Below are 144,179 nucleotides of genomic sequence, written 5' to 3' on the forward strand. Positions count from 1 at the left end.
TAAATAACATGAGTAAGTCTACCACTGATAAGCTGCCCAGTAAAGCATTAAAAACAATCAAGCAACCCAGAAAAGTGCTAAGAATTAGCCCATATTAACATATGTAGCCTAAGAAACAAGGTCCATGATGTCAATAACTTGCTTGTAAGAGATGACATTCATATTCTGACTATCTCTGAAACTCAAATAGATAATACCTTTGATAATACAGTGGTAGCAACACATGGTTATAACATCTACTGAAAAGACAGAAATGCCAATGGATGCGGTGTTGCGGTCTATATTCAGAACTACATTCCTGTAAAGCTTAGAGACGATCTAATGTTAAATACTGTTGAAGAAATATGGCTACAGGTTCATCTACCTCACCTAAAGCCCATTCTTGTGGAAAGCTGCTATAGACCACTAATTGCTAACAGTCAGTATCTGGATAATATATGTGAAATGCTTGATAATGTATGTGATATCAACAGATAAGTATATTTACTGGGTGATTTAAATATTGACTGGCTATCATCAAGCTGCCCACTCAGGAAAAAACTTCAAACTGTAACCAGTGCCTGCAACCTGGATCAGATTGTCAGTCAACCTACTAGGGTAGTTACAAACAGCACAGGAATTAAATCATCAACATGTATTGATCACAGTTTTACTAACGCTGCAGATATTTGCTTTAAAGCAGTATCCAAATCCAAAGGATGTAGTGATCACAATATATTAGCCATATCTAGGAAAACCAAAGTTCCAAAGGCTGGTCCTAATATAGTGTATAAGAGGTCATACAAGAGGTTTTGTAGTGACTCATATGTTGATGTAAAGAATATTTGCTGGTCTGTGGTGTGTAATGAGGAGCAACCAGACGCTGCACTTGATGCATTTATGAAACTACTTATTCCAGTTAATAATAAGAAAATGACTGTAAAAACTGTTAAATCCCCTTGACGAGGAATTGAAAAATTGTATGGTTGAGAGGGATGAGGCAAAAGGTATAGCAAATAAGTCTGGCAGCCCAACTGATTGGCAAGCGTACTGCAAATTAAGAAATCATGTGACTAAACTAAATAAAAATAAACTACGCTATGAAACAAAGATAAATTATTTAAAGAACGATAATAAAAAGCTTTGGGGCACGTTAAATGAAATTTTTTGGGAAAAAAAGCCAACTCGGCTCCATTTATTGAATCAGATGGCTCATTCATCACAAAGCCCACTGATATTGCAAACTGCTTTAATGACTTTTTCATTGGCAAGATAAGCAAACTTAGGGATGACACACCAGCAACAAACACAGACACTACACATCAAAGTATATTGGACCAAATTATGAAAGACAAGAATTGTACTTTTGAATACCGTAAAGTCAGTGTGGAAGAGATACAAAAATTATTGTTGTCTATCAACAATGACAAGCCACCAGGGTCTGACAATCTAGATGGAAAATTACTGAGGATAATAGCAGACGATATTGCCACTCCTATTTCCCACATCTTCAATTTAAGCCTACTAGAGAGTGTGTGCCCTCAGGCCTGGAGGGAAGCTAAAGTCATTCCGCTACCCAAGAATAGTAAAGCCCCCTTTACTGTCTCAAATAGCCAACCAATCAGCCTGTTACCAACCCTTAGTAAACTTCTGGAAGAAATTGTGTTCGACCAGATACAATGCAATTTTACAGTAAAGAAATTGACAACAGAATTTAAGCATGCTTATAGGGAAGGACACTCAACAAGCACAGCACTTACACAAATGACTGATGATTGGCTGAGAGAAATTGATGATACAATTATTATGGGGGCTGTCTTGTTAGACTTCAGTGCAGCTTTTGACATTATTGATCATAGTCTGCTGCTGGAAAAACGTACGTGTTATGGCTTTACACCCCCTGCTATAATGTGGATAAAGAGTTACTTATCTGACAGAACACAGAGGGTGTTCTTTAATGGAAGCCTATCAAATATAATCCAGTTAGAATCAGGAATTCCCCAGGTTAGCTGTTTAGGCTCCTTGCTTTTTTCTATTTTTACTAACGACCTGCCACTGACTTTGAGTAAAGTCAAAGTTTCTATGTATGCGGATGACTCAACACTATACACATCTGCTACAACAGCGACTGCAAAACTCAACAAAGAGCTGCTGTTAGTTTCAGAGTGGGTGGCAAGGAATAAGTTAGCCCTAAATATTTCTAAAACTAAAAGCATTGTATTTGGAACAAAACACTCACTAAACCCTAAAGCTCAACTAAATCTTGTAATAAATAATGTGGAAATTGAGCAAGTTGAGATGACTAACCTGCTTGGAGTAACACTAGATTGTAAACTCATGGTCAAAACATTGATGCAGTATGAGCATAGATGGGGAGAAGTCTGTCTATAATAAAGTGATGCTCTGTCTTCCTAACAACACCATCAACAAGGCAGGTCCTAAAGGCCCTAGTTTTGTCGCACCTTGACTACTGTTCAGTCGTGTGGTCAGGTGTCACAAAAAAGGACTTAGGAAAATTGCAATTGGCTCAGAACAGGGCAGCATGGCTGGCCCTTGGATGTACACAGAGAGCTAATATTAATAATATGCATGTCAATCTCTCGTGGCTCAAAGTGGAGGAGAGATTTACTTCATCACTAGTTTTATTTATGAGAGGTATTGACATGTTGAATGCACCAGACACCCATGCATACACCACAAGACATGCCACAAGAGGTCTCTTCATAGTCCCCAAGTCCAGAACAGACTATGGGAGGCACACAGTACTGCATAGAGCCATGACTACATGGAACTCTATTCCACATCAAGTAACGGACGCAAGCAGTAAAATTAGATTTAAAAAACACCTTATGGAACAGCGGGGACTGTGAAGCAACACAAACATTGGCACAGACACATGCATACACACACACACACACACACACACACACACACACACACACACACACACACACACACACACACACACACACACACACACACACACACACACACACACACACACATTGACATATGCACTATACATACACATTGATTTAGTACTGTAGATATGTGGCAGTGGTGAAGTAGGGGCCTGAGGGCACACTGTGTGTTGTGAAATCTGTGAATGTATTGTAATGTTTTAAAATTGCATAAACTGCCTTAATTTTCTCTGGACCCCAGGAAGAGTAGCTGCTGCTTTGGCAGCAGCTAATGGGATTATATAATAAATACAAATACTTATGTAAATATTACATTTCAGTTTTGCATTTTTTAAACATATAAATCCCTTATCATGTACCAATTTATTTTTATTTTTGAGTGGCAGTCCACAGATAAATACGAACTGAATATTAAATTAATTTGTATATTATATCGGTAACGATGGTAATGACATTTGTTTACCATTATAATTATTAGGTGTTGGGGTTGGTCGCTAGCTAGCTACTGTATCTTCAATCTAGCCTACAATCTTAAAAATTCTGGGCTGTTTGGATGGCCCACCAGCTGGATTGCAGGTCACTTACTGTAGCTGGGTTTTTTTATTTAAATAGAGCCAGCTTGGGTTGTTGATGCTGGGTTATTAAGATATGACCCAGCGTGGCATAGTAGGGGCTTGGCTTTCAGATGTTTTTGGCCACCTGTGAGAATAAATGTAATTCCTGTTCATCTGTTCTGTTGTCATTAAATGTTAATGTTGAACACTGACAGTTTTGTAGCTTCAATGAGGCTTACAGAGGTGTATGAGTTCATCAAGACCCTATGCAAATCCTAATGTTGGAAATACTGTTACCACTTTATTACTATATGTAATCAGCAATGTTAATATTATAATATGTAATATGCATAAATATTCAAGGTCAATTTTTATTTGCAGTGTACAAAACATAACATAATGAACAGGAATGACATGTACTGTCACTTGTGGCCAAACATAACTATCTGAAAGTTAAGCCTCCAATAAGCCACACCTCTAATCTTCTGACAGGCTGACGCCACTACAATATACTACAATATATATATATATATATATATATATATTTTTTTAAGTTTCATAATTGAACCCCTCCTATCACAAAAGGTTCCTGTTGGGACCTTTACAGGGAGATTCCTGAAAAGGTTCCCCCACAGTGGCAATCTTTTGAACCATGTGAGACAACCCGCCTGTGAGTGACTGACAATGTAACAGTGACTGATAGATACAGACAAGATTAAAAGAGATGGAGATCTCTACCCACCCCGCTCTGTCCCCTTTGCCTCCTGACATTAACACACCACATGTAACTGAGTGACCACACAAACAAACAAGATCAATAAATAACAGCACATTTATTCAGACACTTGCATAGACACTCTCCCATCATTCCCCCACAGAGAAAACAGCGCATTGCATTATTTAGCCCCTGAGGAGATACGTTTTAATTGACAAACTGATTGTTGATTCATCATGGAGCAATAGCTGTGTTCCCAATTCCAGTTAATCTGAGTGCCCTGGAGGTATAGTAGTGAACACTACAGCATGCACTTCCCCTATAGCCCCCCCAGTCTCTACCACCCCAGGCATGTACTGTTGCTGCTTGAACCCACAAAGGAAAGAGACAGTCCGGTTCTACATTAATCTAGTCCAGTGGTTCCTAACCAGGGGTACTAGGCCCCCGAAAAAGGTTGGGAATCACTAATTCTAGTCCACCAGCTAGCTGTCTCTACAGTTTAGCCTGTGGAGGTGGTTAGTTTTACATGGATCCACTCAAGCATTATGAATACATTACTGTATGGTACATGTGGAGTAGGGCAGGAAGTTAAAAAGTGGCCACTAGCTAGACACACAGACGGGATATGTGGATTTTATTTTGCTCAACTTTCACTGTGGCAGGCTACTTTGATTGTACATAATAGCATGTCCGTCCTTGTTAGTTCCTCCAGTGAATATCCTCTGGCCATCTTTTACCAACAGAGTGCTAAGGGGCAGAACGTATCACACTGATGCATATGCATTGTTGAGTGCATTGTTCAAGTAAACAACAAGCGGGTTACCAAGAAAAAAAGAAAATAACATACAGAATGCAGATTTTTTGTCTCTGTGTTTCATAAATGATTTGCAATTCGCAATCACTCCGGAGTAAGCATCTGAGTGAGCACCCCTCTGTCTCAGTACTGTACAGTCGTGGCCAAAAGTTTTGAGAATGACACACATTTATTTTCACAAAGTCTGCTGCCTCAGTGTCTTTACATATTTTTGTCAGATGTTACTATGGAATACTGTAGTATAATTACAAGCATTTTGTGTCAAAAAGTGTCAAAGGCTTTTATTGACAATTACATGAAGTTGATGCAAAGAGTCAATATTTGCAGTGTTGACCCTTCCTTTTCAAGACCTCTGCAATCCGCCCTGGCATGGTGTCAATTAACTTCTGGGCCACATCCTGACTGGTGGCAGCCCATTCTCTCATAATCAATGCTTGGAGTTTGTCAGAATTTGTGGGTTTGTTTTGTCCACCCGCCTCTTGAGGATTGACCACAAGTTCTCAATGGGATTAAGGTCTGGGGAGTTTCCTGACCATGGACCCAAAATATTGATATTTTGTTCCCCGAGCCACTTAGTTATCACTTTTGCCTTATGGCAAGGTGATCCATCATGCTGGAAAAGGCATTGTTCGTCACCAAATTGTTCCTGGATGGTTGGGAGAAATTGCTCTCGGAGGATGTGTTGGTACCATTCTTTATTCATGGCTGTGTTCTTAGGCAAATTTGTGAGTGAACCCACTCCCTTGGCTGAGAAGCAACCCCACACAGGAATGGTCTCGGGATGCTTTACTGTTTGCATGAAACAGGACTGATGGTAGCGCTCACCGTGTCTTCTTCGGACAAGCTTTTTACCGGATGCCCCAAAGAATCGGAAAGGAGATTCATCAGAGAAAATAACTTTACCCCAGTCCTCAGCAGTCCAATCCCTGTACCTTTTGCAGAATATCAGTTTGTCCATGATGTTTTTCCTGGAGAGAAGTGGCTTCTTTGCTGCCCTTCTTGACACCAGCCATCCTCCAAAAATCTTCGCCTCACTGTGCGTGCAGATGCACTCACACCTGCCTGCTGCCATTCCTGAGCAAGCTCTGTACTGGTGGTGCCCCAATCCCACAGCTGAATCAACTTTAGGAGACAGTCCTGGTGCTTGCTGGACTTTCTTGGGCGGCCTGAAGCCTTCTTCACAACAATTGAACCGCTCTCCTTGAAGTTCTTGATGATCCGTTAAATGGTTGATTTAGGTGCAAACTTACTGGCAGCAATATCCTTGCCCGTGAAGCCCTTTTTGTGCAAAGCAATGATGACGGCATGTGTTTCCTTGCAGGTAACCATGATTGACAGAGGAAGAACAATGATTCCAAGCACCACCCTCCTTTTGAAGCTTCCAGTCTGTTATTCGAACTCAATCAGCATGACAGAGTGATCTCCAGCCTTGTCCTCGTCAACACTCACACCTGTGTTAACGAGAGAATCACTGACATGATGTCAGCTGGTCTTTTTGTGGCAGGGCTGAAATGCAGTGGAAATGTTTTGGGGGGGATTCAGTTCATTTGCATGGCAAAGAGAGACTTTGCAATTCATCTGATCACTCATCATAACATTCTGGAGTATATGCAAATTGCCATCATACAAACTGAGGCAAATGACTTTGTGAAAATTAATAAATGTGTCATTCACAAAACTTTTGGCCAGGACTGTATGTGTAGTCCAGCTATCAGATGCTGTCTGGTCAAAAATAGTATGACATTGTTGCCACCAGTAAGTAGCATTAAATGCAAGGCAAGCTAGCGAGCATTTGGGCTCCCTAGATTAAAAAAAGTATAACATAATAGCTCAGCCAGACATATTAGAAAAGGTTAAGAATCCCAGCGGGAAATTTATGGTAAAAAAAGTATACGCGCTGCCCAGCAGACTGTCGACCAATCGCGTTCACGTTGTCATGCTGCGTCACATGGCTGCTAATCATCACGCACTCCCTTCTAAAAGTCAGGGTTTGAGTTGAGAAACCGGCCAATTTTCCATGAAAGTACGTAATGTCACAATTTCAGAGCTATACGATATTGCAGATGACAAGTTAATCATCTTAAATCTTGGAAAATATTTGTAATGTTGAGCTTCTTGTTCACGTAATTCGTGTTCATGTTGGGTTTTTGTGCAAGCACCCAATTGAATCCCATTGACTCTTTGAAGGAGAGATCTCCTTGTCGGAGTTCACTCAGAATGCACTGCAAGGCCCATTGCCATTACAGTCTAAGTTTATATGCTTTGACGCAGTGACAAACGCAAGGGATATGGAACAACATTTATCACAACACATAGGTTGTGATATGGTTTTTACCCCTGGCATGGCTTCCCTGATGATTTTACCCACGCACCGCTACTGTGGTGTCTCGTGAGTCAATTACCACTGGAATGTCATCATGGGTGCTTTTCAAAACGTACAAATTGCACCTCAACATGTGTGTGTCATAGCAAAAATGTGCGTGATTCTTTCTTTGACAGCGTACAGAGACAAAAAAAAAGCTACCACGCAGCAGGTCCATCGGTGCCTAACTTGAGCACGCAGAGTGGCGGGGAATCTGGAGACTGCTCCATGGTCAGTGAGTCAGGCTCCTTATTCCCAGCCTTACCTCTTAGTGGTTCTCGGACTCTGCTCAATCTATAGAACTCCCTGAGAATCGAGGGAACTCCTCCCGTCATGGCTCGAGGATGCCAGCCAGTGCGTAGATGGAACTTCATTAGTAAGTGACTCAGAGTGCGTGTTCCTTAGCAGCCTAGAACTGGACCTGTTCCACAACAGTTAAATGCCACTGCGTGAATAATGGGCCGTTTCTCTCAGACCACTGCGTGGGAGACAGACACGAGTCCTTTCCAACCATACCCTGTCCAAGCAGGCGCAGCGCGAGAAGCGGGATGACGGGAGAGGAGAGGTGTGTATCCAAGGTCCGGCTCATGCGCATGGCGGGGCTGCTGACTTCTCCGCACTCGGTCCAATTAAAACTCCCAGCCTGACCCGGGAATGGTCACTGACTGCACGAGATGCCCGTTAACGCAGGTGTATTTTAATAGATCTAGACGTAAAGCCACTAGATTATGCTGGGGAACAGCTAGGCTATTTTTGATCGGCATATCTATCCAAGTACGTATCAGACCAATATAGGGAGTATTTTGGCTGCGTTGACACAGGTAGCCCAAATGTAATTATTTTTTTTAAATCACTAATGGGTCTTTTGATCAATTGGATCAGCTCTGAAAAATATCTGGTGTGAAAATATCTGAAGTGATTGGTCAAAAGATCAGAATTGGGCTGCCTGTGTAAACGCAGCCATTGAGTTATTTTCCAAAAGCCACTACTGTAGCCAAGCATGCACCTGGTGGAATCTAGACTAGTCAATTCCAGGTTCCACAACCCAATTCTAAGCCACGTTTATTTCTGAAAAGGATAATAAGCCAACCTGAAAATGTGGTGCCTGTGTAACCAATGTGAAATGGCTAGCTAGTTAGCTGGGTGCGCGCTTATAGCGTTTCAATCGATGACGTCACTCTCTCTGAGACCTTGAAGTAGCTGTTCCCCTTGCTCTGCAAAGGCCGCGGCTTTTGTGGAGTGATGGGTAACGATGCTTCGAGGGTGGCTGTTGTCGATGTGTGCAGAGGGTCCCTGGTTCGAGCCCAGGTAGGGGCGAGAAGAGGGACAGAAGCAAAACTGTTACACCTGTCTGTTATATTTAAGCGACTATAATAACCAAATAGCCTACTCTTTCTGAGAAATACATACAGCCTATAGCAGCATGTGATGTTCCAAGATACAGTTGAAGTCGGAAGTTAACATACACTTAGGTTGGAGTCATTGAAACTAGTTTTCAACAACTCCACAAATGTCTTGTTAACAAACTATAGTTTTGGCAAGTCGGTTAGGACATCTACTTTGTGCATGACACAAGTCATTTTTCCAACAATTGTTTACAGACAGATTATTTCACTTATAATTCACTGTATCACAATTCCAGTGGGTCAGACGTTTACATACATTAAGTTGACTGTGCCTTTTAAACAGCTTTGAAAATTCAAGGCAATTATGTAATGGCTTTATGATAGTCTAATTGACATCATTTGAGTCAATTGGAGGTGTACCTGTGGATGTATTTCAAGGCCTACCTTCAAACTCAGTGCCTCTTTGCTTGACATCATGGGAAAATCTAAAGAAAAAAGCCAAGAAAAAATTGTAGACCTCCACAAGTCTGGTTCATCCTTGGGAGCAATTTCCAAATGCCTGAAGGTACCACGTTCATCTGTACAAACAATAGTGCGCAAGTATAAACACCATGGGACCACGCAACCGTCATACCGCTCAGGAAGGAGATGCGTTCTGTCTCCTAGAGATGAACATACTTTGGTGCGAAAAGTGCAAATCAATCCCAGAACAACAGCAAAGGACATTGTGAAGATGCTGGAGGAAACGGGTACAAAAGTATCTATATCCACAGTAAAATGAGTCCTATATCGACATAACCTGAAAGGCCGCTCAGCAAGGAAGAAGCCGCTGTTCCAAAACCGCCATAAAAAAGCCAGACTACGGTTTGCAACCTCACATGGGGACAAATATCGTACTTTTTGGAGAAATGTCCTCTGGTCTGAGGAAACAAAAATAGAACTGTTTGGCCATAATGACCATCGTTATGTTTGGAGGAAAAAGGGGGAGGCTTGCAAGCCGAAGAACACCATCCCAACCATGAAGCACGGTGGTGGCAACATCATGTTGTGGCGGTGCTTTGCTGCAGGAGGGACTGGTGCACTTCACAAAATAGATGGCATCATGAGGCTGGAAAAGTATGTGGATATATTGAAGCAACATCTCAAGACATCAGTCAGGAAGTTAAAGCTTGGTCGCATTTTTTATTTATTTATTTATTTCACCTTTATTTAACCAGGTAGGCAAGTTGAGAACAAGTTCTCATTTACAACTGCGACCTGGCAAAGATAAAGCAAAGCAGTTCGACACATATAACAACACAGAGTTACACATGGAGTAAAACAAACATACAGTCAATAATACAATAGAAAAATAAGTCTATATACAATGTGAGCAAATGAGGTGAGATAAGGGAGGTAAAGGCAATAAATAGGCCATGGTTGTGAAGTAAATACAATATAGCAATTAAAACACTGGAATGGTAGATTTGACAGTAGATGAGTGTGCAAAGTAGCAATATTGTGGTGCAAAGGAGCTAAATAAATAAATTCAGTAGGGGAAGTGGTAGTTGTTTGGGCTATTTATAGATGGGCCATGTACAGGTGCAGTGATCTGTGAACTGCTCTCACAGCTGGTGCTTAAAGCTAGTGAGGGAGATAAGTGTTTCCAGTTTCAGAGATTTTGTAGTTCATTCCAGTCATTGGCAGCAGAGAACTGGAAGGAGAGGCGGCCAAAGGAGGAATTGGCTTTGGGGGTGACAAGTGAGATATACCTGCTGGAACGCGTGCTACGGGTTGGTGCAGCTATGGTGACCAGCGAGCAGAGATAAGGCGGGACTTTACCTAGCAGGGTCTTGTAGATGACCTGGAGCCAGTGGGTTTGGCGACGAGTATGAAGCGAGGGCCTGCCAACGAGAGCATACAGGTCGCATTGGTGGGTAGTATATGGGGATTTGGTGACAAAACGGATGGCACTGTGATAGACTGCATCCAATTTGTTGAGTAGGGTGACGGAGGCTATTTTGTAAATGACATCGCCAAAGTCGAGGATCGGTAAGATGGTCAGTTTTACGAGGGTATGTTTGGCAGCATGAGTGAAGGATGCAAATGGGTCTTCCAAATGGACAATGACCCCAAGCATACTTCCAAAGTTGTGGCAAAATGGCTTAAGGACAACAAAGTCAAGGTATGGAGTGGCCATCACAAAGCCCTGACCTCAATCCTATAGAAAATTTGTGGGCAGAACTGAAAAGTGTGTGTGAGCAAGGAGGCCTAAAAACCTGACTCAGTTACACCAGCTCTGTCTGGAGGAATGGGCCAAAATTCACCCAATTTATTGTGGGAAGCTTGTGGAAAGCTACCCGAAACGTTTGACCCAAGTTAAATAATTTAACGACAATGCTACCGAATACTAATTGAGTGTATGTAAACTTCTGACCCACTGGGAATGTGATGAAAGAAATAAAAGCTGAAATAAATAATTCTCTCTCTTATTATTCTGACATTTCACATTCTTAAAATAAAGTGGTGATCCTAACTGACCTTAGACAGGGAGTTTTTACTAGGATTAAATGTCAAGAATTGTGAAAAACTGAGGCTAAATGTATTTGGCTAAGGTATATGTAAAGTTAAGACTTCAACTGTATATCTCAGGATATTTAAGCCTCCATATATCCACTAGTTCCAATTTATCCATGATATTTGTGATTTCCTTAAGTGCATGAGGGTGATAGTTTGTAGTGTGATTTCCTTTACGATCTGTTGAGGTATTTAAAACCGTATTATACAATGGGTGGGTCTAATCCTGAATGTTTAAAACCGCATTCCAGCCGATGTCTATTCCACAAGCTACCACCGGCTAAATCTATGACGTTACAATGCCTATTTACTCTGTTCCATATATGTAAACTTCCGACTTCAACTGTAAGTCTGCTGTTAGAACCAGTAAAGGCCGCTTTATCACTCTTGGCTAGCGGAGTTACTTTTGCTTCCCTCCAGGCCTGAGGACAAAGACTTTCCTCTAGGCTCAGATGAAAGATATGACAGATGGGAGTGGCTATAGAGTCAGCTACCAACCTCAGTAGTTTTCCATCTGAGTTGTCAATGGCAGGAGGTTTGTCATTATTATAACAATAATTGTTCCACCTCTCCCACACTAACTTTACAGAATTCGAACTTGCAATGCCTTTCATTCATTATTAGTTTTTTTTATGTATGAATACGATGGCTCTCTGTTTGTTGTTGGCATTTCCTGCCTACGTTTGCCCACTTTGCCAATGAAGTAATCATTAAAATAATTGGAAACATTAAATGGTTTTATGATGAATAAGCCATCTGATTTGATGAAAGATGGAGTAGAATATCTTTCTGCCCATAATTTAATTTAAAGTACTGAAGTTTTTCCCCATCATTCTTTATATCATTGATTTTGGCTTCATAATACAGTTTCTTCTTTTTATTGAGTTTAGTCACATAATTTCTCAATTTGCATTAAGTCAGCCAGTCAGATGTGCAGCCAGACTTATTAGCCACTCCTTTTGCCCCATGTCTTTCAACCATACTGTTTTTCAATTCCTTATCAATCCATGGAGCCTTAACAGTTCTAACAGTCAGTTTCTTAACAGGTGCATGTTCATCAATAATTGGAAGAAGCAATTTCATAAATACATCAAGTGCAGTGTCTGGATGCTCCTCATTAATCATTTACACAGGCAGACAAATTCTGATATTTTTCCACTAATTGGTATTTTGACCAATCACACCAGAGCATTTTCAGAGCTGATCTGATTGGTTAAAAAAACTATTAATGAAACAAATATCAGAATTGGGCTGCCTGTCTAAATGCAGCTCATGATGTGCAAAAAGCCTGTAAGATGTATGATTTCACAAATCAATTGCAGCAAAATGCATAATGCTCATTTTGAAATGTTCTGAGTAGGCTCTTATCTTCATGCATTTGATGTCTCATCTCCAACTGCCACCATAAAAGTCTCTATTTGAGTCATGGGTAACTGCATACTTGGAGTGTGTCTGGAAGAGGGTGTGTCAACAGAAGTGGGTGTATCAACAGAAGTGGGTGTATCAACAGAAGTGGGTGTATCAACAGAAGTGGGTGTATCAACAGAAGTGGGTGTATGGAAAGCGAATCAGCTAATTGGGCAGATTTGTTGCCACTCGAACGTTTTGGGTGGTTGCTGTGTTTTCAAACTTCCTGTGTTTTCAAAGTTCTTCGTTGATGTATACTAGCTTTTTATTGCTGTCTAAATTGTGTGGCTGTAATCTACCAAGCTAACGTTAGCCAACTGTTAAAGTACGTTAGCTATCATCACCGAGAGTCCTGTTTGTGGTGAGAAACTGTTCGCTAACGTTATCAATTAATCTAGCAAGCTAACTTACTAAACTATTTGTCATTTATGTTTGTGTTTGACAGCATATCATATGAATAATGATATTACAGATAGCTACACATAGGCCTACTCATTTCTTGTTGTCTATTGCTAGCAAAGCATCCAGGACTTCCTTGAACTCTTAATTTTTTTTTAAAGGGAGCATGATTATCCACAATAGTATTGAAGACATCTGCAAAAAGGCTAAACGCTAGATAGGGATAGCTGAAATACAATCAAGGTCACTGAAATAAAGATCATGTAAAAAAAGCCTGTTTACTCTAGTTTTTAAAAGTTGCTTTTTGTGATTACATGAGGCTTAGATTTTTGTATTCTCACATCTCTAACATAATTCCACTTTGACATTATGGGCTATTGTGTGTGTGTAAGTAAGCAAGTGACAAAAAAATCTAAAATATATCAATTTTAAATTCAGGCTGTAACACAACAAAATGTGGAAAGAGTTTAAGGGCAGTATCATCAGAAAACTATATAGTTAGCAGGTGTCTACTTGTGCATTCATTTGTATATAGTCTGAATAGGATGGGTGAACTATCAGCTTATGGGGCACCTTAATGACAAACTCAGTCAGGGTCTCGTTCACTTGGACCTGCTGGTTCCTGTTGGTCAGAAATGCATCATGCCACCTAATGGTAGGGTTTGACTGTCTGAGCTTACTGATGAGGATGTGTGTCTGCAAGATGTCAAATGCTGAACAAAAATTCACAAATAGCAGTGGAGCATAGGCCTTGGGGTTCTCCAGATTTTTCAGGATGAGATGCACTATGGTGAGGATTGCTTCTTCAGTGCCACATTTGTATTTGGAAGCAAACTGATAGGGGTCCAACAGTGTGTTTAGGCTGACTGAAGCTTCTGCACGATGATCATTTCAAGACACATCATTATAATGGAGGTCAGAGCAACATGTTTACAGTCTTTGTTTTCTTCAGGAGAAGGATTCTGGAGAAGAGGGGTGATGATTGGGGATGCACAGACCGTTGACAGGGACCCAGTCTGGTGTAAGTTCCTCTACACAAAGCATAGACGTCATCGTGGCCTGTTGCCAGTTTGCTTAAAGACTCTTGTGGCCTTTCTAGGGTTAAATTCTAACTTGGGGTCACAGCCTTCAATAACAATGGTGTGGAGCATGTTAACACACTTGGCAGAGAAATAATGTCAGTCAAACTTTATGTAGAAGTCATTAAGTTAATTTGCCATTGTCTTTTTGTCTGTTGTGTACAGTAGTTTTCTGGTGGGAGTCATATTAGGGATGGATTTTATTGTTAACCCTTGTCCTTGAATACTCGTAATTCTAAACTGGTTTGCTGCACAATTCTACAAGGGTAATTATTTTGAGCCAAACAGCATTTTGTCATCATCTGATGATAGTCAAATAGATGTCATGAGTTATAATAATCAAACATAGATCTATTGGTAAATGAAAAATCGGTAGGCTGTTTACTGTTGTATAATTGGGCAGCAATTATAATTAGCCTTATTCACAAAACACACTTTTATTTTAAACATCAGATGATAGCCGGAGAGACGTCATAATGAGTTATAGGCAATGTTCCCTCAAATGTTTTGAATCACTGAGAAAATGTCAGGTCTGCTGAGTGCAAAAAAGAACGTTGTGAAAATTCTGTGCAACTTCTGGCACGCATTTACTGTTAACACTGAGGCTGTACCGGCTTTAAGTTAGTAGCCTACTTGGCCACTGTTAAAACTGAGGCTATATGATCATAATGTAGGCCTACCAGAGTGGCCTACCATCAAAAACAATGGAGAAAATGGAAATAGCTGTTCTATCATTCAGCCTACAGTAGCAGCCAATGTGTGGTGTTCAATGTAGGCCTACATTCCAGACTTTTAAAAAAACATGCAGAGCTTGACATTAACCTGTTTATACACTTCAGGCAAGGTGACTGAAAATGTTATTTGATGCAAGAAACCACTTCATAAAATAAAATGCATTATTATTCCCATACCATTATTACAGAGAATCAGACAAATTATGCTATCCTCTGCCTATTGGCTACTTAGATTATTCAAAATACAACATTGCCCCTTTAGGACAAAAAAAAAAGCTCTTTACCTGACTCGCTTTTCAAAGATGTCTGGAAATGTTGTAGGATTGTAGGAAGCAATCACTCCTGCATTGCTGACTATGTCCCTTCCGTCTTCAAGAGAGCGAGAGTTGCACCCCTTCTCAAAAAACCTACACTCGATCCCTCCGATGTCAACAACTACAGACCAGTATCCCTTCTTTCTTTTCTCTCCAAAACCCTTGAGCGTGCCGTCCTTGGCCAGCTCTCTTGCTATCTCCCTCAGAATTACCTTCTTGATCCAAATCAGTCAGGTTTCAAGACTGGTCATTCAACTGAGACTGCTCTTCTCTGTGTCACGAAGGCTCTCCGCACTTCTAAAGCCAACTCTCTCTCCTCTGCTCTCATCCTTCTAGACGTATCTGCTGCCTTTGATACTGTGAACCATCAGATCCTCCTCTCCACCCTCTCCGAGTTGGGCATCTCCGGTGCGGCTCACTCTTGGATTGCGTCCTACCTGACAGGTCGCTCCTACCAGGTGGCGTGGCGAGAATCCGTCTCCGCACCACGTGCTCTCCCCACTGGTGTCCCCCAGGGCTCAGTTCTAGGCCCTCTCCTATTCTCGCTATACACCAAGTCACTTGGCTCTGTCATATCCTCACATGGTCTCTCCTATCATTGCTACGTAGACGACACACAATTAATCTTCTCCTTTCCCCCTTCTGATAACCAGGTGGCGAATCACATCTCTGCATGTCTGGCAGACATATCAGTGTGGATGACGGATCACCACCTCAAGCTGAACCTCGGCAAGACGGAGCTGCTCTTCCTCCCGGGGAAGGACTGCCCTTTCCATGATCTCGCCATCACGGTGGACAACTCCATTGTGTCCTCCTCCCAGAGTGCTAAGAGCCTTGGCGTGACCCCGGACAACACCCTGTCGTTCTCCGCTAACATCAAGGCGGTGACCCGATCCTGTAGGTTCATGCTCTACAACATTCGCAGAGTACGACCCTGCCTTACACAGGAAGCGGCGCAGGTCCTAATCCAGGCACTTGTCATCTCCCGTCTGGATTACTGCAACTCGCTGCTGGCGGGGCTCCCTGCCTGTGCCATTAAACCCCTACAACTCATCCAGAACGACGCAGCCCGTCTGGTGTTCAACCTTCCCAAGTTCTCTCAAGTCACCCCGCTCCTCCGCACACTCCACTGGCTTCCAGTTGAAGCTCGCATCTGCTACAAGACCATGGTGCTTGCCTACGGAGCTGTGAAGGGAACGGCACTTCCGTACCTTCAGGCTCTGATCAGGCCCTACACCCAAACAAGGGCACTGCGTTCATCCATCTCTGGCCTGCTGGCCCCCCTACCTCTGCGGAAGCACAGTTCCCGCTCAGCCCAGTCAAAAATGTTCGCTGCTCTGGCACCCCAATGGTGGAACAAGCTCCCTCACGACGCCAGGACAGCGGAGTCAATCACCACCTTCCGTAGACACCTGAAACCCAACCTCTTTAAGGAATACCTGGGATAGGATAAAGTAATCCTTCTAACCCCCCCCACCCCCCCAAAAAAAATATATATAGATGTACTATTGTAAAGTGGTTGTTCCACTGGATATCATAATGTGAATGCACCAATTTGTAAGTCGCTCTGGATAAGAGCGTCTGCTAAATGACGTAAATGTAAATGTTATGTACAAATGATCTATAACTGGGTTAACAACTCACTATCTAGCAAAAGATATGAACAAATGTAAAAATGTGCACAAGTCGCTACATGTAGCTCCAAGTTTGATCTCAAAACAAGTGCCTCTAGTCAGGACCACTCATACTGTAAAAACAGTCCAGTTCAAAGTGAATGGCACAGATCTATACATGGCAATGGTCTATTTGCATATAGGCCTACTGCAGCTCTGATTGGTGCCTGTCAAGTATGGGCCTGAGTGGTGCCTGTCAATGCAATAGAATACTACTCTGATGTGTTCTCCCTAGTGGTGCAGCGGTCTAAGGCACTGCATCTCGCTATAGTACCTGGTTCAAATCCACGCTGTATCACATCTGGCTGTGATTGGGAGTCCCATAGGGTGGAGCACAATTGGCACAGCATCGTCTGGGTTCGGCTGGAGTAGACTGTCATTGTAAATAAGAATTTGTTCTTAACTGACTTGCCTAGTTAAATAAAAAAAAATACAACAAAATCTCTTGCATAGTTAGTTTTGTTTCGGTATGTTGCATTTAAAGTGGCTAATCTTGTGTTTTGATCACAATTCTCACAGTAAATTTAAACATTGATAGTGTTATCTAATGAGGAAAACTCTAGATAGTTGAGTGAAGTTCAATCTCCTGCTTGTCTGCACACTGATATTTCTTCTGTGCAGCAGTCCTGGGGGGAGCATCGCACCCTGCAGCTTAGAGGGAACATTGGTTATAGGCCTAATAATGATGATTTATTGGTAATAAAAAAAATCTGGTAGACTTAAGTAGGTCAAAATTACTTTACTTTCATATTTAGGCTATAAGTGAGTTGTTTGTGGCACAGTATGATTCTCTCTTAAGACCTGAGCTAGTGCTTTCTGTCTTATTTCACACGGTCGGGAATTTAACAACAAAAACGTGAAAAGAAATGAAAAACAACAAGCTCAATCAAAACCGTCTAACCAATTACAGAGCGCTGGTGTAACACCTATCGCTGTTGATCCTCCCACTTCTGCTGACCCACCTACTTTCAGACACAACATATAAGAAATTATTTGAGAGAAGCAGCGACCCCATGAACCCAAAGGCCCTTACTGCAGCCCCCACGGTGTCTATGGCGACAAAATATAACGGGGTTGGGCGGACGGAAAGAGAGCACTTACACCCACCGGAAACCATGTCTGCAGCACCAGCAGAAATGAAATTGAACGAATCCAAATTTATTTTTGTGATCACTCTAAAATCCCCGCACAAATGTATATTTGGTGCAATGAGAATCGCCCGATATACCTGCTAAACCGCTCGCCGTTATTGGATTCCGTTCAGCGATTTGGTGAAGTAGGTAGCCAAGTGTGAGTGTTTTAGAAACATCGTTGAGTTTTGTATGAGAGGAGGCAGCGGTGCAGACCCGCTCCCATGGTCTGTTTTTAAACCTTCGTCGCCGGGCGAGAAAATACATATCTAACTAGCAAGCTAAACATGGATCAGTATCACGAGTATTATTAAGAAATTAACCAGTATTATTTGTTTACTCATGTCAGTAGCTACAGTAGTTAACGGTTTCAGTATGCCCGATCGATGGTTTCGTTGAAGCTTGACTGCCTGATGCAGGCCTGCTTTTTTCTATCTGGAAATTTCTTGACTGGGGAAAGCCGCCCTTAACGGATTTCATGACTTCCTAGCATTAGCCTTTTTCGCTGCATCCCCGACTCAAATGATGCGTGTTGTGTCGTTGCATTGATTTTGGATGATCATATCATCTACTTTTAGCATATCAATGTAATATTTTTTTTTTTTATCCAAACGGTATATTTTTATGGGATTATCGGTAAATTCGAAGCAAATATGGTGAATTGGAAGCGGCTGCTGCGGGTGTCGAACCGCTCATTTTTGGCCTTCATTTTTTTCTTCTCCATGTCTACGACTGGTCTCTACTTCATATATGTGGCTCCTGGAATAGGTGAGTTTATCTTAACATGAACAGCTAATTTTGTGTTATTATCCAAGCTTGTGCCAAGCAAGCTACATTGACATCAACAGGGATGCCACGGACAGTACAGTGTGAAACTGTGGGGATGCTTTCTGCCAGTTAATACTACTGTAGCTTCCTGCTAGCCTAGTTAGGTTATCCATTTAACGTTAGCTATTTAACTAACGTTAGTTAGCTGGATAGCTAGCCATCCGATCCGCTTGCCTACAGCTGCAGTATTCCTGTGTATATGAAGACACAGCAGAGCCGGCGGGAGATATGGCTAGGAAAACGTCCCTCAATCCAACCGGTTTCCTTACAGCTTAACTAGGGTCGGACAACATTCCTGTGTATATAAGACACCCGGGACACGACGCGAGATATGGCTTGTAGAACAAACCTACCTCAACCCAAGGATGAGAAATGCCTTGTACTCCGAACTGTCCCATTATATCAACTGTCACACCGTTTAGATTGAACGACTCATTTAACTAGCAGTCTTTCAATCTTCGTGGTGTAACAGTTGTGATAATGGGACAATTCGGAGTACAACGTATTTCTCATCCTTGGGTTGAGGTAGGTTTGTTCTACAAGCCATATCTCGCGTCGTGTCCCGGGTGTCTTATATACACAGGAATGTTGTCCGACCCTAGTTAAGCTGTAAGGAAACCGGTTGGATCTCCTGGCGAGCTAGATAAACTAGCTAATCGTCCAGGGATCAGTTTACAACCTATTGGGCTTAACAAGTGAACCGATTATTTATCTTCTCTATATAGCTAGATAATCTTTCGGATAATTGCATGATAAATTACCTGCTTTGGCCGCCTTTCCATCCAGTTCTCTGCTGCCAATGACTGGAACGAATTGCAAAAATCGCTGAAGCTGGAGACTTGTATTTCCCTCACTAACTTTAAACATCAGCTATCCGAGTAGCTAACAGATCGCTGCAGCTGTACACAGCCCATTTGTAAATAGCCCATCCAATCTTACTACCTCATCCCCATATTGTGTTTATTTACTTTTCAACTCTTTTGCACACCAGTATTTCTACTTGCACATCATCATCTGCACATCTATCACTCCAGTGTTAATTTGCTAAATTGTAATTACTTACTACTATGGCCTATTTATTGCCTTAGCTCCTCACGCCATTTGCACACACTGTATATACTTTTTTCCCCTATTGTGTTATTGACTGTATGTTTGTTTATTCCATGTGTAACTCTGTGTTGTTTGTGTCGCACTGCTTTGCTTTATCTTGGCCAGGTCGCAGTTGTAAATGAGAACTTATTCTCAACTAGCCTACCTGGTTAAATAAAGGTGATATATTTTTTTAAAGTTAATTAGGCAGCTCGATATAACGTCAGCTGGTCGCTGTAACGTCAGTCAACATTGAACAGTCATGCGCTGTCTCTTCTACAAAGTGTGTGCTTGCTCAGAAACAAGCCATCTACTAATAATGTAGTAAACAAGATAGTTTAACTAATTGAGTAATTCATTTTCTTACAGGGATTTCAGAAAGGAACATTTAACTGATTATTCACTAGGTCTAACTTAGTAACTTTACACATAGCAGCAATCTTGTATGAATATCTGCCATGCTGCTGAACCATGCCATGCTGCTGAACCGTGCCATGCTGCTGAACCGTGCCATGCTGCTGAACCATGCCATGCTGCTGAACCATGCCATGGTGGGAAGGGATATGGAGTTGTCCACGTTCACTAACCGTTGCATTGGTCGAGTTTGTTTTGCGTGGCCCGGTACCCCGAGTGAGTGGAGATTTCACTTAAGGACCAATGGAATGGTAGAAAATGAGCAAACTCTGCTCACCCTGGGGACCAGGCCATGCAAAACGTACTCGCCTGCTGACAGAGCCAGCAAGTAGAGCCACATGACCAACACTGCTAACTACCTAGTTGTGTGGTTTAGTAGCTAGGTAGTGTACATCTGATAGGCCTATATGTATTTCACATGAACAGAGTGAGCAAGGTAACCTAGAATAAGATCCATGTTTATGCCATTAATCCAATCAGCCAATGTTTAGTAAGATGGCAAATATGCCAGCGTTTCCCAAGTAAGTCATGTCTTGAAACAGTTTGTTTCTTTGAGTATATTAGTGGTCCCAGGGGTAAAAACCCCACAGCATATCAGTAGCTAAAATTAATTGGGCCTTTGTCTGAAGCAACACAAGAAAAGGGTGTTAGCTTTTATTTACGCATGGTTAACCAGCTGTTAGGCTTATATCTGTAGTTCCAACACTGTCACTACGAATGGTACAGTGTTTTGGCTACTGCTAGGCCATAAGGATCACGCTATGGACATAGTGCTGATCAAAGGAGGCTGGTGGGAGGAGCTATAGGAGGATGGGCTCATTGTAGTGGCTGGAGTATAATCAATGGAACAGTATCAAACACATCAAAACATGTAAACCACGTTTGACTCCGTTCCATTGATTTTAGTCCAGCCATTACAATGAGGAAGTCCTCCTATAGCTCCTACCACCAGCTGCCACTGGTGCTGATATAATATACAATATTCTGCAGCACTATTTTGAACAGGACAACACAGATAGCCAGGCGACTATCCTGGTCCCAGATTTGTTTGTGCTGTTAAGCCAACTCCTATGTCCTACAATGATAACGGTAAGACTAATAATAATTGATTGAATGTATTAACTGAAATGACCGTTACCAAACAAACATTGTATATTAGAAAATGTAAATGTACTGCTGGTGATACTGGTGTACTATCCCCGCGGCCTCTGCAATGGATTAGTCCACTCAGACAGGTGTTAATCAGACAAGTGTCTCGTGAACCATAAATAATTTTTATATATTTTCCACTTCCAAAAAAACAAATCTAGGTTGACCAAAAGCCTATCGACCAAACAATTCACTAAATGGGGTCAGCCCTACTGTATATACAATAGTATGTGGACACCCCTGTAAATTAGTGGATTCGGCTAGTTCAGCCACATCCATTGCTGACAGGTGTATAAAATCGAACACACCGCCATGCAATCTCCATCGACAAACATTTGCAGTAGAATGGCCTTACTGAAGAGCTCAGTGACTGTCAACGTGGCACCGTCATAGGATGCCTCCTGTCCAACAAGTAAGTTCGTCAAATTTATGCCATGCTAGAGCTGCCCCGTTCAACTGTAAGTGCTGTTATTGTAACGTGGAAACGTTTAGGAGCAACAACTGCTCAGCTGCGAAGTGATAGGCCACACAAGCTCAGAGAACTGGACTGTCGAGTGCTGAAGCGAGTATCGGGTAAAAATAGTTTGTCCTCGGTGGCAACACTCACTACCAAGTTCCAAACTGCCTCTGGAAGCAATGTCAGCACAATAACTGTTAGTTGGGATCTTCATGAAATGGGTTTCCATGGCCGAGTAGCCGCACACAAGCCTAAGATCACCATGCACAATGCCAAGCGTTGGCTGAAGTGGTGTAAAGCTCGCTGCCATTGGACTCTGGAGCATTGGAAACAATTTCTCTAGAGTGATGAATCACGCTTCACAATTTGGCAGTCCGACGGATGAATCTGGGTTTGGAGGATGCCAGGAGAATGCTACCTGTCTGACTGCATAGTGTAAGCTGTGAAGTTTAGTGGAGGAATAAAAGTCTGGAGCTGTTTTTCATGGTTCGGGCTAGGCCCTTTAGTTCCAGTGAAGGCAAATCTTAACGCTACAGCATACAATGTCATTTTAAACGATTCTGTGCTTCCAACTTTTGTGGCAACAGTTTGGAGAAGGCCCTTTCCTGTTGCAGCATGACAATACCCCTGTGCGAGGTCCATACAGAAATGGTTTGTCTAGATCTGTGTGGAAGAACTTGCCTGGCCTGTACAAAGCCCTGACCTCAACCCAATCGAACACCTTTGGGATGAATTGGAAAGCCGACTGCGAGCCAGGGCTAATTGCTCGACCACACTAATGCTATTGTGGCTGGATGGAAGGAAGTCCCTGCACCAATGTTCCAACATCCAGTGGAAAGCCTTCCCAGAAGAGTAGTCGCTGTTATAGCACCAAAGTGGGGACAAACTCCATATTAATGCCCATTATTTAATTTTCTTATGAGATGTTCGACAAACACGTGTCCACATACTTTTGGTCATGTAGTGTATTTATGTAGTTGGTGCTGTGTATTAACAAATATATATGGGTTTTAACTAGGGATGCAAGATATATCGGTGAGCATATTTAGGAATCGGACGATTTTAGCTAAAAATGCCAAAATCGCATCGGCCCGATGTCTAGTTTACCGCTGATGCGCAAAACCGATGTCAAAGCTGACGTGCATACGTATATAACGTAAGTAGATGACATAATGACGCCACGAAAAATACAGCGCTACACAGAACAAAAGCAGAAAAATACTAAGCGCACTCTTCCAACAACTAAACAAGTTCAAGTTGAGCAGTCTTTTGAAAGAGTAAGAACATTTCAGCAAGACAACTCGAAGGCGAAACCCATTAACGCCAAGATAATGGAATTCATTATGCTATGGGCGTCACGACTGACATTTGGACCAGCGACGTCAGCCCCATGAGCATGCCGAGTCTGACGGCACAGTGCGTTGACAAGGATTTCGTACAGAGGAAAGCCATATTGCATGCTCAAGAATGTGCTGGTTCTCATACTGCTGCTGCCATTTCAATGGCATTTGAGAGCATGTTTGAAACTAGGAGACATGAATACGCTCCTAGCGCCATTCGAACAACTGACTTGAGAAATAAGCTAATCAACTGCATCTGCAGCAGACTTGATTCCGTTTGTCATGGCATTGAAACGCCTCCTAAACAAAACTGCTGAAACTTAGAAATGTACTCGAGGCTGTAAACAAGCGATTCGGTGGTATTCTCTCTGAGCCTCTTTACTGTGCTCGATGCTAGGTACAAGGACCGCTACTTCGATGCAGACAAGAAACAGGGTTTACGTGAAATGTTACATACACAGCTGGACAAGATGGTAACGGACACAGTGCTCACTGAGGAAGAGGGGCCACGGACAGACAGAGCTGAAACTTCACTGCTTGACAGGTATGATGAAATCCTGGTTGAGAATGAAACGACTGAACAAATTAACAACGAAACAGCACAGCAAGTAACTGAAAGAAATAGGTTTTGATTATGTTTTACTGGTATTTTGTATTTTATTAGGATCCCCATTAGCTGTTGCAAAAGCAGCAGTTACTCTTCCTGGGGTCCACACAAAACCTGAAACAATACAGAATGACATAATACAGAACATCAATAGACAAGAACAGCTCAAGGATAGAACTACATTCATTTTTAAAAAGGCACACGTAGCCTACATCAATGCATACACAAACTATCTAGGTCAAGTAGGGGAGAGGCGTTGTGAGGTGTTACTTTCTCTATTTTTTTAAATCTAGGTTTGCTGTTTATTTGAGCAATATGAGATGGAAGGAAGTTCCATGCAATAAGGGCTCTATATAATGCTATACGTTTTCTTGAATTTGTTCTGGACTTGGGGACTATGAAAAGACCCCTTGTGGCATGTCTGGTGGGATAAGTGTGTGTGTGTGTGTCAGCTGTGTGTAAGTTGACTATGCAAACAATTTGGGATTTTCAACATATTAATGTTTCTTGCCGTCAGTCTCTCCTCAACTCTTAGCCAAGAGGGACTGCCATGCATAGTATTAATATTAGCCCTCTGATTACAATTAAGAACAAAACGTGCCACTCTGTTCTGTGCCAGCTGCAGCTTAACTAGGTCTTTCCTTGCAGCACTGGACCACACAACTGGACAATAATCATGCTTTGTTTAATGCCAGTGGCAGGTCAAAATAGAAAAGAGGGCCTAGAGAGCTGCCCTCCGGTACACCACACTACATGTTTGACATTAGAGACGCTTCCATTAAAGACAACCCTTTGAGTTCTATTAGATGGATTGCTCTGAATACACGATATGGCAGAGGTTGAAAAGCCATAACACATTTTTCCAACAACAGTTTATGGTCAATAATATCAAAGGATGCACTGAAATCTAACAGTACAGCTCCCACAATCTTCTTACTATCAATTTCTTTCAACCATTCATTAGTCATTTGTGTCAGTGCAGTACACGTTGAGTGCCCTTCTCTATAAGCATTCTGAAAGTCTTGTTAATTTGTTTACAGAGAAATAGCATTGTATTTGGTCAAACACTATTTTTTCCAACAGTTGCTAAGAGATGGCAGCAAGCTTATAAGTCTGCTGTTAGAACCTGTAAAGGCCGCGTTACCACTCTTGGGTAGCGGAATTACTTAGGCTTCCCTCCAGGCCTGAGGACAAAGACTTTCTTCTAGGCTCAGATTAAAAATACGATAGATAGGAGTGGCTGTAGAGTCAGCCACCATCAGTAGCTTTCCTTCTAAGTTGTCTATGCCAGGAGGTTTGTCATTATTGATCATTAACAATAATTGTTCCACCTCTCCCACACTAACTTTACAAAATTCAAATTTGCACTGCTTCCAATATTAGTTTTTTTATACATGATATAAATGCTCTGTTTGTCATGGGCATTTCCTGCCTACGTTTGCCCACTTTGCCACTGAAATAATCATAAAAATAATTGGCAAATTCAAATGGTTTTGTGATGAATAATCCATCTGATTCGTTGAAAGATGGAATTGAATTTGTCTTTCTGCCCATAATTTAAAGTACTGAAGTTTTTTTCCCATTATTCTTGATATCATTGATCTTGGCTTCATAAAAGTTTCTTCTTTTTGTTGAGTTTAGTCACAATTTCTCAATTTGCATTCAGTAAGCCAGTCAGATGTACAGCCAGATTTATTAGCCAATCCTTTTGCCCCATCACTTTCAACTCTACAGTTTTTCAATTCCTCATAAATCCATGGAGCCTTAACAGTTATAACAATCAGTTTCTTAACAGGTGCATGTTTATTAATAATTGGAAGAAGCAATTTCATAAATTCATGATGTGAAGCGTCTGTATGCTCCTCATTAATCACATCAGACCAACAAATATTTTTAACATCATCCACGTAAGAGTCACAGCAAAATCTTTTGTATGATCTCTTGTACACTATTTTAGGCCCAGCTGTTGGAACTTTGGCTTTCCTAGATACAGCCACTATATTGTGATCATTGCATCCAATGGGTACGGATATACAGTTGAAGTTGGAAGTTTACATACACTTAGGTTGGAGTCATTAAAACTCGTTTTTCAACCACTCCACAAATTTATTGTTATCAAACTATAGTTTTGTCAAGTCGGTTAGGACATCTACTTTGTGCACGACGCAAGTAATTTCTCCAACAATTGTTTACAGATTATTTCGCTTATAAATCATTGTATCACATTTCCAGTGGGTCAGAAGTTTACATGCACTAAGTTGACTGTGCCTTTAAACAGCTTGGAAGATTCCAGAAAATGATGTCATGACTTTAGAAGCTTCTGATAGGCTAATTGACTTCATTGGTTTCAATTGGAGGTGTACCTGTGGATGTATTTCAAGGCCTACCTTCCAACTCAGTGCCTCTTTGCTTGACATCATGGGAAAATCCAAAGAAATCAGCCAAGACCTCAGGAAAAAAATTGTAGACCTTCACAAGTCTGGTTCATCCTTGGGAGCAATTAACAAACGTCTGAAGGTACCACGTTCATCTGTACAAAAAATAGTATGGAAGTATAAACACCATGGGACCACACAGCCATCATACCGCTCAGGCACGAGACGCGTTCTGTCTCCTAGAGATGAACGTACTTTGGTGCAAATCAATCCCAGAACAACAGCAAAGAACATTGTGAAGATGCTGGAGGAGACGGGTACAAAAGTATCTATATCCACAGTAAAACGAGTCCTATATCGACATAACCTGAAAGGCCGCTCAGCAAGGAAGAAGCCACTGCTCCAGAACCGCAATAAAAAAGCCAGACTATGGTTTGCAACTGCACATATGGACAAATATTTTACTTTTTGGAGAAATGTCCTCTGGTCTGGAAAAAGGGGGAAGCTTGCAAGCCAAAGAACACCATCTCAACCGTGAAGCACAGGGGTGGTAACATGTTTGTTGGGGTGGTTTGCTGCAGGAGGGACTGGTGCACTTCACAAAATAGATGGCTTCATGGGGTAGGAAAATTGTGGATATATTGAAGCAACATCTCAAGACATCAGTCAGGAAGTTAAAGCTTGGTCGCAAATGGGTCTTCCAAATGGACAATGACCCCAAGCATACTTCCAAATTTGTGGCAAAATGGCTTAAGGACAACAAAGTCAAGGTATTGGAGTGGCCATCACAAAGCCCTGACCTCAATCCTATAGAAAATTTGTGGGCAGAACTGAAAAAGCGTGTGTAAGCAAGGAGGCCTACAAACCTGACTAAGTTACACCAGCTCTGTCAGGAGGAATGGGCCAAAATTCACCCAACTTATTGTGGGAAGCTTGTGGAAGGCTACCCAAAACATTTGACCCAAGTTAAACAATTTAAAGGCAATTCTACCAAATACTAATTGAGTGTATGTAAACTTCTGACCCACTGGGAATGTGATGAAAGAAATAAAAGCTGAAATAAATTATTCTCTCTACTATTATTCTGACATTTCACATTCTTAAAATAAAGTGGTGATCCTAACTGACCTAAGAATGGGAATTGTTACTAGGATTAAATGTCAGGAATTGTGAAACTGAGTTTAAAGGTATTTGGCTAAGGTGTATGTAAACTTCTGACTTCAACTGTCGCTTTAGAACTACGTTCTACAGCATTAGTAGAAATGTGATCGATACATGTCAATGATCTTGTTCCTGTTGTGTTTGTAAACACCCTGGTAGGTTGATTTAATAACCTGATTACAGACGCTTGGGACATATGTAAATGCCAACAAAATAACTTTTTTGGTCAGCGTGTGTGTGTGTGTGACCTTTTTTTTTCACTAGGCAAGTCCGTTAAGAACAAATTCTTATTTACCATTACGGCCTACCCCGGCCAAACCCTGACGATGCTGGGCCAGTTGTGCACCGCCCTATGGGACTCCCAATCACGGCCGGATGTGATACAGCCTGGATTCGAACCAGAGACTCTAGTGACTCCTCTTGCACTGCATCTTAGTGCCTTAGACCGCTGTGTGTGTAACTATTTAACTGTACTAGAATGCTTAAGGCCTAAGGTTTTATTTTTTGGGGGCAAGCAAATATTGGTATCGGCCAAAAATGTCATCGGTGCATCCCTAGTTTTAACTGTATTTGTTAGTTTGCAGTTGGTCAATTTATGCTCCCCACATATATAAAAACCACAGTGATGGAATGCCTCGAACGCAAGATCATAATTTCTGCGTCACACGGTGGAGGATCATATTGCCTCTAGCCTACGGCACATGGTAAGCTGTAAGTGTCACTTCCCTTTTTAGTATGGTAAATGGCTGTAAGGATTTTTCTACAATATTCACAACATATTGACACAATTACAATCTTTATAGAATAAAAATCTAATTTCCTCAATTACATGTGGTAATATGTATTTGTGTGAACATTTTAGCTAGTAAGTGAGCTGTAAATGAAACGAAGTGAATTATCTCCTCCCTCTCTCCCCGGTTTTAGCTTACGGCTATCAGTTTAGCTGGCTAGGTTTAGGATACTAATACTAGCTCACAAGTGACAAACTTTGCTAGCTACAGTGCTTTTAGAATGTATTCATACCCCTAGACCTATTTCGCATTTTGTTACAGCCTGATTCAATAAAATAAAACGTGTATAAAAAAAAAATGTTCTCACCCATCGACACACAGTACCCGCAAATGACAATGTGAAAACATGTTTTTAGACATTTTTACAAATTTGCTGATGAGAACTAATTTACATAAGTATGCACAACCCTGAGTCAATACATGTTACAATCACCTTTGGCAGTGTTTACAGCTATGTCTCTTTCTGGGTAAGTCTCTAAGAGCTTTCCCACACAAGACTTTTCAACATTCTTCAAGCTCTGTCAAGTTGGTTGTTGATCATTTCTAGACAGCCATTTTCAAGACTTGCCATAGATTTTCAAGTAGATTTAAGTAAAAATTTACTAGACCAATATTCAATGTCATCTTGGTTAGCAACTCCAGTGTATATTTGGCCATATGTTTTAGGATATTGTCCTGCTGAAAAGTGACTAGGTCTCCCATTGTCTGTCGGAAAGCAGATTGAACCAGGTTTTCCTCTAGAATTTTGCCTGTCCTTAGCTCCATTCTGTTATATATATATATATATATACACACACACACACACACACACACACACACACACACAAACTCCCTAGTTCTTGCCTATGACGAGCATAACTTTAACATGATTCAGCCACCACCATGCTTGAAAATATGAAGTGGTGTGTGTGTGTTTGGATTTGCCCCAAACAACGCTTTGAGTTCAGGACATGAAGATACATTTTTAGCAGTTTCACTTTAGCGCCTCATTGCAAACACGATGCATGTATTCTGATCAGGCTTGCTTCTTTTCACTGTCATTTAGGTATTCATACACCATCCAAGTGTAATGAATAACTTCTCCATCCTCAAAGAGAGATTTCATGTTTTACCAATCTACCAATAGATGCCCTTCTTTGCGAGGCATTGGAAAAGTTCTCTGGTCTTTGTGGTCGAATCTGTGTTTTAAATTCAGTGCTTGACTAAAGGGCCTTACAGAAAATTGTGTGTGTGGGGTACAGAAATTCGGTAGTCATTAAAAAATCATGTTAAAGACTATTGTTGCACACTGTGAGTCCATGCAACTTATGTGACTTGGTAAGCACATTTTTACTCCTGAACTTATTTAGGCTTGCAATACAGAAGGGGTTGAATACTTACACATTCAAGATATTTCAGCTTTTTAATTAATTAGTAAAAAATTCTAAAAACCACTTTGACATTGTGGGGTATTGTGTGTAGACCACAACATCTCAGTTTAATCCTTTTTAAAATTCAAGCTGTAACACAACACAATGTGGAAAAGTATGAATACTTTCTGAAGGCACCTTATGCTAGCGACATACACAAACAAAATCAATCTAGTTGACTTATTTTGCTAGCTAGAAAGAAATTGCCACATTAATTCAGAAAGGAATAGGATAGCTAGCTATATAGCAAGCGAAGGTTAGCAGCTGCATCATCAACAAGAAGCAACTGGGACAACATTGATCCTAAGATCACAGAATAAGCAAAATCCACAGAATGAGCAAAAACCACAATCCACCCCTCCAAAGAAAACATGGCTCTGGGGCTTCTCCGAAATGTCCCCAGCCTAGCTGCAAAGCGTAGCCCCTTAACTTGATCTATACCTCTGTTGCAGCCAGGCCTGGATTTTTGTGATTTGAGGGGCATGGCCATTTGGCCTTCAAGAAATTCCCAATCTGCCAGGGCACCAAGGCCATCTTGCTAGGGCACTAAGTCCATTAACCAAAATAGGCCATTTTATATTGATTTGAAAACCGAAAAAAAGCAATTCTGTTAGGGAAAAACATAAGTATATGTGAATGTACATAAATAATTGACCTACATGTTGAGTTGTAGGTGATAGCCGATGCTGACATGAAGAGTGTGCCTGAAAATCCACACTTTAATGAGACTTAATTACACGTGTGTGTGTGTGTGTGTGTGTGTGTGTGTGTGTGTGTGTGTGTGTACATTTGAAGTCGGAAGTTTACATTCACCTTAGCCAAATACCTTTAAACTCAGTTTTTCACAATTCCTGACATTTAATCCTAGTAAAAATTCCCTGTCTTAGGTCAGTTAGGATCACCACTTCATATTAAGAATGTGAAATGTCAGAATAATAGTAGTGATTTATTTTATTTCTTTCATCACATTCCCAGTGGGTCAGAAGTTTACATGCACTCAATTGGTATTTGGTAGCATTGCCTTTAAATGGTTTAACTTGGATCAAAAGTGTCGGGTAGCCTTCCACAAGCTTCCCACAATAAGTTGGGTGAATTTTGGCCCATTCCTCCTGACAGAGCTGGTGTAACTTAGTCAGGTTTGTAGGCCTCCTTGCTTACACACGCTTTTTCAGTTCTGCCCACAAATTTTCTATGGGATTGAGGTCAGGGCTTTGTATGCTTGGGGTCATTGTCCATTTGGAAGACCCATTTGCGACCAAGCTTTAACTTCCTGACTGATGTCTTGAGATGTTGCTTCAATATATCCACATCATTTTCCACCCTCATGATGCCATCTATTTTGTGAAGTGCACCAGTCCCTCCTGCAGCAAACCACCCCCACAACATGATGCTGCCACCCCTGTGCTTCACGGTTGGGATGGTGTTCTTCGTCTTGCAAGCCTCCCCCTCTTTCCTTCAAACAATGTTGGGCATTATGGCCAAACAGTACTATTTTTGTTTAATCAGACTAGAGGACATTTCTCCATAAAGTACGATCTTTGTCCCCATGTGCAGTTGCAACCGTAGTCTGGCTTTTTTATGGAGGTTTTGGAGCAGTCACTTCTTTTTTGCTGAGCGGCCTTTCAGGTTATGTCGATATAGGACTCATTTTACTGTGGATATAGATACTTTTGTACCTGTTTTCCTCCATCTTCACAAGGTCCTTTGCTGCTGTTCTGGGATTGATTTGCACTTTTCGCACCAAAGTACGTTCATCTCTAGGAGACAGAACGTGTCTCCTTCCTGAGTGGTATGACGGCTGCATGGTCCCATGGTGTTTAAACTTGCGTACTATTGTTTGTACAGGTGAGCGTGTTACCTTCAGGTATTTGGAAATTGCTCCCAAGGATGAACCTGACTTGTGTACCATTTCTGAGGTCTTGGCTGATTTTTCTTTTGATTTTCCCATGATGTCAAGCAAAGAGGCACTCATTTTTGATGGTAGGCCTTGAAATGCATCCACAGATACACCTCCAATTGACTCAAATGATGTCAATTAGCCTATCAGAAGCTTCTAAAGTCATGGTATCATTTTCTGGTATCTTCCAAGCTGTTTAAAGGCACAGTCAACTTAGTGTATGTAAACTTCTGACCCACTGGAATTGTGATAATTGTTGGAAAAATTACTTGTCATGCACAAAGTACATATCCTAACCGACTTGCCAAAACTGTAGTTTGTTAACAAGAAATTTGTTGAGTGGTTGAAAAACAAGTTTTAACCTCTTGGGGCTAGGTGGGACGCTAGCGTGCCACCCGTGGTGCACTCCATCAACAGCAGGTGCATTTCAAGAGCGGCAAATTTGAATCCAAATAAATGTCAAAATTCTAATTTTTCAAAAATACAACTATTTTACACCATTTGAAAGATAAACATCTCCTTAATCTAACCACGTTTTACGATTTCAAAAAGGTTTTACGGCGAAAGCATAAATTTAGAGTATGTTAGGACAGTACATTTACAAGAGTTGTGTGTAATGTTTTGTCAAGTCAAAGACAGGGTCACCAAAACCATAAAACCAGCTAAAATGATGCACTAACCTTTTACAATCTCCATCAGATGACACTCCTAGGACATTATGTTAGACAATGCATGCATTTTTAGTTCTATCAAGTTCATATTTATATCCAAAAACAGCGTTTTACTATGGCATTGATGTTGAGGAAATCGTTTCCCTCCAATAACCGGCAGTCAAGTCAGCGTAACAAATTAAATAATTAAAATTAGAAAACATTGGTAAAATATTATATTGTCATTTAAAGAATTATAGATTTACATCTCTTGAACGCAATCAACTTGCCAGATTTAAAAATAACCTTACTGGGAAATCACACTTTGCAATAATCTGAGCACTGCGCCCAGAAAAATACGGCGTTGCGATACAGACTAGACGTCATGTTGGGGAGATCTAAAATCGAAAATACTATGTAAATAATCCATTACCTTTGATTCTCTTCATCAGATGTCACTTCCAGGTATCACAGGTCCATAACGAATGTAGTTTTGTTCAAAAAAGCTCATCATTTATGTCCAAAAATCTCAGTCTCGTTAGCACATGATGTAAGCCAGCCGGACTTCTCGTCATGAACGAGGGGAAAAAATATATTTCCGTTCGTTCAAACATGTCAAACGTTGTATAGCATAAATCATTAGGGCCTTTTTAACCAGAACATGAATAATATTCAAGGTGGACGAATGCATACTCTTTTATAACGTATTGGAACGAGGGTACCCAACATGAACTCGCGCGCCAGGTGTCTAATGGGACATCACCGTTCCATGGCTCTTGTTCGGTCAGATCTCCCTCCAGAAGACTCAAAACACTTTGTAAAGGCTGGTGACATCTAGTGGAAGCAATAGGAAGTGCCAAAATATTCCTAAACCCCTGTGTTTTTCAATGGGATAGGTTTAAAGTCAATACAACACATCAGGTATCCACTTCCTGTCAGAAAATGTCTCAGGGTTTTGCCTGCCAAATGAGTTCTGTTATACTCACAGACACCATTCAAACAGTTTTAGAAACTTTAGAGTGTTTTCTATCCATATATAATAAGTATATGCATATTCTAGTTACTGGGTAGGATTAGTAACCAGATTAAATCGGGTACATTTTTTTTATCCAGACGTGCAAATGCTGCCCCCTAGACCCAACAGGTTAATGACTCCAAGCTAAGTGTATGTGAACTTCCGACTTCAACTGTATGTATCTCTATCTCAGAAAAATAAGAAATGTGGCCAGAAACAAAGCACTTCCTTCTGAAACTGTCAGTCTATTCTTGTTCTGAGAAAGGAAGGCTATTCTGTTACTGTAATTGAATTATGGAAAAATGTGTAATGTAATTACTGCAATTAAGCTACAATGGGAAATCCTAGTACTGACAAAACACAGTTGGGTCACCTGCTACTGTCCTCGCTTCCACTGGCATACTGTTGTGTTCTGCTCGTAATGTTTTTTTTCTCTCTTTTTGTGGTCAAAGCAAGAATGTGAAATAGTCTGGACAACCCCCTCACGTACCCTCTTTCTCTTTGACGCTCTCTCTCGAATGTCACTTCTCCTGGCTCTTACTGACACCATGACGCATACCACTTATCCTCTTTCCATTTACTGTAACAAGCATCCTCACCCACTGATCACTGACCAACATCAAATTATATTAGTCACATGCGCTGAATACAACAGGTGAAGACCTTACAGTGAAATGCTTACTTACGAGCCCCTAACCAACAATGCAGTTAAATAAATAAATACGAATAAGAAATAAAAGTAACAGGTAATTAAAGAGCAGCAGTAAAATAACAATCGCGAGACTATATACAGGGGGTACCGGTACAGAGTCAATGTGGGTGGGGCACCGGTTGAGGTAATATGTACACGTAGGTAGAGTTATTAAAGTGACTATGCATAGATGATAACAACAGAGTAGCAGTGGTGTAAAAGAGGGAGGAGGGGGGGGGGGCAATAGTCTGGGTAGCCATTTGATTAGGTGTTCAGGAGTCTTATGGCTTGGGGGTTGAAGCTGTTTAGAAGCCTCTTGGACCTAAACTTGGTGCTCTGGTACCGCTTGCCGTGTGGTAACAGAGAGAACAATCTATAACTTGGGTAGCTGGAGTCTTTGACAATTTTTAGGGCCTCTGACACTTCCTGGTATAGAGGTCCTGGATGGCAGGACTCTTGGCCCCAGTGATGTACTGGGCCGTTCGCACTACCCTCTGTAGTGCCTTGCGGTCGGAGGCCGAGCAGTTGCCATACCAGGCAGTGATGCAACCAGTCAGGATGCTCAACGTCCATGGATGTTGACATTTGGTCAGTCCGCCCTGGCAGAACCAAATCTGAACCAATCATAGATGTCTGTTTCGCAAGTTTGGAAAGTACAATACAGTAGAGTACAGAACAGTACAGTAAAGCACACGAGTGCAGTATAATGTGCTATACTGTGTGTTCAAACTTGTGAAACATAGACGTCCATGATTGGTTTCAGATTTGGTCTGGTCCGACCAAATGTAATAGGTATATTTCTACCTTTGTGTAACTATTCAGGATACATCACAATGAAGAAAATTGTAATTCATATCCATAATAATGCTTTTCTCTATAGTACTGATCAGGGACCCATGATGTAATTCCGTAACCATAATTACGTTACTGGATCTAAGTCCACTTCATATACTGTAGTTCAATAACCAAAATATCTATATTTTTTTAAACTCAAGGTGTCACGTCATAGCTGACACCACATTCTTTCTGCAGACATCTTTGAATCTTAATTCGGAGCAGATATTCTTTGGAAAATGTGATCTCATAAGTAATTTTTACCATAATTCTGTTACCAGACTTTGCATCTGCACAGTTCTTCCAGTAAAGATTTTTTTGTTGAAATTGTTCAAAGCAGTCCTCGTGCATAGAGTTGTATGGTTTGTTAAGCTTTTAAATCAATGTTTTTTTTGTTTGGCATAGCCTATAGTTTAATGTGAAATATCTGAGTCAAAGCGCAGTTCCGTTAGCATGAATTGCCCTTGTGCAACAACTATTTTACAAAATGTTTACATTTTATAAAAGGCTTTTCAATTTACTTTGACATTATGGAGCATTTTATGTAGACCGATGACAAAAAAAAATCTCAAATCTATTTTATTTCAATCCGACTTTGTAATACTACATAATGTGAAAAAATCCAGGGGGTGAATACTTATGATACCCACTGTACAAATAAACACATTTCAAAGTGCTTGAAAAGCAAAACAAACATCAATTAAAGTATGAATTAGAGGTCGGCCGATTAATCGGAATGGCCGATTTAATTAGGGCCGATTTTCAAGTTTTCATAACAATCGGTATTTTTGGCCACCGATTTGCCTTTATTTTTATTTTAATTTTTATTTTTTTATATATATCTTTATATTTATATATACATATATTTATATGTTTTCATCCTCTGAGCCATCGAACACCAGCTTTCTTTTTCATATCATATGGAAGTCCCATAGGTTATCCGCTATGTTCTATGTTTATTATCACATATTATTCCTGAGTATCCGTTCTTTAATACCAGATGTGTATGTCCAGTCAGGGATGACTGTGTGTACAGTATCTGAGACAATGTCAGTATGTAGGCTAACAAGATTGGATAATGCTGGATTATATGGTCAATTGGTCAGTCATTATTAGTCAGATATGGTCAGCACAGAGAGCGTGGTGTATGATGCACACACACACACACACACACACCTTCTCATCGGGAGTGTGTGTGTGAGACAGTGGACTGTGCTTTTGCAATGCTTTACATAAGTGTGGTACCACCCAAGTTGTGGTGAAAGGGCACAGCACTGACCCTGATATGCACATGTTTGGTGATTCAGACTCAGAGATTGGCCTACCTGTCCAATTTAATTATATAGTTAAACCTGAATCAGTCTCTAATAACAGTAACAGGGGATGTTTGCTTTATGCTGTTGCTGGGATACAGGCTAGTCAGATATGTTGGTTGAAATTTGGTTATTTAGCCTCAGAAGGCTTCTCAAAACTAGGCTTCTGTGAATTAGTTGGTAGAGCTGGGCAATATGGACAAAATATCATATTACTATTTTTCTACACATTTGACAGTATGACACTATTTAGTTGTTATAATTGCCACACTGTGCCACGCATCATGATATGGGCAAAATCTAGTCCTAGTTTAATTAGTGAACTGTTGGAATCTTGGAAATATAACAATTCTAATTATATAGTTGGAATATAGTGGGCAGGACCTAGAATACATTGTTTGACATGACAATGAATTAATAAGCCAGGGAGGAATTATTGACAGAGTAGGAACCAAAGTGTTGGTCAGTGTTTCCAGGGGACCCTAATTAGATGTTAGATCACAAGTTTTGTTGGCTCGCTAGCTAGACAACATAATCATGCTTCGCCTATTTCTGATAAGCATGTTTGTGCAATGGTATCTAGGCAATGGTACCAGGCGGTATTAGCTAGCTAGTTACGGCTACTCTGACTCTTAGCTGGCTAGCTAGCTTGCTAAATGTACTAACTAGCAATTAGCGTTAGCGGCTAACTAAGTTATTTTAGCAACACATTACTAAGAAAAAACAAAACTAGCAGACACTAGTTACACAAACAAATAGTGTAATTTTATAAGACTTGTGGAAGCAGCATGTCACCAACATTTGTTGCATCCGTCTGACCATTGAGTGAACGGCAAGTTGTCGAGCAACTACTATCTCCTTGAGTGTCAGGGCTGGGTGTGGTCAGCGGCATGCAGGAGGATAGGGAGAGATATGACTCATGTAGAAAACGAGGTGAACTATAAAAAAAAATGTATTATACATGCCGGAGTTGCACATCACATTTAACAAAGCAAACATTGAAATACCATTATAGAAGGTAAAGTAAAAACTCATACCGGTCCGTGCATCAGTACCGGTATATAGTAAAATACGGTATACCGCTCAGACCTATTAGTTGGCGTTTCAGTGTAAAGGACTCTTAGTGCTTGACCGGTCCTCTGTAATGGGTGATAGATCAGATGGTGTGTGGTGTCTGTGTGTGAGTTTGTGTAATTTATTTGGTGCCTGTGTTCGTAATTGATGAGATGGGTGTGTAAGTTGATGAGATGCATGAGTGTGTAAACTGATGAGGTGTGTAACCTTAGCTGATGAAATGTGTGTGTGCCCTGGCTGTTTTGCTGCAGTAGTGGTAAATGTTAAATGATTCAGAGCCCCTAGCAGCCTCTAGGCTGGGAGTGGGACTGAGACTGTGTCCCAAATAGACGCACTACTTTTGACTGGGGCCTATAGGGTGAGGTGCACTATGTAAGAAATAGGTCTCTATTTAGGATGTAGCCAGAGAAAGGGATTTCCTGCCGCTTATCTCGCCTCCCTGTGTCTCATCACTGTTAGCGGCTGGGACCGTGTTAAACCGTGGCATTGGGTGACAGCTGAGGTTGTTCCTTTATGGCCAAGCGACTGGGGGAGGGAAAGCTTTTACGCTGACGACTTGAGCAGTCAGCAAATTTACTGTCGTGGACAGGTACGTGAGGGGGGTGTAATTGAACCAGTCAGACTAAAGTGATTGCACTCTCTTTCCTTTTGTCCCTCTCTTTCCTACGTCTCTCTCCCTCCTTTTCCTCACCCTCCCCTCTCGCTCTCCCTGTCTCAATCCCTCTCTCCAGCCAACACCTACTTCTTCATGGTGCAAGCCCAGGGCATCATGTTGAGGGATAATGTGAGGACCATTGGTCAGATGATCAGACTCTACACCAATAAGAACAGTACTCTCAACGGCACAGGTGAGTTTGATAGGAGTTGAGCCAGACGGGGTCTCCAATCTTAGGAGGGTAGTAGAAGGGCATTTAACACCATAGTACCCTCCAGGTGGTGACGGGTGTTGAGGGTAGGTAACAACATATCCACCCCGCTGATCCTCAACACTGGGGCCCCACAAGGGTGCATTCTGAGCCCTCTCCTGTACTCCCTGTTCACCCACGACTGCATGGCCATGCACGCCTCCAACTCAATCAAGTTTTTAGACGACACTACAGTGGTTGGCTTGATTACCAACAACAACGAGACGGCCTACAGGGAGGAGGTGAGGGCCCTCGGGAGTGTGGTGTCAGGAAAATAACCTCACACTCAACGTCAACAAAACAAAGGAGATGATCGTGGACTTCAGGAAACAGCAGAGGGAGCATCCCCCTATCCACATCGAAGGAACAGTAGTGGAGAGGGTAATAAGTTTTAAGTTCCTCGTCGTACACATCACGGACAAACTGAATTGGTCCACCCACACAAACAGCGTGGTGAAGAAGGCGCCGCAGCGCCTCTTCAACCTCAGGAGGCTGAAGAAATTCGGCTTGTCACCAAAGGCACTCAAACTTTTACAGATGCACAATCGAGAGCATCCTGTTGGGCTGTATCACCGCCTGGTATGGCAATTGCTCCGCCCATAACCGTAAGGCTCTCCAGAGGGTATTGAGGTCTGCACAACGCATCACCGGGGGTAAATTACCTGCCCTCCAGGACACCTACACCACTCGATGTCACAGGAAGGCCATAAAGATCATCAAGGACAACAACCACCCGAGTCACTGCCTGTTCACCCTGCTATCATCCAGAAGGCGAGGTCAGTACAGGTGCATCAAAGCAGGGACCGAGAGACTGAAAAACAGCTTCCATCAAGGGCATCATACTGTTTAACAGCCACCACTAACATTGAGTGGCTGCTGCCAACATACTGACTCAACTGCAGCCACTTTAATAATGTAAAAATGGATACATTTATCACTAGCCACTTTAAACAATGCCACTTCATATGTTTACATACCCTACATTACTCATCTCATATGTATATACTGTATTCGATACCATCTACTGCATCTTACCTATGCCGTTCTGTACCATCACTCATTCATATATTTTTATGTACATATTCTTCATTCCTTTACACTTGTGTGTGTATAAGGTAGTTGTTGTGAAATTGTTAGGTTAGATTACTCGTTGGTTATGACTGCATTGTCGGAACTAGAAGCACAAGCATTTCGCTACACTCGCATTAACATCTGCTAACCATGTGTTTGTGACAAATAACATTTGACTTTAACCAACATGACACGATGGGCAGCCAAAAATCACGATTGGCCCTCGCTCAAATTCTGAAAATCCAATAAAATGTTATTGTTCACATACACATGGTGAGCAGATGTTAATGCGAGTGTAGCGAAATGCTTGTGCTTCTAGTTCCGACAGTGCATTAATAGCGACCAAGTCATCTTAACAATTCCACAACAACTACCTAATACACACAAATCTAAAGGGATGAAATAAGAATATGTACATATAAATATATGGATGAGTGATGGCTGAGCGACATAGGCAAGATCCAATAGATGGTATAAGATACAGTATATACTCATATACAGATGAGTAATGTAAGATGCATATTTAAAGTGACTAGTGATCCATTTATTAAAGTGGCCAATGATTTGAGTCTATGTAGGCAGCAGCCTCTGAGTTAGTGATTGCTGTTTAACAGTATGATGCCCTTGATGGAAGCTGTTTTTCTGTCTCTCGGTCCCAGCTTTGATGCACCTGTACTGACCTCGCCTTCTGGATGGTAGCGGGGTGAACAGGGAGTGGCTCGGGAGGTTGTTGTCCTTGATGATCTTTTTGGCCTTCCTGTGACATCGGTTGTTGTAGGTGTCCTGGAAGGCAGGTAGTTTGCCCCCGGTGATGCGTTGTGCAGACCGCACCACCCTCTGGAGAGCCTTGCAGTTGAGGGCGGTGCAGTTGCCATACCAGGCTGTGATACAGCCCGACAGGATGTTCTCAATTGTGCATCTGTCAAAGTTTCAGGTTTGAGGTGACGAGACAAATTTCTTCAGCCTCCTCAGGTTGAAGAGTCGCTGTTGCGCCTTCTTCAATGTGTACGCTGAGGAACTGTAATGTGTACGCTGAGGAACTTAACTTTCCACTGCTGTCCCATCAATGTGGATAGTGAGGTGCTTCCTCTGCTGTCCACGGGCATCTCCTTTGTTTTGTTGACGTTGAGTGAGAGGCTGTTTTCCTGACACCACACTGCGTGTGCCCTCACCACCTCCCTATAGGCTGTCTCGTTGTTGATGGTAATCAAGCCCACTACTGTGGTGTCGTCTGCAGACTTGATTATTGTGTTGGAGGCGTGCATGGCCACGCGGTATTTGGTGAACAGGGAGTACACTCGGGGCCTGAGCACGGACCCTTGTGGGGCCCCGGTGTTGAGGATCAGCAAAGTGGAGATATTGTTTCCTACCTTCACCACCTGGGGGTGGCCCTTCAAAGTCAAGGACCCAATTGCACAGGGCGGGGTTGAGACCCATGGCCTCAAGCTTAATGATGAGCTTGGAGGGTACTATGGTGTTGAATGCTGTGCTGTAGTCAATTAACAGCATTCTAACATAGGTATTCCTCTTATCCAGATGGGATAGGGCAGTGTGCTGTGATGGCGATTGTATCGTCTGTGGACCTATTGGGGCAGTAAGCAAATTGAAGTGGGTCTAGGGTGGCCGGTAAGGTGGAGGTGATATGATCCTTGACTAGCCTCTCAAAGCACTTCATGATGACAGAAGGGAGTGCTACGGGGCGATAGTCGTTTAGTTACCTTTGTTCCTGTACCCAAGAAGACAATGGTGGCCATCTTGAAGCATGTGGGGACAGCAGACTTGGATAGGGAGCGATTGAATATGTCCGTAAACACACCAGCCAGCTGGTCTGTGCATGCTCTGAGGACGTGGCTAGGGATGCCATCTGGGCCGGCAGCCTTGTCAGGGTTAACACGTTTAAATGTCTTACTCACATCGGCCACGGAGAAGGAGAGTGGAGGCCCCCAGTCCTTGGTAGCAGGCTGTGTTGGTGGTACTGTATTATTCTCAAAGCGGGCAAAGAAGGTGTTTAGTTTGTCTGGAAGCAAGACGTGGCTGGTTTTCTTTTTGTTGCTTGTAGACCCTGCCACATACGTCTTGTGTTTGAGCCGTTGAATTGCGACTCCACTTTGTCCCTATACCGACATTTCGCTTGTTTGATTGCCTTGCGGAGGGAATAACTACACTGTTGATATTTGGCCAGATTCCCAGTCATCTTTCCACGGTTAAATGCTGTGGTTTGCGCTTCCAGTTTTGCGCTAATGTTGCCATCTATTCACGGTTTCTAGTTAGGGTAGGTTTTAATAGTCACAGTGGGTACAACATCTCCAATGCACTTCCTTATAAACTCACTCACCGAGTCAGTGTATAAATCAATTTTATTCTCTGAGGCTGCCCGGAACATTTCACAGGCTGCGTGATCAAAACAATCTTGAAGCGTGGATTCCGATTGGTCAGACCAGCGTTGAATGGTTCTAGTCACAGGTACGTTCTGTTTGAGTTTCTGCCTATAGGACGGCAGGAGCAAAATGGGGTCGTGGTTGGATTTGCCGACGGGAGGGCGGGGGAGGGCCTTGTATGCGTTGCGTAAGTTAGAGTAGCAGTGGTCCAGTGTACTGCCCACACGAGTGCTGCAATCATTATCTTGATAGAATTTAGGTAGCTTTGTTCTCAAATTTGCTTTGTTAAAATCCCAAGCTACAATAAATGCAGCCTCAGGATATATGTTTTCCAGTTTACATAAAGTCCAGTGAAGTTCCTTGAGGGCCGTCGTGGTATCTGATTGATTGGGGGATATGCACAGCTGGGATTATAACTGACAATAATTTTCTTTGGAGATATTATGGTCGGCATTTGATTGTAAGGAATTCTAGGTCGGGTGAACAGATACTTGAGTTCCTGTATGTGATTTGTATTTATTATGGATCCCCATTAGCTTCTGCCAAAGCAGCAGCTACTCTTCCTGGGGTCCAGCAAAACTAAGGCAGTTTATGATTACACCATGAGTCGTTAATCATGAAGCATACACCCCCGCCCTTCTTCTTACCAGAGAGATGTTTATTTCTGTTGGCGTGACGCATGAAGAAACCCGGTGGCTGTACCGACTCCAACAACATATTGAAAGAGAGACATGTTTCCGTTTAACAGAGAATGCTACAATCTCTTTCTCTCTGGAAGGCAACCCTTGCCCTAATTTCGTCCACCTTGTTGCCTGGAGACTGGACATTGGCGAGTAATATACTCGGAAGCGGTGGGTGGTGTGCACGCCTTCGAAGTCTGACCAGGAGGCCGCTCCGTCTACTTTGTTTTGGGTCGCCCTCTGGGATTAGATCCAATGTCCAGGGTGGAGGTCCGAACAAAGGATCTGCTTCGGGAAAGTTGTATTCCTGGGCATAATGTTGGTAAGTTGACGTCGCTCTTATATCCAATAGTTCTTCCTGGCAGTATGTAATAACACTTAAGATTGTCTGGGCTAACAATGTAAGAAATAATACATAAAACACTACTGCATATTTTCCTAAGGACTCGAAGCGAGGTGACCATCTCTGTCGGCTCCGTCTTGCCAAATACTAAAGGGACTGCAGTTGCTACTATTTTCCTTCTGAGGTTCTTGTGATTTTTGGCTGCACTTTGTCACGTTGGTCTAACTGCTGTCTACTCTCCTCCCCTCCACCTCCTATCTTAACCAGCATTCCTCTCTTACCAAAAAAAGGAAAGTCAATGTCCATTAAATACCCTACTAATTTATTCACACAGTGAAGCTAAAATATTTAATTTGGCTCTAATCACCAGCATTTTGGATTTGAGATCAAATGTTTCATTTGAGGCAACAGTACAGAATATCACCTTTTATTTGAGGGTATTTTCATATCTGTTTTACCGTTTTTAGAAATGAAAGCACTATATCTAATCCCTCCCCATTTCAAGGTGTCATAAGTATACTGAACAAAAATGATAAACGCAACCATTTCAAAGAATTTACTGAGTTACAGTTCATATAAGGAAATCAGTCAATTGAAATAAATTAATTCGGCCCTAATCTATGGATTTCACATGACTGGGTAGGGGTGCAGCCACAAAAGGGCTTTATTACAGAAAAATACTCCCCTGTATCTTCTTCTGTCACCAAACCACAAATTTAAGTGCCTGGAGTTTGCTAAATGGCATTGGAACCAGGTTCTATTGTCTGATGAGACTAAAATAGAGCTTTTTGGCAACAAGGTTTGGTGTAAAAAGAGCCATGGTCATGCAGAAAATAACCTAATCCCCCACTGTGAATTATGGTGGTGGATTTGTGATGTTGTGGGGCTGTTTTACTTCCAAAGGCCCTGGGAACCTTGTTAGGATGCATAGGATCATGGACTCCATCAAATACCAGGAGATTTTAGGCCAAAACCTATCAGCCTCTGCCAGGAGGCTAAAACTGGGTCGTTGTTAGATCTTCTAGCAGGATAACGATCCAAAGCATACTTCCAAATCCACACACAAATGGTTCACTGACCATAGAATCAAGCTTTTGCAATGGCCGGTGAGTTGAAGAGGAGAGTCTACAAGTGAGGACCAATGACTCTGATGGACCTGGAGAGTTTCTGTATGGAGGAATGGTCTCAAATATCTTCCTATGTGTTTTCCCACCTCATCAAACATTATAGGAGACGACTCAGAGCTGTTATCTTGGCAAAGGGAGGGTGCACAAAGTAGTAAATGCTGGGGTGCCAATAATTGTGTTATTTACATTTTTTTTAAAATTGTTGTCATTTATCTGATGCTCTTATCTAGAGTGATTTACAGTAGTGAGTGCATACATGTTCATATTTGTTTTCTTTTCATACTGGTCCCCCCGTGGGAATCGAACCCACAAACTTGGTGTTGCAAGCACCATGCTCTACCAACTGAGCCACACGAACAATGCATGTTTTTACATAAAATATTTTTTTCCTAATGACTATTTTTGAACAATTTTAAATCAAAGGTAAGATTCATATATTTTTTCATACTCTTTTGTTCATATTTACCTAGGGTGCAAAAATTCTGTAGGTCACTGTTTGACAAGGGGGGACTAGATGCGTAAATCGCTTTCATTTCCGAGCTTTAAAACATATCTATGAAAATTTTGCATGATGTACTGTCGCCTTATGAAACATTTTGTATAGCCAAATTAAAAGTTGTAGCTTCACTGTCCAAATATTTATGTAGGGGAGTGTATAAATGACATCTCAATCATCTCCGTTTTAGGTAGTTAAGTGAGAGGGGCATCTTGCTGATTTAATAGGTAGTGGAGGGGAGTAGGCAGTGCTTCAACCAATATGAGATGAGGGGCAGCCAAAAATCCCCAAATGACCCTCACTCTAGCTGCGAGAGAGCCAGAGTCGGTCAGGCTTAGGCCTATTTTTCTTCCAATATGTTTTTGGCTTTACTTCGTCTCATGTTGGTTGAGACACCGTCTACTCCCCTCCACTACCTATTAATCAGCATGATCCAGCTCTAAGCTACCTACAAGGGGAATATAGAAAAGTAATTTATACAATTAATCAAAAAATAAATGTCTTGTGTGTTCCTGTAGATTATCCAGATGGCAGTAACTCCAGTGAATACATGTCCCAGCCAACCGCATACCTCCCTGAGAACTTCACATACGCCCAGAACCTTCCCTGCCCAGAACGCTTACCTTCTATGAGTAAGTAACCAGAACACTTGTCTTCAAACCATCAGTTTGCCTACTGAGAGGATTTTTCCACTGGGTTTTCAAACCCAGTGGTAAAACAAACGCATGATACTTACAGGAATGCATTGCGAAGCAGACTCGACAGACCAGACTGTGGTTTGGCATGTCGCTGGGAGGAGTGAAAAAATGTGTCCTTGGTAGTATTTTTCTCCAAAACTAAAGACAACAGATTCGAGCCAATGTCTTAAGTAGCTGAAACTGTCATTACTACAACCTTTTGAAAGTGACAAAATGAACATGTTAAAATTGTCAAAAACAACTTTATATCGAGTGGGTGCCTTTTTTGATTTGACAGGCCTGCACATGCTCAGTTCTGCTCAACACGACCATTAGACCCGATGACGTGTTTCTACGCATGAGCTGTGCTAGCTAACATCGTGAGAAGCAGTTTCTGCCTATCTTGAATTTTACTATGATCAGGTCATGTTATTATGTAACTCTCATGAGATAAGCTACTCTTGGCTGTCTCTGTGCATCCTCTTTCTCTTACTTTTCTCAATCTCTCGCTCCTCATTCTGTCACACTGTCTCTCCCTGTAGGATGTGTGTGGCTTATCATGCCGGTTATATCTACATAGGCACTTTAGCTACAGTTAAACGTATTGCATTACCCATTGTCCCCTCTGCTATCAATGAAATCTGAAGATAAACGGTAGGAGAGTTCCATGACACATACAGTGTATTCGGAAAGTATTCAGATCCCCACATTTTGTAATGTTACAGCCTTATTCTAAAAATGATTAAATAGTTTTTTCCCCTCGTCAATCTACACACAATACCCCATAATGACAAAGCAAAAACAGGTTTTTAGGAATATTTGCAAATGGATGAAAAACAAAACTGCTATGACATTTACATAAAAGTATTCAGACCCTTTACTCAGTACTTTGTTGAAGCACCTTTGGCAGTGATTACAGCCTTGAGTCTTCTTGCGTATGACGCTACAAGCTTGGCACACCTGTATTGGGGGAGTTTCTCCTATTCTTCTTTGCAGATCCTCTCAAGCTCTGTCAAGTTGGATGGGGATCGTTGTTGAACAGCTATTTTCAGATCTCTCCAGAGATGTTTGATCGGGTTCACGTCCGGGCTCTGGCTGGGCCACTCGGACATTGCGACTTGTCCTGAAGCCAATTCTGCTTTATCTTGGCTGTGTGCTTAGGGTCATTGTCCTAATGGAAGGTGAACCTTCGCCCCAGTCTGAGGACCTGAGCGCTCTGGAGCAGGTTTTCCTCAAGGATCTCTCTGTACTTTGCTCCGTTCATATTTTCCTCGATCCTGACTAATTTCACAGTCCCTGCTGCTGAAAAACATCCCCACAGCATGAGGCTTCCACCACCATGCTTCACCGTAGGGATGGTGCCAGGTTTCCTCCAGATGTGACGCTTGGCATTCAGGCAAAAGAGTTCAATCTTGGTTTCATCAGACCAGAGAATCTTGTTGCTCATGGTCTGAGAGTCCTTTAGGTGCCTTTTGGCAAATTCCGAGCGGGCTGTCATGTACGTTTTTACTGAGGAGTGGCTTTCATCTGGCCACTCTACCATAAAGGCTTGATTGGTGGAGTGCTGCAGAGATAGCTGTCCTTTTGGAACATTCTCCCATCTCCACAGAGGAACTTTGGAGCTCTGTCAAGAGTGACCATCGGGTTCTTGGTCACCTCCCTGACCTAGGTCCTTCTCCCCTGATTGTTTGGCTGGCCGGCCAGCTCTAGGAAGAGTCTTGGTGGTTCCAAACTTCCATTTAAGAATGATGGAAGCCACTGTTCTTGGGGATATCGGGGTAGGTTCCTTGTCAATCATTGGCTTATTGGTGAAATCAGCAGTCAGACAATATCTTCTTTAAGTAAATCAATCTAACCTTTATTAATGCAATTGCAGACAGAAGTTGACAATGGAAACACAGCACGTATGTTTCAGAGTAAGTTCTGCAACATAAAACCGGTAAAAGTTGCTTTAACTTTTCTGGCGAAGGCGTTCCTCTAGCGACCCACCTCGACAACATCCGGTGAAATTGCAGAGCGCGAAATTCAAATTACAGAAATAGAAATATTTAACATTCATGAAAATACAAGTGTCATACATCAAAATAAAACGTAACTTCTTGTTAATCCAGCCGCTGTGTCAGAATTCAAAAAGGCTTTACGGCGAAAGCACACCATGCGATTATCTGAGGACAGCGCCCCGCATACAAAAGCATGAAAAACATTTTTCAACCAGGCAGGTGCGCCAAGAAAGTCAGAAATAGCAATATAATAAAAGCCTTACCTTTGAAGATCTTCTTCTGTTGGCACTCCAAAAGGTCCCAGCTACATCACAAATGGTCCTTTTGTTCGATAAAGTCCTTCTTTATAACCCCAAAAACTCAGTTTAGCTGGTGCGCTATATTCAATAATCCACCAGTTTCCCTCCTTCAAAATGCATACAAAATGAATCCAAAACGTTACCAATAAACTTCTCCAAACAAGTCAAACAACAGCTACCCTAATACTTAAATAAACGATACAATTTAAGATGGAGAATCATTATTGTCTTTACCAGAGATAAAAAACAAAGAACGCGCTCTCATCCACGCGAATGAAAACACTACAGCCAAAATGGGAGCCACTTAGAAAAACTACAAATTCTAGCTAATTTTTCCAAGAACAAGCCTGAAACTCTTTCTAAAGTCTGTTGACATCTAGTGGAAGCCCTAGGAACTGCAGTCTGGGAGGATTTCGCCTCATAATAAACATGACAGCCATTGAAAACAGTGGTAGGCTGAATTATTACTATTTTTGGATGGTTTGTCCTCGGGGTTTCGCCTGCCATATCAGTTCTGTTATACTCACAAACATAGTTTTAACGGTTTTAGAAACTTTAGAGTGTTTTCTATCCAAATCTACCAATTATATGCATATCCTAGCTTCTGGGCCTGAGTAACAGGCCGTTTACTTTGGGCACGCTTTTCATCCAGACGTCAAAATACTGCCCCCTAGCCCAAAGAGGTTAATATACTTGCAGTCAAACCCTAGTGGTGTAACTGCCTACGCCAACACCTACTCATGAGACCAAGCCCATGCATATACACTTATACAATAGTCCAGTGTTTTCTAAGGGCTCAGCAGTAATTTTCTATTCACGTGTGGCTTACAGTGGTGTGTCTGACTTGTCTATCTATTTACTCCCCTGCAGGTGTCTGTGTCTCTTTTAGCCTTGAAGCGCTTTCTCTCACACACCCTGTTTTGACCGCAATTGCTCACACTTCTGCTCAGACCGTTTCTATAAGAGGCAGAGACTAGAAAAAAACCGTGGAACAGTATTAAACCTTACAATGCATGCATATATTGCTAATCTGTGGTTCAGGACCCTATGCATGTAGTGGGGGAGGGTCTTAGCCCTTCCCCTTGTATTAATAAAACAAGCATAATCAATTATAATACATCAATCATTTGGTGCAGCCCCTATCATGACCACAAGGTGACCCCAACCAGGGACCTTCAATGCTGCAGACATTTTTTTGGTACCCTTCCCCAGATCTGTGCCTCGCCACAATCTTGTCTCTGTGCTCTACTGACAATTCCTTCGACCTCATGGCTTGGTTTTTGCTCTGACATGCACTGTCAACTGTGGGACCTTATGTAGACAGGTGTGTGCCTTTCCAAATCATGTCCAATCAATTGAGTTTACGACAAGTGGACGCCAATCAAGTTGTAGAAACATCTCAAAGATGATCAATGGAAACAGGATGCACCGGTGCTCATTTTCGAGTCTCATAGCAAAGGGTCTGAATGCCTATGTAAATTGGGTATTTCTGTTTTTTATTGTGCTAATATTTAAGAAACCCTTTTTTATTTATTTTTTATTTTTTAGCTTTGTCATTATGGGGTATTGTGTGTTGATTGATGAGGATAAATGTTTATTTAACCCATTTTAAAATACGGCTGTAACCGTATTAAAATGTGAAAAAAAGGGAAATACTGTTGTACGTGCGTACGTACACCTCTCTCTAGTGCTTCGGCCTCGTAATTCACTTTTGGTTCAAATTGATTTGAATCAAATTTGGTTTACAGTGACAGGGTTGGGTCTGACTGTTCATCATGACAATACATCAATGCGTGATGCATCTTTTTTCTACCCGCATGGATTGAATACCCATGATTACGGATTGAATACCCATGATTACTGACAGAATACCCATGATTACTGACAGTATGAAATAGGCCTAATCTATAGTTGCATATGTGACATTTAGTGCCTTCTCTGTAGGCTGTCCTTCTATTCCTCATAACTGATGTTTGTGTTTGTTAAACAGGTCTGTGTGTGTGTGTGTGTGTGTGTGTGTGTGTGTGTGTGTATATTCACGGAAGTTGTGTGATTGTGTTGTGTGTAATCAGTGAGTTCTATGGATGTTAACATGACTGTTTGTGAAACAGGTGTGTTTGTATTGACATAGGTGTGTGTGTGTGTGTGTATTGTCTGTTCTCTGAGTGTGTCCTATGGATGTGAATATGACTAAACAGTCCCTCCAAGATTTTTCGACTCTACGCTCAACGTTTTTGGGGCAAAATCAACAATTCCCCCATATTACACAAATTCGACATCACTGCACTTGTTTCTATATAAAACAGTTAAATCAAAGCTATATTACTGCATTAAACTGTCAAATCACTGCAATACAATAAGAGAGCTCGTAATGAACTAATCATCACACTTTTACCGCATAAAATGGTTCAATCAAGCCACATGTCAACAAACCTTTTCTGTGTAAGTGCATTTTTGTGGCAAATTGGACAAAAAACATTGAAAAACAGGCCATGCAAAATGTCAGAATTGCCTCAGAAAAATCCAGCATTTTTTCCTGCAACTATTTTATTTTTAAAGCAATGCAGTGAAATCCTGGATGGACTGACTTAAGATCCCACAGTGTGTGTGTGTGTGTGTTTACTGAAGGTTTATGTGTATGTTCTCAGAGGGTCCTATGGATGTCAATATGACTGAGATCCCTATGGAGGAGATTGATCTGAAGTTCTCTAAGTATCTGGACGTTCACTTTGGAGGACACTGGAAACCCAAGGACTGTAAACCACGCTGGAAGGTATGACTGTTAACATGTATGACTGAGGAAATGTGTGTGCTTGTGCGGCTCAGTTATTTTACTACTTTTATGCTCCTCTCTATTAGAAAATGAAATTGAACTGTAGCCATATTTGTATACACCTGTGTCTTTCCTCTATTAAAAGCATTTGATTTTCTACTTTTGGTCTGTCTGCCCTGCTCCCTCTGTATTAGATGCACAGGAGCTTATACATGCTGTGTGTGTGTGTCTGACTATCCACTCCTCTCTCTCCTGCTTCCTGTGTAGGTGGCCATCCTCATCCCGTTCCGTAACCGCTACGAGCACCTTCCCATCCTGTTCCAGCACCTCACCCCCATGCTGCAGAGACAGAGACTGCAGTTTGCATATTACGTCATCGAGCAGGTAACACAGCTTTAAACAAGTTCTGTTATTATTGCACACATTTAGTCTCCCTTCATTCTATTCAGCCTCACTACTTTGTCAATTCTGTCACCCACTGGCGAGAAATGTAGAATCTATGATGAAGATGAGCTTTAGACAGATTAGCTCACAACATTGCTCTTTCTTCGACCTCTCTCTTTCTCTTTCTCTCTCTTTCTCTCTCTTCCCCCCTCCCCCATCAGTTTGGGATCCAGCCAGTGTTCATTTTGGCACTTTTTTTTTGTCTAGTCTTAGTCACATTTTTGTTATTTGAATACTGATTTACTCTAGTTATTGTCAAAATGACATTTAAGTCAACTAAATGCCGTATTATTAGTCACATTTTAGTCATCACATTTTTATTGCCTCATTAACTTATAGTAAACATAAATCACTGACTTCGATGTGCACAAACATACATAGCCTTGTCCTACCAACATTTTTTTAGGGATAACATCCTATTGCATGATTCTCTTCCCAAAAGCCAAATTGGCAGAAGAACACATTACTCTGCAGCAGCTTTAAAATCACACCCCTTGACAATTCTCCAGATTTTCCCCGTGTCACTGGTTCCACTACCTTTTTCAGTTGGTGGCACCAGCCCATGATTTGGTTGCATAAATGTTTTCCCCCACGGTGTCACACACTATATGTATAGTACCAGTCAAAAGTCTGGACACACCTACTCATTCCTGAGTTTTTCTTTATTTTTACAATTTTCTACATCGCAGAATAATAGTGAAGACATCAAAACTATGAAATAACACATATGGAATCATGTAGTAAAGAAAGTGTTAAACAAATCAAAATATATTTTAGATTTGAGATTCTTCAAATAGCCACCATTTGGCATGATGACAGCTTTGCACACTCTTGGCATTCTCTCAACCATCTGCATGAGGTAGTCAACTGGAATGTATTTAAATTACAGGTGTGCCTTGTTAAAGGTTCCTTTGTAGGGGTGGCATACAGAAGCTAGCCCTATTTGGTAAAAGACCAAGTCCTTATTATGGCAAGAACAGCTCCATCGTTACTTTAAGACATGAAGGTCAGTCAATACGGAACATTTCAAGAACTTTGAACGTTTCTTCAAGTGCAGTCGCAAAAACCATCAAGCGCTATGATGAAACTGGCTCTCATGAGTTACTTCTGCTGCAGAGGATAAGTTCATTAGAGTTAACTGCACCTCAGATTGCAGCCCAAATAAATTCTTCACGGAGTTCAAGTAACACACACATCTCAACATCAACTGTTCTAAGGAGACTGTGTGAATCAGGCCTTCATGGTCGAATTGCTACAAAGAAACCACTACTAAAGGACACCAATAAGAAAGATACTTGCTTGGGCCAAGAAACACGAGCAATAGACGTTAGACTGGTGGAAATCTGTCCTTTGGTCTTATGAGTCCAAATGGGTCATTTTTGGTTCCAACCACCCTGTCATTGTGAAACGCAGAGTAGGTGAACAGATGATCTCCGCATGTGTGTTTCCCACCGTGAAGCATGGAGGAGGTGTGATGGTGTGGGTGTGCTTTGCTGGTGACACTGTCAGTGATTTATTTAGAATTCAAGGTACACTTAACCAGCATGGCTAACACAGCATTCTGCAGTGATACGCCATCCCATCTGGTTTGTGCTTAGCTGCACTATCATTTGTTTTTCAACAGGACAATGACCCAACACACCTCCAGGCTGTGTAAGGGCTATTTTGACCAAGAGAGTGATGAAGTGCTGTATCAGATGACCTGGCCTCCACAATCACCTGACATCAACCCAATTGAGATGGTTTGGGATGAGTTGGACCGCAGAGTGAAGGAAAAGTAGCCAACAAGTGCTCAGCATATGTGGGAACTCCTTCAAGACTGTTGGAAAAACATTCCTCATGAAGCTGAATGAGAGAATGCCAAGAGTGTGCAAAGCTGTTAAGGCAAAGGGTGGCAACTTTCAAGAATCTAAAATATATTTTGATTTGACACTTTTTTTTTGGTGACTACATGATTCTGTATGTGTTATTCACAGGAAAAAATGTTATAAAGAACAATGAACATAAAAGCTGAAATATTTACCACACAACAAACTTACAAAAACTAAAAGACTAAAAGCACCCTCAGGAAAATATAGATTTTAATTATGTCCACAGTTTCGGCCCCCTCAGGTTCTCTGGCAGGCTCTTCCAGAGGCTGTGGGCATAATAACTAAAGGCTGCGTCTCCATGCCACTTGGACCAAGGCTTTGGGATAGTTAAAAGGCCACTGCCAGAGGACCTGAGGGACCTGCTGGGTACATAACTTAAAAGCATGTCTGACATGCATTTGGGTGCGCAATCATGGATTGATTTAAAAACCAATATAATAATCTTCAACTTAATTCTGAAACTCACAGGCAGCCAGTGCAGAGATCGTAAAACCGGTGTAATGTGTGCTGCTCTCTGTCTGGTCTAGGTCAGTACCCATGCTGCAGCATTCTGCAGGTTCTGCGGTTGACCAATGGCTTCCTTGGTACACCAGACAGGAGAAATGTTTTTAGTGAAGTGACCATGTAATGAATGTTCAGCTCGCACTGATGCGATCAGTAAAAAAATGTAACTCGCACAGCTAAGTCAAAGGGTCGCGAAATGTGACAATGGTTGCAGTGTGGAGCCCTGCCCCTTGACATAATGTAGCTATATTCTAATCAAAGTTCTGATAGGTTGCAGCAAGCAAATTAGCTAGCATTATCAATGTCTTATTTCCTGAGCGTTTATGTTGGAATAATGTGCTTTCAGATGTCTTGAGGTTGGTAGTATTTTTTTCCCCGTCATCTTGTAGGTGCTAACACTGTCTTCTCCCATGGAAACATTGCATTAGGTCTTGTTTGAATCGACATAAGTAAAGTGACTCCAAACATTGACCCTTTTTCTACCGGGAGCTTATACCATCGGGAGAGTAGCCATGGCGTGTGCCTTATTTGCATCAAAGATTTGTTGCCGCCAGATTGGAGAACGGTTGCTGGGCAGAGAGGTGACTCATGAATGACCTGGGCATGGTATTTATTTTCTACCGCATTGCGATAAGAAAGCCTTACAATTCTGCTTATGTCATGCATGCTTTTGATTGGACCAAACAAAGGACACTGAAAAGCTCTCCAAAAACTCTTGTACAGTCCACTTACTAGTCAGATTTTAGTCACAGACATGCTTTAGTCTTGTCTCATTTTCCTCAAGCAAAGTCAAAAAAAAAAATTGTTTAGTTATTTTTTTTCTGGGTCTCTTTAGTCTGTTTTATCGTCTTGTCAATTGCCACTGATAAATAGGTGTTTGACAAATATATCTGTCACTATTTTTGTTGACAAAATGTAACTCTGGACCAGCCCTTCTTGGGTTAGTCTAACTCTTCTTCTTTCTCCGTCCATCAGTCTGGTACCCAGCCGTTCAACAGAGCAATGTTGTTTAACGTGGGTTTCCTGGAAGCCATGAAGGATCTGAACTGGGACTGTCTGGTGTTCCACGATGTTGACCACATCCCAGAAAACGACCGTAACTACTACGGCTGTGGTCAGATGCCTCGCCACTTCGCAGCCAAACTGGACAAGTACATGTACCTGTAAGTCACGGCTTAAATCTGTCCGGAATTGGCGGAAAATAGCAAAATGCTGTTTTCCAGCTAATTTCCTACATTTCTATATATTTCTCAATGTAGCTTAGATAATTTGTCATGGTTAGTTTGTGTTCTTATGCTTAAAAAAAAATAAAAAAAAATAAAAAATGGGACCTCTGGCACGCACCATCAGTAATCCACAATTCTATCATTAAAAAAAATATATAGGTCAATCATTTTTTCTACATATTTAGTCATTTAAGTTTACACTTAAAGCGTTTTTACAATCCTGAAAACATATTTCAAAAAATTCGAATTATTTTTTGGTCTTGCGGCAACAATTTAGCAGTGGCGGTGCGCTGCTGCTAAATGAATACAAGGGAAACACTGTGGTCCTGGACTAAGGCTTAATTTATGAACAGATTTTACAGTCTGGTTATGACTCTCTTCTAAATTTGCAGACTGCATGGTAAATTGTCTGAAAACATAATTGTTGGTCTGTGTGTTGCATCACAGCCAAACTTGTTCTTTGTTACCTGTTTGCTTTCCAGTGATACTGACTGGTAAGGTCTCTCCTTTTTTTCTTTTTCCTTTCTGTCGTTTTGTTCAAAACTCAGTCTTTCCCCAGGCAAAGCTAGGCTATGTTGTTGTCTGTGTCTGTCCTCTGTCCGTGTTGAATGTGTGTTGCGCGTGTTACAGGTGTGTGTCCTGTGTGTTGTGTGTAACGCTGTGTGTTGTCCACAGACTACCATATAGTGAGTTCTTTGGGGGCGTGAGTGGACTCACAGTGGAACAGTTCCGGAAGATTAATGGCTTTCCCAATGCGTTCTGGGGCTGGGGAGGAGAGGACGATGACCTCTGGAACAGGTCAGTTTGTGTGCGCCTGTTTGTGTTTGAGAGAGACAAATCTGTTATCTGATTGGGTAACTTAACCTCTTGGGGCTAGGTGGGACGTTAGCGTGCCACCCGTGGTGCACTCCATCAACAGCAGGTGCATTTCAAGAGCGGCAAATTTGAATCCAAATAAATGTCAAAATTCAAATTTTTCAAAAATACAACTATTTTACACCATTTGAAAGATAAACATCTCCTTAATCTAACCACGTTTTACGATTTCAAAAAGGTTTTACGGCGAAAGCATAAATTTAGAGTATGTTAGGACAGTACATTTACAAGAGTTGTGTGTAATGTTTTGTCAAGTCAAAGACAGGGTCACCAAAACCATAAAACCAGCTAAAATGATGCACTAACCTTTTACAATCTCCATCAGATGACACTCCTAGGACATTATGTTAGACAATGCATGCATTTTTAGTTCTATCAAGTTCATATTTATATCCAAAAACAGCGTTTTACTATGGCATTGATGTTGAGGAAATCGTTTCCCTCCAATAACCGGCAGTCAAGTCAGCGTCACAAATTAAATAATTAAAATTAGAAAACATTGCTAAAATATTATATTGTCATTTAAAGAATTATAGATTTACATCTCTTGAACGCAATCAACTTGCCAGATTTAAAAATAACCTTACTGGGAAATCACACTTTGCAATAATCTGAGCACTGCGCCCAGAAAAATACGCGTTGCGATACAGACTAGACGTCATGTTGGGGAGATCTAAAATCGAAAATACTATGTAAATAATCCATTACCTTTGATTCTCTTCATCAGATGTCACTTCCAGGTATCACAGGTCCATAACGAATGTAGTTTTGTTCAAAAAAGCTCATCATTTATGTCCAAAAATCTCCGTCTTGTTAGCACATGATGTAAGCCAGCCGGACTTCTCGTCATGAACGAGGGGAAAAAATATATTTCCGTTCGTTCAAACATGTCAAACGTTGTATAGCATAAATCATTAGGGCCTTTTTTAACCAGAACATGAATAATATTCAAGGTGGACGAATGCATACTCTTTTATAACGTATTGGAACGAGGGTACCCAACATGAACTCGCGCGCCAGGTGTCTAATGGGACATCATCGTTCCATGGCTCTTGTTCGGTCAGATCTCCCTCCAGAAGACTCAAAACACTTTGTAAAGGCTGGTGACATCTAGTGGAAGCAATAGGAAGTGCCAAAATATTCCTCAGCCCCTGTGTTTTTCAATGGGATAGGTTTAAAGTCAATACAACACATCAGGTATCCACTTCCTGTCAGAAAATGTCTCAGGGTTTTGCCTGCCAAATGAGTTCTGTTATACTCACAGACACCATTCAAACAGTTTTAGAAACTTTAGAGTGTTTTCTATCCATATATAATAAGTATATGCATATTCTAGTTACTGGGTAGGATTAGTAACCAGATTAAATCGGGTAAATTTTTTTTATCCAGACGTGCAAATGCTGCCCCCTAGCCCTAACAGGTTAATGAACGGCTTTGTTTGTCCCTCTCTCTCATAGAGTACATTATGCTGGTCTGAACATCACAAGGCCGGAGGGAGAAATGGGTAAATACAAGTCCATCCCACACCACCACCGGGGAGAGGTGCAGTTCCTGGGCAGGTCAGTACATGCATGCTAGTAGTTCATAGCAGGTGCCGTAACCATGTCAAAGAATGTTTACCTAACTTTACCTCAAACATCACATTAGCTTAGCTCTGTCAATACAGCGTTGCTCCAAGAAGTCCTCGTTATATGTGGTATTCATGAAAATACACTACATGACCAACAGTATGTGGACACCTTGCAGGGGTGGGAAACTCCAGTTCTCAGGGGCCTGATTGGTGTCAGACTTTCTCCATCCCTAGCAAACAGCTGATTTAATCAAAGTGCATTCTAAACTGAAGATCATGATTAGGTGATTATTGGAGTTGGGGCTAGGGCAAAACTGTGACCCCAATCAGGCTCCCGAGGACTGAAATTGCCCACCCCTAGTTGAATATCTCATTCCAAAATCATGGGCTTTAACATGGAGTTGGTCTCAACCCCCCCCCCCTTTGCTGCTATAACAGCCTCCACTCTTCTGGGAAGGCTTTCCGCTAGATGTTGTAACATTGCTGCCGGGACTTTCTTCCATTCAGCCATGAGCATTAGTGAGGTCGGGAAAGACTATTTTTATGCGCTTCAGTACTCGGCGGTCCTGTTCTGTGAGCTTGAGGGCCTACCACTTCGTGGCTGAGCCGTTGTTGCTCCTAGACGTTTCCACTGTACAATAACAGCACTTACAGTTGACCGGGGAAGTTCTAGCAGGGCAGAAATTCGACGAACTAACTTGTTGGAAAGGTGGCATCCTATGACGGTGCCGTGTTGACAGTCACTGAGCTCTTGAGTAAGGCCATTCTACTGCCAATGTTTGTCTATGGAGCTTACATGGCTGTGTGCTCAATTTTATACTCCTGTGAGCAACGGGTGTGGCTGAAATAGCCAAATCCACAAATTTGAAGGGGTGTCCTCATACTTTTGTGTATATATAGTGTACCTAAAACAGTCCCTTGCTTTAAAAATCTCAAGGTAGTGAACGCTGTTAATCCTACTTCTTGAGTGCAGCTGTTCCTCATCTCTATCTCCATTTGTGGACAGGAGTAAGTATCTTAATTTCTGTTTTATTTCAGTACCTTCAACTTTTCACTATATCCAGCCATCTGCACTTTCTCATGTTTTACTTCACATTTTATGTACTTAAAGCAGTGGACTATATAGGGAATTGAATGTCATTTGGGACGTATCCCAGGTACTGGAATATCATGGTTTTTTTTTCAAAATTATTTTTGTTTGTTTATTTCAACACAATTCTGTGCTCACTCTAGCCTTGGTGCAACCACAGAGCTATGATTGATATAATAAGAGTTGCTTACCTTCCAGGCCTAGTGTCAGTGGTTTGTGGTACTGTATGTGCGTGTGTGTTTTCTGTGCCTGCATTGCGTTAACTCCCCATTCGTTGGCCAAGTCCCTTTCGCCGTGTTGACAGTCGTCAGTCCTTTTTTAACATAAGTTAACCAGGTCTCATCCGCATTACAGTCCTCATCGTAACTCTGCACTAGAGGGCTATGTTCAGATGCAGGGAGGGACAGAGGAGGAGAGGGGGAAGAATAGTTTCTCTCTTTGGGTAAGGGGTTTCCTTCTGCAACTAGAGCACAAGTTCCTCCAGACAGTGTAAGCTGATTCATTAGCGTTAAAGCTAACTAAAAGATCCTCCTGGTTTCATTATGCAAATGCTAACTATGGATCTCCCTAATGTCATTAGCATTAATGCTAACTAAGGATCCCTGTGGTGGTGTGTATAATTGGATTCATTACTGTCAATGCTAACCGCTAACTAGGCTAATCCCCTTTCATCTCCTCTCGCTGTGACTCCAGGTATAAATGCCAACTGCTATCTTATCCTCCTCTCCCTGTGACTGCACCTGAAATGACACCCTATTTCCTACACAGTGACCTACTTTTGATCAGGGCCCCTAGGGAATAAATATTTATATGTAGGTAATAGGGTGGCATTTTTAGCTGTGACTGCTGGTATGAATGCTAACGGCTAGCTAATCCTCCTTCCCCTTCCTTTCCTCTCTCTGCAGGTACAAGCTGCTGAGGTATTCCAAAGAGAGGCAGCACCTGGATGGCCTGAACAACCTCAACTACACCCCTGAGATCTCCCTGAGCTCCCTGTATAAGAACATCACCGTGGACCTGCACCCTGATCTGGCCCCCATAGCAGACTACTGAACTCTGACTCCCACCTGACCCCTTAAACCCTTCACACTCCCTCAAGCATCAAACTGTACCCCAAAGAGGGGCTAGGGGTGGGGGTCGGAGGCACACCATGTAACGCTGCCAAGAAACCTTACTCAAAAAAACTTAAAAAAAACACAAAAGAGGAAGGGGCATATAGGGTCTGTTTAATCGAACAATTGATTGTGTATGTTTCTGTGATGATTGTGAATGGTGTGTGTGTGCTTGCAAGGATGTGTGTATCTGACATTTTGTGTCCGTGTGTCACTGCATGTCAGTGTGTTCATGCTGGCTTTAGCTACTAAGCTACTTCACATCAACACTTCATAATACATTATGAGGAGGGAAGGACAGTATTCGTTTTTTTTCTCCACATCTGATGTTTACTGCAACGCCTTAAAGTGTCAGGCTCAGCTGCAGAACCACAGCTCTCTGGCTGCCTCCCAAATGGTACCCTATTCCCTATAGGGCTGGAATTGCCAAGGACCCCACAGTATGATATTGTCACGATACTTCGGTGCCGATATGTATTGCTATTCGATACTGCAATTTTTTTTATTTTATTTTATTTTTTATTGCCATTTGATATTCCAAATATATTGCTCACTATATGCTGAGTGTACAAAACATTCCACAGGGATGCCGCCCCATATTGACTCCAATGCTGCCCACAGTTGTGTCAAGTTGGCTGGATGTTTTTTAGGTGATGGACCATTCTTGATACACATGGGTAACTGTTGTGAGTGAAAAATCCAGCAGCGTTGCAGTGACATACTCAAACCGGTGCACCTGGCACCTACCCTGTTCAAAGGCACTTAAATCTTTTGTCTTGCCCATTCACCCTCTGAATGGCCCGCACAATACCCGTCTTAAGATCGAAAATATCCTCCTTTAATGTCTCCTCCCTTCATCTACACCGATTTTTGAAGTGGATTTAACAAGTGAAATCAATAAGGGATCATAGCTTTCACCTGGTCATTCTGTTATGGAAAGAGCAGGTTTTCCTAATGATTTGTACACTCAGTCTATGTCTGCTGCAGAGAGACGAGAGAGTATGAGAAGACGAGTTTTGATCAGTCAGGGAAATAAGTGCTAAAAACATTTTGGATCACTATTTAAAAAGATGGAGAACAAGCTATGGTATTTTTCATCCAGTAGGTTTGGCGTAGGTACAGCCGACTAGCACTAGTTACAGTTACGAGAGGGGGAAAAAAAGTTAGATTTTTTACTTTTACAAATCGATTCGTAGAATCGGGTATTGATATCGTCCAAAAATAATACTGCTATATGTAACTCGATTTAGTTTTTTCCCCCCATCACAAATTCCCTATAAACTGTAGTGCACTACTTTTGACCAGAGGCTTAATGCACTACTTTTGACCAGGGCCATTCGGGCTCTGGTCAAAAGTAGGGCACTATATAGGGAATAGGGTGCCATTTGGGACTCTGACTTTATCTCACAGCACCGCCCAGCACAGCTTTAACTTCTAACGTCTCAGTATCACCTTACGAGCCAACAGACATTTTTGTCTTCATGTTATATAATTTTTTTACACATCGTTCGTTTTTTAAAGATGAAACATGTATTCAAACATATTCCTTAAAGAGGATGAAATAGGAGAGGAGCTAAGCGAAGGTGACTTATGTGTTTATTGTGGTGTACATTTTCTGATATGATCTATTTTCTTAGTATTTATTTTTTCCTTTTTTAACGGATGTTTTAGATCACTCGATCCTACTTCTCTGTCTGTCACATGAGGAGCGGTTTGCTGTTTCTTTGCTGCACTGCCGACACGCATGATGCACAGAACACGTGTTAATACTGGCCACTTAAAAGCTTGAGCACAGAACACGTATGTACATATTTGGCCTTTTTAAACGCTCAGAGCCTGTTAGTAGTTATTCCAGTGGATTTGAATTTTGTTTTGGCAGCTACCTTCTTCCTGAGGACTTAAAGGACTTAACAGAGTGAGTGGTTCTTCCATTTCACTGGGAAGTTGTAACAATAGATGGACATTTGGCTTTAAAAAAAAAATGAAAAAATCTCTTAGGTCAACTATCTTTTGCATGCCTTGATTTATTTTGTTGCTAGATGTTTTTTTAAGCATAATTTATTTGATAATTTCAAGATGTTTACTTTTTCAGTTTTGCCTTTTAGTGTTTGTTTTTTCCTCTCTTGAGGCACACAGTGTGAAAATGGACTAACTGAAGTTATGGAGTGTGTTCCTGTACAGAAACACAGATGGAGGCCAGGGTTCAAAGGACTGTAGTAGCTCTGGTCCAGGGTGTTATGTGTAGTTTGCTGATGCTGAGCATTCAACAGCAAGCCACACGTAATGCCCTGGACCAGAGCTAAGGACTGTTGCTGCTAAGTGGTAAGCTGAGCTGTCATTCTATCTTCCTCTGGTGTGTGCAGTTTGCTATTATGGAGGAGGAGTGTATACAGAGCGAATAGCGTGTTTGGCACAGGATTATGTTTCGGATGTGTCTGTGGCTCATGTGCGTCTCATGTGTTAGGTAACTGGCCATGCGCATGAGCTTGTGGTTTGGGCTTGTGTGTGTGTGAACTGTGATGTGGTCCTAATAGGCTTGTGAGGTATTTAGGGGCCAGAATGAAAGAACAGCAGCAAAAGCTAACAGTTAACCCTGTTCTTGAATGGCACAGACTGAAATTTGGGCCATGAATACTTTAAATTGTTAAAGTTTTGAGCACTGCAAAGATTAGCAAGGAAAAAATGTAGGCAGTTGATTTCTTTGTACTTATTAGCGTTTTTTCTCTTGTACATATATTTTGCCCATACAGTTCATATTTAAATTGTCTGGGTGTTTTGCTAGTGATGTTGAGTTGATTTATCAAATGTATGTCTCAAGTAGAACAGCTCTATTCAAACTACCCATGTTTTCTCCATCACAGTATTGCAGTACTGGGAACCTCCTGTCCTGCTCCAAACATGGGGTTTGTCCAAAATGGCACCCTGTGTCCTATATAGTGCACTACTTTTGACTGGAGTCCTATGCGTCCTGGTCAAAGTAGTACACTATATCGGGAGTAGGGTAATTTGGAACGTAGCCTAGCTCTCTCTGTCCCGTCACTCTTGTAGTGCTGTGGAGGAGCGGCCTGAAGATGTTTACAGTCATTTTCGCTTCAAAGCTAAAGTGGCTAACAAAGTGCCAGGCTAAAGTCTGTTTTGGTTAACAGACATTAGCTACGGTTACATAAGACCTCAATGGTGTATTTCTGACCAATCGGGTGAGGTGAGACGGAATCAAAGAAGACACGGTAGTGATAAGACATTCTGTTGGAGGTGGTCAACTGTGCCAAAGTTCCAATTCTGATACCTACCCATCCTAATTCTTCCACCTGCCTCTTCTTCTACACTTCTTATCTCTACTCGTCTTTCCTTCCTTCCCTTTTTAAATTAATTCTACTCCCATGAGCTCCTCTATGGTGTCTCGGCATCCAGATAGACTAGTGTTGATAGTAGGCATCAGGGTGTAAGTGTTAAAAGAGCCATATATCTATGACATATATGACATATATACAACATACAGGTAACTACTAAAATAAAGGAAACACCAACATAGTGTCTTAATAGGGCGTTGGGCCGCCAGAACAGCTTCAATGCGCCTTGGCATAGATTTTACAAGTGTCTGATAATGGGCAACTGGGCATTTTTATACATGACCCTAACATTGATGGGATGTTAATTGCTTAATTAACTCAGGAACCACACCTGCATGGAAGCATCTGCTTTCTATACTTTGTAGCCCTCATTTATTCAAGTGTTTATTTTATTTTGGAAGTTACCTATATATCTCTGTATATGTCTCTGGGTGTTGGGTATAGCTCAGTGTTAGGGACTGGGTTGGGGGCTTCTCTTTTGCTATGCCTTTTGCTCAGTAACAGATTTTTGCATAAGAGGATAAACGCTGTCATTGTTTTTATATACATTGTAGAAGTTATGGGCAGCCTAGCTGTCCCCCCCACTTGAGGGCACCTTGAGTTACTGTAGCAGAGAGATGCACTCTTGAGTCAGTAGCTTCTTTTTCTGGATCCCATCATCTCACTCGCTGGAAGGGATCCGCTTCTTTATATTCTCTCTTCCTGTCATAGTGTCTGACTTTCAATCTGTTCAGGGAACAGTGTGAAGAGTATTAAAGAGATGAATTAGAGAAAGCACCCGTCACTGAAGATTATTTAGCGTCAGTATTCTCTCTGTGTCCCAAATGGCACCCTATTCCCTATATAGTGCACTACTGGCTCTGGTCAGAAGTAGTACACTATATAGAGAATAGGGTGCCATTTGGGACTTAACTCGGAGTTGTACATATTGTTATTGCCTCTGAGAGGAGTAGGGGGTGAGGTATGGAAGGAAGGGTAGTTTAGGGGGCGGCTGGGCAGTGTGCTGGCTACACCCGGTCGCTAGTGGTTTGGTTTACACCCCCAGCCCAATTGGGAGGGGGGCAAGGGACCCCCCCTACTCTCCCCTCCTACTGCCTCTGTTGGTTGTACGAATATCCAAAAATAGAAATACAATTTTTCTAATTAGTATATTCACCATTACATCATTTGTAATGTAGAGTATGACATTTTTGCAGTATTCATATTTGTGCCTTGAGTTATTATTTTTTTAATTCTTTTTTTTTTTGTTCAAACTGTTCACTTTGGATTCTTGGTTGAAAGATACAGTAAAGGTTTGGATTGTTTTTAAACTGAAGTTAGTGTATTTGCTTTTGTATTTTCCAACTAGAATGGAGCTCTGGCACAAAGTTTCCATGACAACAGGCTGTGTAGGATTTCAAAAGGAATCCTACTCAAGTGTCTGTCTATTGTGTCTGTGTTGGTGTATCAATGATTGGCTGTATCCAATTTTTCCTGCTGTCCAATCAGAGCCCTGTTCTACTTTGGCTACTTGGACCATGACATGTACAATCCTCTTGGATCCTCAGCTCTCTGGTCTTCTCACTATACTCTGCTCTGTCTGAACAAAGAGTCATAGCTGGAGCCTGAGTGCAGACTCTTGCATTACTACCATCCACCAGGAAGTGGAGGATGACACAGAGGAAGTAGTGACTTTTGAATGGAAATCTATGGAAATGAAGTGTCAAATCTGGTATACAAATAATATATTTGCTCATTCAATGTCAGGCATATTCATTCGACTTTATGGGTTTGTACTTAGATTGTTCGGAAGATGCATTTATAGAAATATGAACTTTAAACACGTTGTCGATTTGGCCCCAAAAAACAAGCTTAATTCAATGTAGCGCCTACTAATGCGCCTCTTGCGTCTAGTTTAGCAATTTCATTTTGCTAGAGTTCCTCCCCCCTCCGACAACGCAGACAACTTTCTACATGGTGAAGCCGAACGGTTAGCCATCTTGTCAATCTTCCACAATCTTTGGTGTAACAGCCAGTAAAAGACTATACACTAGAGTTGAACTGTTGGACTTTGTAAAGTTTAGTTTTTTTGTCAACAAAATATTAATAAAACACATTCATTGCCATGTTCTGGGAAACACCTCTGATACCTCACGTCTTTTCTTTGTCTTTTTTCTGCATCTCTCGCCACTGCTTTCTATAGTGACTTTTTTTGTCAGTCGGACACTGAAAAAGTAATACATAGTCCTACACAAATGAAATGCATAGACATCTTACAAGCTAATACATGCGTATAACAAGTTACATTATACAGTACCTGTAGGCTTCAGGTATGTGCTACCCACAGATTCACCTTCCCTACAATTATCCACTTTTATCACTAGTAAACCTACACAGTAGCCTATAGAAGGGAGCTGAACTAAATCATTAATGTGCATTCTCTTCCGACAGTTGGTGTTACTCCTACGATACGCTCTTCCCTAACTGACCAGTGCAGACAATTGTCCCACTTTATGTAGTAATGTGTGTGGTAGTGTTCGTTAAACAAAGGAAGGCTCAGTCAGTCGTTTACCTGCTCTTTATTTGTTAAGCTTGGTCAGGTGTGTGTGTGTGCGTTTATCACGACAGCCGTGGTAGTGTAAGAGAAGGGACTCCGCAACAGGGCCAGGGTGTAGTGACGATGTCCCTCCGCGTGGGCCTCGAACACCACCTGTACACACACACACACACACACACACACGGCACATCAGTTTGTACTGCTTTTTTCACCTCACTCCCGCAGACCAACATTCAGGAAGGCAGATAACTTTTGGCCAACTAGGTCTGTGACCTCTTCACTGAGGACAAACAACATTTTAGAGTAGCAAAGAAAGCTATTGAATCAAAGCCAGTGTGCGGTCATACGCAAGTCAGTCACTTTTCATGCGATTTATACTGTCACATTTTATTTTCCCTCTACCCAACTAATTATTTTGTCTCTGATTTTTAGGTCCAAATGTTTACATGGTTTGTCTACTCCATGGTGAGTAATTTCTGTTGCTCTTTTCTGGTCTGGGGACAAGACTAGTGTAGTACTAAAGGTAATCTAGTCTCTAGCCACATTCCTCTATTACAAATGTCCACCTTTGCTTATTACACACTCCAGTGTTACTGATGTACAAGATTTGACAGAATTTCTCTGCACAAAATGTTCACACAACCCTTCAGTTGTACAACCTGTGTTAATAAGGAAACGGGGCACCATAGTAAAACAAAACCGGATATAGTTACAGAGCATTACATCATGCTACATAACCTACATTTGTGTACTAGGTCTCTGAGAGCACTGAGCGGGTTAGGGATTGTACTCACTTCGGCAGTCTTGTGGAAATGCGTGGTTCCCTGAGACTTCCAGTAGGCCTCAAGAGTCAAACTCAACACGGTACACCCCCGTCCAAATGATGTACTTGTCACGTCTGTCATTCTGAAGGAGAGAGGGCGCTGTCACAGTTTGAAAACTTTTCTAGATTAGTAGAATACCATTTTAATAATGCAATTGGTTGAAAAATTTGTCCACATAGTAGAATGTACATTTTGTATTAGTAATGAACAACATTTCACATGTACACACCAAACAGTAGTGCATCCTCATACGTACCTACTAGCAACCTGTGCCCAGATCATTCCATCGGCGTCTCGTCGGGATACACTCAGTGCCACGGAGCCTGCTGGTACACCCTTCACCGCATCCAAAATCTTCACCATCAACGGGCATTGAGCGTCTGACTCGCCGTGCCTGTCCTGGACCACAAACCACAGCCATTGATATAACTAAAATACCAATCCATGAACAGTCACATAGTACACACAGTCATAACCAACCATACACAGGGCCTGGTATACAAAGACGAACGCTACAAACTGACTACACCAATATAGACAAATAGTAACACTTTTTACCATCAGTTGGCGCCAAGCATTGGCACATCTATGCAGCTATGCCAGACACAACACAGCCATCAAGGTCAGAAATACAGACATGGCAACACGCCAACCATGGTCCTAGAGAACGAAAGTAACCTACTGTAATGCATTCTCTCACAACCGTGCCATTTTGTAATGTCTGAGCTTTGGATTTCGAGGATCGAAAATTATAGGTAAGCCTAGGCAAGGAATAACAGGAAATTTGTCTGTTCCAGTGCTCCTATGTAAAATGGGAGCGGAAAGACTATTTTTTTCCCCCCTGATTTGAGTCAAATTTCTAGTGTAGTAAGAGGACAAAAAGGTCAAAGTGCGGATGTGGACCAGCATGAACAGGTGGTGATGTTACACTGATGGTCAGCTACTGGCCGTGTAGCGTTCCATCCCACACTGACGGTCAGCTACTGGCCGTGTAGCGTTCCATCCCACACTGACGGTTAGCTACTGGCCGTGTAGCGTTCCATCCCACACTGACGGTCAGCTACTGGCCGTGTAGCGTTCCATCCCACACTGACGGTCAGCTACTGGCCGTGTAGCGTTCCATCCCACACTGACGGTCAGTTACTGGCCGTGTAGCGTTCCATCCCACACTTATATTAAGATGATGATAGCTTCTGATATCTCAACTTCAAACACAAACTGTGCAAATGTTTAATATTGTAAGTATTTTTTCCTTATCTAGTACTGTACGTTTAAACGGCTAATAAACCTTATCAGTTGACATAGCTTTCATATTGTTATCTATGATATGCATTGCAAAAGTTATTACAGGTTAACTATCCTAATTAAGGCCACAGAACAGTTATGTTAGCCTATTCTTCTGTATGTACAGAACATTGCTCAGAAAACTCATATGCCGTTCCAGTGTGATGAGGTCCAATCAGTGTATTGCCATAAGTTGGTCAGCCACCAGGCGGCAGATAGCCGCTGAAAAATCTGTCAATTAACCCTAGTTGCTCTGGATAAGAGTGTCTGCTAAGTGACGTAAGTATAAAATGTCAGCAAAAGTATCTGCTGTGTATCACTATACATGCCACTTCTAAACAAACAGAGATTAATTGGTATGTATTCCCTCATACCAATCTCAAATAGGACACACAACTTTAGGTCATTTAATGTCAATCGCCCTTTTGTACTAATACCCATAGGCATCTTGGCCTGCGTGCTCTTTATACACACATCATGTTAGACCTGTGTTCTGGAGGATACACAGTAGAAGTACAGTGTCCACCACCTGTATAGGATCAGTGAAGTGCAACCTTTACATCTGTCTGTACACACCTCTTTGGTTTAATATGCCCTGACAACATACCATGACAAGCCCACACAGAATGGCACTGTGACCCCCCCCAACAAAAACAGACAAACGCACACTTACTCATCACTGGGGCAGTGTTGCAAAGCAGGACAGCAGTGGGTAGCAGCACACAGATCAATGATCTGTCCATTTGGAGTGATAACTGGTTGACAGCTCTAACACAGGCAGACCTATAGACAGACTGACTGACTGGCATAGAATTGGGCAACACACCCCTCTCTGGTACCTTTATATCCCCCATTATTGACTAAGTCAATAATGAAGGAATCAGAAACTCTTGCACACAAACCACGCTTTCCGGCCATTTTATAAAAATGGGATTAGGAAGAGGATAAAATGATTACGTGTGTGTACATGTCTTCTCAGAGTACAGATAAGTCTAATCTGGAACAACAATGGATGGGTCCAGTAGCGTATATAAATGACACCTTCATCAACTGAAGTTATGATTTTTTTCCCCCCCTCCTAAATATGTAATTGACAGATTGGCTCCTCAAGAATTAATTCAAGGCCCTAGGTAACTGTTGACTCTTCAGATATCTGTTTGATTTTGTAAAATGGTCCTGTTCTAATAATTCCTCTCCTCTTGACTATTGATAGAGAGGCTTACTGAATTTTAGAGTGCCAACCTACTGTAATACGATATGAGATTCAGGTTTGGTTATCTTACATTTAGCCTGAAGATGGAGCCAAAGCATGTACAGTATAGCTCATGTTGGTTAGTCATAAACCACTGAGGATAGACTTATATTCAGACACTGATCTCTATTCCCCATTTGCCAAGTTCTGAATGTTGGCTCATGAAGCAGTAATTTTGACTGTTCACTACTCTGCGGAACACTGAAAATGTACTGAACAAAAATATAAACGCAACATGTAAAGGGTTGGTACCATTTTTCAAGAGCTGAAATAAAAGATCACAGAAATGTCCCATATGCACAAAAAGCTTATTTCTCGCAAATGTTGTGCACAAATTTGTTTAAATTGCTGCTAGTGAGCATTTCTCCTTTGCCAAGGTAATTCATCCACCAGACCGGTGTGCATATCAAGAAGCTGATTAAACAGCATTGTCATTACATAGGTGCACTTTGTGCTGGGGGCAATAAAAGGCCACTCTAAAATGGGCAGTTTTGTCACACAACACAATGCCTCAGATGTCTCAAGTTTTGAGGGAGTGTTCAATTGGTATGCTCACTGCAGAAACAGAGATGTTGCCAGATAATTTAATGTTAATTTGGCAGTACGTCCAACCGGCCTCACAACAGCAGACCACGTGTAACAACCCCAGCCCAGGACCTCCACATCTAGCTTCTTCACCTGCGGGATCGTCTGAGGTGGGTGGGGGTGGGTGCTGAGGATTATTTCTGTCTGTAATAAAGCTCTTCTGTGGGAAAAAAACACATTCAGATTGGCTGGACCTGGCTCCCCAGTGGGTGGTTGGGCCTATGCCATCCCATGGCTGCGCCCTTGCCGAGTCATGTGAAATCCATAGATTAGGGCCTAATGAATTTATTTAAAATTGACTGATTTCCTTCTATGAACTGTAATTCAGTCAAATCTTTGAAATTGTTGCATATTGCATTTATATTTTTGTTCAGTATAGATACATTTGGCTTCTTCAACCTGTCATGACATGTCTTAACCACTAGATGAGCTGTAATAGGAGTAGGAAATGCTGGAGGACAAATTTTAAGAACAAACTGGAAAAGAGGGTGTGAAGTATAAAGGTGTTAAAATGTATGAATCAGAGTATTTGCACATAAAACAGGACATTCTTTGGCAACAGGTGCATGTGCTATTGTCTTGACTTTCTCCTGTCTTATCCGGTGTCCTGTGTGAATTTAAGTATGCTCTCTCTAATTCTCTATTTCTTTCTTTCTCTCGGAGGACCTGAGCCCTAGGACCATGCCTCAGGACTACCTGGCCTGATGACTCCTTGCTGTCCCCAGTCCACCTGGTCGTGCTGCTGCTCCAGGTTCAACTGTTCTGCCTGCGGCTATGGAACCCTGACCTGTTCACCGGACCTGCTACCTGTCCCAGACCTGCTGTTTTCAACTCTCTAGAGACAGCAGGAGCGGTAGAGATACTCTGAATGATCGGCTATGAAAAGCCAACTGACATTTACTCCTGAGGTGCTGACCTGTTGCACCCTCGTCAACAACTGTGATTATTATTATTTGACCCTGCTGGTCATCTATGAACATTTGAACATCTTGGCCATGTTCTGTTATAATCTCCACCGGCAGAGTCAGAAGAGGGCTGGCCACCCCTCATAGCCTGGTTCCTCTCAAGGTTTCTTCCTAGATTCTGGCCTTTCTAGGGAGTTTTTCCTAGCCACCGTGCTTCTACACCTGCATTGCTTGCTGTTTGGGGTTTTAGGCTGGGTTTCTGTACAGCACTTTGATATATCAGCTGATGTAAGAAGGGCTTTATAAATACATTTGATTTGATCTATCGTCCACCCTCCGCCAAGAACTGTGTACTAAACAAACTCTCTGATTTAATTGCCATTTTTATTACGACCTTTTTTTGTGACCTTTATTTTGGTGACTTTGATTGCATTGCATCTATATCTGACCCAGAGTTGGCTGTGAAACACTTCACAAATGTTTTCAATTGTATTGTAGATAAACATGCTCCCTTTAAAAAACTGAGCATTAAAAATCGGTCTAGCCCTTGGTTCAGTCCAGAGCTATCTGAAGTCATACATAAGAGAGATGCTGCCTGGGCAAAAGCTAAAAAATGCTGTGCTGCCTTGTTCATTGACCTGTCAAAGGCGGTCGACACTGTTGATCATTCTGTTTTGCTGAAGAAATGATCAAGAGTAGGCCTGGGATATACAGCCCGTTTATGGTTTCAGAATTATCTTAGCGAACAGAACTCAGGCCATCTTCATAGATGGGGTTAAATCTGAATTTCTTGAAATTCAGAAAGGTTTTCTTCAGGGTTCGATTTTGGGTCCATTATTGTTCACTTTGTATATTGATGGCATTGGAAACACTGTTAATACTTGTAACATTCATTTTATTGATGTATTATATTAAGTTAAAATAAGTGTTCATTCAGTATTGTTTTAATTGTCATTATTACAAATAAATAACAAAAAATCGGTCGATTAATCGGCAGCGACTTTTTTTGGTCCTCCAATAATCGGTATCGGCGTTGAAAAATCATAATCGGTCGTCCTCTAACTGCCACCCCCGTGCTTCACGGTTGGGATGGTGTTCTTCAGCTTGCAAGCATCCCCCTTTTTCCTCCAAACATAACGATGGTCATTATGGCCAAACGGTTCTATTTTTGTGTTGTCAGACCAGAGGACATTTCTCCAAAAAGTACGATCTTTGTCCCCATGTGCAGTTGCAAACCGTAGTCTGGTTTTTTTAATCGCGGTTTTTGAGCAGTAGCTTCTTCCTTGCTGAGCGGCCTTTCAGGATATGTCGATATAGGACTAATTTTAATGTGGATATAGATACTTTTGTACCTGTTTCCTCCAGCATCTTCACAAGGTCCTTTGCTGTTGTTCTGAGATTGATTTGCACTTTTCGCACCAAAGTACATTCATCTCTAGGAGACAGAACGCGTCTCCTTCCTGAGCGGTATGACAGCTGCGTGGTCCCATGGTGTTTATACTTGCGTACTATTGTTTGTACAGATGAACGTGGTACCTTCAGGCGTTTGGAAATTGCTGCCAAGGATGAACCAGACTTGTGGAGGTCTACAATTTGTTTGCTGATTTCTTTTGATTTTCCCATGATGCCAAGCAAAGAGGCACTGAGTTTGGCCTTGAAGGTTGGCCTTGAAATACATCCACAGGTACACCTCCAATTGACTGAAATGATGTCAATTAGCCTATCAGAAGCTTCTAAAGCCAGGACATAATTTTCTGAAATTTTCCAAGCTGTTTAATGACAGTCAACTTAGTGTATGTAAACTTTTGACCCACTGGAATTGTGATACAGTGAATTATAAGTGAAATAATCTGTCTGTAAACAATGGTTGGAAAAATGACTTGTGTCATTCACAAAGTAGATGTCCTAACCGACTTGCCAAAACTATAGTTTGTTAACAAGAATTTTGTGGAGTGATTGAAAAACGAGTTTTAATGACTCCAACCTAAGTGTATGTAAAGAGTGGCTTATTTGACACGAAACCAACAACATTAGTTACTAATAACATAAATTGCTAATGTATTATGTAAAATGTGGATTTTATGATGTAACGTCAACTTTATACATTTCTATCCCGGGACTATTCATTTTCCAACTCACCCACAGCAATTCTCCATAGATCTGCTGTGGATTACCCAAAATCCCATACCTTTATCACTGAGTGTATTAGACAATGTAAACACACTAATCCACCAGGAGGTGGCATAATACCCATTTAACAACTTAATTACACCGTTACAATTGCAAAGGGTGTGAACAATTATGTAAATAAGGCATTTCTGTTTATTATTTTGAATACATTTACAAACATTTCTAAACTGTTTTCGCTTTGCCATTATGGGGTATTGTGTGTAGATTATTAGTTTAATCCATTGTAGAATAATGTGGAAAAAGGGAAGGGGTCTGAATACTTTCCGAATGCACTGTATACAAATGTACAGTGGGTATATGGTTTATATACGGTGGATGTACAAATTTACAGTATCAGTATGAATATATCTAAATGCAGAGAGATTGACAGATTACAATGCAGTATAGTGCAGTTATTTTGTGTACAGTTCAGAGATGGCTTGTGCAGCATAGAGTGCATAGTCCTTTAGTCTCTAAATTCTGTTGAAGGGAGGATTTGTTTATGAGTGAACTGAACCGCCTGCCAGAGGGGAGTTTTTGGAAGAGGGGGTAACTTGGTTGGGAGGGGTCGGTGATGATCTTTACTGCATGCTTCTTTGCCCTGGAGTTGTGCAGGACCTTGATGGATGGCATGTGGCAGCCGATGACCTTCTCTGCAGACTGGACAATGCGTTGAAGTAAGCCCTTGCAGCGGGCAGGCGCAGACCCAAACCAGACGGTAATGGAGGTGAGGATGGACTCAACGATTGATGCATAAAATCAGATCGTAGTTGACTGGGAGATTTAGTTTTTTCAGCTGCCGCAAGTAGTACATCCGCTGGTGTGCCTTCTTGGTGACAGCTGTGATGTTGTCCACCCACTTGAGGGAGATGATGGTACCTAGTCATTTAAATGTCAGCCATGCTAACAGCAGAGCTGTCAATCTCGAGGGGAAGAGATGGTGGGAGGGGCGTTCTCTGAAGTCAACTACCATTTCCACAGCTTTGTCTGTGTTGAGTTCCAGGTTTTTGCGACTGCACCAGGCCACTAGCCGGTCATCTTCTCCACTGTACATTTACATTTGACATTTTAGTCATTTAGCAGACGCTCTTATCCAGAGTGACTTACAGTAGTGAATGCATACATTTCATACATTTTCTTTTCTTTCTTCTCCGTACTGGTCCCCCGTGGGAATCGAACCCACAACCCTGGCGTTGCAAACACCATGCTCTACCAACTGAGCCACACGGGACCATAGACTCATCGCCGTCGATGATGATACTGACCAGAATAGTGAATAGTTTGAATAGTTTGACAGATGCATTGTTGGAGGTGCAGTCATTGGTGTAGAGTAGAGGTGAGAGCACGCATCCTTGCGGCGCTCCAGTGCTGAGGGATAAAGAGTCCGAAAGGTGTTTTTCCCAGCTTCACAGCTTGCTTCCGGTTGGTCGGGAAGTCAGTGATCCACTGACAGATGGAGCTGGACAGGTTCAGCTGGGAGAATTTGACTTGTAGCAGTTCTGGGATGATAGTATTGAATACAGAGCTAAAGTCCACAAACAATATCCTTCCATATGGCTTCAGGTTATCGAGGTGTTTGAGGATGTAGTGTAGGCCCATGTTGACAACGTAGTCCACAGACCTGTTAGCTCTGTACGTAAACTGCAGTGGGTTGAGGGAGGCGTTAGTGATGGTTTTAAGATGTTACAGTACCAGGCGCTCAAAGGTTTTCATAATGACACAGGTCTATAGTTGTTCAGGCATAACTTTAGATTTTTCGGGACTGGAACAATGATGGAAGATTTTAAACAGGCAAGAACAATGCATTGCTCTAATGACTGGATGAAAATGTCAGTGTAAAACAGGGGAGAGCTGGTTAGCGTAGTGCTGAAGTGTGGTTGGAGAGACCTTGTCATGGCCGGAAGCCTTTCTGCTGTTCTGTTTCTGTTGACCTGCTCTGTGATGACCAGGGGTGGAGCGCAGCATGGGACTGGCTGTGGGGAAGGAGGGGGCCAGGGGGTTCCTGGAATGGCAGAAGAGTGGAGGAGTGGCAAGGAGGGGAAGGTGGAGGGGGGTATTGCCCTGGTGATTGAGGGGCATTTGTGAGTCAAATCTGCAGTAGAACTGGTTTAGTTTATTTGGCAGTGAGGGGCTGTCTGCTGTCGGGGGAGCTTTAGGTTGGACGTTGGTAATTTGTTTCAGTCCTTTCCAGACAGACGAGAAGTCGTTGCTGGAGTGCTATTGCTCTAGCCTGTCTTTGTACTAATGTTTGGCGTGCCTTAATTCCTGAGTGTAGCTTTTTCTTGGCCTCTCTATAGAGGATCTTGGTCTTGCTTCTGTAGGCTTCCTCTTTGGCACTGCGGAGAGCCCTAAGCTCACCAGTGAACCATGGCTTGTCATTGCTGTGTGATAGAATATCTGATGGTATGCAGTTCTCCTCACATACACTGATGTAGGACGTGACCCTGTCTGTGTATTCGTGTATGTTGTCATTGAATATGTTCCAATCTGTGGTGTCTAGGCAGTCCTTTAACTCCTCAATGGTCTCGCCAGTCCATTTCCACACCGTATGTTTGACAGAATTGGCGGTTTTTAGTTTCTGTCTGTAAGAGGGGATGAGGTTTAGATAGTTTTGTATATTTTGGGGAATATTCAGAGGTGGAAACTTTCTGTGGGAATTAATGGGAATATTTGGGAATTAACGGGAATATATGCAAATTAATATTAATACCATTTAAATGTAGATGTTTTTTGCATTGGATATATTTACCATATATGGAGACAGAAACATAAACCTTTCACCTTATCATAAGTAGACATAATTGCAAATGATTAAATCCTTCCAAAAGAAACGATTTAGTTACAAATTGAACTTTAATTAAATGAGTTGACTCTTCACATGGGATGATTTCACTAAACGACAAAAGAAAGGGAATATTGAATGATCCCCAATGATCCATCGCATCTCCCAAAAACGTTGTCAACATACATCTGTAAAATGATAGTGTAGAAACTAAAGCATTGGCTGTCTTCCTCTCAGGCTTCTATGTCTTCTCCCTGGACCTCCTCAATGTCACACTCTTGAACATCAGACTCTGAGGCCTCATCTTCACTGTCACTTTACAACCTTGCTGAGGATGGCTCGTTGTCAGGTTCTAAAAGCCTCAAATTTGCCCTGATGGCCACCAATTTTTCAACCTTTGTATTGGTCAGCCTGTTGCGTGCTTTGGTGTGTGTGTTCCCAAACAAGGACCAGTTTGAGGTGCCTGATGTTGGTGGGATTTGGCGGATGATGGAGGCAACAGGGGAAAGAGCCTCATATCCATAAAGTCCCTTCCACCAGGTGGCTGATGAGATATGTTTGCATGACTGCCATATTGCATCTCCATCCCAAATCCCTTGCTTGGAAGTGTACTTCGCCAGACTGCCAAGAACCTTGCCCTCATCCAGGCCAATGTGGCAAGACACGTTATTGATGACACCATACGTCTTGTTGATCTCTGCACCAGATAGGATGCTCTTGCCAGCATACTTGGGGTCCAACATGTACACTGTGGCGTGAATGGGCTTCAGGCAGAAGTCTTAACGCTTTTTGATGTATTTCAGAACTGCAGTTTCCTTTGGTTGGAGCAACGGTGAAGTGGGAAGGGCAGTACAGATTTATTATCTTACATCTGCAGGCAGAGTCTGAACATTAGACAGGATGGCATTGTCTCCCTCAATCTGTGCAATGGCTACTGCTATAGGTTTTAGTAGTTTCAGGCAGCTTACCACTCTCTCCCAAAATATATCACCCAGGAGGATCCTCTTGATGGGGCTGTCCATATCGGCAGACTGTGATATGGCCATTTCTTGGAGAGACTCCTCCCCCTCCAGGAGACTGTCAAACATGATGACAACACCACCCCAACAGGTGTTGCTGGACAGATTCAATGCAGTTCTCTTATTCTTCTCACTTTGCTTGGTGAGGTAGATTGCTGCTATAACTTGATGACCCTTCACATACCTAACCATTTCCTTGGCTCTCTTGTAGAGTGTATCCATTGTTTTCAGTACCATGATGTTCTTGAGGAGCAGATTCAATACATGAGCAGCACAGCCAATGGGTGTGATGCGAGGGTAGGACTCCTCCACTTTAGACCAAACATCGTTCATGTTCGCTAAAATCACCATAAAAATCTGTGAATTTAAGCTAGAGATATGTTTTTTTGCATTTGTTGCGTCTGAATTCACCACATCCGCTGATGTGGCACTTTCACATCTGCGGTGAAAGGTGACGGAGCTAGAGACCATGAAACATCCCAAAAAATTGGTCTCCTCACAAAATCTTCTGTAGTATCCAAAATATTTGGCCTATAACTATTATCGACCTCTCTGTGGAAAGATGATAATCTCACAAACACAATGGTGTTCTCTGTTTTGCTCTACGACCACAAGTGTATTGGGACTCGTCTAAAATCATCTGATAAGCCAAAATCTGTCTGTAGCATCCGAACAGTTTGGGATTCACACTGTGACCCCTCTGTTGAAATGTGAGACTCTCACAAAGACATACATGTCAGTTGTTTTGCTCTATTATTGGAAGTATATATGGAGATTAAGTGCCAAAAAATAAGGGGTTAACCCTTGTGTAGTCTTAACATTCTGTATACTCCCCTTGTCCTAAGGGTAAAAAAATCACCCGCCCTCACTCAAGGATGTTATGGAAGATGACTAGGGGCCAGTGGGCTTTCATCCTCCTGCAGCTGGAAGTTCCAATCACCTTGTCCAGGTTGTCCACGCCTCCTTTGTTGTGGTTGTATTTCAGGATGATAACTGGCTTCCTGTCCTCACTATCACTGATCTCAGCCATTTTGTGCAGTGTGCTCAGGAGGACCACATTCTTGTTCCTCTTTGGGAGATAAGAAACTGAAGGTGGGGGTGAAGGCAAACTTTGATGAGAAGGCCTCTCTCCCCCTTGTTGTGAGGTGCGTAGGGGAAGCTCAGGCTTGTTCTTTCTAACTTTGCCAACCATGGTAATCTTCCTCTTCAGGAGCTGCTGGCTGAGTTCATAAGAAGTGAAGAAATTGTCACACGTGACATTGTGTCCCCTCAGTCCATCTGTCACATCAAGCACAACCTGCATCCCCTGGTTCTTCTCTGGGCCTATCACTCGGCTACACAGCTGATGCTTCCTGGACTGTTTCAATAACACGGTACCTCATTTTGTTTACCTGTCGGCCCCAGCCTCAAACTTAGGTCTTGTATGTACCTAATTGACCCGCTCTGCCGATTCATCGCCATTTACTCGTTGTCTTAGCTCCTGATCAACACGTGATTTCTTTATGCCTCTCTCTAATGTCAATATGCCTTGTCTACTGCTGTCTTGGCTAGTTTTTACTGTTTTATTTCACTGTAGAGCCTTCAGTCCTGCTCAGACTGCCTTAGATAGCTCTTTCGTCCCACCCCACACACATGCGGAGACCTCACCTGGCTTAACATGTCCCTCCAGAGACGAAACCTCTCTCATCGTCACTCAACGCCTAAGTTTACCGCCACTGTACTCACATCCTACCACACCCTTGTCTGTACATTATGCCCTGAATCTATTCTACCACGCCCGAAATCGGCTCCTTTTATTCTCTGTCCCCAACGCACTAGACGACCAGTTCTTATATCCTTTAGCCGCACCCTTATCCTACTCCTCCTTTGTTCCTCTGGTGATGTAGAGGTTAACCCAGGCCCTGTAGCCCCCAGTTCCACTCCTATTCCCCAGGCGCTCTCATTTGTTGACTTATGTAACTGTAAAAGCCTTGGTTTCATGCATGTTAACATCAGAAGCCTCCTCCCTAAGTTTGTTTTATTCACTGCTTTAGCACACTCCATCAACCCTGTTATAGTCGTGTCTGAATCCTGGCTTAGGAAGGCCCCCCAAAATTCTGAAATTTCCATCCCCAACTACAACATTTTCCGCCAAGATAGAACTGCCAAAGGGGGTGGAGTTGCAAACTACTGCAGAGATAGTCTGCTGAGTTCTGTCATGCTATCCAGGTCTGTGCCCAAACAGTTCGAGCTTCTACTTTTAAAAATCCACCTTTCCAGAAATAAGTCTCTCACTGTTGCCGCTTGTTATAGACCACCCTCAGCCCACAGTTGTGCCCTGGACACCATATGTGAATTAATTGCCCTCCATTATCTTCAGAGTTTGTACTGTTAGGTGACCTAAACTGGGGTATGCATGACACCCCAGCCGTCCTACAATCTAAGCTAGATGCCCTCAATCTCACACAAATTATCATGGAACCTACCAGGTACAACCCTAAATCCGTAAACATGGGCACCCTCATAGATATCATCCTGACCAACTTGCCCTCTAAATACACTTCTGCTGTCTTCAACCAGGATCTCAGCGATCACTGCCTCATTGCCTGCATCCGTAAATGGTCCGCGGTCAAACGACCACCCCTCATTACTGTCAAACGCTCCCTAAAACACTTCAGCGAGCAGGCCTTTCTAATCGACCTGGCCCGGGTATCCTGGAAGGATACTGAACTCATTCCGTCAGTAGAGGATGCCTGGTTATTCTTTTAAAAGTGCTTTCTTCACCATTTTAACCTGTCTGGGATAGGGGGCAGTATCTTCACGGCCGGATAAAAAACGTACCCGTTTTAAACTTGTTACTACTCTTGCCCAGAAACGAGAATATGCATATAATTAGTAGATTTGGATAGAAAAACACTCTAAAGTTTCTAAAATTGTTTGAATGGTGTCTGTGAGTATAACAGAACTCATATGGCAGGCAAAAACCTGAGAAGATTCCAAGCAGGAAGTGGCCTGTCTGACAATTTGTAGTCCTTCTGTTGCATCTCTATCGAAATTACAGTATCTGTGCTGTTACGTGACACTTTCTAAGGCTTCCATTGGCTCTCCAAAGCCTTCAGAAACCGGATTGACGCGTCTCCTGTCTCTGGGCAGATAACAGCAGCACAGTTTGTCAGTGGACTGCCTGGTTACAGAGAGACTGGAGATGCGCGGTCACGAGACCTCGCCATTTTTTCTATTCCTTTTTGAATGAATGCAGCATTGCCCGGTTGGAATATTATCACTATTTTACGAGAAAAATAGCATAAAAATTGATTTTAAACAGCGTTTGACATGCTTTTAAGTACGGTAATGGAACATTTTGAAATTGTTTGTCACGAAATGCGCTCGCGCGTTACCCTCTGGATAGTGACCTGAACGCACGAACAAAACGGAGGTATTTGAATATAACTATGGATTATTTGGAACAAAAACAACATTTGTTGTTGAAGTAGAAGTCCTGGGAGTGCATTCTGATGAAGAACAGCAAAGGTAATACAATTTTTTGAATAGTAATTCTGAGTTTAGTGAGCCCCAAAGTTGGCGGGTGTCTGAATAGCTAGCCTGTGATGGCTGAGCTATGTACTCAGAATATTACAGAATGTGCTTTCGCCGAAAAGCTATTTTAACCTCTTACATCTAGACGTTCCGCTAGCGGAACACCTGCTCCAATATCCAATGATAGGCGTGGCGCGAATTACAAATTCCTCAAAAATACAAAAACTTCAATTTTTCAAACATATGAATATTTCACAGCATTTTAAAGACAAGACTCTCCTTTATCTAACCACACTGTCCAATTTCAAAAAGGCTTTACAGCGAAAGCAAAACATTAGATTATGTCAGCAGAGTACCAAGCCAGAAATAATCAGACACCCATTTTTCAAGCTAGCATATAATGTCACAAAAACCCAGAAGACAGCTAAATGCAGCACTAACCTTTGATGATCTTCATCAGATGACACACCTAGGACATTATGTTATACAATACATGCATGTTTTGTTCAATCAAGTTCATATTTATATCAAAAAACAGCTTTTTACATTAGCATGTGACGTTCAGAACTAGCATACCCCCCCGCAAACTTCCGGGGAATTTGCTAACAATTTACTAAATTACTCACGATAAACGTTCACAAAAAGCATAACAATTATTTTAAGAATTATAGATACAGAACTCCTCTATGCACTCGATATGTCCGATTTTAAAATAGCTTTTTGGTGAAAGCACATTTTGCAATATTCTAAGTACATAGCCCAGCCATCACGGGCTAGCTATTTAGACACCCTGGAAGTTTAGCACTCACCAATATCAGATTTACTATAATAAAAGTTTGATTACCTTTTGTTGTCTTCGTCAGAATGCACTCCCAGGACTGCTACTTCAATAACAAATGTTGGTTTGGTCCAAAATAATCCATCGTTATATCCGAATAGCGGCGTTTTGTTTGTGCGTCCCAGACACTATCCGAAATGGGAAATCAGGGTCGTGCGCATGGCGCAATTCGTGACAAAAAAATCTAAATATTCCATTACCGTACTTCGAAGCATGTCAACCGCTGTTTAAAATCAATTTTTATGCCATTTTTCTCGTAAAAAAAAGCGATAATATTCCGACCGGGAATGTCCATTTAGCTAAACAGAGGAAAGAAAACAAAGCTTTCGGTCGACGCGGGCACGAGCCTGAGTCTCACAGTACTGTAACCAGCCACTACCCAAACGCGCTACTTTGTTTCAGCCAGAGCCTGCAAGGCCACGATTCAGCGTTTTGCCGCCTTCTGAGAGCCTACGGCAGCCGTAGGAAGTGTCACGGGACAGCTAATTGATTTGATTTGATTTGACGGGACAGCTAAGATCCTCACTCTTCAATAAACAGAGACAAGAAGAACGACACCTTGTCAGACAGGCCACTTCCTGCATGAAATCTTCTCAGGTTTTTGCCTGCCATATGAGTTCTGTTATACTCACAGACACCATTCAAACAGTTTTAGAAACTTTAGGGTGTTTTCTATCCAAAGCCAATAATTATATGCATATTCTAGTTACTGGGCAGGAGTAGTAACCAGATTAAATCGGGTACGTTTTTTATCCAGCCGTGAAAATACTGCCCCCTAGCCATAACAGGTTAAAATCTGACATAGCGATTGCATAAAGGAGTTCTGTATCTATAATTCTTAAAATAATTATGTATTTTGTCAACGTTTATGATGAGTAATTTAATAAATTCACCGGAAGTTTTCGGTGGGAATGCTAGTTCTGAACATCACATGCTAATGTATAAAGCTGTTTTATGATATAAATATGAACTTGATTGAACAAAACATGCATGTATTGTATAACATAATGTCCTAGGAGTGTCATCTGATGAAGATCATCAAAGGTTAGTGCTGCATTTAGCTGTGGTTTGGGTTTTTGTGACATATATGCTTGCTTTGAAAATGGCTATGTGATTATTTTTGGCTGGGTACTCTCCTGACATAATCTAATGTTTTGCTTTCGCTGTAAAGCCTTTTTGAAATCGGACAAGGTGGTTGGATTAACGAGAGTCTTATCTTTCAAATGGTGTAAAATAGTCATATGTTTGAGAAATTGAAGTAATAGCATTTTTAAGGTTTTTGAATTTCGCGCCACGCTCTACCATTGGATATTGGTGAGGCGTTCCGCTAACGTAATGTCTAGATGCAAGAGGTTTAAATAATCATGCCCCATTAAAAAATCTAGAACTAAGAAAAGATATAGCCCTTGGTTCACTCCAGACCTGACTACCCTTGACCAGCACAAAAACATCCTGTGGCGTACTGAATTAGAATCGAGTAGCCCACGCGATATGTAACTTTTCAGGGAAGTTGGGAACCAATATACACAGGCAGTTAGGAAAGCAAAGGCTAGCTTTTTCAAACAGAAATTTGCATCCTGTAGCACAAACTCCAAAAAGTTCTGGGACACTGTCACCACTGATAAATCTACGATTATCGAGAATTTCAATAAGCATTTTTCTACTGCTGGCCATGCTTTCCACCTGGCTACCCCTACCCCGACCAACAGCTCTGCACCCCCCACAGCAACTTGCCCAAGCCTCCCCCATTTCTGCTTCCCCAAATCCAGATAGCTGGTGTTCTGAAAGAGTTGCAACATCTGGACCCCTACAAATCAGCTGTGCTAGACAATCTGGACCCCCTCTTTCTAAAATTATCCGCCGCAATTGTTGCAACCCCTATTGCTAGCCTGTTCAACCTCTCTTTCGTATCTTCTATATCCCTAAAGATTGGAAAGCTGCCACGGTCATCCCCCTCTTCAAAGGGGGTGACACTCCAGACCCAAACTGTTACAGACCTATATCTATCCTACCCTGCCTTTCTAAAGTCTTCGAAAGCCAAGTTAACAAACAGATCACCGACCATTTCAAATTTCACCGTACCTTCTCCGCTATGCAATCTGGTTTCCGAGCTGGACATGGGTTCACCTCAGCCACACTCAAGGTCCTAAACGGTATCATAACCACCATCGATAAAAGACAATATTGTGCAGCTGTATTCATTGACCTGGCTAAGGCTTTCGACTCTGTCAGTCACAACATTCTTATTGGCAGATTCAACAGCCTTGGTTTTTCAAATGACTGTCTCGCCTGGTTCAGCAACTACTTCTCAGATAGAGTTCAGTGTGTCAAATCGGAAGGCCTATTGTCCGGACCTCTGGCAGTCTCTATGGGGGTGCCACAGGGTTCAGTACTCGTGCAGACTCTTTTGTCTGTAAACATCAATGATGCTCTTGCTGCTGGTGATTCTCTGATCCATCTCTACGCAGACGACACCATTCTGTATACATCAAATCAAATGTATTTATATAGCCCTTCTTACATCCGCTGATATCTCAAAGTGCCGTACAGAAACCCAGCCTAAAACCCCAAACAGCAAGCAATGCAGTGTAGAAGCACGGTGGCTAGGAAAAACTCCCTAGAAAGACCAAAACCTAGGAAGAAACCTAGAGAGGAACCAGGCTATGAGGGGTGGCCAGTCCTCTTCTGGCTGTGCCGGGTGTAGATACAGAACATGGCCAAGATGTTCAAATGTTCATAAATGACCAGCACGGTCAAATAATAATAATAATAATCACAGTGGTTGTCGAGGGTGCAACAAGTCAGCACCTCAAGAGTAAATGTCAGTTGGCTTTTCATAGCCGATCATTGAGAGTATCTCTAACGCTCCTGCTGTCTCTAGAGAGTTGAAAACAGCAGGTCTGGGACAGGTAGCACGTCCGGTGAACAGGTCAGGGTTCCATAGTCGCAGGCAGAACAGTTGAAACTGGAGCAGCAGCACGGTCAGGTGGACTGGGGACAGCAAGGAGTCATCATGCCAGGTAGTCCTGAGGCATGGTCCTAGGGCTCAGGTCCTCTGAGAGAAATAGAGAAAGAGAGCGTTAGAGAGAGCATACTTAAATTCACACAGGACACCGGATAAGACAGGAGAAATACTCCAGATATAACTGACTGAACCTAGGCCCGACACATAAACTACTGCCACATAAATACTGGAGGCTGAGACAGGAGGGGTCAGGAGACACTGTGGGCCCATCCGATGATACCTCCGGACAGGGCCAAACAGGCAGGATATAACCCCACCCACTTTGCCAAAGCACAGCCCCCACACCAGTAGAGGGATATCTTCAACCACCAACTTACCATCCTGAGACAAGGCCGAGTATAGCCCACAAAGATCTCCGCCACGGCACAACCCAAGGGGGCGCCAACCCAGACAAAAAGACCACGTCAGTGACTCAACCCACTCAAGTGACGCACCCCTCCTAGGGACGGCATGGAAGAGCACCAGTAAGCCAGTGACTCAGCCCCTGTAATAGGGGTAGAGGCAGAGAATCCCAGTGGAGAGAGGGGAACCGGCCAGGCAGAGACAGCAAGGGCGGTTCGTTGCTCCAGAGCCTTTCCGTTCACCTTCACACTCCTGGGCCAGACTACACTCAATCATAGGACCTACTGAAGAGATGAGTCTTCAGTAAAGACTTAAAGGTTGAGACCGAGTCTGCGTCTCTCACATGGGTAGGCAGACCATTCCATAAATACTTCTGGCCCTTCTTTGGACACTGTGTTAACAAACCTCCAGTCGAGCTTCAATGCCATACAACACTCCTTCCGTGGCCTCCAACTGCTCTTAAATGCAGGCAAAACTAAATGCATGCTCTTCACCCGATCGCTGCCCTCACCCGCCCGCCCGTCTCGCATCACTACTCTGGACGGTTCTGACTTAGAATATGTGGACAATTACAAATACAGTTGAAGTCGGAAGTTTACATACACCTTAACCAAATACATTTAAACTCAGTTGTTTACAATTTCTGACATTTAATCCTAGTAACAATTCCCTGTCTTAGGTCAGTTAGGATCACCACTTTATTTTAAGAATAATAGTAGAGAGTGATTTATTTCAGATTTTATTTCTTTCATCACATTCCCAGTGGGTCAGAAGTGTACATACACTCAATTAGTATTTGGTAGCATTGCCTTTTAAATTGTTTAACTTGGCTCAAACGTTTCGAATAGCTTTCCACAAGCTTCCCACAATAAGTTGGGTGCATTTTGGCCCATTCCTCCTGACAGAGCTGCTGTAACAGAGTCACATTCGTAGGCCTCCTTGCTTGCACACACTTTTTCAGTTCTGCCCACAAATTTTCTATGGGATTGAGGTCAGGGCTTTGTGATGGCCACTCCAATACCTTGACTTTGTTGTCCTTAAGCCATTTTGCCACAACTTTGGAAGTATGCTTATTGTCATTGTCCATTTGGAAGACCCATTTGCGACCAAGCTTTAACTTCCTGACTGATGTCTTGAGATGTTGCTTCAATATATCCACATAATTTTCCTACCTCATGATGCCATCTATTTTGTGAAGTGCACTAGTCCCTTTTGCAGCAAATCCCCCCCACAACATGATGCTGCCACCCCCGTGCTTCACGGATGGGATGATATTCTTTGGCTTGCAAGCCACCTGCTTTTTCCTCCAAACAAAACAATGGTCATTATGGCGAAACAGTTCAATTTTTGTTTCATCAGACCAGAGGAAATTTCTCCAAAAAGTACCATCTTTGTCCCCATGTGAGGTTGGAAACCGTAGTGTGGCTTTTTTATGGCGTTTAGCAGTGGCTTCTTCCTTGCTGAGTGGGCTTTCAGGTTATGTCGATATAGGACTCATTTTACTGTGGATATAGATACTTTTGTACCTGTTTCCTCCAGCATCTTCACAAGGTCCTTTGCTGTTGTTCTGGGATTGATTTGCACTTTTTGCACCAAAGTACGTTCATCTCTAGGAGACAGAACGCGCCTCCTTCCTGAGCGATATGACGGCTGCGTGGTCCCATGGTGTTTATACTTGCATACTATTGTTTGTACAGATGAACGTGGTACCTTCAGGCATTTGGAAATTGCTCCCAAGGATGAACCAGACTTGTGGAGGTCTACAATTGTTTTGGCAGATTTCTTTTGATTTTCCCATGCTGTCAAGCAAAGAGGTACTGAATTTGAAGATAGGCCTTGAAATACATCCGCAGGTACACCTCCAATTGACTCACATTATGTTAATTAGCCTATCAGAAGCTTCTAAAGCCATGACATCATTTTCTGGAATTTTCCAAGCTGTTTAAAGTCACAGTCAGCTTAGTGTATGTAAACTTCTGACCCACTGGAATTGTGATACAGTGAATTATACGTTAAATAATCTGTCTGTAAACAATTGTTGGAGAAATGACTTCTGTCATGCACAAAGTAGATGTCCTAACCGACTTGCCAAAACTATAGTTTAACAATACATTTGTGGAGTGGTTGAAAAACGAGTTTTAATGACTCCAACCTAAGTGTATGTAAACTTCTGACTTCAACTGTACCTAGGTGTCTGGTTAGACTGTAAACTCTCCTTCCAGACTCACATTAAGCATCTCCAATCCAATATTAGATCTAGAATCGGCTTCCTATTTCACAACAAAGCATCCTTCACTCATTCTGCCAAACATACCCTCGTAAAACTGACTATCCTACCAATCCTTGACTTTGGCGATGTCATTTACAAAATAGCCTCTAACACTCTACTCACCAAATTGGATGTTGTCTATCACAGTGCCATCCGTTTTGTCACCAATGCCCCATTATACTACCCACCACTGCAACCTGTATGCTCTCATTGGCTGGCCCTCGCTTCACATTTGTCGCCAAACCCACTAGCTTCAGGTCATCTGTAAGTCTTTGCTAGGTAAAGCCCCGCCTTATCTCAGCTCACTTGTCACCATAGCAACACCCATCTGTAGCACTCGCTCCAGCAGGTATATTTCACTGGTCACCCCCAAAGCCAACTCCTTCTTTGGCCGCCTTTCCTTCCAGTTCTCTGCTGCCAATGACTGGAACGAATTGCAAAAATCACTGAAGCTGGAGACCCATATGTCCCTCACTAACTTTAAGCACCAGCTTTCAGAGCAGCTTACCAATCATTGCACCTGTACATAGCCCATCTCTTGCCCACCCAACTACCTCATCCCCATATTGTTATTTCTTTGTTTTCTCCTTTGCACCCCAGTATCTCTACTTGCACATTCATCTTCTGCACATCTATCACTCCAGTGTTTAGTTGCTAAATTGTAATTATTTTTCCACTATGGCTTATTTATTCCCTTACCTCCCTAATCTTACCTCATTTGCACACTGTATATAGACTTTTCTATTGTGTTATTGACTGTACGTTTGTTTATCCCATATGTAACTCTGTGTTGTTTTCGTTACACTGCTTTGCTCTATCTTGGCCAGGTCACAGTTGTAAATGAGAACTTGTTCTCAACTGGCCTACCTGGTGAAATAAAACATTTAAAAAAAATACTATCAGTAATTAGTAACAGTGTCACAGAAAACAATCACATAAATCAATGATATTACAGAAATACATACAAATTAACAGTGAAAATCACTTACAGATATTAAAATAAAATGTACCTCTGATTGAACCAGTTGCTCATCCACTGTTACTTCAGGCCCAGGGTTGTAGACGTTCCACCCAGTTCTCTTTAATTGCCGCCAGTTTGTCTCTCACACAGTTATCAAATCGTAGCCTTCTTGAGAAAGACTTTCAGTGGCATCGTGGCACAGAAATTCACCCTTCCACTCTCGGCATCCCAGAGACTACATGTAGCCTCACCTCAGGACCTATACACACCTGCTAAGATTACCAGCCCTATGTAAGCACGCAAGTCCATCTCATCCATCCTTTTCCAGTTGTCTCCATATTTACAGAAACCCTCCAAACTTGTCATTTTTTCAATGGCTGGTGTGATGAACATGTGGAGGCAATGTTCTGGGCATGGGCAACTGCATGTCTTGTGGTCACCCTTATGACATTTTGTGCTGCCTTTCTGCCATATTTTTTTTACCTGTTATTTTACCAGGTAAGTTGACTGAGAACACATTCTCATTTACAGCAATGACCTGGGCAATTGTTACAGGGGAGAGGAATGAGCCAATTGGAAGCTGGGGACGATTAGGTGGCCATGATGGTATGAGGGACAGCTTGGGAATTTAGCCAGGACACCAGGGTTAACACCCCTACTCTTACAATAAGTGCCATGGGATCTTTAGTGACCACAGAGAGTCAGGATACCTGTTAACATCCCATACAAAAGACTGCACCATACACAGGGCCCTGGGATATTTGTTTTTTTTAGACCTGAGGAAAGAGTGCCTCCTACTGGCCCTCCAACAACACTTCCAGCAGCATCTGATCTCTCATCTAGAGACCGACCAGGACTAACCCTGCTTAGCTTCAGAAGCAAGCCAGCAGTGGGATGCAGGGTGGTATGCTGCTGGCATACAATAACAAGAACTATGTTATTTTGCTGTTCTTTGACAAACATGTCTCTCTTTCAGCTTGGGGGATTTCTTCTTCATCTGAAGATGATTCATCATGCTCTGGGTTGTATTCTTCCCCATCTTCTTCTTCAGATACCTCCTCCTCTTTGAAATTGTTCTCTTGCTCCTCCTGGACATCTGAATAAATCAGATCTATGACCTGTTGGGCACAGAAATGTGCACTCAGGGCTTCAGCAAAGAGAGAACTGGGGGGACTGTTATCTGCAGCACCTTTATAGCCTCTGACTGCATTCCCTATTAGTTAACAATGCTTTGAAGAAATTTTTATTTTGTCTGAAATTGTGTTTATTTTGTCTGTGAACTTGAGTCACAAGTGGGGTCGTGGAAAGAGAAAATGTGGCACATGCAGAAGAAAGTTTTAGTTATATCTGAGTTCAATCAGTAGCACACATCATCTCAATTTCTCTCTCTGTGTGTGTGTGTCTTTGTGGTTTTTGTGGTGTGTAAATGATTTTAACTGCCGGGTCAAAAATGACCCGAAGGCAATCTTTGTACCCTGGTGGTGTACAGCTTTCATGGAAATATGAACAAAGGCGATGTTTCTCTTTTTCTAATGTTGGGGTCACTCTAGAAAAAGTCATCAAATTTCAAGTTGAAAAAATATCATTTTGGGTGTTTTCTCCGCTGTTAAACATAGTGGCTGGTCATTTTTTTTACCTTTAAGACAACACAAGGGTTAACTACAAAAATATGAATTGGGTAATTGTATGGTCCTGGTGGCCAAGTGCTTACAGTGTATTGTGTAGGCCTACCTGTTTGAGCTCCTGTTGGATAGATTCGATTTGGTTTCTCAATGGGAGGCTATACTGTCTTGCCCTCTACCTTTGTCTGTTCAGATTGGACAGGTTAAGCCCGATACAGAGGACCTTGCATATTTGGTAAATCTGCTTGTATATTTTGTATGATATGACGCTTTCACCATTGGATAACCAAGACCTGTAAATAAATCTACACTCTGAGCCCGTCATCCTGCCTTGCCTTCTGCTGATTTCATGCCCTTACGACTGCTACAAGGTCCCTATTTTGCAATTACATAGGCTAATCGAAATGTGTTGTAGACAAAATTATGAAAAGGTCTGTCAGTAGCCTCAATAAATAGACAAAGATTTGTAGTTGAACAAACACTGCATGTATCATTTTTTATTTTCTTTTACTGGACTTGAGTTTTGACTTAAACTTGTGACTCGACTCATCTTGACTTGCTTTAGAATGCACAGCTTGGACTTGACTCGAGTCTTGACCCGTTCTACTTGGGACTTGACTTGAGACTCGGCCCTTGTGAATTGAGACTTGCTTGTGACTCAAATAATAGTGACTTGATCCCATCTCTGGCATTTTCCAGCCCTAACGCCAGGTTTGGCAATTTACCTGTCTTATATCCGCTCGCTTGTGCTGAGGGAAGTGTGGCAATATTGAGCTGTGTTCTTAAAAACAAGTGCAAAAGTGACATTTCCATGCCGCACTAATGGGGAAGTTTTAAGACCCACAAAATTAAAGTTAAAATTCACACAAATTACATGTTGGTTTCCTTGCCCTTAAGCAGTCTATGAACTATGGAATTGTCATTTTGTAATTTGGGTGAACTATCGCTTAAAGGGACAATCAGCAGTTAATGATATGTACTCATTGATTCTTGAAGAATATAACGTAACTTATAAATGCCTCATGAGGTTAGTTCAACTGTCTTATCCCATTAGAAACAAAAATATAATTCCAATGATTGTGAACAATCATCCATTGATATCATGGATGCTCAGTCCTTGCATCCATAGCTCTGTCTATGAATATGAGAGTGGTTATACTATGTCTCCAGGCCATCCCTCAGCTTTTTACCGAAACGGACGCTTTGTTATTGTTTCTACTGTTGATTGCCACTTCAAATGATGCCTTCTATATGGAGGCGAAATTCACAGTATTCAGAGAATTGTTTTCTCAATTATTCTGTATTGCTTTATAATTATACAACATATGCCATTTAGCAGATGATTTTTCTAAAATGATTTACAGTCATACATTTTTTTACACAAGGGTGGTCCCAGGAATCAAATCCACTATACTGGCGTTGCAAGAGCCATGCTCTACCAACTGAGCTACAAAGGACTACAACAAAAACAACACAACCACCACACCTGATACACACCACAACATGCCCACACTTGTCCTTGAACACACAAAACCACACTGTTGCCTCTCTTTTCAATACACATGTACACTGACTGTACAAAACATTAGGACCACCTTCCTAATATTGAGTTGCACCCCCCTTTGCCCTCAGAACAGCTTCAATTCACTGGGGCATGGACTCTAAAAGGTGTCGAAAGCGTTCCACAGGGATGCTGGCCCATGTTGACTCCAATGCTTCCCATAATTGTTTCAAGTTGGCTGGATGTCCTTTGGGGGGTGGACCATTCTTGATACACACACAAAACTGTTGAGTGTGAAAAATGGCATTGCAGTTCTTGACACACTCAAACCAGTGCGCCTAGCACCTACTACCATACTCTGTTCAATGGTACGCATACACAATCCTGCTTCTTTACACTACCTCCTCCCCTTCATCTACACTGATTAAGGTGGATTTAACAGGTGACATCAATAAGTCATCAGAGCTTTCACCTGGATTCACCTGGTCAGTCTATGTCATGGAAAGAGCAGGTGGTCCTAATGTTTTGTACACACAGTGTACAAATCAAATTCAAACCTGATTATATCTGTTGGGAAAATGTCACACTCCTCAAGATAGTCAATGTAAGGTTTCCAGATTATATCAAACTTTATTTTTTTTTGCTTAATTTGATAAAACACAGAATATATTGGAATGTAACTATGCAGTTCAGCCCTCCAGTTCGTCATTGACGGTGAGTACGATGCTTTCCAATTGATAGCTACATATTGTTTTGCAGCAATTAGATCTAAATTACAAAATGTTGATATTGGTCACCATTATTTACCTTTTCCCAACAGACATAATCATGGAGATGGATGGATACAAATTCCTAGACACCATATGGTGCCATATGATACCACAGATTATTACAAAATGGTGTCAGTTTGTCACAGGACCACACCATTTTATATTTTTATGCATCTCCAATGTGACATTTCTGGGTGCACTACATGCATTCTGGCAGGATTGTAGTAAATCCTATGGATTATCTTGAATTGCAATAATTTATCTCTAAGCTTTTACAAGCAAATATGAAAATGTTCACATATCTGTGACCAATAGGTCTCTGTGGCTGAGTCATTGTTGCTCCTAGACGTTTCCACCTCACAATAACAGCACTTGCAGTTGACCGGGGCAGCTCTAGCAGGGCAGAAATTTGACAAACTGACTTGTTGGAACGGTGGCTGTGGCAGTGCCACGTTGAACGTCACTGAGCTCTTCAGTAAGGCCATTCTACTGCCAATGTTTGTCTATGGAGATTGCATGGCTGTGTGCTCGATTTTATACCCCTGTCAGCAATGGGTGTGACTGAAACAGCCGAATCCACTACTTTTTTGTTTATTGTATATGTTCCCAATTATTTAATGGGTATGCTATTACTCCGTTAGTCAACACTTTTTTTGGGGTGTCAATTCTTGTTTTTTACTCGACTGACACAAACAAAAATACTGCTACAGAGAGAGAGCACTACAGACTGAGATACTGACTCAGACACAGAGAGACACTGACAGAAAGATTAATGATGACAATATAATATGCTCACACTGTCATAATTCAGAGGCAGCTCTTTGGAAAGCTGAGTGTGGAATTCGTCTTGGCAGACTTGTCTCTTTCTCGTGTGTGTGTGTGCCTGCTTGTGCATGTCTGTCTAAGTTACAGCAGTGATAAGAGAGCGTGGTAGTTATCGTTAGCTGGTCAGTGTGTCTCTGCTCTCTAGTAGGTGGGTGTTAAATGAGTCAGAGGTTGGAGACATCAGCCTGACGTGAGACATGACAGTAACGCTTGGCACAGAGCACAGGTTGTGTTCCAAATAGCACCCTAGGGAACTTGACAAGAGAACATTTCTTTAAAATATTTTACTTCTTCTTTCAAAATCTCTGTTGGTTAGATAAGGATTTCTCCATCGTTTGTAACTATACTGAACAAAAATATATAAAAACGCCTCCATCATCATTTTAGAGAAGTTGTCAGTACTTCCAACCAGCCTCACAACCACAGACCACGTGTAGCAATGCCAACCCAGGACCTCCACATACGGCTTCTTCACCTGCGGGATCATCTGAGACCAGCCACCCGGACAGCTGATGAAACTGTGGGTTTGCCCAACTGAAGAATTTCTGCATTAACTGTCAGAAACTGTCTCAGGGAAACTCATCTGCGTGCTCGTCGTCTTCACCAGGGTCTTGACCTGAATGCAGTTCTGTATCGTACCGATTTCAGTGGGCAAATGCTCACCTTTGATGGCCATTGGCACACTGGAGTGAATCCCGGTTTCAACTATACCAAGCAGATGGCAGAAGTATGGCGTCAAGTGGGCGAGCGGTTTGCTGATGTGAACAGAGTGCCCCATATGGCGGTGGGGTTATGGTATGGGCAGGCATAAGCTACGGACAATGAACACAATTGCATTTTATCGATGGCAATTTGAATGCACAGAGATACCGTGACGAGATCCTGAGGCCCATTTTTTTGCCATTCATCCGCCGCCATCACCTCATGTTTCAGCATGATAATGCACGGCCCCATGTCACAAGGATCAGTATACAATTCCTGGAAGCTGAAAATGTCCCAGTTCTGCATGTTTCAGTTCTGGCCTGCATACTCTCCAGACATGTCACCCATTGAGCATGTTTGGGATGCTCTGGATTGACGTGTACGACAGCGTCTTCCAGTTCCAGCCAATATCCAGAAACTTTGCACAGCCATTGAAGAGGAGTGGGCCATCAGGCCACAATCCACATCCTGATCAACTCTATGCGAAGGAGATCCACATCCTGATCAACTCAATGCGAAGGAGATCCACATCCTGATCAACTCAATGCAAAGGAGATGTGTCGCGCTGCATGAGGCAAATGGTGGTCACACCACATCCTGTCTCATATTCTGATCCATGCCCCTACCTCTTTTAAGGTATCTGTTTCAATTGACTGATGTCCTTATATTAACTGTAACTCAGTAAAGTCTTTTACATTTGTGCATGTTGTGTTTGTATTTTTGTTCAGTCCATATAGCGAATAGGGTGGCTTTTGAGACATAGCCAGACCTGTGTGTGTGTGGGTGTGTATCAGCCCTAGCCAGACCTCTGCAGCCTCAAAGAAGTGAAATGTCAAACTAAATGTCAGGCAACACACAGAAAATGTCAACCTCCATTTTGTGGCAGAGTGTGTGTTTGTGTGTGTCACCCTCCATTTAGTGGCAGAGTTAATAAATACACAGCAATTGGCCAGTGTTACCTAGTGTTGATCGATGTAACATTTATAGTGTTGATTCATGTTAAATTAACACTAAGTGTTAAATTAACACTCATTGGTGTAAAATAATCCCCAGTGTTGGTGTTAGTAACCCGTGTTAAACCAAAACCAAGCCCATAATTATCATATTTCCAAGCATGCTCTATTGCAGATAGATTTTTATAATTGTTTTCTTGATTAATCAATCTTATGCTGCTCAAATATGAAGAGCATACATTTTTCTAAACTAATCCAATCTGTTATTTGCACCCGTTACTAAAATAGTTGTTCCAGTTTACATGGTTTAGGTAGTCTCATATCTTAGTCTTCCTAACCTGAATGCAGTTTGTGGATTAATAAAAATGAAAATGTTGGATATCCCCACACTGGCTGGATTCCAATAGGAATTACACATCACTTTGCCAACCAGCATAATGTGGCCTGTAAACCATGAGTGTCAGGCCACTGTATTAGGGTAAAAATAGGCCCTCAAAATAATGTCATAAAGAATTTAGTTATGATCTCACTTGGGGAAATTCCACATGACTAGATATTGATGAATGCAACAACCATGTCTCTGTCACTAGCAAATGCCGTCATGGGTGGTAACTCCACAATTCACTCGAAAGGCAAGGAACTCTTGGTAATATGCAAATAAGACTTTACACTGAGCAGTGTTCATTTATCACTGAAAAGTGTGGACCCATATAGACACTGGACCAGTGTTACATTTTTAACTCTGTGTAGATATTACACTGAAGGATTTGCTGTGTATGTGGATTATTCCCTAAACAACCACATACCTTAGAACGCTAACAATGCAGACAGACACACACACACACACACACACACACACACACACACACACACACACACACACACACACACACACACACACACACACACACACACACACACACACACACACACACACACACAGTAGAACAAACATACCGCAGGGCATACACACTTCGGTAAACACACACTGCAGGACACACATATACATTACACACAGACTCCAGGGCACATCCACATGCTGCAAGGCACATACTGTACACTGTCAGGCACACAAATACTCTGCAGGGCACACACACACACACACACTGAGAATGGTTACATGCACACAATAATGCAATTATTGTGGATAGATTAATATAATAGTTTGACTAAATAATCCCGTTTACATGTACAAATCTGAAATCAGGCTACCTGATGATAAATGCAGAAAATCGGCAATCAATATAAACGTTCTACCACAGCGACCATGTTATTTTGGGGAAGCATATTTGATTCTGAGTTTGGACATATAAAGTTTGTGTGAAAACCACTTCTGAGACGCATACATTCAGTTGTTCCGAACTCACTTCACTCATGCTAAAGAGGGAGGCTTTCTCAGCTGGTGCTAGCACATGCGCGGATGAAATACACTGCTGGAACGCCGATTAAGGTGTTACCATTTGGGGCGGCAGGTAGCCTAGTGGTTAGAACGTTGGGCCAGTAACCGAAAGGTTGCTGGATCCAATCCCCGAGCTGACAAGGTAAAAATCTGTCGTACTGCCCCTGAACAAGGCAGTTAACCCACTGTTCCTCGGAAGGCAATCATTGTAATTAAGAATTTGTTCTTAACTGACTTGCCTGGTTAAATTTTTTTACATAATTATTACTGTGCATGTAAACACAGGAGAACACCAAACATAGAGGGAAACCGTCTGAACACTGAACATTCAAAAAATGATCTCCTTACGGTGCATTTATCCTCTGGATACCACTGTAATCCTTCTGCTTTCTCTTTCGCTCTCTCTCTCACACACACACTCTGCCCTCTAACTTTATTCCCCCCTCTCTCTCTACCTAACTCTCTAAATCCCCTTTCTCGATAATTCCATCCCTCTTCATACTGTCAATCACCTCTTAACTCCCTTCCATCCCTCCCACTATCCCCCTACCCCCCGCATGTGTATTCATTCCATATCATCACTTAGTCATATCTGATACTTTGTCCTTTTATTACTACATAAAATACTTCACTACACAGAGTGCACATACCATTGGATATTAATATGACTTATCCTACAGTATACTACACATCTATCATTTTTGTCAACTCTATTTCATATGCAGGTCTATTATTTGTGTTTTACTGCACCACGAAGGGAGTGAAGATCTACATGGATGTCTCTAGTGATGGCAAATTTAAAATGGAAATGTTGCTGAAGTCTAAAACAGAGGCTCTCAGAGAGGAAGGGGTGAGATGAGTTTTCCTCTGGCCTAGCTCATCTATCGTTGATGAGTGTGTGTGCTTGTGTGTTTGTTGGTATGTGTGTTTGTGGACATCCATTATCAGTGTCCTTACCCTCTCTGATATCTCTGGTCAGAAATCTGCTGCCCTGCTGATTGCACCTTCCACTGGTCTTGCAGTGGACACAGACTGCTCCCTGAAAGGCATGGGGCTAGTTGGGCCTCTGAACAAGAGTGGGGCGGGGTCTTTGGCTCCAGGTCCTCCTCTGATTGGTCAGTGGACAATCAATCTGAATCGGGAGAGCATGTATCAGACGACAGCTAAGGGACAGAGTAGCTTTTTCTCCTCCGGACAGTACGGGGAGATAATTTCCACACAGACACAACGTTCCTCAAACAGTCCCAGGCTTCCTCCACTCTATCTGCCCTGCACACTTGGAAGACCAACAGATTCTACCTGGATAAGGCAAACCATTAGAAACATACGTAAACATATATATATATATATATATATATATATATATATATATATATACATACATACATTATGAGGTTTAATATTGTTCCACAGTACTTCTCTAGTCTCTCTGTCTATTATGAAGAAACTGTCTGTCTGAGAAATGTGTGACTGTGAAGACAGAACTCTGCAGGGGAGTGTAAGAGATTAGTCAGACATTCCACTATAAATCAACTTGGACATTTACTGCTAAGCTTTTAGATAGCTATATAAACAACAGTTTTAGTGTTGTGTAGGCATGGTTTTGGTCTCATAAGTAAAAGATAATGACATAGGCAGTGACATCACTAGGGCTGTACTTCGGGTTTAATAAAATAACTTGGGACCTTTTCTTTGATGCAGAACTTACTCGGAAACATGTGTTATGTTCCTGTTGTCAGCTTCTGTCTGCAGTTGCATTAATAAAGGTTCTTGAATGATTTAATTAAATATATTGTCATAATGCTAATTTCACCAATGAGCCAATGATTGACAAGGAAATGAACCCCAACATTAGTCAGAGTAATGGGTTGCATTAGCAGGTTTAGTCTAAAAGGCTGTTTCAAAGAATGCCATTTCAGCACTCAATTTGTTAATGCTATCAAGTGTTTTTGCAAGATCTATATGGGTTGGTGTGAGAACAGTTAGGATCTGGTTGTATTCCTGGTAACACTTTATTTGGATAGTACATCTGTAGATGCTCTATAGACTATCCACAGACTATTAGTAACGTTTCAAATAAGTATCTACAAACCCTAACCTTAACCCTTACACTAACCTTAAACTTAACCCTTATCCTAACCCTAGCCCTGACCCTGACCGTAACCTTAACAAACAGCTGATAATCAACAGATAGTATGTTGATAGTATGATCATCTGTAGAGCATCTACATATGGCAAATCTGGGCTATCCAAATAAAGTGTGATCGTATTCCTAAAACCTTCTGTAATCTGTGTTCACACCTTTTGTTTTCTCTGTCCTGTTTTCTCTGTCCTGCTGTGTATTTTGGGGATGAGTCAAAGGAGCGTTATGAGGACGACCTTGTCCGGCCGTATGAGTACGAGAGAGAAGGGTCACTAGCCGGGTCAGTGGGATGCTACAGTGACTTTGGTGACCAGGAAAACCTGGACTTCCTAAGGGGTATTCCAGAAAGATGGTTTAACAAATTCAGGATTTTCTGAACATATCCGGCTTGTCTTAACCAGATGAGGGAGTCCTGAATTTCTTGGTTCCAGAACGGCTGCTTCTCGTTTAAGTCATTAGGCTAAGTGAATCGCAGATTGGTTGATCCCAAAACTGTGCAACATTCAAAAAGGTCCTCATGTTAATGACAGAAATAACAATAGACATCATGGAGTCAAAAGACACAGCGCAATATTTTACACCTCAAGAACAAGAAAGGATAGTAACTGTCTACAAGGATTATCTTGAAATCTTTACCAAAAAAAGTAACACTACTGCCGCGGCAAATGCCAGAGAGGGAGCATGGCAGAACATTACTGACAGAGTAAATGCGTAAGTGAAGTGACAGAATTTCAATATGTAATACCTATACACATATGTGTTTAGTAATAATGCTTTCACTTTACAGAGCACTTTTATTGATGCTGGGGATATTATGTGTCAAGGCTATAGCCTGTAAGTTGTATAGCAGCCTATGTCACAATGCAAATGTAGCTAGGATGAATCATTTATTGAATGTATAGTGCTTTTCAGGACAATGCCTCTATTCTGTGTTTAGTTGTAAACCCGTGGGTGCCAAAATAACCTGGCAACAGATAGAAACAAAAAAATGTAAAGTTATTTCATATTAATCAGATGGCTGCTTGCCCGGAAAGTAATTTCTGGGCCTGCAGAAACTGTAGCCTAACCCATGGTTTCCCCTGGCCCACAGGCTACTGCTAAGAAAACCTCTGAGTTAAAATCATGTAACATGCTATTTAAAGTCATCACATTTCTTTGATTTATCTAAATGCCAGTTTTGCTGATGATGTTATTTGTTGCACTGTATTCCTTCAGCCACCAAAATAAAGGCTGAACAGAGGAAGACAGGAGGGGGGGCCTCCACCTCCAGGGTTCACCCCAGCTGAGGAGTTGGTCCTGGACCACAGTAGAGGCTCAAAAACGGCTCCCAAGTGGCGCAGCATCTCAGTGCTTGAGGCGTCACTACAGGCCCTGGTTCGATTCCAGGCTGTATCACAACCGGCCGTGATTGGGAGTCCTATTCGGCGCACAATTGGCCCAGCGTCATTAGGGTTTGGCTGGGGTAGGCCGTCGTTCTAAATAAGAATTTGTTCCTAACTGATTTGCCTAGTTAAATAAAGAGGGAGGGCCAATCATAGAAGGCATCGCTGGAGGTTGCTTATCAGACATGACTGCACCCTGGACAGGAGCCCGTTTTATAAAGGGTAGCCATAAATCCATATGAATACTTCTCCTTCTCTTTATTTCTGAGATTAATTCATGTTTATATTTCTCCATCTCTTTATTTCAGTCACTGGCCACTCAATAACTATTCTGGAGGGGTCATCGACTGAATACATTGCGGTACAACAGCAGAACCGTTTTATGTTGGAGGACGAGCATTATGATGAGGAGACCATCTCGGCGTCTTCCGAGAGGCCTTTTGAGGTAAGAATATGTAGTTTAGGCTGACTATAAAGTACTTTAGTTATAATTAATATAATGGAGACCCTGTCTTTAATGTATTTCATTATGCATTCTACCCTTCCACTATTTAGATGTGCAACTCTGCTGGACTTTACACTGCTGGACCCCCTAACTCTACTGGACCTTGCACTGCTGGACCCCCTAACTTTGCTTTGTATAGCAATCAAAGTGAAACCGTGTAGGGTTACTTTTGCTAAATATGGGTTGAGAAAATTGACCAGATACATGATTGATTGTGCGGAAAAACGATAACGTTCAAAAATAAATTCTTTTGAATGATCTAAAGGATGTATTCGAGGTCCAATAATTTGTACCCTTTGTAAAGCACGATGAACAATGCAGGCTCCAATGTCAAGTGGATTTTCCAAGAAGGGACAGGCCATAGTGAAGAACCAGAACCCGATTGGCGGAGAAGTCCAGTACTTATTCACCAGGACAGGCTAAGATCAAGTTAACCTAGTAGGTAGCAGGTTTGCTTCAGAGCATTCATTTGCTATGGTTTCTGATCAGGCTCTCTTTCAAGCTCTTTTCTGGAGCCGGATGTTCTGACTAGGCTGACTTAGTTCTGGTTTGATTGATCTTGCTTAGTCACTAATTCGGCTCTCTGGAATACCCCTCTGGACTCACTGGGGTTAAAGTTCAAAACACTGGCCAACATCAGCATGAACAAAGAGAAGGAGATCTGAGAAAGACTGGGATGGGCAATAAATATCAAATTACAATTACAAAATACAGCTACGAAATACCCCTAAAGACCAAGGTTTCAAAATAAATTATTTTGCAAAGTATTGTATTTAATTAGAATACATGTATTTTGTATTTTCAAATACATTTGCAAGTAGCCGGCCGAACAGAAACAACATTCTCAGTAACGATTACAGAAACTTCTTACTTGCTATGACTATGATATGTATAAGCAATAAAGCACGAGGGGGTGTGGTATATGGCCAACATAACACGGCTAAGGGCTGTTCTTATGCGCAACGCGGAGTGCCTGGATACAGCCCTTAGCCGTGGTATATTGGCCATATACCACAAACTCCCGAGGTGCCTTATTGCTATAATAAACTGGTTACAAACATAATTAGCGCACTAAAAATAAATGTTTTGTCATACCTGTGGTATATTAGTACTATTTTCTACATTGTAGAATAATAGTGAAGACATCAAAACTATGAAATATCACATATGAAATCATAACACAAAAAAAGTGTTAAACAAATCCAAATATATTTTAGATTTGAGATTCTTCAAAGTAGCCACCCTTTGCCTTGATGACAGCTTTGCACACTCTTGGCATTTTCTCAACCAGTCTTATGAGGTAGTCACCTGGAATGCATTTCAATTAACAAGTGTGCCTTGTTAAATGTTAATTTGTGGAATTTCTTTCCTTCATAATATGTCTGAGCCAATCAGTTGTGTGTGTGACAAGGTAGGGGTGGTATACAGAAGATAGCCCTATTTGGTAAAAGACCAAGTTCATATTTTATATTATTTTTATGTAACTGGACAAGTCAGTTAAGAACAAATTATTATTTACAAAGACGGTCTACCAAAAGGCCTCCTGTAGGGACGGAGGCTGGGAATAAAAATAAATTACATTAAAATATAGGACAAAACACACATAATGACAAGAGAGACAAAACAACACTACATAAAGAAAGACCTAAGACGACAACATAGCATGGCAGCAACACATGACAACACAACATGGTAGCAACACAACATGACAACAACATGGTAGCAACACAACATGGCAGCAGCACAACATGGTAGAAGCACAAAACAGGGTACAAACATTATTGGGCACAGACAACAGCACAAAGGGCAAGAAGGTAGAGACAACAACACATCACGCAAAGCAGATACAACTGTCAGTAAGAGTGTCTATAATTGAGTCTTTGATTGAAGAGATTGAGATAAAACTGTCCCATTTGAGTGTTTGTTGCAGCTCGCTCCAGTCGCTAGCTGCAGCGAACTGAAAAGACGAGCGACCCAGGGATGTCTGTGCTTTGGGGACCTTTAACAGAATATGACTGGCAGAACAGGTGTTGTATGTGGAGGAATAGGGCTGCAGGAGATATCTCAGATAGGGGGGTGTGAGGCCTAAGAGGGTTTTATAAATAAGCATCACCCAGTGGTTCTTGCGACGGGTATACAGAGATGACCAGATTACAGAAGAGTATAGAGTGCAGTGATGTGTCCTGTAAGGAGCATTAGTGGCAAATTTGATGGCCGAATGATAAAGAACATCTAGACGCTCGAGAGGACCCTTACCAGCCAATCTATAAATTACGTCTCTGTAATCTAGCATGGGTAGGATGGTCATCTGAATCAGCGTTAGTTTTGCAGCTGGAGTAAAAGAGGAGATTTAACTTTAGCCTGCAGCTTTGATATGTGCTGAGAGAAGGAGAGTGTACCGTCAAGCCATACTCCCAAGTACTTATATGAGGTGACTACCTCAAGCTCTAAACCCTCAGAGGTAGTACTCACACCTGTGGGGAGAGGGGCATTCTTCTTACCAAACCACATGACCTTTGTTTTTGAGGTGTTCAGAACAAGGTTAAGGGCAGAGAAAGCTTGTTGGACACTAAGAAAGCTTTGTTGTAGAGCTTTTTTTTTTTATCCGGGAGGGGCCAGCTGAGTATAAGATGGTATCATCTGCATATAAATGGATGAGAGAGCTTCCTACTGCCTGAGCTATGTTGTTGATGTAAATTGAGAAGAGCGTGGGGCCTTGGATCGAGGATTGGTGTACACCCTTGGTGACAGGCAGTGGCTGAGACAGCAGCTGTTCTGACTTCATACACTGCACTCTTTGAGAGCGGTAGTTAGCAAACCAGGCCAAAGACCCCTCGGAGACACCAATACTCCTTAGCTGGCCCACAAGAATGGAATGGTCTACGGTATCAAAAGCTTTGGCCAAGTTAATAAAAATAGCAGCACACCATTGCTTAGAATCAAGGGCAATGGTGACATCATTGAGGACCTTTGAGGTTACAGTGACACATCCATAACCTGAGCAGAAACCAGATTGCTTACCGGAGAGAATACTATAGACATAAAGAAAGCCAGTCAGTTGATTATTGACAAGTTTTTCCAACACTTTTGATAAACAGGGCAAAATAGAAATAGGCCTATCAGTTAGGATCAGCTTGATCTCCCCTTTAAAATAAAGGATGAACTGTGCCTTCCAAGCAATGGGAACCTTCCCAGAGAGGAAAGACAGGTTAAAAAGGTCAGAGAGAGGCTTGGTGATTGTAGCAACCTTAAAGAAAAAGGGTCTAAACCATCTGACCCAGATGTTTTTATTGGGGTCAAGTTTAAGGAGCTCCTCTAGCATCTCGGACTCAGTGACCACCTGCAGAGAGAAACGTTGTGCTTCTTGTCAGTAACAACCACATCATCAACTTTAAGGGACATGAGGGTTTATTCTACAGGTCTTTCAAGTTTTCCTGAACTTCTTGGGGTTAGACCCACAGAGAGAGAACTGCTCCTTAAAGTTATTTAACTTCGGCCTTCCGGATAGCCTGGGTGCACTTATTTCTCATTTGCCTGAACGAGAGCCAGTCAGCCTGAGTATGCGTGTGCCGAGCCTTTCGCCAAATGCATTTCTTGAGGTGTAGTAACTCTGCAAGATCACGGTCAAACCAGGAGCTGAACCTGTTTTTAATTCTCATTTTCTTTATGGGGCGTGTTTGTTAACATTATCAAAAATATCAAAAAAGAAGGTCCAAGCGTCTTCGACAGAAGGGATCAAGCTGATTCTATACCAATTTACAGAGGCCAGGTCATGAAGGAAGGCTTGCTCATGAAAGTTTTTTAGCAAGCGTCTATGACAAATCAGGACAGGTCATTTCACTTAGCAGTGATCACTAAGGTCATTACAGAAAACACCAGACTGATACCAATCAGGATTATTTGTGAGGATAACATGGAGGAGAGTAGCCTTTTCAGTGTTTGGAGTCATACCAGAAAGATTGAGGGAGTCCTATTGCTTTAGGATTTGGTCAGGTGGTTTAAGCGTGTCCCAGTTTAGGTCACCTAGCAGGACACATTCAGACTCAGTGTAAGGGGGCAGGAGAGAACTTAGGGCAGTTAGGGTACAGGCCAGTGCTGATGGTGGACGATAACACCCAGTAACAGTCAACAAAGAGCTATTTGAAGGCTTAATGCTTAAATCCAGCAAATCTAATTGTTTGGGAACAGACATGGTGGAGACAACTGAGCACTAAAGGTGTTCCTTGGTAAAGATTGCCACTCCCCCACCTTTGGAAGATCTGTCTTGCCAAAAAAGGTTAGAACCAGAAAGGTTAACATCAGTGTTCAAAACAGTCTTCCTTAACCACGTCTCAGTAATGACCAACACATCTGGATTGGAGCTGTGAACCCACACTTCCAATTGATCCATTTTAGGTAATAAGCTTCTAGTGTTAACATGCAGAAAACCCAGGCTTTAACAACTGCTAGTCTTTTACGAGAGCAGAAATCAGTGAAACAGATATCAGAGCACAAGTCAGAATTGGGGCTTGCAACAGTAGATGGGCCAGGGTGTACATGCACATTTCCAGATTTCACCAACAGTAATACAAATAAGGCACGGCAGAGGACATTGAGTGCTCTGCAGTGTTGATTTATGACATCTGAATGTGCATTAGATGGCAACAACATATCATACAGCAATTTCATCAGGTAACGTGAATACAAAGCTGGCGAGAGGTGGTTAGAATAGGATGGGAGGTCAAAAGTCTGTGTAATCAATAGAGAGTCAGAATCCCGAGTTCAATTCCACAAATTAACTTTTAACAAGGCACACCTGTTAATTGAAATGTATTCCGGGTGACTACCTCATGAAGCTGGTTGAGAGAATGCCAAGAGTGTGCAAAGCTGTCGTCAAGCCAAAGGGTGTTTACTTTGCAGAATCTCAAGTATTGAATATTTTTTTCTTTGTTTAACACTTTTTTGGTTACTTCATGATTCCATTTGTGTTATTTCCTAGTTTTGATGTCTTCGCTATTATTCTACAATGTAGAAAATTGTAAAAAGAAAAACCCTGTAATGACCAAACTTTTGACTAGAACTGTATATCCATTGATTCTTGAAGAATATAACTTCAAGGGGTATAACATTTATTTGAATTATTGGAATTCTGATAGACTTAGGTTTTTAATGTAAAAATAAAATGTAATCGTATTATTATATGTAGTAGAAAGCGATGGGTTAGAAAAAGCCTACATAACCAACCCATAAAGTAAAATGAAACATCCATATATGGCCAGCTGTGTGAACTTTGACATTGATTTATCCTGTGATAGATGTCATTCAATTGGTAACATACATTTTTGTCTTCTTCTAATGACTCTTAAGGGTCACTCTTAAAAGTAACTGAATGTAATCAGATTATGTCACCGAGTTTGGGTAATACAAAAGTTACATTACTGATTACAATTTTGGACAGGTAACTAGTAACTGTAACGGATTACATTTATAAAGTAACCTACCCATCCCTGATGATTCCAAATGTGTTATTTCATAGTTTTGATGTCTTCACTATTAATCTACAATGTAGAAAATAGTAAAATAAAGAACAACCCTTGAATGAGTAGGTGTGTCCAAACTTTTGACTGGTACTGTACGTGAAAATGAACAACTGCAAAGCACACTGGGTAGTCATTGGCTTTGTTTTGGGGCGGAGCTCATTAGAGTTATACTCAGCATGCTTTACAATTGTTCATTTTTACTATACATTTTTACATTACATACAGAGCCGATGCTCTTATCACACCATAGTGCCGTCAGACTTTTGATACCAATGTAGGGTATAAGGGGGCCACAAAATTGTGAACCGCTATAAAGAAATAGTATTGAAAAGTATTTTGTATTTTGAAAATACAAATTACAGCTTTCGAAAGAATCTCGTTACATAATACATTGGAGTGTAGTTCAGTCTAGTGTAATACAACATACAAAATACTATGAATGAATTAAAATAAGTTTAGCTGTGTTGTCTGGACAGAGAACGCAGCTAAAGAACACAACTAACAGGAACACAAATCAGCTAATGAGATCGGAACATTAGAGAGATCGACAGTCACTGAGATCGATGGAAGGTGAATTCCAGGAGAGTGTCAGTGAGTGAGACTGGTGAGAGGTCTGTTGTTTTGGATGGGAGACAAAGATATGGCAGTTATTCTCTCCCTCCTCAGCCTACTGCATTGCCTCATACACTGCTAAACTGAAGAAGAGTGAAGAAGGGAGACATCACCCAAAGACTATTCTCACACTGAGGTACACATGGTACTGACTCTCTGTTGTGCTCTGATCTGTTGTCTGTGATGCTCTGCTTTGACACCAGGGGGTGTATGTCCCTTTGTTTTACTGTAAAACAATACTGGTCAGGACCTGCGTGTCTGTATGTGTGTGTGTGTGTGTGATAGAGATCATATTGCCGGAGTTGTCATTGCTGAATGTGTAACACAATCTCAGTGTAAATTGGTTACTGTAGGAGACAAGATCATGCTGCATAATGGCTGCTGTTTGTCAAGGGTTTATACTACGTTGTAATTTTCGAATAAGAAAGTAAACAGCAAATTTAAGAAGAAGACAGCTTTGTTTTGTACATTTGTGCTTGGACCACAGAATAATTGTCTATTGTACGGCATGCATTCAAATTGTCTGCATTTGATTGTTTGTTTGTCATAAATTCAACCCAAATGTAATTTGGAAGAGGGAATAGAGGTAAGAATGTGTGTGCTGTGAACTGAGGAAAAAAATAATAAGAACGATGGTTGCTCTCTCCAACACAGTCAGGAATTGTAATGAGGTTTAAAGGGTGACTAGACCTTAAAGGTCCTGAACAGTCCTTCTGAATTATTATTTTTTTCTCTCATGGCTAACTACCATGATGTTTGAAAAGGCAGGCTGAGCGGGCAGGGAGATTATATTCATAAGCTTACCTTGATTGACACCTATGTCAAGCAACTTGGACGCAGTGAGCAGTGTTACAGTAAAATCATCTCAAGCTAATTTGATGATAGACAAAGCAACTCAAACAACATTGAAATTGCATAAATGATATCACATTTTAATATATACAGTACCAGTCAAAAGTTTGGACACAGCTACTCATTCAAGGGTTTTTCTTTATTTGTACTATTTTCTAAATTGTAGAATAATAGTTTAGACATCAAAACTATGAAATAACACATATGGAGTCATCTGGTAACAAAAAAATGTGTTTGTATGTGAGATTCTTCAAAGTAGCCAACATTTAATTTGATGACAGCTTTGCACTCTTGGCATTCTCCAAACCAGCTTCATGAGGTAGTCACCTGGAATACATTTCAATTAACAGGTGTGCCTTGATAAACATTTCTGGAATTTCTTTCCTTAATGTGTTTGAGCCAATCAATTGTGTTGTGACAAGGTAGGGTTTGTATACAGAAGATAGCCCTATTTGGTAAAAGACCAATTCCATATTATGGGAAGAACAGCTCAAATAAGCATAGGGAAACGACAGTCCATCATTACTTTAAGACACTAAGGTCAGTCAATGTTGAAAATTTCAAGAACTTTGAAGGTTTCTTCAAGTGCAGTCGCAAAAACCATTGAGCACTATGATGAAACTGGCTCTCATGAGGACCACCACAGGAAAGCAAGACCCAGAGTTACCTCTGCTGCAGAGGATAAGTTCATTAGAGTTACCAGCCTCAGAAATTGCAGCCCAAATAAATGCTTCACAGAGTTCAAGTAAGAGACACATCTAAACATCAACTGTTCAGAGGAGAATGCGTGAATCAGGCCTTCATGGTCGCAAAGAAACCACTACTAAAGGACACCAATAAGAAGAAAAGACTTGCTTGGGACAAGAAACACGAGCAATGGACATTAGACCAGTGGAAATCTGTACTTTAGCATGATGAATCCAAATTTGAGATTTTTGGGTCCAACTGCCATTTCTTTCTGAGACGCAGAGTAGGTGAACGGATGATCTTCGCATGTGTGGTTCCCACCATGAAGCATGGAGGATGAATGGGTGGGGTTGTGGGGAAACTTTGCTGGTGACACTGTCTGTAACTTACATAGAATTCAAGACACACAACTAGCATGGCTACCACAGCATTCTGCAGTGATACGCCATCTCATCTGGTTTGCGCTTAATGGGACTATCATTTGTTTTTCAACAGGACAATGACCCAACACACCTCTAGGCTGTGTAAGGGCTATTTGACCAAGAAGGAGAGTGATGGAGTGCTGGACCAGATGACCTGGCATCCACAATCACCCAACCTCAACCCAATTGAGATGATTTGGAATGAGTTGGATTGCAGAGTGAAGGAAAATAAAAAAGCAGCCAATGAGTGCTCAGCATATATGGGAAGTCCTTCAAGACTGTTGGAAAAGCATTCCATGTGAAGCTGGTTGAGAGAATGCCAAGAGTGTGCAAAGCTGTCATCAAGGAAAAGGGTGGCTACTTTGAAGAATCTAAAATGTTATATGATTCCATATGTGTTATTTCGTTGTTTTGATGTCTTCACTATTATTCTACAAATGTAGAAAATAGTAAAAATAAATAAAAAACCTTCAATGAGTAAGTGTGTCCAAACTTTTGACTGGTACTGTATATATACAGTATATACACTATATATACAAAAGTATGTGGACACCCCTTCAAATTAGTGGATTCAGCTATTTCAGCCACACCCGTTGCTGAAAGGTGTATAAAATCGAGCACACAGCCATGTAATCTCCATAGACAAACATTGGCAGTAGAATAGCCTTCTGAAGAGCTCAGTTACTTTCAATGTGGCACCGTCATAGGATGCCACCTTTCCAACAAGGGGCAACATCGGCTCAGCCGCCACGTGGTAAGCCACACAAGCTCACATAATGGGACTAACGAATGCTGAAGCGCATAGCATGTAAAAATTGTCTGTTCTCGGTTGCAACATTCTGTTTATCATAGTTTGGGCTAGGCTGCTTACTTCAAGTGAAGGGAAATATTAACACTACAGCATACAATGACATTCTAGACAATTCTGTGCTTCCAACTTTATGGCAACAGTTTTGAGAAGGCCCTTTCCTGTTTCAGCATGACAACGCCCCTGTGCACAAAGCGAGGTCCATACAAAAGTGATTTGTCGAGATCGGTGTGAAAGAACTTGGCTGGCCTGCACAGAGCCCTGATCTTTATCTTTTCTGTTGCATAGTTATAACATGTTAAAAGTCATGTACAGTAAAATACAATCATGACATGTTATGATATTTGAAGGAAACCAGATCAAAGTATAAGGGCCAAAGTATGAAAAATGACTCATATTAATACCAACTGTTTTGTGAGTGCTCCTTGGCCAGGCGGGTCTAAGCCCTGTCTTTTCCCTCTGTCCTACAGCTTTGAGCGTCCAGACTTTTTAACTTGAATTCCATTTCAATCATGTTTGACTTATGCATAACTAAATAAAATTACCTTCCAGAAGAGTTCCCTAAATCCTCATGTAAATCCATTGGTGGGAAACAATAGGGTGGTATACATTGTTATTATAATATATAATAAATAATCTTAATATTATCGGTACATTTTTTGGGTTATTCCAATTTTTTTTATTCCAAATAATAAACAATTCAAACAATAAGTCATCAATTCAATGTAGGAAAAACAAACGGTCATTCAATCAAACAAAACAACAAAAAAGCAATCAATCATTCCAAAAATAATCAGAAAAATCTGTCAGTCCATTTAGTCAGTCAATTATTCATTAAGGAATTGGCAATTGTGGTTGGTCTGTGCTGTGTCCAGGGATGGTGCTGGTGTTGTAGCTTGGACCAGAAAAACCTGGGTTGGTACCTATGTTGGGGCCGGGACTGGAGGGAAAGAGTTGGTGCTGGAGATCGTGAAAAAAAATCAGGAACCAGGAACCGGGAACTGGGGCTGATGCAGGTGCTGGGTCGGGATCTGAGTCTGTACACGGGATGAAGAACAACTTGAGGAGCAAGCAGACACACAAGGGAGCCTTGGACTCAGAGGTCAATAGTGGTACTTCCCTGTGGCCTGCATGCTCCGGGTGAAGGTGTGATGTTTGGTCCCCCCTCTGCCCTCTTGTGGTGGATGGTTCCAGGTTCTAGGCTGGTGCTGGTTCTCTGAGAGTGATAGTGGGAGGTAAGGGTAGAGAGAAATGAAAAGAGAGAGGGGGGGTAGAGAATGTGTCCATCGGCCTTGGCTGGTGCTGGAGGCGTGGTAGGTGGTGTGGGGCGTGGAAGAGGGGCAACTGTTCTGGGATTTAACTTGGTCTGAGCGGCTCGGTGGGTTTGTTGTTGGTAGACCCTGATGTTCCTTGTCTCCTACAGGACCTGCTTGATGGTGCTGATGATTGTCCACTATTGGCGGAACAGGAAGTTGGTGCATCCGCCGGGAGGTCCATTCAGGATGTTCTCCGCCGTCAAGCATAGTAGTGTCAGCGGGAGACAGAGGGAACAAACAGAGCCCACACCCGCCTAGCCACGGTGCACTCAACAAATAGGTAGTAGATGTTTTCAGTGCCCGTGCATCCGTGGGGGCAGCTCTCTGTACGTGCTACCCAGTGGTGTAAAGTACTTTAAGTAAAAATAGAGTACTTTAAAGTACTTTAAATAAAAATACTTTAAAGTACTACTTAAGTCGTTTTTTGGGTATCTGTACTTTACTATTTATATTTTTGACGACTTCTAAAGAAAATAGTGTACTTTTTACTCCATACATTTTCCCTAACACCCAAAGGTACTCGTTACATTTTGAATGCTGAGCAGGACAGGAAAATGGTCCAATTCACGCCTCTGATGACCAGGGATGTTCAAGAGAACATCCCTGGTCATCCCTACTGCCTCTGATCTGGCAGACTCACTAAACACACATGCTTCATTTAAGCAATAAGGCCCGTGGAGGTATGGTACATGGCCAATATACCACGGCTAAGGGCTGTTCTTCGCACGACGCAATGCAGAGTGCCTGGACACAGCCCTTAGCCGTGGTATATTAGCCGTATATCACAAACCCCAGAGGTGCTTTATTGCTATTATAAACTGGTTATCAATGTAATTAGAGCAGTAAAAATTAATATTTTGCCTTACCACGGCTGTCAGCCAATCAGCATTCAGGGCTGGAAACACCCAGTTCATAATCGTAAATAATGTCTGAGCGTAGGAGTGTGCCCTTGGCTATCCGTAAATACATTTTAAAAAACCAAGAGAATGGTGCTATCTGGTTTGCTTAATATAAGGAATTTGAAATTATTTGTACTTTTGATACTTAAGCAATTACATTTACTTTTGATACTGAAGTATATTTAAAACCAAATACTTTTAGACTTTTACTCAAGTAGTATTTTACCGGGTGACTTTCACTTTTACTTGAGTCATTTTCTATTAAGGTATCTTTACTTTTACTCAAGAATGACAATTGGGTACTTTTTCTACAACTGGTGCTATGTGCCAGGTTATTAGAGAGGTGTACCAGGACGGTCACTCGTCTGTCTGGAAACCGGATGCTTCTGGTGTTGAGCGTGGATATTGTCAGGGGTATAAGGGATTATGAAGATGGTCCGGGTCTGGTGATGGCCATGTCATTGCAGATTTAGATGAGGGCTTCAAGTGAATCTGAGGTGCTGGATGGTGGCCCCTCCCCTTGGCTGTTCATGGGTTTTGACGTGCCTCCCCTCTGACTGCCCGGTGGCCCCCTAACCTGTCTGGATGGAGGGATGTAAAGATTATAGGAGGGGTGAAGGTGGTGAAAATTTGGTTGGTGGCGTGGGCCTTGACCTGCTGGCGTAGGAACCGGGGAAGGTTCTGATAAAGTGGCCCCCTTTCCCACACAGGTTGTAGTGGCGTGTGGATGTACAGTCTGAGGAGGGATTGTTGTCTTTATAGATCTTGCAGATGATGGCTGTGCAGGCTACAGCCAGATGGCCCAGTTGGCAGCAGTTCCTGCACAGTTTGGGCATGCCATAGTAATGGTTCTCCAGCGTGATGTTGCTAGGGAGGTGTTGGACTCTGCACACTCCAGTTGGGTCCGGTCTTAACATTACTAGTCATATCCGTGCCCCAGTCCAGACGTTGTCTTCTTCGAGGTTCCTCGTAGCCGCTGACTTGAGGGTGGAAAATCTGCTTAAACAAACTTGTATGTCATAGTCCTGGATGCATTCATTGCGAAACTATACTTGAACTACCTTGGATTCTATGTCGGAAAGGGGGTATGCTCAGAGTTCAATGCACACTGAATCTTTGTACTTTCTGAATCTTGACCAAATCTGCTCTAGTAACTGGGGGGGGGGGTATTGAAACTGGCTTGGAATGATTCCTGTGGCCTTGGGGGTTTCATCAGGCAGTTCAGGTCAGATGGCACAAAGCCCATTCCTCTCTGGAGAGAACTGCCCTGCTGAATTCCAGGCAGATCATGGTTTCTGGTCTGGTGGTTGTTGTTGCTACTTCCCGGCGATTGGCGGCTCTGTCCTCGGCAGCCTCTTCATTGGGGATTAGCGTCAACATCGTCGCATTTTAGCGGGGCATCGCTCCTGGGTTCACCCCGGTCATCTTGTTCAGGTGGGTGTTGGTGAATTTAGGGTCTGCTCCAGTCCTGCAAGGGGAGGAAAGACAAACCTCAGAGCAGGCAGATACACCTGGAAGCCCATAACCCATAGGTCAAAGGGGGCACTCCCTTGTGGTCTTCTCGCTCCAGGCGTAGGTTGGTGTCCTTGGTCCTTCCTCCACACATCTGGTTCTGGTGGTAATGCCCTCTGGTGTTCTCCGGGTTGTTGGCAGTCTGCTGGTTCTGGTCTGGTCAGTGGTGGCCTAAGGCAGACAGATCAGAAATAAGAATAGAATGGCAGGCAGGGGATGAGGGCTGCAGGCCAAGAGTAGACAGAATAAAGCTAAACTGAGCAGCAATACAATAAATTAATAAGGCACTACTACCACATATAAGTTCAATTGGTACAGCATTCTCACTAACGGGTGCAACAAATATAGCCATGTACAAGGCTCGAAATATGTTGATGAGCCAGTGATTCTTTCTCCTCCCACAGCATTATGTACAGAATGCTGCAGTAAATATACAACTAAACAGCAATTTATTGTTAAATTGTTATTGTAATAACATTACAGCAATTGCTAACAGTGAATATGTAGTTATATAATACAGCGTTCCAATTACATTTTTTTTCTGATTGCTTAGGCAATATCTTTTGCAAAAATAGCCTATAGTTTCAAACTCTACACACTAACCACAAAACCTTACACCAAACCAGTAAAACATTATACATCTCTTGTAAAAGCAAACCATTCTTGCAAAACTCTTAAAAAATTGTGTTTTTGCGTCAATACAGTACTTACAAACCATAATTTGAATAAGCACATGAAGCACCAACTACGCACTGATAGTACAAATGAAAAACACTTTTGCTTTTTATGTGTGCAGGGCATAGCAGTTTGCAATAAAGTTTTGTCATACATATATAAACACACATACACACAGGTATCCAAATGTGTAAAGTATGGATGTGTATTCCGAACATAACACACTAACACACTAGCATAACACAATCCTCCAAACCAGAAAATGTAGGCTACGTTCGTCCAAGCGCTAACTGAGGAAAGATTGATGTAACACAAGCGGTCATATTTAGCTATCTCTCGGCTGACAGAGACCATAATATCAATTAGCTAATAGCAATTACTATTTACAATTTATCACATCACTGGTGAGCTCACCATTGATTGAAAATAATTGAGTAAAATACTTTCTAAAAATGTAAAGTAATCCTACGATGGGTAGCTCTGCGTGCCTCCATGTTTGTTTTTTGAGTCAACCAAAGATAAGAAGAGGAGACAAGATGAGTTTGGTCTGTTTGCAGTATGCATGTTGAATGGGGTTTGTTGTCTACCATCATTCACTTTGTTTCATTCACATCCGGAAATTTACTCGAAAGATGTGTGAACCATCCCTTCACCTCATTTTTCTGTAACATCTTTGGTCTGACAGACGTTTATGTGACACCGAGAATGCATTGTATGATGTCAACAAACATGGCGCCACACATAACTGGCACATAGCTTAGCATTAGCTCATCATAATCAATACAACCTTCATATATGCAAGAATCGGAATGTATGATTTGTCACCAGTACTTGAAAACGTGAATAAAACTGTAAATACATTTAAACTCCATACATACATACATACATACATACATACATACATACATACATACATACATACATACATACATACATACATACATACGGTAGGCTACAGTAGAAATGACAACACAATACACATAAAATAAGGCAATTACTTTGATAGGAAAGCACAAATGTCAAATTAAATTGGACTACTTATATGTGAATTACTGAGGAGTTGGAACACCTCTCAATTGAAACTGTTGTTAGCAAATAAAACTTGTAAAAAAGTTTTCAAACATAGCCTATAGATAATTAGCAGGTAGCATGTCTTGGTTTGAGGGCAGCGCAGGGTTAACTGTCCTGTTGCGTAACAATGACATTTTGGAACAGTAAGAGCGTTTTGAAAACAGGTGCATAAAAAAAACTCATGCTGGGGCGACCGTTAGAGATATTTGGAACTCGCACGCAAATAGGTTAACCACAGTCTCTCTATGCAGACCTGTGCTTGTCTTCTAAGCTGACATATGGAATTGTTTTAACCTCTTGGTCATACCAAGATGGTCATACCAAGGATAATTTAGCTATTTGGTTTTGAATTTTAGGACCCCTTAAGGTAGCATATACAAACATTTGATTAAACATTGAATTTGGCCTTACTACTATTAGCCCACAAAAACACATTGAATAACAGCTTCATACATGGATAAACAGATAGTCCCCCCAAAATGTCGTTTAAATTAAGTTTGTTCAGAAGTATCTGTCCTATACCTGAGAGATATAACAAATATCAGGAAACAACATTGCCTTCGGAAAGTATTCAGACTACTTCATCTTTTCCACATTTTGTTATGTTACAGCCCTTATTCTAAAATGGATTAAATTAGACAGAAAAAATCTCTGCAATCCACACACAATACCCCATAATGACAAACCCGAAAACAGATTTTAAAAAGTGAGAAAATTTGTTACAATTAAAAAAATGAAATACCTTATTCATATAAGTATTCAGACCCTTCTCTATGAGACTCGAAATTGAGCTCAGACGTTACAAGTTTGGCACACCTGCATTTGGGGAGTTTCTCCAATTCTTCTCTGCAGAACCTCTCAAGCTCTGTCAGGTTGGATCGGGAGCTTTGCTGCACAGCTATTTTCTGGTCTCTCCAAAGATGTTAGATCGGGTTCAAGTCTGGGCTCTGGCTAGGCCACTCATTCAGAGACTTGTCCCGAAGCCACTCCTGCGTTGTTTGGGCTGTGTGCTTAGGTTCGTTGTCCTGTTGGAATGGGAACCTTTGCCACAGTCTGAGGTCCTGAGCGCTCTGGAGTAGGTTTTCATCAAGGATCTCTCTGTACTTTGCTCAGTTCATATTTCCCCCGTCTCTCAGTCCCTGCCGCTGAAAAACATCCCCACAGCATGATGCTGCTACCACCATGCTTCACCGTAGGGATGGTGTCAGGTTTCCTCCAGACTTGACGCTTGGCATTCAGGCCAAAGAGTTCAATCTTGGTTTCATCAGACCAGATAATCTTGTTTCTCATGGTTTAGAGTCTTTAGTTTTTATTAATTACTTGTAATTTTTTATTTAACCTTTATTTAACGAGGAAAGTCAGTTAAGAGCAAATTCTTATTTACAATGATGGACTACCCCGGCCATTACTGGACAACACTTGGCCAATTGTGCACCGCCCTATGTGACTCCCAATCACAGCTAGTTGTGATACAGCCTGGAATTGAACCAGGGTCTGTAGTGTCACCTCTAGCACTGAGGTGCAGTGCCTTAGACTGCTGCGCCACTCGGTTTGCCTTTTGGCAAACTCCAAGCGGGTTGTCATGTGCCTTTTACTGAGGAGTGGCTTCCGTCTGGCCACTCTACCATAAAGGCCTGATTGGTGTCCTTCTGGAAAGTTCTCCCATCTCCACAGATGAACTCTAGAGCTCTGTCAGAGTGACCATCGAGTTCTTGGTCACCTCCCTGACCAAGGCCCTTCTCCCCCAATTGCTCAGTTTGCCAGGTCTAGGAAGAGTTTTGGTGGTTCCAAACTTCTACCATTTAAAAATGATGGAGGCCACTGTGTTCTTGGGGACCTTCAATGCTGAATAAAATGTTTTGATACCCTTCCCCAGATCTTTGCATCGACACAATCATGTCTCGGAGCAATTCCTTTGACCTCATGGCTTGGTTTTTGCTTTGACATGCACTGTCAACTGTGGGACCTCGTATAGACAGTTGTGCCTTTCCAAATCATGTCCAATCAACTGAATTTACCACAGGTGGACTTCAATCAAGTTGTAGAAACAATTGATCAATGGAAACAGGATGCACCTGAGCTCAATTTCAAGTCTCATAGCAAAGGGTCTGAATACTTATGTAAATAAGGTATACATATATGTTTTATATACATCTGCTAAACTTTCTACAAACCTGTTTTTGCTTTACCATTATGGGGTATTGTGTGTAGATTGCAGAGATGTTTTTTTTTATACATTTAATCCATTTTATAATAAGGCTGTAAAGTAACAAAATGTGGAAAAAGTCAAGGGGTCTGAATACTTCCTGAAGGCACTGTATATGGAACCATTTTGGTTCAGTGAAGAAGAACCTCTAGGGTTCTGAAAAAATAACCCAATAAGAGGGTTCTATATAGAACTTTTAGGGGTTCCATATATAAAGCAAGCGGTAAAACCCTTTTTGGCTCTATAAGGAACCTTTTTTTAAAAATTAGAAATGAAGGGGGAAGGAAGAAGGAAGGGAGGGAATAATCATTAATCATAAACTAATCATAAACTTGCAATGCTCTCAGTTGTTGGGTAGAGCCTGATTTGTTTGGGGACTATGCTCTGCTTCTCAGCATATTTCTCCATAGACTTAATATATTCATTAATTTCAAATGTAAATGGGGAAAATAGACATGTGGGCTGTGCTAAAGTGTGCCGCTTAGTTGATTCAACAATTCTAAAAATGTGTTTGTACACAATGTAAGATCACTGATATTATTGCTGCTGCAGCAATCATTAGTACTGCTGCACTTCTAATAACATGACTAGAGATAGTCACAGGCACATTTATTAGGTACTCAGGATTCAATAGGGATTTTATAGGAGGTGAAATTGTGGTGGGAACATAAATCTGTTCCAATTCCCCAATTGTCTGTAGTTTTCAGATATTGTTGTTTGTATATGGTGATCATCTTTTCAACCTCCATACAACAAAATGTAATCTCATCGTGGCTGTGTGTTTGCAACTGGAGGAGAATGCAGGCAGGAATACAGTCACTCGAATATCTTCCCTGCTTTATGCTTTTTTTCTTTCTCATCATTGTATAACCCAGCATAACCACTTGGTGTCACTGTATCCTATTCTGACTGCTCTCACCTCAGAGAATTCTAGGTCCCCAACAGACATAATGATTCCTATGTAAAATAGCCTTTTGAGAGACTAAAATATCACCCAGAATATTTTTTGCAGATAGCCACGAGATTTTTTTTAAATATTCCTAACTACCAGGAAGTTTGGAAAGACGGGCTGAGTGGGCAGGGAGCTTATATTCATGAGCTTGCCTTGTCTGACAGGTCTTTGAGACACCTATGTCAAAAAAACATGGATGCAGTGAGCAGTAAAATCATCTCATCAAAATCTGGTGACACATAAAGCAACTCAAACAGCATTGAAATTGCATCAATGCTGTCAATTGTTTCATACATCTCCCATTTGGCATGCCTCTTGTGATGCAATTCACAGCAGCAGTGATGAATGCTTTCACATGACAACTGCGCCAGTTTGGAACAAACCTTCTCCCCCCTTTTGTTCCATGCTGGCTGAAGACCGAGCGAGCCAGTAACTAGCTAAAACCAAACACAGATGAAAGGGGAGACATATAAGTATCTTTGCTATTGATGAATAGTGTAAACTTTTAATTACATATATTTACTGACACCCTATAGTCACATGTTGTCACCAGTAGAGTAGCTATCTAGCTATATATGCCACTCCCCTGGACAAACACACCTTCTCTGATGTTGGTTACTAGGTGATACTTATTTAAATTAGGTAAGAGAGTATCATGCAATGGTGTATTAACTTCCTTATTGTATTACCCCCGTATGTATGACTTGTTTTAAGCCATACATAGATCTATATGACATAATGGAACTATCCCTTTGTACACTCTAAAATATGCATGGTTTAAAAACAACCCAATTTGGGTTATTTGGTATGCCAGCACTGGGTAAATATTGGACAAAACACACAACAGGTTGTTTTGACCCAGTCAGTTGAGTTGTGTGAATAACCAAACATGAGGTTGTTATGTTTACCCAAACATGGGTTAATTTAACCATCAGTTGGGTATTTTTTTTATGTCATGCTGGGTTGACCTAGCAGCTGGGTATTTAAACTAGAAAGGTTTAAATTAAATGTATATACATCTGTAAACCTCATTGAAACTAAAAAGAAATTGCAACACTCAACCTTAAAACCTGTTGGGGCTAGGGGGCAGTATTTGCACGGCCGGATAAAAAACGTACCCGATTTAATCTAGTTACTACTCCTGCCCAGAAACTAGAATATGCATATAATTAGTGGATTTGGATAGAAAACACGCTAAAGTTTCTAAAACTGTTTGAATGGTGTCTGTGAGTATAACATAACTCATATGGCAGGCCAAAACCTGAGAAGATTCCATGCAGGAAGTGCCCTGTCTGACAATTTGTTGTCCTTCTATGTTATGTTATCTCTATCAAAAATACAGCATCTCTGCTGTAAATTGACATTTTCTAAGGCTTCCATTGGCTCTCAGAAGGCGCCAGAAAGTGGAATGAGAGCTCTGCAGTCACTGGGCTAAGTACAGCAGCACTGTTTCTTACTGGCCTGCCTGGGGACAGTGACACTGGAGATGCGCATTCATGTGAATTCTCCATTTTGTTCTTTCAGTCTTTGAATGAATACAACGTCGCCTAGTTGGAATATTATCGCTATTTTACGAGAAAAATTGCATAAAAATTTATTTTAAACAGCGTTTGACATGCTTCGAAGTACAGTAATGGAATATTTAGAATTTTTTGGTCACAAAATGCGCCTGCGCGTCACCCTTCGGATAGTTACCTGAACACATGAACAAAACTGAGCTATTTTAATATAATTATGGATTATTTCGAACCAAAACAACATTTGTTGTTGAAGTCGAAGCCCTGGGAGTGCATTCTGACGAAGAACAGCAAAGGTAATCGAATTTTTCTTATAGTAAATCTGAGTTTGGTGAGGGCCAAACTTGGTGGGTGTCAAATTAGCCGTGATGGCCGGGCTATCTACTCAGAATATTGCAAAATGTGCTTTCGCCAAAAAAGCTATTTTAAAATCTGACACCGCGATTGCATAAAGGAGTTCTGTATCTATAATTCCTAAAATAATTGTTATGTATTTTGTAAACGTTTATCGTGAGTAATTTAGTAAATTCACCGGAAGTTTGCGGTGGGTATGCTAGTTCTGAATGTAACAGTGTAGGTTCCGTCCCAACCTGGGCTCGAACCAGGGACCCTTGCACACATCAACAACTGACACCCCACGAAGCATCGTTACCCATCGCGCCACAAAAGCCGCGGCTCTTGCAACGCAAGGGGAAACCCTACTTCAAGTCTCAGAGCGAGTGACGTCACTGATTGAAACGCTATTAGCGCGCACCACCGCTAACTAACTAGCCATTTCACATCGGTTACATGAACGTCACATGCTAATGTAAAAAGCTGGTTTTTGATATAAATATGAACTTGATTGAACAAAACATGCATGTATTGTATAACATAATGTCCTAGGAGTGTCATCTGATGAAGATCATCAAAGGTTAGTGCTGCATTTAGCTGTGGTTTTGGTTTTTGTGACATATATGCATGCTTTGAAAATGACTGTGTGATTATTTTTGGCAAGGTACTCTCCTGACATAATCTAATGTTTTGCTTTTGCTGTAAAGCCTTTTTGAAATCGGACAGTGTGGTTAGATTAACGAGAGTCTTGTCTTTAAAATGGTGTAAAATAGTCATATATTTGAGAAATTGAAGTTATAGCATTTATGAGGTATTTGTATTTTGCGCCACACGATTCCACTGGCTGTTGACTAGGTGGGACGCAAGCGTCCCGCCTTGCCCAGGGAGGTTAACAAATGTTAAGTTTACAATACAACAGATGAACAGGAATGACATTTACTCTCATGGGTGGCTAAACATAACTGCCTGAAAGCCACGCCCCTACTAAACTACACCACCAGTCTTCTGATCTGACTGCTTTGTTACAGCTCAATAACCCAACACCAATAACCAGCACCAATTAAGTTTGTTTTCCAGATCGCAGGTCATTCCTACATCTGATATTGTTTTTAAGGCTCTCACTGCACACTTAAGATATACACACAGAGACTGACCCCAGGTAGAGAGAGAATGATGAACTAGACACATTATATACATTAAACAGCTATATATGACACTAATCTTAATTCTGATTTATGCTTAATTATGCATAATATAGCATTTATTGCCTTCCAAGCTGGAGACAGGAATAATAAAATACATAAAGAAATCAATCTGACACTTTGCAGTGCATGCTGCGCAGTGTCTCTGACACATGTTAACTATTTTATCACTGTTGATGTGCTTTGTGGATAGCCCCCCCCCTCCTCTCTCTTCTCTTTCTTCCTCTATTTTCTGAACTGTGCTGATTTGCTCTTTGCTGGCTCTCTCATCATAACAGGCATCTATGGCACAGGGCATCTATCAGTGACTGAAAGAGAGAGAAAGCGAAAAAAAATAGAGACTCAGAGCAAGAGAGTGCATTACCTAGTGCAAGAGAGAGAAAACGAGAGTGAGAGCAAACAACATAGAGAGTTAAAGAGAGACCTCCGCAACAGACTCAATGATGAAACATTTAACTCTAACTTGTCTGTGCCTCTCAGACTGGCCTGTTCTTTCTGACAGTATTAAAATGGGACAAGCAAGTATTCAGAACCCCTGACTTTTTCCACATTTTGTTATGTTACAGCCTTATTCTAAAATGGATTGAATACAAAACAAATCTTATTAATCTACACATAATACCCATTAATGACAAAGCAAAAACAGGTTTTTAGACAGTTTTGCACATTTATTACATATAAGAAACTGAAATACCTTATTTACATAAGTACTTAGACTCTTTGCTATGAGACACAAAATTGAGCTCAGGTGCATCCTGTTTCCATTGATCAACCTTGAGATGTTTCTACAACTTGATTGGAGTCCACCTGTGGTAAACTCAATTGATTGGACATGATTTGGAAAGGCACAAACCTGTCTATATAAGGTCCCACAGTTGACAGTGCATGTCAGAGCAAAAACCAAGCCATGAGGTCAAAATAATTTTCCATAGAGTGCTAAAACAGGTTTGTGTCGAGGCACAGATCTGGGGAAGGGCACCAAAACATTTCTGCAGCATTGAAGGTCCCCAAGAACACAGTGGCCTCCACCATTCTTAAAGGGAAGAAATTTGGAACCACCAAGACTCTTCCTAGAGCTGGCCGCCCTGGCCAAACTGAGCAATCGGGGGAGAAGGACTTCGGTCAAGGAGGTGACCAAGAACTCGATGGTCACTCTGACAGAGCTCTAGAGTTCCTCTGTGGAGATGGGAGAAACTTACAGAAGGACAACCATCTATGCAGAACTCCACCAATCAGGCCTTTATGGTTGAGTGGCCAGACGGAAGCCACTCCTCAGTAAAAGGCACATGACAGCCCGCTTGAAGTTTACCAAAAGGCACCTAAAGACTCTCAGACTATGAGAAACAAGATTCTCTGGTTTGATGAAACCAAGATTAAACTATTTGGTCTGTATACCAAGCGTAACGTAAGGACAAAACCTGGCACCATCCATACAGTGAAGCATGGTGATGGTGGCAGCATCATGCTGTGGGGATGTTTTTCAGCGGCAGGTACTGAGAAACTAGTCAGGATCGAGGGAAAGATGAACGGAGGAAAGTACAGAGATCCTTGATGAAAACCTGCTCCAGAGCTGTCAGGACCTCAGACTAGGGCAAAGGTTCACCTTCCAACAGGACAACGACCGTACGCAAACAGCAAAGACAACGCAGGAGTGCCTTCGGAACAAGTCTCTGAATGTTCTTGAGTGGCCCAGCCAGAGCCCGGACTTGAACCCAATCGAACATCTCAGGAGAGCCCTGAAAATAGCTGTGCAGCGACGCTCCCAATCCAACCTGACAGAGATTGAGAAAATCTGCAGAGAAGAATGGGAGAAACTCCCCAAATTAGGTTTGCCAAACTTGTAGCGTCATACCCAGGAAGACTCGAGGCTGTAATCGCTGCTAAAGGTGCTTATACAAAGTAATGGGTAACGGGTCTGAATTCTTCTGTAAATATGATATTTCCGTTTTTTTGTTTGTTAATTAGCAAACATTTCGGGGAACCTGTTTTTGTTTTGTCATTATGGAGTATTGTGTGTTGATTGATGAGATAAAAAAAAATCAAACATGTAATAATGCTGTAACGTTACAAAATGTTGAAAAAGTAAATGGGTCTGAATACTTCCGAATGCACTGTACATGAACCATGTACATGGTCCGCTTACAAAATGGAGGCAGGCTTTTATATGGAGCGACGGGTGAATAAAGACTTATTAGAAAGTGTTGGATAGTGTGTGACATTATTATTATTCTCAGGACACTTTCTCATAAAATGTGTGGTGTATTTGTGTGTGTGTGTGTGTGCGCCTTCACTCTTCTGGGAAGGCTTTCCACTAGATGTTGGAACGTTCCAGCAGGGACTTGCTGCGATTCAGCCACAAGAGCATTAGTGAGGTTGAGCGATTCGGCTTGGCTTGCATTCGGTGTTCCAATTCATCCCAAAGGTGTTCGATGGGGTTGAGGTCAGAGCTCTGTGCAGGCTAGTCATGTTCTTCCACACCAATCTCGACTAATAATTTTTGTATGGACCTCGCTTTGTGCACAGGGGCATTGTCATGCTGAAACAGGAAAGGGCCTTCCCCAAACTGAATGTCATTGTATGCTCTAGCACTAAGATTTCTCTTCACTGGAACTAAGGGGCCTAGCCCGAACCATTATTCCTCCTCCACCCAACTTTAAAGTTGGCACTATGTATTCTATGTATTGCGGCGGGTAGCGTTCTCCTGCCATCCGCCAAACCCAGATTTGTCCGTCGGACCGCGAGTTTATGAAGCGTGAATCATCACTCCAGAGAATGCGTTTCCTCTGCTCCAGAGTCCAATAGCGGTTAGCTTTACACAACTCCAGTCGACGCTTGGCATTGCGCATGGTGATCCTAGGCTTGTATGCGGCTGCTCGGCCATGCAAACCCACTTCAGGAAGCTCCCGGCTAACAGTTCTTGTGCTGACGTTGCTTCCGGAGGCAGTTTGGAACTTGGTAGTGAGTGTTGCAACCGAGGACAGACGGTTTTTACGCCCTACGCGTTTCAGTCCCGTTCTGTGAGTTTGTGGGCCTACCAGTTTGTGGCTGATCCGTTGTTGCTCCTAAACGTTTCCACGTTACAATAACAACACTTACAGTTGACTGGGGTAGCTCTAGCAGGGCAGAAATTTGATGAACTGACTTGTTGGAAAGGTGGCATCCTGTGACGGTGCCATGTTGAAAGTCACTGAGCTCTTCAGTAAGGCCATTCTATTGCCAATTTTTGTCTATGGAGATTGCATGGCTGTGTACTTGATTTTGTATACCTGTCAGCTACGGTGTGGCTGAAATAGCAGAATCCACTAATTTGAAGGAGTGTCCACATACTTTTGTATATATAGTGTATCTCTCTCTCACCCAAAGGCCATCTTCTTTACAGACATCTCTCACTCACCCACGTCTGTAGTTCCTGAGCCAAGCCCTGTACTGTGAGAGACTCTGCCTGTCTTTCTGTGTGGCTGCCTCCTTCTCCTGCATATCATTGGTGTCTCGGATGGAATGCGTTGTAAACAAGTGAACTTAATGAAATCTGTTATCGCAAGAGCTGCACTAGCCGCTGGGGATGTGCAGAGCCTAATACTGCAATTAATTCTGCAAATGAGTTGTGAGTGAGTTATGCAAGGCAATATTCCCCATTACAGCAGAGATGATTGTATTATGACTGGGGGATAATAGATAGATGCAGTGTTCCCGTAACATACCCTCTTGTACAGGCCTCTGTGAGTCTTTGCAGGCCCACCAAGGCTTAACTACCCTATTTTAAAGGGAGTAATCTGGGAATCAACTCACAGATTCCTAATTATACAGGGAATTATCTGTGAATCCACTCACTTATTCCCCTATAATAGAGGGAATCATCTGAGAATCAACTCATTGATTCCCCATTGGGAGTCATCTGGGCATCTGGGAATCAATTCACTGAATGAACTCATACTTTGTATGAACCAATTTATATTACAAAGTCTGGACAAACTGAAATCCCATTGAGAAAACTGACTCACAATTTGTTTCCAGGAAAATTGATTAAATTCAACTAAACACCAAATGTGGGCCTTATTAGTATAAGATCAATATGTTTGCTATAAATCTGTCTGCTAAGCAGAGATGCAACATATTGGTTTTCTTCTAATAATTGGACCAACTGAGATGCAGTGTTCTTTTGTAGAGTACTGTAGTCTAATCTGTTGGGAATGCTGATCTGCTATTCAGTGAACTCTTATTATGCAGCCTATGTTTAAAACAGTTGTATTTGCGCTTGAGTATTTTTGTTAGTGGTTAGTTTGTGTCGTTTGAGAGTTGAGTTGCTTCCAGGTTAATATTGAGTTGAGAAGACAATGTTGGTTGGGAGCTGAGTTGGTTTTGCCAGTTGAGAGTTGAGGAAATGAAAGAGAGTTGAGGAGTTCAGCCCCATAGCCCTGAGGGTATCAGTTCCACCCACATACCACCAGCATTCTAGAACAATCCACACAAGCTGATTTGCATGCTAGGTCAAGGGGTCAGGCTGCCTAGAGCTAAAATGTCTCAGAGATCCTGGTGCCCCGCCTCTTCCCGGGCAGACATCCAACTAAAGCGCGACAACCCTCGCTGAGAGGATGAGTCACTGCTTAGCGACAGAGGTGACATGCAGAAACATATTTCTCCAATGGAAGAAAGAATAAACACTTTTAATATACTCCCTATGTCCCACCCACTCTTTACAACTCTGGTTTATCTTCATTACGCAGAATGATTTTATGATGTTGTGTCCTTCCACTTTCTCTCTCTCATATTTTATTTTCCATCGACGGTATATGGGACAGTACTAGTAACAGTGGCTTGATCGCGGCTAGTGCTGTTCCCCTATTTCACGGACCACCCGACACCGGAAGGACTAGAGAAAAATGGAAGGTTACAGCAGCTGACCTTACTCCCCAGCCCATGGACCACCCAATACTTGAAGGACTGGGGATGAAGGAAAGGTAACAGTGGCATAACCGTGGCCTGACTCCCCAGTCCATGGACCACCCCGGACCCCGCCAGTATCCAGAACCAGTACTGAACCAACAGCCTGAGTAAGAAATGACCAGACAACAGCCCGTTGAACAAACTCAGAGCATACCCCCTTTCCAACATAGAATCCAAGGTAGTTACAGTACAGTTTCACAATGAATGCATCCAGGACTACAACATACAAGTTTGGTTAAGCAGGTTCGCCATCCTCAAGTCAGCATCTCGGAGGGTCCTGCTGGTCCTGTTAAGGACCTAACCACAGTGGGCGGAGTCCAACACCTCCCCAGCACCATCCCCCTGGGAAACAACAGAGGCTCCGTCCACTACTACAGCATGCCTAAACTGTGCAGGAACTGTGGCCAACTGGGTCACCTGGCCGCAGCCATCATTTGCAAGTTTTGTATAGACAACCATCCCACCACAGACTGTACCTCCACACACCACTGCAACCTGTGCGGGAAAGGGGGCCACTTCTTCAGAAAATGTCCCAGTTTCTTCACACTAACCCAAATCCCAAACCCACTGCCCCCAACCAGACAACAACAATGAAGATCCAGAATCAAATCAAATCAAATGTATTTATATAGCCCTTCTTACATCAGCTGATATATCAAAGTGCTGTACAGAAACCCTGCCTAAAACCCCAAACAGCAAGCAATGCAGGTGTAGAAGCACGGTTGCTCGGAAAAACTCCCTAGAAAGGCCAAACCTAGGAAGAAACCTAGAGAGGAATAAGGCTATGAGGGGTGGCCGGTCCTCTTCTGGCTGTGCCGAGTGAAGATTATAACAGAACATGGCCAAGATGTTCAAATGTTCATAAATGACCAGCATGGTCAAATAATAGTAATCACAGTAAACAGGTCAGGGTTCCATAGCCCCAGGCAGAACAGTTGAAACTGGAGCAGCAGCACGACCAGGTGGACTGGGGACAACAAGGAGTCATCATGCCAGGTAGTCCTGAGGCATGGTCCTAGGGCTCAGGTCCTCCGAGAGAGAGAAAGAAAGAAAGAGAAAATTAGAGAGAGCATACTTAAATTCACACAGGACACCGGATAAGACAGGAGAAATACTCCAGATACAACAGACTGACCCTAGCCCCCCAACACATAAACTACTACAGCATAAATACTGGAGGCTGAGAGAGGAGGGGTCAGGAGACACTGTGGCCCCATCTGATGATACCCCCAGACAGGGCCAAACAGGCAGGATATAACCCCACCCACTTTGCCAAAGCACAGCCCCCACACCACTAGAGGGATATCTTCAACCACCAACTTACCATCCTGAGACAAGGCCGAGTATAGCCCACAAAGATCTCCGCCTCGGCACAACCCAAGGGGGGGGGCTAACCCAGACAGGAAGACCACATCAGTGACTCAACCCACTCAAGTGACGCACCCCTCCTAGGGACGGCATGGAAGAGCACCAGTAAGACAGTGACTCAGCCCCTGTAATAGGGTTAGAGGCAGAGAATCCCAGTGGAGAGAGGGGAACCGGCTAGGCGGAGACAGCAAGAGCGGTGCGTTGCTCCAGAGCCTTTCCGTTCTCCTTCACACTCCCGGGCCAGACTACACTCAATCATAGCACCTACTGAAGAGATTCCTCTTCAATAAAGACTGAAAGGTTGAGACCGAGTCTGCGTCTCTCACATTGGTAGGCAGACTATTCCATACAAATGGAACTCTATAGGAGTTAGCCCTGCCTCCAGCTGTTTGCTTAGAAATTCTAAGGACAATTAGGAGGCCTGCGTCTTGTGACCGTAGTGTACGTGTAGGTATGTACGACAGGACCAAATCGAAAAGATAGGTAGGAGCAAGCCCATGTAATGCTTTGTAGGTTAGCAGTAAAACCTTGAAATCAGCCCTTGCCTTAACAGGGAGCCAGTGTAGGGAGGCTAGCACTGGAGTAATATGATCCAATTTTTTGGTTCTAGTCAGGATTCTAGCAGCCGTATTTAGCACTAACAGAAGTTTATTTAGTGCTTTATCTGGGTAGCCGGAAAGTAGATGTCACGTCCTGACCAGCAGATGGAGCTAGTGTTTTAATTTTGGTCAGGACGTGGCATGTTTGTTTTTGTTAAATGTTGGGTTGATGATTGGGACTTCCAATTGAAGGCAGGTGTGTATAGTTGCCTTTGATTGGAAGTCCTATATAGGTGTGTGTGTTTGTCTTTGGGGTTGTGGGGAATTGTTCTGTGTTGAGCCTATGCTTTGCCAGACTGTTTGTTGGTTGTTCGGTCATTCTCATGGTTTGTTATTTTGGCATTCATTTTGATAGTGAATAAAAGTCAAGATGAGCCTGCACATACCTGCTGCGTTTTGGTCCTCTTCTCTCCAGTACGACATTTTTAAGGATGAGTACAACAATTTTTATGACAGAATTCCCCACCAACAAAGGACCAAGCAACGGAAGAAGGCTGGCGAGGTAAGGGAGACCGAGAGGCACCCCCAATAATTTTTTAGGGGGGGGCACAAGGGCTGTTTGACGGGGCAAGAGCTGCCCGCCAGTCAACAGTCGCCAGAGCTGCCCGCCAGTCAACAGTCGTCATCAGAGCTGCCCGCCAGTCAACAGTCGTCATCAGAGCTGCCCGCCAGTCAATAGTCGTCATCAGAGCTGCCTGCCAGTCAACAGTCGTCATCAGAGCTGCCCGCCAGTCAACAGTCGTCATCAGAGCTGCCCGCCAGTCAACAGTCGAGATGGTCCACACCCCTGTCACCACCCAAGACGTCCCAGAAACAGCCCCCACCCCTGTCGGCCCCTCTACATTTGCCCCCCAACAAATCCCTTCCTTGCCACGTCCACGCTCTCCAAACCCCTGGTCAAAGAGGAGCCGGTTTCTAGAGAAATCATACAACTGGAAAAACCCCTCGCCTCCCAACTCACAACAGTTCCTAGACTACGATGACCCAAACTGGACAAAAAATTACCGAATAGAAATGACCAGACAACTAACAGACCAACAAGAGACCAGACCAGAAGACCATCCCAGAACCAAAACCTTGACACCAGAAAACATGACACACAAAATTCTGTATACACTCTGAGGAACCATCTCCTCCTCCTAGACCCCTCACCATAACCCTCGCCTCTTCCTTTACTTCCTCTAATTTCTCCTTCTTGCCTCTTACTGTCGCTGATTCCACACTACCACCCCAACTGCCCTTGACCCCCCTACCTCACCCACTCTTTGCCCCTGATCCCGCACAGCAGCACACTCCAAACAGAAGAACTTTCCTCAGACTGCTGTTCATGGTTGCCTCTCCACTAGGGAATTCATCTATAGCCGGCACATACAAAGAAATGCCCCCACGGAGTCACTCGCACTGAACACACTTACTTGTGAGTGCTCCGTGGCCAGGTGGGTATGGGCCTTGTTTGTTCCCTCTGTCCTCCAGTGTCCAGTCTTGCTGCTGCATCACTCCTCCTACAACACTCGCCCGGCGCAAGCAGGCCACAGCGAAGTACCGTAATTGAGCTCCGGGTCTTGGGCTACCAGGTGCGCATGCTCGCTCTGCCGGTTGCCTTCCACTCCTCTGCAGATCCAACACCAGTTCCAGTTTCAATACCAGAACACTGGAAGAGGCGCAGAGGAGGGACCAAACACCAGACCTTCACCCGGTGAGAGCGGACCACACTGGAGTGACACAATTGACCTCTGTGTCAGGGATCCCTTGCTTGTCTACTTCTCCTCAGGTTGTCCTTTCTCTCCTCTACTGATTCAGCAACAGCCCCAGCACTAATCTAGATCCCGGGTTTCCAGCATCAGTCGCAGCACCAGACCACCAAATTTTAGCTTGTAAAGGATTTAGGAAAAAACAAATAAAGGTACCTTTAATATATTGTAGAGGTGGTAGCATGTCAGAAGATTGGAGGCTTGGATTATTGGAGGTGTGGCTTCCAGATAGTTATTTTTGGCCACCCTTTAGAGTAAATGCCATTTAAATCAGGTGGGTAAGAGCAATGTGGAGTGCAATCTTGATAGCATCATCTGTTGGGTCTGTATGCAAATTTGAGTGGGTCCAGGGTGTCTGGTGTGAATGCTACAGGCGATAGTCATTCAGGCAAGTTGTCTTGGTGTTCTTGGGCACGAAGACTGTGGTGGTCTGCTTGAAACATCTAGGTTTATAGACTAGGTCAGGGAGAGGTTGAATATGTCAGGGAAGACATTTGCCAGCTGGTCATCGCATTCTCTGAGTATGCGTCCTGTTAACCTGTTTAAAGGTCTTACATCGGCTATGGAGAGCGTGATCACACTGACCGAAACAGCTGGTGCTCTCATGCAGGACTCAGTGTTGCTAGCCTCGAAGCGAGCACAAAAGGTATCAACACTGAACCAAAAAATATAAACGCAACATGTAAAATGTTGGTCCCATGTTTCATTAGCTGAAATAAAAAATCCCAGGAATTTTCCATATGCACAACAAACGTATTTCTCTCAAATTCTGTGCACAAATTTCTTTATATCCCTGTTAGTGAGCATTTCTCCTTTCTCCTAATCCATCCACTTGACAGGTGTGACATATCAAAAAACTGATTTAACAGCTTGATCATTACACAGGTGCTTGATCATTACACCTTGTGCTGGGTACAATAAAAGTCAGTGTGCAGTTTGTGCAGTTTTGTCATGCAACATAATGCCACAGATATCACAAGTTTTGAGGGAGAGTGCAATTGGCATGCTTACTGCAGGAATGTCCACCAGAGCTGTTGCCAGAGAATTGATTGTTCATTTTTATTACATAAGCTGCCTCCAACATCATTTTTGAGAATTTGGCAGTACGTCCAACCAGCCTCACAACCGCAGACCACGTGTAACCACGCCAGCCCAGGACCTCCACATCCACCTTCTTCACCTTCTGACGGGGAGTGTTGAAGTGTATTTCTGTCTGTAATAAAGCCAATTTGTGGGGAAAAACAAATTCTGATTGGCTTGGCCTGGCTCCTCAGTGGGTGGGCCTGGCTGCCAAGTGGGTGGGCCTATGCCCTCCAAGGCCCACCCATGGCTGCACGCCTGCCCAGTCAGGTGAAATACATAGATTATGGCCTAATGGATCTATTTCAATTTACTGATTTCCTTATATGAACTGTACCTCAGTAAAATCTTTGAAATAGTTGCATGTTGCTTTTTTTGTTGCTGTTCAGTTTAGCTCATCTGATAGTCTGGCGTCATTGGACAGCTCGCATATAGGTTTCCCTTTGTAATCCATGATAGTTTGCGAGCCCTTCCACATCCTACAAACGTCTGGGCCGGTGTAGTAGGATTTGATCTTGGTCCTGTATTGATGCATTGCTTGTTTGATGGTTTGTCGGAGGGCGTAGCTGGATTTCTTATAACAGGCTGACTACACCGCTTGCATTGTAAAATACATTTTGAAATCTGTTACTCAATTATTGCACCCACACTGCTCGAGCGCGCCAACGAGCGTCTGCATTTCCAAGGGCTAAAATAGAAGTCAGTTCTATTTCTGACACAGATTGTGCTGCAAGTCCTGCCTCTCCCATCTCCTCATTGGTTTATAGAAGCAGGTACCCACGTGACATCTCCTCATTGGTTATAAACACGTGGGTGACTGAAATATGAAATATCATCGGTGGTGGTAATGCACGTAATTTATGAAAGTTGCCAATTGCAATATAAAGTCAAGAGAAGAAAAAGCCTGGGAGGAGGAGAGATAACTATAAACGATTTGGTTGACCCTTTTATGTGTGGATTCATTGGTGGAGTAGAGGACCTTGTGTATTTCAGGTAAAATAACAACTCAATGTTTATATCCCAGGACAAATTAGCTAGCAACAGCTAGCTAGCTAAATTGTCATAAATGTTTAATGCTTTTCGACCTGTCCCCAAATTAATATAATTGGTTCAGAGTTTGTTTTGATATTTTAACCTGTGTGTCGTGATAGCGTTTGTTGTGGGGGACAAAATACATTTATGCACGAAAGCGCACGTGCGCAGCCGGTTTGGGTCCGTGTAAGAGTCTGGATTAGTGTCCCACTCCTTGAAAGTGACAGCTCTAGCCTTTAGCTCAGTGAGGATGTTGCCTCTAATCCATGGCTTCTTGTTGGGATATGTTTGTACGGTCATTGTGGAGACAATGTTGTCGATGCACTTATTAATGAAAGGGGTGACTGATGTGGTAAACTCCTTAATGCCACCGGTAGAATCTCTGAACATATTCCTGTCTGTGCTAGAAACAGTCCTGTAGCTTAGCATCCGCTTTATATGACCACTTCAGTATTGAAAGTGTTACTGCTACTTCCAGTTTGAGTTTTTGCTTAAAAGCTTGAATCAGGAGGCTAGAGTTATGGTCAGATTTGCCAAATGGGACTCATCTCCTCAATTTAGTCTTAAGTAGCAAAATTTGATTTTGTGTTTTTTACATTGGATAAAAGTATAGACTCAGAGCTATAAAATGGTATTTCATAAACTGCAGTTGAGGAACAATGTTAAGGAACAATAGGAAAGTATACTATGAAACAAAGATAAATTATATAAAGAATAAGAGTAAAAGCTTTGGACTGCATTAAATTACATTTTGAGCAAAAAGGCAAACTCAGCTCCATCATTTATTGAATCAGATGGCTCATTCATCACAACACCCACTGATATTGCCAATAACTTTTAGGGTTTTTTCATTGGCAAGATTAGAAAATTTAGGCATGACATGCCAGCAACAAACATTGACAAGTATAACTGGTAAAATTATGAAAGACAAGCATTGTAATTTTGAATTCTGTGGAAGAGGTGAAATAATTATTGATGTATAACAACAATGACAAGCCACCGAGGTCTGACAACTTGGATGGAAAAATACTGAGTGACAATAGCGGATGATATTGCCACTCCTATTTTCCAATTCTTCAATTTAAGCCTACTAGAAAGTGTATGCCCTGAGGCCTTTTACTGGCTCAAATAGCCAACCAATCAGCCTGTTACCAATACTTAGTAAACTTTTGGAAAAAAATGGTGTTTGACCAGATACAATGCTCTTTTACCGTAAACAAATTGACAGCAGATTTTCAGCATGCTTATAGAGAAGGGCATTCAACAATCAGGCCACTTATACAAATGACTGATGATTGGCTGAGAGAAATTGATAACAAGATTGTGGGAGTTGTTTTGTTAGCCTTCAGTGATGCTTTTGACGTTATTGATCATAGTCTGCTGCTGGAAAAACGTATGCATTATGGCTTTACACCACCTTCTATATTGTGGATAAAGAGTTACCTGTCTAACAGAACACAGAGGGTGTTCTCTAATGGAAGCCTCTCCGACATAATCCAGGTAGAATCAGGAATTCCCCAGGGCAGCTGTCTGGGCCCCTTACATTTTTCAATCTTTACTAATGACATGCCACTGGCTTTGAGTAAATCCAGTGTGTAAATGTGTGCGGATGACTCAACACTATACATGTCAGCTACCACAGCAAGTGAAATCCCTGCAACACTTAACAAAGAGCTGCAGTTAGTTTCAAAACTAAAAGCATTGCATTTGGGACAAATCATTCACTAAACCCTAAACCTCAACTAATTCTTGAAATAAATAATGTGGAAGTTGAGCTGACTAAACTGCTTGGAGTAACCCTGGATTGTAAACTGTCATGGTCAAAACATGTTGATACAACAGTAGCTAAATTGGGGAGAAGTCTGTCCATAATAAAGTGCTTCTCTGCCTTTAAAAAAAAATATCAACAAGGCATGTCCTACAGGCCCTAGTGTTGTGGCAAAGAGGGACCTCGGGAAAATTACAATTGGCACAGAACAGGGCCGCACGGCTGGCCCTTAAATGGACACGGAGAGCTAACATTAATAATATGCATGTAACTCTCTCATGGCTCAAAGTGGAAGAGAGATTGACTTCATCACTACTTGTTTTTGTAAGAAGTGTTGACATGCTGAATGCACAGAGGTGTCTGTTTACACTACTAGCACACAACTGGGACACCCATGCATACCCCACAAGACATGCCACCGGAGGTCTCTTCACAATCTCCAAGTCAAAAACAGACTATGGGAGGCACACAGTACTACATAGTGTGATGGCTACATGGAACTGTATCCACATCAGGTAATTGATGCAAGCAGTAGAATCCGTTTTTTTGTTGTTGAATATATTAAAATATATAAATATATTTTTATAAAAGCCAGATTACGGTTTGCAACTGCACATGGGGACAAAGATCGTACTTTTTGGAGACATGTCCTCGGGTTTGATAAAACATAAATGGAACAGCGGGGACTGTGAAGAGACAAAAACTCAGGCACAGACACTCGCTTACAGATACACATGATAAGACACACACACTACACACACATACACATGGATTCTGTTTTGTAGATATGTCGTAGTAAAGTAGTGGCCTGAGGGAACACACTTATGTGGTGTGAAAAGTGTTATGAAATGTAATGTCATGTGATATTTTGTATAGTATATAACTGCCTTAATGTTGCTTGACCCCAGGAAGAGTAGCTGATGCCTTGACAGCACCTAATGGGGATCCTTAATAAATATAAATACAGTGTCCAGATTAAAATATTTTAAAAATATCAGATGACACTTACCCAGACACATTTGTCTTAAATTGATGGGTCATGTGAAAGAAATGCTATAACCCAGAGTCACAATCTTGCTAAGTGGATGGGTCTCTACAGAAGGTGTAAATGTACAGTAAATGGTTACTTGCATATTTGCAAAGTAGCAACATCTAAAATAGAAAGTGTCAATATAAAAATGATATAAAAAATTGTCAATGCCAGTAGAGAAAGAACAAAATAATATACAGTATGTACAATAACAAAATCAATAACAATATCAGTGATACTGTTGATAGACAAGGTAGTTACAGTTGAAGTCATAAGTTTACATACACTTAGGTTTCAGTCATTAAAACTCATTTTTCAACCACTCAACAAATTTCTTGTTAACAAACTATAGTTTTGGCAAGTCGGTTAGGACATCTACTTTGTGCATGACACAAGTAATTTTTCCAACAATTGTTTACAGACAGATTATTTCACTTATAATTCACTGTATCACAATTCCAGTGGGTCAGAAGTTTACATACACTGAGCTGGCTGTGCCTTTAAACAGCTTGGAAAATTCCAGAAAATTATGTCATGGCTTTAGAAACTTCTGATAGGTTAATTGACATAATTTGAGTCAATTGGAGTTGTACCTGCAGATGTATATCAAGGCCTACCTTCAAACTCAGTGCCTCTTTGCTTGACATCATGGGAAAATCTAAAGAAATCAGCCAAGACCTCAGAAAGAAAATTGTATACCTCAACAAGTCTGGTTCATCCCTGGGAGCAATTTCCAAATGCCTGAAGGTACCATGTTCATCTGTACAAAAAGTAGTACGCAAGCATAAACACCACGGGCCCACGCAGCTGTCATACCGCTCAGGAAGGAGGCACATTCTGTCTCCTAGAGATGAATGTACTTTGGTGCGAAAAGTGCAAATCAATCCCAGAACAACAGCAAAGGACCTTGTGAAGATGCTGGAGCAAACAGGTACAAAGTATTTATATCCACAGTAAAACGAGTCCTATACTGACATAACCTGAAAGACCGCTCAGCAAGGAAGAAGCCGCTGCTCCAAAACCGGCATAAAAAAAGCCATACTACGGTTTGCAACTGCATATGGGGACAAATATTGTACTTTTTGGAGACATGTGCTCAGGTCTGATAAAACATAAATGGAACTGTTTGGCCATAATGACCATCGTTATGTTGGGAGGAAAAAGGGGGAGGCTTGCAAGTCGAAGAACACCATTCCAAACATGAAGCACGGGGGTGGCAGCATCATGTTGTGGGGGTGCTTTGTTGCACAAGGGACTGGTGCACTTCACAAAATAGATGGCATCATGAAGAGGGAAAATGATATGGCTATATTGAAGTCAGGAAGTTAAAGATTGGTCGCAAATGGGTCTTCCAAATGGACAATGACCCCAAGCATACTTTCAATGTTGTGGCAAAATGGCTTAAGGACAACAAGGTCAAGGTATTGGAGTGGCCATCACAAAGCCCTGACCTCAATCCCATAGAAAATTTGTGGGCAGAACTGAAAAAGCATGCGCGAGCAAGGAGGCCTACAAACCTGACTCAAACCAGCTTTGTCAGGAGGAATGGGCCAAAATTCACCCAACTTATTGTGGGAAGCTTGTGGAAGGCTTCCCGAAACATTTGACCCAAGTTAAAGGCAATGCTACCAAATACTTATTGAGTGTATGTAAACTTCTGACCCACTGGGAATGTGATGAAAGAAATAAAAGCTGAAATAAATCATTCTCTCTACTATTATTCTCACATTTCACGTTCTTAAAACAAAGTGGTGATCCTAACTGACCCAAGACAGGGAATTTTTACTCTGATTAATTGTTAAGTATTGTGAACAACTAAGTTTAAATGTATTTGGCTAAGGTGTATGTAAACTTCCGACTTCAACTGTATATGCATACAATAAGGTATAAAGTGGCTGAGCAGCCGGATAAAAAAAAATAGTAGCAGCAACGTATGTTGTGTTTGTGTGTGTGTATTATGAGAGAGTCATGTGAATGTACATAGAGGCATTGCAGATTGTCCAGACTGATCCGTCCATGCATGAACAACTGAATATACACTACTGTTCAAAAGTTTGGAAATATTTTGGGGGGAATATCTACATAGGCGTACAGAGGCCCATTATCAGCAACCATCACTCCTGTGTTCCAATGGCATATTATGTTAGCTAATCCAAGTTAATAATTTTAAATGGCTAATTGATCATTAGAAAACCCTTTGGCAATTATGTTAGCACAGCTGAAAACTGTTGTTCTGATTAAAGAAACAATAAAACTGGCCTTATTTAGACTAGTTGTGTATCTGGAGCATCAGCATTTGTGGGTTCATTTACAGGCTCAAAATGGCCAGAAACAAAGACCTTTCTTCTGAAACTCATCAGTCTATTCCTGTTCTGAGAAATTAAGGCTATTCGATGTGAGAAGTTGCCAAGAAATTGAAGATCTTGTAAAACACCATGGACTACTCCCTTTACAGAACAGCGCAAACTGGCTCTAACGAGAATAGAAAGAGGAGTGGGAGGTCCCGGTGCACTACTGAGCAAGAGGACAAGTACATTAGAGTGTCTAGTTTGTGAAACAGATGCCTCACAAGTCCTCAACTGGCAGCTTCATTAAATAGTACCCGCAAAACACCCGTCTCGAGGTCAACAGTGAAGAGGCGACTCCGGGATGCTGGCCTTCTAGGCAGAATTGGATGTCTATCCATGTCCTGAGGATGTAGGGATATGCCTTCAAAACCGACTACTAGGGGAAACAGTGAGCGCTTTTACCATCAAGTAGGCTTGGGTTTTTCTAGGGTGTTGTGGATGGGCGTAATGCCTTTTATCTGGGTCCCATGTTCGTTCCCAGTTGTGGACACTGTGTTCAGAGGGGGGTTTAAACCCTATCCCACATTTTAACCCTTACCTCTACCATTCGGAATGAGTGCCTGAACTTAATCCTTAACTTCTAAATTTAGAGAAATGGAACGATACAGAACAGCAGGAATAATAAAAACACTTAAAAATTTGACTTTTGGAGCAACTTCGAAATTTGCAGTTTGGAGAAATTGGATGAACGTCTAATTCTGCAGTGAGACTGTGTTGGCTAGCTAGCTGATGTCAGCTTGGCTAAACACAAGGTCCGTGCAGGCTTTAGCCTACATATAGAACTGAATTAGCTGACCATCCTCCACTTCAAAATATTGTTCTCTCCATAGCAAAGCTAGCTCAGCTACCCTCGCTGTACTCACTACTGCACCTGTTTGTTGTGATTGAATGGCAAAGACACGCCCAAGAAACATCCACATCAAACCACACCACCAAGACAACTCTCTTTTGCCTTCTGTCATGTCCACTAGCATTTATTAATGAGCATTGTGAAAAACTAGGCCAAATCAGGAAGTATCCCTGAAGGCGTGGCGCTGCAGCGTGGGGACCTCCTGCAGGCGATCCATGAGAGATCTGGGCTGGCCTAAGAATCTGCGGTTGTAATCGTTGAGATTCTGCAAGATGAGTATCGGCTCAGCCTTCCCATCCTGAACTTGCTGCAATGAGGCGTGGTCATGGAAGAGCAGGAAAAGTAATGTCACCATTTGTTTACAGATGGAACATAGTTTATAGCACCAAGCCAGGTCCCACATCTCCAATACGTAACTATACAGGAACCACAGAAGAGTTGGCCACAGTTGGTTTCTACTGGCAGTGCAGCCTGTCAAGGACATGTCAGTGTAGTGCTGCGGCCTGGGCTCGGTGGGGGTTTCCTGCTCTGACTGAAGCTGCTCCCGAACAGCACGCACATGTTGTTGGTTCTCTGGGTGGATGTTTTGATCTTCTCTGCAGAACAGTGTTAGAAGTTCAATAAAAAATGTGACACTCAGAACTACCACAATCAGGACTGGGTTGCTGACCCCTTCTTTGAATGAATCTTAACCTTATCATAAATAGTCCACATTCCCACACTGGTTTTCATCCATTACAACCACTCATATCCTGCACTGGATATTCATTGGAATTATGGTAGTGTGTGAGAGAGAGAGAGAGAGAGACTGTCAATCAAAGAAGCCTTCCACAGTCATGCAAAATGGGGTGCAGAATCCCGGATGGGGCTTGTTCTCCCAGTCCCTCCCGTAACCTGCGGGAGACAAAAGAAGCACCAGTTTAGTGAATGTCAGTCGTTCCACTTTAGTTTAATAACATTGAAACTAATAGAGATTTATTTCCTACCAATTGAATATAACCAGTTTTGAATGGTGTATTATTATTGTGCAGGTTTGATGAGCACAGCTTCCCCCACTAATTAGTTTCTGGGACGATGGGGAAAGCAAAATAATGAACAACATTACCTTTAATGGTAGTCAATTATTACAATTTTCATGTTAGTATTACTGCTCCCAATGTACATACTCTGATGCATTTGAAAAGGAGGCGAGGATATATGATGCAAAGGAATCGAGGAAAGATGAATTGAGATTGTATGTCCTCTCACTCCCTCTGTTCTAATTACCTCTCCCTTTCCCTTCCTTAGCTGGTGTTGAGGTAATGCAGGGTTCTGCATTCTCCTCCCAAGCTCACTGTGAATAAAATGACAATGAAAATGTGGGACATGGATGATTATGCACGTAGTAACAACATATAGCTAGTTCTTTCGGCCAGCTAAATACAACCAATGCATGGATCACACTCAAACAAACCAAAGTAGCTACTGTATTTGATTAATTTTTTTTGCAACGGGTGAGTTGAGGTTCAACTGTAATGCACAAACAACTTGTTTTGTAACCTCTTTCTCAATGACATACTTCATATACAGTATCTCTCATTTATTCATTTAATTATTAATTATTAAAATATGGTGTGGTGGTGTCCAAAACCACTCAAATAATACACTTGTATTACATAGGCTACAATAGCACACCACCGTTTTCTCTTTAAACTGGCTACTAGGAAAATACATTTTAGAAGAGGCATACATATTCAATGTAACAAAACACCATCGACTGTCAGGCAAGTGCTTAGTTAGTTAGCCGTTAGCTTTCGACATTCAACTACAAATGTAATCAAATATAACCGGTTAAAATACATATAGTTGGCGTGTCTCATATGTACACATGAAAATATTAATAAAATGAGCCTTAGTTTGCCCCTGTTGTTCCCCAGCATGATGGTACTTGGGAGGTGCTCTCCAACCACTCCGGTTGAATTTTGTTTTATAATAAAATGTTTGTGCCCCAGTCCAGATGTTGCCTTCGTCCAGGTCCCCCCTAGCCATTGACTGGAGGGTGGCTAACCTGCTTAACCAAATGTGTATGTCATAGTCCTGAATGCATTCATTGTGAAGCTGTTCTGTAACTAACTTAGATTCTGTGTCGGAAAGGGTTATGCTCTGAATATGTTAAACGGGGCTAAATCTTAGCAATTTCTGTATTTTAACCAAAACTGTTCTAGTTTCTGGGGTGTCTTGAAACTGGCTTCAATTGATTTCTGTAGCCCTGGGGGTTTCACCAGGCAATTGAGGTCAGTCAGCACACAGGCCATACCTCTCTGGAGAACTGCTTTGCTGAATCCCAGGCGGATCATGGTTTCTGGTCTGGCGGTTGTTGTTGCCGTTCTTGCTGCTCCATGTCGATTGGTGGCTCCAACCTCAGCAGCCTCCTCGTCGGGGATTAGCATCAGTCTTCTGGATGCTAGGGGTTTGGGGTTGTCCGTGGACTGGGAGTCAGGTCGGGCCACGGTCAAGCCATGGTACTAGCCTAGTCCGCTGGACTAGGGGAACAGCGTCAGCCAGGGTCAAGCCACTGCTACTAGCACTGTTCTCTAATCCGTCCGAAGAAAAGTGATAGAGGTGGACACAATTCCGGGGACTCCTCAGTGCAGGCTTGTGCATAATGAAGAAAAGAAACAGAGTCATATTATTAATATTATATTAGAATATGTAATATGTGTAAATATTCAAGAAAATTCTACATTTGCAGTATACAAACTTAACATGATGAACAGGAATGACATTTACTCTAACATTACTCTAGCAGGTGGCCATGAAGAAATATCTGAAAGCCCCACCTCCAATAAGCCATGCCACTGAGACAGCCTCTTTCATTTTCCATCCCTCTCTCTCGCTTGCTCTGACGCTCAGATTCGATTTATTCTAGTTCCTGAAAGTTCTTTAATTACAAAGGGACATGGTGGTTTTACAATCTCCCCCCGCTAACACTGAGCTAGGTAGAGGAGATCAAGGAACAGGAGCAGCAGCTGTAGGAGCAGGGAACAACCACTTATCTCAGTAATGGAGCCCCAGGAGAACACAGAGATCAATAGAGATACAGAGAGGAACAGAAGAGAGACTCTTTGAACTCTGACTGAGACAAGATGGTTTCCTACATATTTACCTATGCTACAAAGACAAGTTCGCACACTCGCGCACATACACGTATGCACAGAAGCACACCCACTGAGTTTTAAATCTGAACTGAAAATGTATGCTCTCTGCCCATTTTTCATTTCCGCCCTCTCTTTTTTATTCCTTTTTCCTTTTTTTCTTTTCTTCAGACAGAGCTCAGCAAGAGACAATAAGTCTACACTGGTGTTGTGGAAATTCTTACATAGGACACTTAAAGTCAATATTAAATGAATCACTCTCACAGTCAAACTTAGATGCATAAGTACCAGTCTGAAGTGAGCTCCCCAAGGGTGTTCTTTAAATAGAGCCTTATATACTGCTATCCGGCTCCGTCTCCTATCTTAATTTAAAGAACATATTCTGGGCGTTCTGCCAGATGTTCCTCCGGAGGGCCCCCCGATCTCTTCACCAGACTCGGGCAGGGACCATGGATTGTTATGACACCAAAGATAAGATGCACAATGTAAAATTTACTTTATACTGGTTTCAAGATAATGTATTTTCTTTGTTTCTGTTGAGACAAGGACCTATCAGTCCAACGTCACTTACTCAAAGTCCCCACTGCCACCAAAACCAATTTGTGCTGCGACCAGTTAACTCAGCTACTCCTTCCCACACATACATAGCTCTATTCCTAACACTCCCTCCTCCTCCCATGCACACACACACACACACAACTCTATTCCTAACACTCCTTCCTCCTTCCATGCACACACACACAACTCTATTCCAGACCTGCCAACATGCACGCATTTTGCGTACCAGCTACGTAATTCTCTGTCCATGTACGCAGGTACGAGATTCGAGTTAAAAGTATGCATAAATGAATAGGGCCTGATTTACTTATTTTTTACATTTAAAAAAAAACATTTTAATAAAAAATAAATCCCGATTCTCGAGCTACAACACACAGACATATATGGACTTTGTGTCAACGGACATGGAGATTAATACATCATTATTCGATGTAGCTACCCCGTGTCTGCCCCTCCTCCTGTTTGTTGTGATGCTGAGTTTGCCGACTGCCAGCTGTACGTAAACATATGGACAAATCCATTTTCGACTCTGTGTGTTGTGGAAAGGTAAACACGAATTGTTTCAAGCTAACGTTAGCGATCATAAGATGGACATTCAGTGGGCTCTAAAGTGCCAGCAGTTCACTCGCACTTGCTAGTGAAAAACATTAAATACAAATATGAAAAATAACTGGTCGCATTTGTGAGAGGGTGATATACATTTAATTCTGCGTCTCATTAGTTGTATTTTACATGTAACATTACGAGGATCACGCAACCTGATCACGCAAGACTGTAACTGTAAATATGATCCACGTCACAAAAAAGCATTACAAAAGTATTATAAAAAATAAATAGAAACACCTTGGCGTTAAAGGGAGTTGGGAGTTTAGAGGACTGATTAATAATGATTGAGTGTCCGGTATTAGCTATAGAGGTATGTAACGCAAGTTGTCATGGAGAGAAGACCAAGGCGCAGCAGGTATGTGAATACTCATCTTTAATTAAAATAAAGGAGTAAAGCATCCACTTAACAATACAAACGAAGTGACAACAGCTACAGTTCTGCAGGCTAGAAACGCAGTGCAAAAACAACCACCCACAACCCCAAAGAAAAACACACACACCTATATAGGACTTCCAATCAAAGGCAACTATACACACCTGCCTTCAATTGGAAGTCCCAATCATCCACCCAACATTTAACCAACACAAACATGCCACGTCCTGACCCCAAAACTAAAACACTAGCTCCATCTGCTGGTCAGGACGTGACAAGGTAATGCTTCTAAAATGTCTTTGCAATAGATTTGAGATTTTATCAATTTCGGAAATCTGAAATGATGTATGTGTGACAGGTTAAAGTAAATACTCATAGCATGTTATACATTAAAAAGTATTAGTAAGTTCATAGTATGTGAGGATCTTAAAACATCTAAGGTTAAAAAGATCATGCATTGTGTATTAGTTGATAGAGATTGATAACATTCATATAATTGTGTTAAAAAGTTAAAATCCGTCAAGCGTACAAAGGGAAAGAATTGTAAAAGGAATGTGTAAACGTTATATTGATTACTTTATTTTGTGGTGCCTAATTGAAGGGGAAAAGTGTTAATCTGTGATCTACTAAATGCTCTTAATCTATGAGCCTGAGATCGATTGCTCTGATCTCCACCCAAGTTCGCGGGGAAATCGCGGGTTTTTCCTCATTGCACTAAAGGTTATTGAGGAAACAATACCGCATCACTCTCGTGATTATTTCTCCCCTTTTTCAGGTACGTTAGTGATGATAAAACAGAGTAATTTAAATGTAATAACTCGCTAACAAGTCAAGAGTGTTTAAGGTGTGTCTTAGTAACATCTTGAGGAAGTTAGAGTTAAGTTTTATAGAGAGTAATATGAGCCCTGCTCGGTTGCAGCGATGGCTAGCTTCGTACTGAGAGTAGCTGCCATTTTATGTCGATCGTCAATGAACATGTGCGTTGTTAATAAGATATTTTGTAGTGTTGTTTGTATAATGGTTTTTCAAACACTTTATTGACTGTTGATAAATTGAGTTATGGTTTACTGAGTTACAGCTTTGTGCTTGACAGTTACATTGAAATTAGTATATGTTTCAGTGAATTACAGTGTATACTGTTGTGACTTGAATAAGCCTTGTACCCTACAACACTAGCTCTTTCCTGCAGATCTGTTGTTCTGTAAAATGTGTTACTTTTGTAAAATGATTACACTAAAGGTTATTGAGGAAACAATACCGTATCACTCTCGTGATTATTTCTCCCCTTTTTCAGGGGCGTAACATATGCGCTGCAAAGAAATACAATAGGCACCTTTACATAGGCTGAAACACCGGACTCTTCTAGAGAACAGCGTTCAGATTCCCTTCGCGCTAGCCTACTTAAGCCTTGTGTAGCCAGTTTGCGGTCTGTGTCGATGCAATCATTTGTTTTTGTTTTTATTTTTTCAAAATGATTTTGCTATTAGTGTTGATTAGGAACCATGTCTAAAAGGCCAATACTTGTGAGCTGGCCCTAGAGATTGGCCCTGTTTGAGAGGTGACAAGTTCTTCTACTATAGAGACTAAACTTGGGGACATGTGTGAAGAAAAACGTTATAGATAATTGTCTCCATTCTACACTGTACATGTAATGGAATAAACATACAGACAATCTGTGCTAATTCCACAAAACATATATTTATTTTATATGTTCTGTGTTTATCAGTTTGAATATTTTATTTATGTTTTGTAAATACCTTTTCAAAGGACCGAACTGAACCAGGTGTGATCCATAATGTTTGTCTAAGCACATTATGCTTAGACATTATGCTTATGCTTATGTTTGTCTAAGCCAATTTGCCGCACGTGTCTGGTACTCTAAAAAGTTAGACAGGGTTGGCAGGTCTGCTATTCCTAACACTCCTTCCATGCACACAACTCTATTCCTAACACATACACACAGGTTAATTTTGTTAATACAGACAACTGCCTTCAACAAACCAAACAATTACACAGATCACTTTTAATATCTCAAATGTTCCCAATGTAACTTCATCACGGTAATTAAAACTAAAAAAGGGAGAGAAAAAAGCATTGTTAAGATTCATGTGCATTCCAGATGGAACCCTCTTTCCAATATAGTGCACTACCTTTGACCATATCACACAGCGGGATCTGGTTAAAAGTAGTGCACACAGAAAATGTGCGGACGTTAAAATCTGTTAAGGTAAATGTGTTGTGAATGTTATATTGAAATGTTGATTCTATTGAGGTTAACACCAGCGGAATTGAAAGTGACACCACATGCAGTGAATAAATGAAGTGTTATTTAATCACAGCGTAATCAAAAATGTGTGGTATTGTTGTTAGTCGACTGTGTTGAGTTAATTTCTGTTAACTCTCTCAGCGTGAAAAATACATGGGGGGTAGGGCTGTGGCGGTCATGAAATGTTGTCAGCCGTAACTGTCATGCAAATAACTGCCGGTCCCAAGGTAATTGACCGTTAATTAACATTAACATATTTAGCATCTCCGGGCACCCATGCATACACAGCAAATTCATACACAGCTATCACAGTTTTTCTCAATTGCTAAAACACTAAAACCCATTGGCTGAACAAAGTTCTCAGTTGCCTGGACTCATTTAGCTAATTATGCAGTCTGTTGTCAATACCTTAAACCATTTCACATGGTAAAACACAATTTTCAGATCTCACTTAGACTTTTCAGCAAAACTCTAAACACATTCTCATTCTCAAAACACATTCTGCACTCTAATGCACATGTCATTCATACTGGTAAACACAAGTGACAACAATCAAATACAAATAGAGAACACATGTCATTTATTGAACACAACCACTCAAAATTGATTTAACCTGTTTCAAATGATGCGACACAACCAATATAAGCCAGTTCAGAGAGCAAACAGGTTGTTGAAGGTGGGAAGGAGAAAGTCTGAGAATGGATAGAATAAACAATGTGAGAGGACGAGTGCGTATGCGAGGTGGGCGACGAAGAGGAGGAGGAGGGCAAGAAAGAGGAGGAGGGCAAGAAAGAGGAAGAGGGCAAGAAAGAGGAAGAGGAGGAACAAAGAGGAAGACAAAGAGTGGAAATATCTGATGAAATTCGAGTAACAGTTATAGACCATGTTCTTGTCCATGGACTGACAATGAGGGAAGCAAGACTTAGAGTGCAACCCAATTTGAGACGATTTTCTGTGTCCACCATAGTAAAGACATTCAGAGAAGAGAACAGGTACAGTATACTACTGTATTTTTTGCAAATTTACTGTACTACACTATATGCAGCTGTTTCAATAGACATTTGTAAAGTTAATCACTGTATGTATTGTACTGCATGAATATGTTTTGTAACTGCACAACTACTTTTTGTAGAATTGCAAGGCTGCCACATGCAGGTGGAAGGACAGCTATATTCACTTGGGAGCAAGAAGCCGTTATAGTTGGCATGGTCCTTCAAGATAATGCAATACGACTCAGAGAAATCCAGGAACGAGTGATACAATACAACACACACTTCCAGGGAATCGACAGTGTGAGCATTTCCACAATTGAACGTGTCCTCCATCGTAACAGGATGCGAATGAAACAAGTATACAGAGTACCTTTTGAGCGCAACTCACCAAGGGTGAAAGAACTGCGAGCTCAGTATCTGCAAGTAAGTGTACATTCAGAAACATTTACTGTAATCCAGATTGTCTACAAAATCCTACATACAGTATATTGTATTTCTACACAGACAACATTTGACTTGGAATCCTTGGACAGACCCCACGAGTTCATCTTTGTCGATGAAGCAGGCTTCAATCTAACAAAGGAGAAGGGGAGGCCGAAACATGATTGGACAGCGGGCCATTGTTGAAGTCCCTGGTCAACGAGGTGGCAATGTCACAATCTGTGCTGCTATCGGCAACCATGGTGTTCTACATCACCATGTTACACTCAGGCCATATAACACCCAGCACCTTCTAAGATGTATTGCCAATCTAAGAGATATTTTATTTGAGCGGCAGGTTCAAGAGCAGCAGGGTCAAGAGCTAAATGAGAATCCCATTCCCACCTATGTGATAGTGTGGGACAATGTCAGTTTCCACGGAGTAAGGGAATGGTTTAACATCAATGGGCAGTTTATGAACTTGTACCTCCCTCCATAC

The 144,179-nt window shown here is 41.9% G+C and overlaps 2 protein-coding genes and 1 pseudogene across 4 annotated transcripts; 1 reads left to right on the plus strand and 2 right to left on the minus strand.

Moving 5' to 3' along the window:
• The first annotated feature begins 17,880 nt into the window (after window positions 1-17,880).
• On the plus strand, window positions 17,881-63,995 carry LOC106584194 (beta-1,4-galactosyltransferase 6). Of its 3 annotated transcripts, none has more exons than XM_014169187.2 (9): window positions 17,881-18,751; window positions 37,809-37,925; window positions 44,596-44,709; window positions 49,702-49,826; window positions 50,094-50,210; window positions 53,621-53,808; window positions 54,547-54,669; window positions 56,205-56,306; window positions 58,313-63,995. In XM_014169187.2, exons 1-9 carry the CDS (start codon window positions 18,637-18,639, stop codon window positions 58,458-58,460), a joined length of 1,149 nt encoding a protein of 382 aa, XP_014024662.1. In that variant the 5' UTR covers window positions 17,881-18,636; the 3' UTR covers window positions 58,461-63,995. The 3 variants fall into 3 exon arrangements, with proteins under 3 accessions (XP_014024662.1, XP_045562484.1, XP_045562485.1); XM_045706528.1 differs by lacking the exon at window positions 17,881-18,751 and adding an exon at window positions 23,593-23,804; XM_045706529.1 differs by lacking the exons at window positions 17,881-18,751; window positions 37,809-37,925 and adding an exon at window positions 42,352-42,433.
• A 449-nt stretch (window positions 63,996-64,444) lies between these two features.
• LOC106584193 (transthyretin) lies at window positions 64,445-67,256 on the minus strand. Its single transcript, XM_045705893.1, has 4 exons — window positions 67,183-67,256; window positions 65,486-65,623; window positions 65,200-65,311; window positions 64,445-64,558 (listed from the first exon to the last, which is right to left on the minus strand). Exons 1-4 carry the CDS (start codon window positions 67,254-67,256, stop codon window positions 64,445-64,447), a joined length of 438 nt encoding a protein of 145 aa, XP_045561849.1.
• A 68,232-nt stretch (window positions 67,257-135,488) lies between these two features.
• On the minus strand, window positions 135,489-136,067 carry LOC106584083 (E3 ubiquitin-protein ligase RNF170-like; annotated as a pseudogene).
• Window positions 136,068-144,179: the final 8,112 nt, after the last annotated feature.

Source organism: Salmo salar, chromosome ssa23, assembly GCF_905237065.1.
Source record: "Salmo salar chromosome ssa23, Ssal_v3.1, whole genome shotgun sequence".
In the NCBI taxonomy this organism is placed as follows: Eukaryota; Metazoa; Chordata; class Actinopteri; order Salmoniformes; family Salmonidae; genus Salmo; species Salmo salar.

Coding starts and splice junctions, on each gene's coding strand:
- LOC106584194 (XM_014169187.2), top strand. CDS start 18,637: ATGGTGAATTGGAAGCGGCTGCTGCGGGTGTCGAACCGCTCATTTTTG. Junction 44,710..49,701: donor AGAACGCTTACCTTCTATGA/GTAAGTAACCAG, acceptor GTATGTTCTCAG/AGGGTCCTATGGATGTCAAT. Junction 54,670..56,204: donor GACGATGACCTCTGGAACAG/GTCAGTTTGTGT, acceptor TCTCTCTCATAG/AGTACATTATGCTGGTCTGA.
- LOC106584193 (XM_045705893.1), bottom strand. CDS start 67,256: ATGGACAGATCATTGATCTGTGTGCTGCTACCCACTGCTGTCCTGCTT. Junction 65,624..67,182: donor ACTGCCCCAGTGATGAGTAA/GTGTGCGTTTGT, acceptor GGTCCAGGACAG/GCACGGCGAGTCAGACGCTC. Junction 65,312..65,485: donor TGGGCACAGGTTGCTAGTAG/GTACGTATGAGG, acceptor TCTCTCCTTCAG/AATGACAGACGTGACAAGTA.